This window comes from Antechinus flavipes, chromosome 4 (assembly GCF_016432865.1).
Source record: "Antechinus flavipes isolate AdamAnt ecotype Samford, QLD, Australia chromosome 4, AdamAnt_v2, whole genome shotgun sequence".
Taxonomy (NCBI): domain Eukaryota; kingdom Metazoa; phylum Chordata; class Mammalia; order Dasyuromorphia; family Dasyuridae; genus Antechinus; species Antechinus flavipes.
The window spans coordinates 221,652,580-221,796,758 of NC_067401.1; the positions used below are offsets into that span (position 1 = coordinate 221,652,580).

The 144,179-nt window shown below is 32.8% G+C and overlaps 1 protein-coding gene across 1 annotated transcript; it reads left to right on the forward strand.

Moving 5' to 3' along the window:
- The first annotated feature begins 4,717 nt into the window (after nt 1-4,717).
- FAM83B (family with sequence similarity 83 member B) lies at nt 4,718-117,233 on the forward strand. The gene is given in 4 exon segments (XM_051997180.1): nt 4,718-5,006; nt 37,874-38,378; nt 110,270-110,434; nt 111,847-117,233. Coding segments are annotated over 3 exon segments (3,036 nt in total). The 5' UTR covers nt 4,718-5,006; nt 37,874-37,934; the 3' UTR covers nt 114,274-117,233.
- The last annotated feature ends 26,946 nt before the right edge of the window (nt 117,234-144,179 follow it).

Consider the following 144,179-nt stretch of genomic DNA (forward strand, 5'->3'; position numbering starts at 1 on the left):
ACAAGATAAACAATGTAAATGAGAGGTAATCTTCAAAGAAAGGTATAGCAGTGGAGCTTAATAGGGTAAGGAGGAAGATTAAAGAAAAAATTTGAGATATCAAGAAGGAAATCAGGAAATTCAGAAGGAAGAGATTAGGAAAAAGAACATTCCAGGAATGGAAGAAAGTAAAGGAAGAGTCATAAAGCAAGGAAATAAAATATTGTTTTCCAGAAAAAGCAATAAGGCCAGTGATACTGGATAATAAATTACATGGAGGGGAGTACAGTAGGATAGTAAGGTAGGAAAAGATTAGATTGAGAAAGGCTTTAAAAATCAAACACAAGACTTTATGGTTGTTTCTAAAAAGAATAGGGAGTCACTGGAATTAATTAAACAGGAAAATTAAACAGGATGGCATAGTATAATCTGAACTTTAAGAGAAATGTTTTGGAAACTAAATGAAATATAGGTTATAGAGTAGGCAAGAGATATGAAGCAGGGAGACCAACCAGCAGGCTATTGAAATAGTTTAGGTAAGAGATACTGAAGGCTTAAACCAGAGTAGTTGCTACATGAATAGAGAAAAGGAGGTTGTGAAGGTAGAAACTATTTAACTTTGCAAAAGATTGGCTATGGGGATGAGTGTGATATCAAAAAGGTAACTGGCAGGACAGTGGTATGCTCCACAGAAATACAGAAGTTGGGCAGAAGGCTAGGTTTTAGGGGAAAGATAATGAAGTGTTCTGGACATGTTGATTTTGAGATATATACAGAATATCCAGGTCCAAATATCCAATAGGAAGTTGGTGCTATGAGACAGGAAATCAGGAGGTTAGGGCTGAATAAATAGATCCGAGAATCATCTGTATAGTGATGAAATCTGAATACATAAAAGTTGATGTGTTCAAAAACAGAAACACAATAAACCCAAGACAGATGCACAAGAGCAATCATGGTTAAAGTCATGGTCCCCCAAAAGAATTAGCTTTAGCAAAGGGAACTGAGGAACAGTCAGATAGTTGAAAATATCCAGGAAAGAAAACTGTGAGAAAAACGTGGGGAGAAAAGTATCCAGGAAGAGAGAGTGATGAGCGGGGTCAAATGACAGAGAGAGGTCAAGTGGGATAGGGTTTGAGAAAAATCTCTGGTATTTCACAATTAGACAGCATTGGTAACTTTGGAGAGAAAAGTTTCAGTTGCATGATAAGATCTGAAGGTAGATTGCAGAGGATTTAGAAAAGGGTGAAAGAACAATAAATAGAAGTACACATTGCTTTCTTAAAGTGCTTATCTATGAAAGGGAAGAGACATATAGGAGGATGGATAATAGAAATGGTTAAATCAGGAGTTATTTTGTGTTTGTTTTTAAACACAGGAAATTAGATACAAATTACAGGTTAGTAAGAACATGCGAATGATAATGGAAAAATATGCTGGAAAAGACAGGATGCAGTGAGAGTAAAGATACATGTCATTTTGTCATGGCAAGAATTTTTGACAGGAAGGAGACATATTTGTATTTGAAGGAGAAAATAGTAAGGGAAGGCAACTGAGTTGTGTGAAATGAGAAGGGAGGCTAGCTGAATAGCCTCAGTTTTGTTAGTAAAATATGAGGTAAGATCCTCAGCTGATATGGTAAGAGGGAAAGATAATATGGAAGGACATTAAAATAATCCTATGGTTAGCCAATTAAATAGGAAGATATAATTTTTTTTTTTTTTTGCTTATAGTAGGGTGTCTTACTTATATAACCAAATTATACATATCAATTTATATAGCAAAATATTGCTACATAATATTATTTAGTATTATAATTAATAATGTTATATAGCAAAAATCACAGTTCTGTGATTAGTTTCATTCAATAGCATATAAATAGGAGCAAAGATAATGAGAATATTTTAGGATTGGGTTTTGGTAAAATGATCAATTGTAGAATCAAGGAGTAAAGGACTAGAGAATGGAGAATAGTGTAGAATGTTACTGGTACATTTCAAAGTAATTAGTTAACAGAATGTTTCAGGAAAAAGGTTTCTGATCAGTGGGAGAGAGAATTAACTTCAAAGGACCAGAGCATGTGATAGTTATTGCTTTTAAATGCTGGCTAGAATTCTTATAAGTGGTTTTTTTGTTTTCTGCTGCTACCTCTTCTTGATAAGGAAAACCAGAAGGGAATTTTCAGAGGCTTTGTGTCCTAGTGTATTGGCCAATTTTGTTTGCCTGAGAAAAAGAATCAATCTGAGCAGTGTTTTTTTTTTTTTTTTTTTTTTTCCCGTGGCGGGGAGGAATTCTGATTGGACAAGGGAGAATGCAACCTGATGAATAACTGGCTGGTGGGGTCTGTATAATTTAGAGAAATCCAGTTTAATGAGTTATTCACATTAAAAAAACAACACTTCCTAAACATTCTTTTAAGATTTATTGCAAACTGAGAATTTGTAAATGTTATGCTTGAGTAGAAAAAAGTACTAAGGAAGTTGAGAAAGGTGAGGACCAAGAGTCAAGGGGTGTGATCAGAGGAACAGGCTATTTCTTGTTGTGGTTATTGTTGTTTTGTGTAGAAAATCCTAAATGGATTCATCACATCAAAACCTATAGTCCAGAATCTTGAATTACTCCAGACACAAGGATTTTCCTCTTTAATGTTTTTTTTTTTTTTGGGGGGGGGAAGATATAATATCATCACAGATATTAAATGCACTCATGGGGGAGTGTGATCTAGGTTTTCATGTGTATTTAAGTGCATTTTTTATAAATTTACTTTGTTATATTTATATCTATGACATTATTCTTTTATCTTTTTAATTAAATAAATGGTTATATCTAAGACCTAAAATGTGAGTACAATGAATGATTAGTTGTATAAATATTACACAGTATGGGTGATGTTACCTTGGAAGTAATTGATTGTTTAAAACATGTCAAATAAGGATTCAAAATCCAGAGAGCTGAGCAGGAGTAACTTATTCCCTTCAAAAGAGTTTATGTTTTTCGGATAATTGTGGGGTTGTGGTCTATCTTTGGTAATCTAGACTTCTCAGAAGGCATGTTGGAATGAATGAATTCCAAGAAGTTAGTGTCACTAGATCCTTGCAGGGGTCTTCAAACTACGGCCCGCTGGCCAGATGCGGCAGCTGAGGACAATTATCCCCCTCACCCAGGGCTATGAAGTTTCTTTATTTAAAGGTACACAAAACAAAGTTTTTGTTTTTACTATAGTCCAGCCCTCCTACAGTCTAAGGGACAGTGAACTGGCCCCCTATTTAAAAAGTTTGAGGACCCCTGCCAGCAATGGCTATTGGAGAAAGTGGTAAATCTAGAAGACTCACCTTCCTGAATTCAAATCTGGCATCAGAGACTTTACTATATTTGTGACCATTAAATCACTTAACTTTTTTTTGCTTCAATTTTTCATCTATAAAATGAGCTGGAGAAGGCATTGGCAAACCACTCCAGTACCTTTGTCAAGAAAAGTCAAATGGGATCACTATTAATACAATAATACAAATATTGTATTATTTCTGTGAGTGGCCATTCAATGCCACATTACCAATCGGGAATCACCATACAGTGTGGGGAACTATCATACAGATTACAAATTTGGGTGACCAAGACAACACATTATATTTTGTGGGTTGCATATTTATTTTGTCTATAGTTATCTCCCACTGATGAGGTCATTTGTAATGTTATATTGCATGAGTACATTCACTGGGAATTTATTTCCCCAGAAATTACCTGAGAAACACATATTATGTAATGCAATTAATAAACAAGCAATGGAAACTATCAGAAGTTTTGTTATAACAACTAATTTTGTGACTCTTTTTGGAAGAAATGATGTAACAAATCACCTATCAAGACTACTTCAGTATTTCAGGATTTTCTCAAAAAAAAAAAAATTTCAAGTTGAAACAATCCTCTCAAAACAGTCCCTGATTATATTGAAGTCAAAATAAATAGAAATAAAAAGTGTCTATCTTACACTTTTCTCTATGCAAAAAACTTTATATTTATATCTATTAACTTGACATTTCAATCTTCAATACTCCATTCAAAAATGTATTTTAATAGATAAAATGTTTAAGATTATTAAAAACGGAAAAATTCTAAACTGCTATTGGTAATACAATCTTAGAAAGATAGAGGGAAAAATCAAGACTGAAGAATTCCTAGTGGCTGTATGTTTTATTTTGTGTTTTGTTTCACATTTTATGGGCATCTTATTTTCTACTTTCAATAAGTTGCTTTTTTGGGCGGTCGCAAGTATTTTAATAGGGCTCAAATGTAATTAACACTTACATAGTGTAAAGAGGTTCTCATAATTTAAACCCAACCTTTAGGGCATATTTGAAATCTTAGAATTGAAGAAGCACAGAAACCTTATCTGTCCAGTGCTCCACTTCCTGGTGTCTGGAAATGAAAATAGCCCCAAAGTTAGGCCGGTTTGTGTTTGTACTTTCCTGGAATGGCATCTCTCTTATCTATACTGCGTGCTAAGAATGACCCCACAAAGCTGAAGGTAGACACTGAACTCATACCTTCCCTATCTTCTAAATTGTTCCCACAAGCCTTCCATTGTGCAATGCTAGAAGGCAGGGCTGAGAGGGAGAGAGAACTACGGCCCTGCCCAGTTTAGTCCCAACCTCTTCCCAGGTGAGAAACAAACTTTCTTCCTGGCTCTCCCAGTCTCTCCTGACTGAGTGCAGGTGAGTGTTGTGTATTTTGCCGGGAGCCAGGGGCGTGAGGGCGGCGGCGGCTGTGGGGAGTGGGGGGCGGTGAGGAAAGAAAGAAAAGCTTTTTTGTTTCCTCAGAAAGGGCTGGTTTTTTTTTTTTTTTTTTTGAGTTCAGACAGGTTCTCAGGAGTAACTTGGCTGCATGAGCTACGTTTGGTGTGACACGATTACCTGACATGTTACAACTGGCTTCCCGACCCGCCTGCCCACAGCTCAGTACTGGATTCTTCCGGGGAAACTCAACTCTGGCTGCTGAGATGAGCTTGCTTTGGACTTGATTTTTCCCAGGTACCCTCCCCCCACGTCTCCCTCCCCTGTACAGTCTTCTGGGGAAGGAAAATTCAAAACTTTCCCTGGCCCTTTCTGTGGGACGCCTCCCCTTCCCAGGTCGCGTTGGGGATCCGAGTTCAGCGTAAGTGGGGATGGAAACTCTCCCTACCTTGAGGCTTAATGAATTGGGTCTGGGATGGGGAGCTAGCGTGCTGGTTGACCCATGAGAGTAATGCGACGTGTTGTACAGAACCTAGCTTGAGAAGTGCGTGGAAAGTGGTGAGAGATTCTCAGATTCGTATTGCTCTTGGGTGGGTGGGTTGGTGAGCTGGGAGGAAGAGTAGGAAGTCGAAAGAGACTCGCCCTCTTGCGCTTCACTTACCTTTTTAATACTTTTATTTTTCACGTGGTTTTGTTTCGGTTTAGTTTTGGCGCCACCCGAGAAGTAGGGGGTTTGGAGACTTTCGGTTTAAGATGGGGTCCAGAGGGAGGAAAAGGCACAAATTGGATTGAGTTTTGTGACTTTTGTAAAGCCGATAGATATTGCGGGACACAATCAGAGGATAAGGGGGCTAGAAGTAGCAGCTAGGGGGAAAAGATCAGACTGGACAGTCGTTAGGAGGCACGGGGAAAAAGGGTTGTGGAAGTCTGAGGAACCTCAGTTTGAGGCGTGCTTTGGGATGTTGTAAGTCTGGAGAGGTGGGGGATGGAAGGGGATTAAAAAGGCGATCTTGGGCCTGTCTCCTCCAGGATGGGGAGAAAGGCTTTGAAAAAGGAGCTGATAAAACTGGAATGCACAGCTTCCTTTGGCTATTAGCTGTCGAAGCCTGCCCGGGCTTTTTAATTTTTTATTTTTATTTTTATTTTTTAAACATGCCCTACTGAGAAAAGAATTTCATCTTTGTTTGAATTTCGTTAAGGGTTTTGCTGATCTTGAATGGGGAAATGGGAAGATGAGGGAGTTGTGGGTCCACATGCCAGTCCTGGGAATAATCAAATTATTTGTTTGCTATTGGGAAGAAAGAGAAGAAGGGAGGGAGAGAAAGGGAAAGAGGAAGAGAGGGGAAAGGGAAGAAAGAAAAGGGGGGAAGGGAGAGCAAAAGGAAGCTTGCTTTTCTTTGCAGCAAACTGGGAGACCTGATTCTTATTATTTTAGACAGAAAATTGAAATTTTCGTTTCCAAGTGAGAAAGCTGTTTTACTGAACTTAAGTGACTTATTCTTAGCCTTTAGGTAGTAAAGGCAAAGGTTTATTTTCTTTAAATACACTGGATTTTCTAAGAACTAAAGTGGCCAGAATGATATAGTGCACTCAAGAAGTTATTATTTGTGGGGAGGGGTATTGAGATCTTAGAATTAGTTATTTACTTTAAGAATCAAAAAATGCAGTCTTAAGCAAAAAGATTTTTCAGATCATTGCATTCCACTTCTCTACTTTCCATTAAGGAACCAAGTGGGAAGGGTACTCATAAGATTACAGATAAATGGGTAAACATCCTTGAATATTCCAGCCAGGTTTTTCATAAAATAAGTAACTGAAAAGGAAAGGGAATTAAAATAAAATAGTGTGAAAGGGGTAAGGAATTCAGATTCTTGAATGATTTTGATTTTTCACATCAATCTTTGTGAAAGAAAATTATCTTGCATCTTCCTTTCTCCAATGTCTAGGCTTGTGCTCACTGGTGGTATTGATTGGTTGTGTGTGTGTGTGTGTGTGTGTGTGTGTGTGTGTGTGTGTTGGTTTGTTTGTTTTTGTTTTTGTTTTTGTTTTTTTTGGTTCTGGTCTTTTATTATCTGATAGCCTAAACTGGTCACATCTACTCTGCAAAGAAATATATAAACAAAAACTCATTTTTATCCCATGCAAAGGGACACTTCATACAGGTGGTGTGCACACACCCAGAAAGGGTACACCCAAAAGAGCCTTAAGGGATTGGGTGTTGGTTGCCTTTAAAGCTGATAGGTCTTGGACCACATTGGTTGTGAATTTAATTATGGGAGGTGCCTCAGTTTGGACAGTAGCTCAAAAAAATTGCACACCTGCTGGGAAACCAGAGCCATCTTTGCTGACTCAGTTAACCATGTGGGATGGGATTATATTTTTGCATTCATTATTTTAAACATAAGTCACTAAAACATTGTAAGCTGGCTAGCTCATTTTATGATTCACTATTTCCTGTGCCTTGGCTTTAATATTAATTCATCCAAGCAATATTCATCCTTTATACTATCCCACCAGCATTTTAGTATTGTAGAATTATAGAATTATAAAATCCAGAGATGGAATGGGCCTCATAGATTATTTAGTCCGACCTCTTCATTTTATATATGAAGAAAGTTAGATCTAAGGAGATTAAAGGACTTGCCCACTTATACACAGACACATAGTTAAACATGTTCAATACCATACAATAACTAGTTCTAAAAGATTACTAAAAAAAATCTCCCCTCCTTTTTGTTGTTGTTTAAATTTTCAGTACTGCAAGCCTTGCTGATTAATATCATGTATAGCTCTTTTCTTGTTCAAAACATTTGTATGCAAACAGAAAACAGAAGCTTTTATAATATAAATAATTATTTTTAAAGTGACAAACTGATTCTCTGGCTATTCAAGTTTGACATTGCTTTTCATTGCAAATGTACAAAATATAAAAATATATTTCAGAATTTCTAAATTGTGTTAAAAGATTATTGTAAATGTATTTTGAAATATTTGAAGCTTTTATAGTTTGGGGTTTTCTGCATAAATTTTCATACATGCTAACACGAAGAAGTTCATGATTTGCCAAGGGTCACCCTAGTATTAGGGCCAGAAAAGACATGAGATGCCATTTTTGCTACTATACTAATTTTTATAGCTGTTACTGAATTCGTAGGAGAGAGAGAGAGAGAGAGAGAGAGAGAGAGAAGAGAGAGAAGAGAGGAAAGAGAGGAAAAAGAGAAGAGAGAGAAAGGAGAGAGAGAGGAGAGAGGAGAGAGGAGAGAGAGAGAGAGAGAGAGAGAGAGAGAGAGAGAGAGAGAGAGAGAGAGAGAGAGAGAGAGAGAGAGAGAGAGAGAGAGAGAGAGGAGAGAGAAAAGAGAAGAGAGAGAGGAGAGAGAGAGAGAGAGAGAGAGAGAGAGAGAGAGAGAGAGAGAGAGAGAGAGAGAGAGAGAGAGAGAGAGAGAGAGAGAAGAGAGGAAAAAGAGAAGAGAGAGAGAGAGACAGAGACAGAGACAGACATAGGCAAGAGAGAGAGAGAGACAGACAGAGACTGACTTGGTAAGATGATAGATAAAAGATACATGATTTGAACCCATTTCCCAGTCTCAAATTGAGTGCTCTTTTCTACTACATCATTCCTGCTGCCTCTCCCTCACTTTATACTTAACAGGCATTACTCAAATGGATCTGCGATCTTATTACTGTGTATGATGCCTCCAGTGAGGAAGATTGAAAGCTATCCACACTTGCTAATTCTATGTGACATCAGTCATGTCCTCTCTTAGGTTCATTGCAGAAAGTATAATCCATGCTCTTCAGACCTTGAGGCTACCAAGAAGAACATACAGTCTGTTCAATACAGTCCTAATTTTGGCCATGTAATAAGCCATATTGAAATTTTTCTAATCATATTTTCCTAGTTTTTGAGACTTCTTTATTGTGATTTATCTTGCTTAGATTCATTTCTTTTTTTGCCCTATAAAATATGCTCGTTTTAAAATCTTCAGATATTTTAGTGTTTGATGACTTGTCACTATCTAATAGTCATTAAAAATAAATCTATGTAAAACTTAGAGACCTAGGCTGCTTGTTCCCATTGTTATATTAATATGCTACATATGGTCTTTCATCATTTTCCTATTGAATATTTTGGGGAAAGAAACAGTATAAAAAGAAAAAGGATTAAGCATTTTTAAAAGCTCCTATAATGTGTTAGAGTCTGTGCTTAGCCATATCCAAATATTATTTCATTTGATTCTCAAAACAACCCTGAAAGTTAGGTTCTTTATTATCTTTATTGTATAGTTGAGGAAACTGGGGCAAACAGAAGTTAAGTAACTTATTCAGGTTCATGCAACTAATTAATATCTGAGACTAGATTTGAATTCAGGTTTTCCTGACTCCAGTTCTGGCACTTCCAGGCCCAGTTATCTATCTACTGTGCAATCAGTGGTTTCTTATATATGTAATAACTTTAGAATAAATAGTAAAAGTTAGGAGTGCCTTATTTTTAGGCTCTACTTTTTTTTTTTTGGTTTGTTTTTTGTTGAGGCAATTTGAGTTAAGGGACTTGCCCAGGGTCACAAAACCAGGAAGTGTTAAGTGTCTGAGACCAGATTTGAACCCAGATCAACCTGACTTGAGGACTGGTGCTCTATCCACTGTGATACCTAGCTGCCTCTAGGCTCTACATCTTAACCAGTTATGCCACTTTGGAAAATGTTTTGTGACCATTTATTCACTATAAAATTAAGAAGTTGTTTCCAGGGTCTTTTCTAGATCTGATATTCTATGATCAGTTCTTGTTTTGAGTATTTTAAATACTATTGATGGAAATATCCCAAAAAGTATACCAGTAAGTGACTTATTTTTCTCATTAATCAACCTTTCCAGAGTTTGAGTTTTTCACAGCAGGATGGGCCACTTGTGAAGTATAACTATTAGTCATTTAGCAAGGTAAGGCAGCTAAAGAAAGAGGCATCTTGCAACTTGATGATTTTATAGAATCATTCAGTATGGGGATATTTGTTGGGTTGTCATTCATATACCAGACATTGGTAACTTTAATTCTTAACAATCTGTTCCTCCATATACTTTGTTTCTTAGTATTGGTTAAACTGCTTTTTCCTGATGTTTTAATGGGATTAATTTTCTCAAGTAAATGAAAATCCTGGCAGGTCTCTTAGAGAAGAAAAAAAAATTGTTAGAAACCAACCACAGCTTGGTAGTATTTTCCATCCTCTTCTATCTATCTTTATTTCTTTCCTCTTTATTTTCCCTCATTTTTCCTCCATTTTTCTTAATGTTTTAAAATTTGCTAATAATTAAATTCATGTCTTCAGATTTATATTTATTTAATCATTTTATGTATATCAAAATGAACAGATGTGTATTGTGTGTCTGTGTATGTATATACATTTTGTATTGTTTGTGGGCAATATACTCTTGCTTATCCTAGTATACTTGAGAGAGTGACTTTTGATGGGTTAGTATAAACTGACAAATTGTGAATTGGCATAATGGCAGTGGCATAAATGTCCTAATTTGAAAAATGAGGAAAACTAACAATCCTCCTGTCGCTGATCTCTTGTAGCAGCAGGATGGAGGGACATAGTAGTCAGCAGCTGAGCTAAGGATCTGTACTTCCAATGAAAATGTAATTCAACAAGCATGTATTAAGTGCTAAGTGTAGTACAAAGGGAAGTGTGTCAAATAAGAAGTCAGAGAACTGAATTGGGGTGTCTTCTTTGTCCTTTACTACATGTGTAATTGACTGAGTCAGTGCCAGTTTCCTTACCTTTAAAATGGAAGAATTCAACTGGATCTTTGAGGTTTTGTTCACTTCTAAATCTATAATTCTATGATTTTTTTGTACAAGGCACTGTGCTAGGTGCTAAAGGTACAATGAATAAATGAAAAATTCCTATTTAGAATTTTTTATTCTAATGTAGAAGAACTTAGTGGTCCCTATCAGAATAAAAGATTATGGACAAGAAATACATTAAAAGATGATTTACAAATTGCTAATATATTTTAAAGGAATACAAGAAATTATGCTAGTCTAATAGATAGATGATCTTCATTTTTGGTATTTACTAGATCTTTAGTGATGAGTGTTTCTTTCTCTTTCCCTCCATTTTTCTCCCCCCCCCCCATATCTCTTGTATGATGTGGGTATGTACACACATATATCATACAAATAATATATTTGTAATTTGAGAGAGGTAAAGAAGTGATGAAATCATATCTGTTTTAGTCTACTTAAGAAATCATTATATAAGCCGTATGAGTATCTTATTTTATGTAAGTAGACACTCCTAAGCAAGAACCCCAGTATCAGTATGCTGGCAATATTTAAATTCCAAGTCTTGTTAATTAGTGGATTGACTCCCTTTTAAGGGTTATCATTTGTAGCTAATATGACAGAAAAGGAAAATGGCAAATATTGGAAAGAATGGGGGAAAACTGAGACATAGATGAATTATTGGGATTGTATGCTGATTGAATAATTTAGAACTATTCCCGAATGACTATAAAATCGTGCATACTCTTTGACACAACAAAAGCTTATTAAGTATGTATCCAAAAGAATAAAATAAGAAAAACAAAAGGGCCTAAATGTATAGAAACATCTATGGCTGCAATTTTAATGATGATAAAGAATTGAAAATTGAGAGATTACTTACCAATTGGGGAATAGTTGAACATGTTATAGTATATGATTTAGATGGAATACAATTGTGTTTTAAGAAATGATCAATATGTTCTCAGAAAAACCTGGAAAGACTCAAAGAAATTGATTCAAAGTGAAATGAACACAACCAGAACAACATTTTACACAGTAAATAGTTATATTGTATGATGATCAATTGTGAATAACTTAGCTATTCTTAGCAATACAGTGTTTCAAGTTAGTTCTAAAGAATTTATGATGAAAAATGCTATCTCACAGCCAATGATTGCTGATTAAAATACAATGTTTAAAAACCAAAACAAAAACTCTTAATTTTTCTTGAGTTTGAGGGTCTTTTTTTGGTCCATGGTTTGTTTATTTTTTCCCCTTCATAACATGATTCATATGGAAATATATTCTGCATGACTATACATGTATAATCTATATCAAATTACTTACCTTCTCAGTGAAAGAAGACTGGGAGAGAATTTGGAATTCAAAATTAAAAAAAAATAATGAATATTAAAGGCTGGCTGTTTTTACATATAGCTGGGGAAAACAAAATATTAGTGTTTTAAAGAGTTAAAATCTGTAAAGAAGATTATCCATTGAAATATCAGAATATATACAAAACAGTCAGCAGGATGATTTCAGAAAGGTCTAGAGAAATTTACATGAACTGATGCTAAATGAAGTGAGTAGAACCAAGAGAACATTTTATACAGCAACGACTAGATTATGGGATGATCAACTGTGATGGACTTGACTCTTCAACAATGAGATGATTCAGGTCAATTCCAATAGACTTGTGATAGAGCCATTTACATCAAGAAAGAGGATTGTGGGAAATGAACATGAATCATAGCATAGTATTTTCACCTTTGTTGTTGTTTGCTTGGTTTTTTTCCCCTTATTTTTTTTCTTTCTTGATCTGATTTTTCTTGTGCAGCATGATAAATGTAGGGATATAGAAGAATTACATATTCAGCATACATTGGATTACTTGCCATCTAGAGGAGGTAGGTGGGGAGAAAGAGAAAGAGAAAAATTTGGAACACAAGGTTTTGCAAGGGTAAATGCAGAAAACTATTTTTGCATGTATTTTGGAAATAAGGAGCTATTATTTTAAAAAATCAGAATATATTTTGAATTTAAAAAAATGAAACTAGTTGTTTGACCTAGATATTTCATTGAGCATTACATTGTTCTGAAAGATGGTTTTGTAAGATTACTTTCTTTAAAGTTTGATACCTGGGAAAATAGAGACACATTATCCACATGCAGGGTATTTGTATGGCAATATGGTTGTCCCATACACATGTAGACACAGTGTATTAAGTCTAAATGCACAGTAGATTAGATTCTCTTGGGTGATATCCTAGTGAATTGTCAAGAATTTGTCTTTGGAGTCAGTATCTGAGTTTGAAATCTAGCTCTGCAATATTCAACTTGTGTGACATTAGGCAAGTCCTTTTGCTTGTCTAAGCCTTAGTCATTCATAACATGAAGGATTAAATGACTTTAAAGTTCATTTTCAGCTCCAAATCTATGATCTTATCATCTTAGTTTCTTGATAATATAATTAATGAACAAATAATTTTAAGTACTTATTTTGAGATAATAATTGTAAAGTGCTAACAATGTCTGACACATTAAGCACTATACAAATATTAGTTATTTATTATGATTTTGATGATGCTTATGATTGTTATGTGCTAAGTACTTCATGGTGAGCAAAACAGTTTAACAGGAAAATGGTTAATTTGTAGGCAAGTATATAAAGAATAAGTTTAAAGAGAATAAATACAATGTAGTTAAATACCAAGGGAAGGAGTGTGCTATCAGTTAAGAGAGTCAACAATAATGATGTCACTATCAACTTAAAAAATGCTATTCCCACAAAATAACTTTATATCCATTTTCTTTATTCACATTGTATAAACACATGGACATGAACAATTTTGTTTATATTAGAGAGGGCAGCATTTCAAGCACAAAAAAATTATTAGCATGAATTTAGACAGATGACTTAGATATACAATTTCTTGCAAGTCATCATTTTTCATAAGTTGTAGTCATCCATTGACTTTGGGTGATTTATTATGTTGATTGTTTCAGTGAAGAGAAGGGACATATATGAGACACTATGGAGGTAAAAATGAAAATATCTGATCACAGATTGGCTATGTGGGATTGCATGCAAGTTAACAGTTGAGATTGATGCAAATAATTTGAGCCTGCATGATTATGAAGATTATGTCCTCAATAGTGATAGGATTCTTAGAAAAAGAGGTAAATTTCTGGGAAAGATAATGAGTTCTTTTTTGACCATGTTGAGCTTGAAAACCATTAAAAAAAAATCTGTACCTAAATCCTTATACAAAATCACATGGGTACTAAATCATAGATTGGGAATTTGAATTCGGGTCCTTCAAAATCCAATACATTCTCCCCACAATTACCATACTATTAGATTGTATTTATTTTGGTGGAGGTCATGGCTACCTCTCCTTTAAAGCAAGAGCATAAAGGCAGAATCTGGGTTTAGAGACAAGTTTATTTGATAAATGAAAATCTGGTAGATATTCTTTTGGAAACACTATTCATAAATATAGAATGAATCATATCACTTACAATGAGAACCAGATTAACCTTTTGGGAATTCAAAGCTTTATTTATTCTAATTAGACTTTGTAGTATAGAAAGATTAATTCACAAGCTGGAAGAAACCTCGGAGACTATCTAGTTTGATCCCTTTATTTTTAGAGGTATAGTAATTTACTTGCTCTTTTTTCTTATTCAGAGATAAAATAAGATGGGTAGCATCCTGATGCCTAATATTGTTAAAGTGGAATTACTGTTTATTAGGTTAATTTGTGAAATCAACTTGTAATTTGCATACAAAACATACTTGTTTTAATCTTGTTATAATCCTATTCCAATGATTTATCAAAGTGCAGTATCTTGACCCTCAATGTAGAAACTTCTATGTATTATAAGATAGATTTTCCTAGCTCCAAGGTCTGTTATTCCATCTGTAGGTAATGTCATGCTGACTTAATCACAGTAACAGTAAATCTAATTTTTCATGGCAGGGATATGTTTGGTTTTTCTTGTTATTGCTGTTTATCTTGAGTATTCTCTTTTTTGTGACTTTATATCTGCTCATTCTGCCAATAATTTGATAGATTTGATATCAAAACTTCTGTGCTTGCCTTTTGCACAAGCAAACTATCAATCATTTGAGTAAAAAAGAATATGTTCTATCAGATGATTAAATTGGCATCGAGAGGAAAAGATATACTATGAAGAGGATGCTTGTCAGCTCCCAACTCTCTTTTCTCATTGGGCTTTTTTTTTTTTTTGGCCTATTTTCATTTGGAATATTGTGACCTTTGAGAGCAGATTTCATATCTCCTTATTTTTAACATAATCCAAGGGATCCAAGATGATGAAGAAAAGCCAAGAAGCTACTCAAGCTCTCCCAGTTTCCCTTGAAAACCACATGAAACCAAGCTTCTGAACAGAATCTGATACAATTAACTACACTCCAGGTCAAGATAGATGGGGAAAACTTCAAGAAAGGTCAGTCTCACTGGGGTGAAAAGGGTGTTCAGCCCAGCTCAGATATACTCTAGAAAAGGGGATAGGAGGGTCTTAATCACAGCAAATCATCAGTTAAGACGCTTAGTCTGGCTCAGTAGAGGAGCAAATCAATGGGACAGTTTCCAGTCCCAGCTTATAAGGCAAAGTAGAATTAACCAAATGGAAATAGAGATACAAAAAAAAAAAAGCTAACTGAAGAAAATCATACACTAAAAGTTAGAGCAGAGAAAATGGAAGCTAATGACTCCATGAGACAGCAAGAATCAGTCAAACTAAAAAGAATGAAAAAAATGGAAGAAAATGTGAGATGCCTCATTGGAAAAACAGCTGACCTGGAAAATAGATCCAAAAGAGACAATTTAGAAATTTTTCATCTACTTGAAGGTCATGACCAAAAAAAAAAAAAAAAAAAGTCTGGATAGCATTCTTCATTATGGCATTCCTTTTAGCATTATAAGGAAAACTATCCCAAAATTCTAGAAACAGTGGAGGAAATACTCACTGAAATAATCCAGTCATTATCTCCGTAAAGTAGATACCACAAGGAAAACCCCAAAGAACATTGTTGTGAAATTCCAGAACTACAATATCAAGATAAAAAATAATTCAAGCTGCCAGAAAAAAAAAAATCAAATATCAAGGAACAACAGTCAGGATTACCCAAGATCTGGCAGTTTCTACAATAAAGGATAAAAGGGTCTGGAATACCATATTTCATTCAGAAGGCAAAGGATCTAATGTTACAATCAAAATTAACTGCCTAGCAAGACTTGGTATCATCTTTCAGGGGAGGTGATGGAGCTTCAATGAAATAAGAGACTTTTAATCATTTGCATTGAAAAAAACAGAACTAATCAGAAAATTTAATCTACTCTCACAGAACTCAAGAAAAAAATAGAAATGTAAACAAGAGATAAATATATATTATTTAAAGGTTAAACTAGTTACATTCCTAGATGGGAAAACAATATCTATCACTCTTGAGAACTGTATCAGTCACTGAAGAAGAGGGAGGGGGGCATCACATGATTGAGGGCATGGTTGCAAAAACATTAAGAGGTAGGAAAAAGTCTTCTGAAAAAAGAAGAAAGGGGAGGTATAATGGAATAATTAGTTCATATGTAGAGGTGCAAAAGACCTGTTACAATCAAGGGAAAGAAGGGAGGTGTATGAGCATTGTCTGAAGCTTGATCTCATCTGCTTTGGCTGTAAAAGATAATAACTTAGTCATTCAGTTAAATATAGAAATTTATCTAATACTATAAAGAAGTAGGAGGAGAAAGAGGAAAAGGGAGGGCAGAAACACTAGGGGTACAAGTAAGAGAAGGGGGGAAGGGTTAGTAGAAGAAAAGGTAGTGAATGGAGTAGAGTAAAAGACTGCTAAGACAAGGGGAAAGGGTGATAGTCAGTAAGGTAGTGAGGTAAGATGGGTTAAAGAAAACATTTAGGAAAGAGTGGAAAGGGAAAACAAAAGCATGTAAAGGGGAGAAAATTGGATGGAGGGAAATACACACCTGGTAATCATAACTGTGAGTGTGAATGGAATAAACTTCCATAAAATGGAAACAAATAGCAGAATGGATTTAAAAAACAGATATTCTTTACAATACAATATATTCTTTATAAGAAACATATATATGACACAGAAGGAATACAGAGTAAAGGTAAAAGGCTGGAACAGAATTTATTTTCCTTCTACTGAAGTTAAAAAAAAAAAAAGTAGAGTTAGCAATTCTGATCTCAGATAAAGTAAGAGTAAAAATAGATCTTATTAAAAGAGATAAAGAAGGGAAGTACATCTTGATAAAGGGTACCATAAACAATGATGTAAGGATACTAAATATTTATGCACAAAGTGGTAGAGCAGCCATATTTTTAGAGAAGATTTCAAGACAGGTAAAACTATTCTAATGGGGGACCTCAACCTTCCCTTCTCAGAATCAGAGAAATCTAATCACAAAATCAAGAAAGAAACTAGTTAGATTTATAACCTAACTATATATAATCCTAGAACATATCCTAGAAATATAATCCTAGAAAACCTACATATGATAGACCTCTGGAAAAAACTGGAATAGGGACAGAAATGAATACACTTTTTTCTCAGCAGTACATGGCACCTACAAAAAAAATGACCATGTATTATGGCATAAAAGTCTCATAATCAAATGCAGAAAATGGAAAATAATAAATGCTTCCTTTTCTAAGACCACAATGCTATAAAAATTTTATTGACTAAAAGGCAGGGAAAGACAGACTAAAAACAATTGGAAATTAAATAATGTGATTCTATAAAATGAGTGGGTCAAACAACAAATCGTAGAAACAATCCATACTTTTATCCAAGAAAATGACAACAAAGAGACAACATACCAAAACCTATGAGAGGCAGCAAAAGCAGTTGTTAGGGGAAATTTTATCTCTCTCAATAGCTATATGAATAAAATAAAGAGGAGATCAATGAATTGAGTATGCAACTTAAAAAACAAGAAAAAGAACAAATTAAACACCCCAATTAAATATCAGATTAGAAATTCTGAAACTCAAAGGAAAGATTAATAAAACTGAAATCAAGAAAACATTTAAGTAATTTTTAAAAAATTAAGAGTTGGTTTTATGGGAAAAAAATAAAATAGATGAATTTTTAGTTAATTTGATTAGAAAAAGGAAAGAAAAAAATCACCAACATCAAAAATGAAAAGGATGAACTTACCCCCAAGGAAAAAAGATAATAACACAATTATTAGGAGCTATTTTGCCAAATTATATGGCAGCAAGTCTGACAATCTAATCACAATAGGTGAATACTTACAAAAATGTAAATTGCTCAGATTGATAGAAGAGGAAATAAATTACTTAAATAGACCCATTTTAGAAAAAAAATATTAACAAGCCATTAATGAACTCCCTAAGAAAAAATCTCCAGGACCAGATGGATTCACAAGTGAATATTGTTACAAAAATTTTAAATAAAATATTTAGGATAGAGATTACAGCAACTTATCAGCTAGATAATATACTAAGACTAAGTGGGATTTATACCAGGAGTTCAAGGCTGGTTCAATATCAGGAAAACTATTATCATAATTGACCATATCAGTAATAAAGGCAACAGAAATCATATGATAATCTTAATAGATGCAGAAAAAGCTTTTGATGAAATACAGCACCCATTCCTACTAAAAGCACTAAAGAACACAAGGATAAAAAGAGCTTTCCTTAAAATAATAAGTAGTATCTATATAAAACCAACAGCAAGCATTATTTGTAATGAAAGTTGTATGATATATAATAAACCCAAACAAGTCATCAGCATATCTATATATTACTAACAAAGCCCATCAGGAGGGGATAGAAAGAGAGATTCCATTTAAAATTAATTTAGACTATATATGTGTGTGTGTGTGTGTGTGTGTGTGTGTGTGTGTGTGTGTGTATTCTTTCTTGATTTTGTGGTTAGATTTGTCTGATTCTGAGAAGGGAAGGTTGAGGTCCCCAATTAGAATAGTTTTACCTGAAATCTTCTCTAAAAATATGGCTTCTCTCTCTCTCTCTTTATACACACACACACACACACACACACACACACACACACACGAATTTACCTGTCAAGACAAACTCAAGAACTATATGAATACAATTACAAAACACTTCTCACACGACCTAAACAATTGGAATAATATCAATTGCTAATGGGTCAGCTAATATATAATAAAAAGTATAATCTGCCTAAATTGGCTTACTTGTTCAGTTCCATAGAAATAAAACTGCCAAAACATTATTTTATACAACTAGAAAAAATAACAAAATTCATCTGGAAGAACAAAATGTCAAAAATTTCAAGGGAATTAATGAAAAAATAATACGAAGTGTAGTGGCTTAATAGTACCAAACCTAAAACTATATTATATTATAAAGTAGCAGTCATCAAAGCCATTTGGTACTGGCTAAGAAATAGACTAGTGAGTCAGTAAAGTGGATTAGATAGATATACATGACAAAATAAAAAAGGGCTATAAGAATCTGGCATTTAACAAACCCCTAAACTCCAGCTTCTGGGATAAGAACTTACTTTTTTCTGAAAATTGCTGGGAAAACGGGAAAATAATGTCAGAAAATCTGCATAGACTTACATTTCACATTCCATACCAAAATAAAGATCAAAATAGGTACATGATTTGGGCATAAAGGATGATACCATAGAGAAATTAGCAGAAGAAGGGATAATTTGCCTTTCAGATCTTTGGAGAAGGGAAGAATTTATGACCAAAGAAGAACTAGATAACATTATGAAAGGCAAAATGGAAAAGTTGGATTACATTAAATTAAAAAGGTCTTGCACAAACAAAACCAACAGAAATAAGATAACAGGGGGAATACAAAGTTGGAGAAAAATCTTTACAGCTAATGTTTCTGATAAGGCTATCATTTCTAAAATATATAAAGAACTGTCAAATTTATAAGAATAGAAGTCATTCCCCTATTGATTAATGGTCAAAGCAAGTGAACAACTTTCAAATGATGAAATTAAAATTATCTATAGTCATATGAAAAATACTCTAAATTACTATTGATTAAAGAAATACAAATTAAATCAACTCTTGAGGAACTCTGAGGTACCACATTACATGTCTTTAGATTAGCTAACATGACAGGAAAAGATAATGATAAATACTGGAGAGGGTGTGGGAAAAGTGGGTCAACTTGTGAAATGATCCAACTGTTCTGGAGAGCAATTTGGAACTATGTCCAAAGAGCTATCAAACTTTGCTATCACCGATCAGTGCCTTTGGGTCTGCATCCCAAGGAAATCATAAAGGAGGTTTCCCCGACATGTGCAAAAATGTTTGTAGCATCTTTTTTTGTGGTAGCAAAGAATTGGAAAATGAGTAGATGCCTATCAATTCGGAAATGGCGGCATAAGTTGTGGTATACAAAAGTGATGGAATATTATTGTTCTATAAACATGATGAACAAGATGATTTTAGAGAGACCTGGAAAGCATCATGAACTGATGTTTCTTATAACAAGCAGAACTAGTAATACATTGTACACAATAATAGCAAGAATGTGTAAGGATCAGCTGTGAAAGACTTGGTTCTTCTTAGTGATTTCGTGATCCAAAGCAATCCCAGTAGACTTTGGACAGAAAATGCTATCTGTATCCAGAAAAAGAACTAAGAATATTCTTGAATGTAAATCAATGCATGCTGTTCATTTCTTTTTTTTTTTTTAAACCTCTCCAATGGTTTTTCCCCTTTGTTTTGATTTTTCTCTCTTCACATGATTCATAAAGCAATGTATATTTAAAATTATTAAATTTGGTAGAAAAAAATCTATCCAGTTAAAAGAAGTGCATCTTCTGATTTCTGGATGAGGTTAGGTAAGGTTTAAATACCAGAAAAAGACAAATTTTTAGCCATGGATAACAAAATTTTATCTTTTATATTAATTGAGAATAATGCCAATATATAAGTACAAATTATATTGCTTTGTAGAGCATGTATGTGTGCATGTAAGTATATTCATTTTTAAAGATGTATGATGCCATTTTAATTGCTTTCTTCCCCCAATTAAAAAAAAAATTATGTGCTTAACTTACAGTTCATCATCAATTTTTTTTTCCCCCAACTTAACTTCTGGTTTCCAGTCTTCTAGTGTTATAAGTTTTGTCCTTAATTAAGTCAGTTCATGGACAACAAATATATATCTTATTGCTGAGTCTATTATTGCTTTTCAGCCTCTCTAGTGTCATGAGATTTGCTAGAGTTTGGGCTTCATTTGGGTATTTTTCAAAAATCAAATGCCTCTTCTCTTTTTATTATAGCTTTTTATTTACAAGATATATGCATGGGTAATTTTTCAGCATTGACCCTTGCAAAACCTTCTGTTCCAACTTTTCCACTCTTTCCTCCACCTCCTTCCCCAGATGACAGGTAGATCAATACATGTTAAATATGTGAAAGTATATGTTAAATACAATATATGTACACATATCCATACAGTAATTTTGCTTTTGCTATACAAGAAAAATTGGACTTAGAAATAAGGTAAAATTAACCTGACAAGGAAATCAAAAATGCAAGCAGACAAAAACAGAAGGAATGGAAATGCTATGTTGTGGTTCACACTCATTTCCCAGAGTTCTTTCGCTGGATGTAGGTGGTTCTCTTCATTATTGAACAAATGGAACTGATTTGGTTCATCTCATTGTTGAAGAGAGCCATGTCCATCTGAATTGATCATCATATAGTGTTGTTGTTGAAGTATATAATGATCTCCTGGTCCTGCTCATTTCACTCAGCATCAATTCATGTAAGTCCTCCAGACCTTTATGAAATCATCCTGCTGGTCATTTCTTACAGAAAAATACTATTCCATAATATTCATATACCACAATTTATTCAGCCATTCTCCAATTGATGGGCATCCATTCAATTTCCACTTTCTAGCCACTACAAAAAAGGCTGCCACAAACATTTTCGCACATACAGGTCCCTTTCCCTTCTTGAAGATCTCTTTGGGATATAAGCCTAGTAATAACACTGCTGGATCAAAGGGTATGAACATTTTGATAACTTTTTGAGCATAGTTCTAAATCGCTCTCCAGAATGGCTGGATGTTTTACAATTTCACCAACAATGTATCAGTATCCCAGTTTTCCCACATCCCCTCCAACATTCAGAATTATCTTTTCCTGTCATCCTAGCCAATCTGAGAGGTATGTAATGGTATCTCAGATTTGTCTTAATTTGCATTTCTCTGATTAATAATGACTTGGAGCAACTTTTCATATGGCTAGAAATAGTTTCAATTTCTTTATCTGAAAATTGTCTGTTCATATCCTTTATCAATTGGAGAATGGCTTGATTTGTTATAAATTTGAGTCAATTTTCTATATATTTTGGAAATGAGGCCTTTATCAGAACTGTAAACATGTTTTCCCAGCTTATTGTATCCCTTTTAATCTTATCTACATTAGTTTTGTTTATACAAAAGTTTTTTTTTAATTTGATATAATCAAAAATTTCTATTTTGTGATCAATAATGATCTCTAGTTCTTCTTTGGTCACAAATTCCTTCCTTCTCCCACAGGTCTAAGAGGTAAATTATCCTGTGTTCTTCTAATTTATTTATACTCTCATTCTTTATGCCTAGATCATGAACCCATTTTGAAACATTTTGTACTTGGTGTACAGTGTTAAGTGTGGGTCAGTGCCTAATTTCTGCTATACTAATTTCCAATTTTCCCAGCAGTTTTTATTAAATAATGAATTCATGTCCCAAAAGCTGGGGTCTTTGGGTTTGTCAAGCACTAGATTATTAAAGTTATTGACTATTTTGTCCTTTGAAGCTAACCTATTCCACTGATCAACTAGTCTATTTCTTAGCCATTACCAAATGGTTTTGGTGACCACTGCTTTATAATATAGTTTTAGATCTGGTACAGCTAGGCTACCTTCATTTGATTTTTTTTCCATTAGTTTCCTTGAAAATCTTGCCTTTTCTTCTTCCAGATGAATTTTGTTGTTATTTTTTCTAGGTCATTAAAATAGTTTTTTTGGACTCTGATTGGTATAGCATTAAATAAATTGATTCGTTTAGGGAATATTATCATCTTTATTATATTCACTCAGCCTATCCAAGAGCATTTAATATTTTTCCAATTAGTTATATCCGACTTTATTTGTAAGGAAAGTGTTTTATAGTTTTGCTCATGTAGTTCCTGACTTTCCCTTGGCAGATAGATTCCCAAATATTTTATGCTATCGACATTTATTTTAAATGGAATTTCTCTTTGTATCTCTTGCTGTTGGATTTTGTTGGTGATATATAAAATTGCTGGTGATGTGTGTGGGTTTATTTTGTATCCTGCAACTTTGCTAAAGTTGTAGATTATTTCTAATAGCTTTTTAGTAGAATCTCTGGCGTTCTCTAAGTATACCATCATATCATCTGCAAAGAATGATAATTTGGTTTTCTCATTATCTACGCTAATTCCTTTTAATCTCTTTCTCAATTCTTATTGCCAAAGCTACCGTTTCTAGTACAATATTGAATCATAATGGTGATAGTGGGCAACCTTTTTTCACTCCTGATCTTTCTGGGAAAGGTTCCAGTTTTTTCCCATTGCATATGATGCTTACTGATGATTTTAAATATATGCTCCTGACTATTTTAAGGAAAAGTCCATTTATTCCTATACTCTCAAGTGTTTTTATTAGGAATGGATGTTGGATTTTATCAAATACTTTTTCTGAATTTATTGAGATGATCATATGGTTTTTGTTAATTTGGTTATTGATATAGTCAATTATGCTTATAGTTTTCCTAATATTGAACCAGCCTTGCATTCCTGATATAAATCCTTCTTGGTCATGGTGTATTATCCTGGGGATGATTTTCTGTAATCTTTTTGCTAATATTGTATTTAAGATTTTAGCACCAATAATCATTAGGGAGATTGGTCTAAATTTTTCTTTCTCATATTGTTTTCAACCTACCTGGTTTAGGTATCAGTACCATGTCTGTGTCATAAAAGGAATTTGGTACGAGTCCTTTATTCCCTATTTTTCCAAATAGTTTATATAGCATTGGAGTTAATTGTTCTTTAAATGTTTGGTAGAATTCGCATGTAAATCCATCTGGTCTATGGGTTTTTTTTTTTCTTAGGGAGTTGATTAATAATAACTTGTTCTATTTCTTTTTCTAAAATGCAACTATTTAAGCAATTTACTTCCTCCTCTGTTAATCTGAGAAGCCTATATTTTTTAAGGTAGTCATCCATTTCACTTTGGTTATCAAATTTATTGGCATAAAGTTGGACAAAGTAACTCCTAATTATTGTTCTAATTTCCTCTTCATTGGTGTAAAGTTCTCCCTTTTCATTTTTAAGACTAACAATTTGATTTTCCTTTCTTTTTTCTAATCAAATTTACCAAAGGTTTATCTATTTTATTGGGTTTTTTTTCATAAAACCAACTCTTAGTTTTGTTTATTCAATAGTTTTTTTTACTTTCAATTTTATCAATTTCTCTTTTTAATTTTAGAATTTCAATTTATTATTTATTTGGGGTTTTTAATTTGTTCTTTTTCTAGCTTTTTAAGTTGCAAGCCCAGTTCATTGATCTTCTCTTTCTCTATTTTGGTCAAACAAGTTTCTAAAGATATAAAATTTCCCCTTATGACTGCTTTGGCTACATCCAACATATTTTGGTAGGTTATCTCATTATTATTCTCTTGGGTGAAATTATTAATAGTGTCGATGATTTGCTGTTTCACCCAATCATTCTTTAGGATGAGATTATTTAGTTTCCAATTACTTTTTGGTCTATTTACCCCTAACTTTTTGTTGAATGTAGTTTTTATTGCATCATGATCTGAAAAGAATGTATTTACTATATTTACTATTTCTGCCTTTCTGCATCAAATGCCTCCTCTGTGCCATGATGAAGGATTGCTGTGTGTTCCCACATAAATTTCTTAAACTTTCCAGTGACAATCTTTAAGTTATATAATTCTCTCTAATTTCAACTATAATCGTACATCAGTTTTTCATAATCATAATTCATTATAAGCCTAATGAATCTCCCCTGCTGCAATATTCTAATATTACTGTTACTAAGAATATACTGAAAAAAGCAAGTCATGAATTATTGTTAATTTTTAGCACTGCATTTCTTTTTTTTTCTTTATTTTTTGCAAGGGAGTAAAATTTACATCTTCATTTCATTAGAAATAATTGAAATGCCTTCATGAAATTGCTTCTGACAATTTCATTTTAGCAGCAATTAAATAGTTCAAAACAGTTTTAATAATATTTGTTGTAAAAAAAAAAAAGTGCTAGGAAAATCCTGCATATCTAATGACAGGGTAAATGTAAGGTGATTTTACTCCACTGAATTTTCATATGAAAACTTCAGTTATCTTATTGATGTTATAATTTCTGTATTTCTGTCCTTTCCATAAAAAAACAAAAAAACAAAACAACAACAACAACAAAAAAAAACTATGAGTTTTATGTACTTTTACCAAGTTTTAGAGGGAAAAGTGTTTACAATGTTTTAGGTAGTATGCAGGTATCCTCAGGAGAAGATAATTCCTTCCAAGAGGCATCATGATCCTTTCTCATCTCCTGGTGTTTACAGGAGTTGAACTGCTGTGTACAGAGATGTCTTCCTTGTCCCACCAGATCTCTGTTACTATGATATTTCTCTCCCTAGTCTTTCTTTCCTAACAATCCAGCATGGGAAAGGGTTTGTTCACTTTACTATTTTATACCTATTGTAATCACCTTATGTGCTATCATCTTTTCTCAAAACTGTTTTGCCCCAGATGAAAATATCTCTTGTTAATAGGATTTTCTAAGTATACTATCAAATCATCTGCAAAGAGGGATAGGTTTATCTCCTCATTGCCTATCCTAATTTCTTAGTTACTTTTTGTCTTCTTTTTGTTTAAGCCAATATTTCTAGTATAATTGTCAATAGTAGTGGTGATAATGGACATCCTTGTTTCACCCCTGATCTTATTGGGAATACATTCAGCTTCTCTCCTTTACAAATAATGCTTGCTGTTAGTTTTGGGTAGGTACTGCTTATTATTTTAGGAAAACTTCCTTTATTCCTTTAATAGTTTTAATAGGAATGGGTACTGTATTTTGTAAAAAGTTTTTTCTGCATATTTTGAGATTATCATATGATTTCTGTGGGGTTTATTATTGATGTGTTTAATTATGGCAATAGTTTTCCTGATATTGACCTAATCCTGCATTCCTAGCATAAACTCCACTTAGTCATAGTGTATTATCCTGCTAATAAATTGCTGTAATCTCTTTATTAATATTTTATTTAAGATTTTTACATCAATATTCATTAGGGAGATTGGTCTGATTTTCTTTCTCTGTTTTAACTCTTCCTGATTTAGGAATTGTTATCAGGGCCCAAAGCCTGAATGGACTTTTTTGTTTGTTTGTTGTTTTCTATGAATCATAAGGAAACTCAAAATGGGTACTCATTTCAGTACTGCTCTACAACTCTGAAAAGTTAAAAAGTTAAATCTAGGGGTAAATAGACCAAAAAGTAATTGGAAACTAAATAATCTCATCCTAAAGAATGATTGGGTGAAACAGCAAATCATCGACACTATTAATAATTTCACCCAAGAGAATAATAATGAGATAATGAGATATCATATTTGTGTCATAGGAGGAATTTGGCAGGACTCCTTATTTACCTATTTTTCTAAATGGTTTACATAGTATTGGAATTAATTGTTCTTTAAATGTTTGATAGAAATCACTTGTAAATCCATCTGGCCTAGAAATTTTTTCTTAGGAATTTCACTGATGGCTTGTTCAATTTCTTGAATTCTTAGACTACTTAAGCTTTTTATTTCCTCTTCTGTTAATCTAGACAATTTACTTCTTTTTAAATAATAACTTTTTATTGACAGAACCCATGCCAGGGTAATTTTTTACAACATTATCCCTTGCACTCACTTCTGTTCTGCTTTTCCCCTCCCTTTCCCCATCCCCTCCCCTACCTGGCAAGCATGCCTATATATGTTAAATATGTTACAGTATATCCTAGATACAATGTATATGTGCGGAACCGAACAGTTTTCTTGTTGCACAGGGAGAATTGGATTCAGAAGATAAAAGTAACCTGGGAAGAAAAACAAAAATACACATAGTTTACATTCATTTCCCAGTGTTCTTTCTTTGGGTGTAACTGCATCTGTCCATCATAGAGCAATTGAAACTGAGTTAGGTCTCTTTGTCAAAGAAATCCACTTCCATCAGAATACATCCTCAAACAGTATTGTTGTTGAAGTATATAATGATCTCCTGGTTCTGCTCATTTCACTTAGCATCAGTTCATGTAAGTCTCGCCAATCCTCTCTGTATTCATCCTGCTTGTCATTTCTTACAGAACAATAATATTCCATAACATTCATATACCACAATTTACCCAACCATTTTCCAGCTGATGGGCATCCATTCAATTTCCAGTTTCTAGCCACTACAAACAGGGCTGCCACAAACATTTTGGCACATAAAGGCCCTTTCCCTTCTTTAGTATTTCTTTGGGGTATAAGCCCAGAAGTAACACTGCTGGATCAAAGGGTATGCACAGTTTGATAACTTTTTGGGCATAATTCCAGATTGCTCTCCAGAATGGTTGGATTCATTCACAATTACACCAACAATGCTTCAGTGTCCCAGTTTTCCCATATCCTCTCCAACATTCATCATTATTTTTTCCTGTCATCTTAGCCAATCTGACAGATATGTAGTGCTATCTCAGAGTTGTCTTAATTTGCATTTCTCTGATCAATTAGCGATTTGGAACTCTTTCATATGAGTGGTAATAGTTTCAATTTCATCATCTGAAAATTATTCATATCCTTTGACCATTTATCAATTGGAGAATGGCTTGATTTCTTATAAATTTGAGTCAATTCTCTATATATTTTGGAAATGAGGCCTTTATCAGAACCTTTAACTGTGAAGATGTTTTCCCAGTTTGTTGCTTCCCTTCTAATCTTGTTTGCATTAGTTTTGTTTGTACAAAGGCTTTTTAATTTGATATAATCAAAATTTTCTATTTTGTGATCAGTAATGGTCTCTAGTTCATCTTTGGTCACAAATTTCTTTCTCCTCCACAAGTCTGAGAGTTAAACTATCCTATGTTCCGCTAATTTATTTATAATCTTGTTCTTTATACCTAGATCATGGACCCTTTGATGTTATCTTGGTATACGTGTTAAGTGTGGGTCCATGCCTAATTTCTGCCATACTAATTTCCAGTTATCCCAGCAGTTTTTATCAAATAATGCATTCTTATCCCAAAAGTTAAGATCTTTGGGTTTGTCAAACACTAGATTGCTATAGTTGATTATTCTGTCTTATGAACTTAACCTATTCCACTGATCAACTAATCTATTTCTTAGCCAATACCAAATGGTTTTGGTGACTGCTGCTTTATAATATAGTTTTAGATCAGGTACAACTAAGCCACCTTCATTTGATTTTTTTCATTAATTCCCTTGAGATTCTCGACCTTTTATTGTTCCATATGAATTTTTGTTGTTATTTTTTCTAGATCATTAAAATATTTTCTTGGAAGTCTGATTGGTATAGCACTAAATGACAATTTACATTTTTGCAAATATTCATACAATATGATTAAATTGTCAGATTTGCTGGCATACATTTGGGCAAAATAGGTCCTGATTATTGCTTTAATTTTTTTTCTTTGGTGTTAAGTTCACCCTTTTCATGTTTGATGCTGGTAATTTGTTTTTTTTTTCCTAATCAAATTAACCAAAGATTTATCTATTTTGTTGGTTTTTTCCCCCATAAAACCAACTCTTAGTTTTATTAGTTCAATAGTTTTCTTAGTTTCAGTTTTATTAATCTCTTCTATGAGTTTCAGAATTTCCAATTTGATATTTAATTGAGGGTTTTAAATTTGTTATTTTTCTAGCTTTTTTAGTTGCATGCCCAATTCCTTGATCTCCTCGTTCTCTTTTTTATTCATGTAGCTATTTAGAGATATAAAATTTCACTTCAGAACTACTTTGTTTGCATCCCATAGGTTTTGGTTTATTATCTCATCGTCATCCTCTGGGATGAAATTATGGATTGTTTTTATGATTTGTTGTTTCCATGTGGTGCACCTTCTAACTGCCCCAATAATATATTGTTCTCAAGAGTTGTAGATATTATTTTCCCATCTAAGCATGTTAACAGTTTATCCTTTAAATAAATAAATATTATAGATATAATATATGTGTGTATGTATGTATGTATTTCCCCTCGTTTGCATTTCTATATTTTTCTTGAGTCCTTGTGATCAGATGTCAAATTTTTGTTTAATTTAGTTTTTTTTCCAAGAAAAATTATTGAAATTCTTTTACTTCATTGAAAATCTCTCTCCTCCTCTGAAAGATGATGTTGGCTCTTTCCAGATAGTTAAGTTTGGTTGTAATGCCAGGTTCTTTGCCTTCCAGAATATGGTATTCCAGACCCTCTGATCTTTTATTGTAGACACTGCCAGATCCTGGGTAATCCTGATTATTTCTCCTTGATATTTGAATTGATTTTTTCTTTTTTTTTTTTTTTTTAATAAATTTTATTTTATTTAATAATAACTTCGCATTGACAGAATCCATGCCAGGATAATTTCTACATGACATTATCCCTTGCAATCACTTATGTTTCGTTTTTTCCCCTCCCTCCCTCCTCCCCCCCCCCCCCCCCCAGGATGGCAAGCAGTCCTATATATGCTAAACATGTTGCAGTATATCCTAGATACAATACATATTTGCAGAACCGAACAGCTCTCTTGTTGCACAGGGAGAATTGGATTCAGAAGGTAAAAATAACTCGGGAAAAAAATCAAAAATGCAATTAGTTCACATTCATTTCCCAGTATTCCTTCTTTGGGTGTAGCTGTTTCTGTCCATCATTTCTCCAATGAAACTCAGTTAAGTCTCTTTGTCAGAGAAATCCACTTCCATCAGAATACATCCTCATACAATATCGTTGTCGAAGTGTATAATGATCTCCTGGTTCTGCTCATCTCACTTAGCATCAGTCCATGTAGGTCTCTCCAAGCCTCTCTGTATTCATCCCGCTGGTCATTCCTTACAGAGCAATAATATTCCATAACATTCATATACCACAATTTACCCAGCCATTCTCCAATTGATGGGCATCCATTCATTTTCCAGTTTCTAGCCACTACAAACAGGGCTGCTACAAACATTTTGGCACATACAGGTCCCCTTCCCTTTTTTAGTATCTCTTTGGGGTATAAGCCCAATAGAAACACTGCTGGATCAAAGGGTATGCACAGTTTGATAACTTTTTGGGCATAATTCCAGATCGCTCTCCAGAATGGCTGGATTCGTTCACAACTCCACCAACAATGCATCAATGTCCCCGTTTTCCCGCATCCCCTCCAACATTCATCATTGTTTTTTCCTGTCATCTTAGCCAATCTGACAGGTGTGTAGTGATATCTCAGAGTTGTCTTAATTTGCATTTCTCTGATCAATAGTGATTTGGAACACTCTTTCATGTGAGTGGTAATAGTTTCAATTTCTTCATCTGAAAATTGTCTGTTCATATCCTTTGACCATTTATCAATTGGAGAATGGCTTGATTTTTTATAAATTTGAGTCAGTTCTCTATATATTTTGGAAATGAGGCCTTTATCAGAACCTTTAATTGTAAAGATGTTTTCCCAGTTTGTTACTTCCCTACTAATCTTGTTTGCATTCGTTCTGTTTGTACAAAGGCTTTTTAATTTGATATAATCAAAATTTTCTATTTTGTGATTGGTAATGGTCTCTAGTTCATCTTTGGTCACAAATTTCTTTCTCCTCCACAAGTCTGAGAGATAAACTATCCTATGTTCCTCTAATTTATTTATAATCTCGTTCTTTATGGGTCATGGACCCATTTTGATCTTATCTTGGTATGTGGTGTTAAGTGTGGGTCCTTGCCTAATTTCTGCCATACTAATTTCCAGTTATCCCAGCAGTTTTTATCAAATAATGAAATCTTATCCCAAAATTTAGAATCTTTGGGTTTGTCAAACACTAGATTGCTATAGTTGACTATTCTGTCTTGTGAACCTAACCTTTTCCACTGATCAACTAATCTATTTCTAAGCCAATACCAGATGGTTTTGGTGACTGCTGCTTTATAATATAATTTTAGATCAGGTACAGCTAGACCACCTTCATTTGATTTTTTTTTTTCATTAATTCCCTTGATATTCTCGACTTTTTATTGTTCCATATGAATTTTGTTGTTATTTTTTCTAAATCATTAAAATATTTTCTTGGAAGTCTGATTGGTATAGCACTAAATAAATAGATTAGTTTAGGGAGTATTGTCATCTTTATTATATTTGCTCGGCCTATCCAAGAGCACTTAATATTTTTCCAATTATTTAAGTCTGACTTTATTTGTGTGAAAACTTTTTTGTAATTTTGCTCATATAATTCCTGACTTTCCTTTGGTAGGTAGATTCCCAAATATTTTATGCTATCAACAGTTATTTTGAATGGAATTTCTCTTTGTATCTCTTGCTCTTGGATTTTGTTGGTGGTGTATAAGAATGCTGAGGATTTATGGGGATTTATTTTGTATCCTGCTACTTTGCTAAAATTATGAATTATTTCTAATAGCTTTTTAGTAGAATCTCTGGGGTTTTCTAGGTATACCATCATATCATCTGCAAAGAGTGATAGTTTGGTTTCCTCATTGCCTACTCTATGAATTGATTTTTTCTGACTGTTTGCAATATTTTTTCCTTGAAATTATAGTTCTGGAGTTTTGCCACAATGGTCTTTGGGGTTTTACTTATGGAATCTTTTTCTGAAAGTGATTGATGAACTCCAGTTCACGTGTGTCAGGGCCATTTTCCATGATGATTTCTTGAGGAATGCTATCCAGGCTCTTTTTTTTTTTTTTTTTTTTTTTGTTTATGGCCTTCAAGGAGACCAATAATTTTAAATTTTCTCTCCTGAATCTCTTTTCTAATTGATTTGTTTTTTCAAATCTTTTTCCAAAACAGTTTACATTTTCTTCCATTTTTCATTCTTTTTAGTTTGTTTGATTGATGTTCATTGTCTTATAGAGTTTTTAGCTTCCATTTGTCCTGTTCTAGTTCTTAATATTGATTTTCTTCAATTAACTTTTAGTTAATTCTATTGTTGAAGATGTTGTTTTCGTCAATGGATTTTTTTTTTTTTGCATTTGGCAAATTGTATTTTTTAAGGAATTGCCTTTCTTTTCCATGCTGTTGATGTACCTCTTGTATACCTCTCATTTTTTTTCTTCTATCTTATTTACCTTTTAAAGTCTTTTGTGAGCATTTCCAAGAAGCCTCTTTAGCCTTGAGACCAATTGATATCAATCTTTGTGATTTCTTCTTTGAATGTTTTGTCTTCATCTGAGTTGGTGTTTTAGTCTTCTCTGTCACCCTAGTAGCTTTTTATGGTCAGGTGTTTTTTTGTTTGTTTGTTTGTTTTTTCTTGTACATTTCCTTTCCTCTTCTTTTTGTATTTCATTTTTTGGTACTTTTGTGGTCAAGCTTTGTTCCTGAGGCAAAGGGAGCACTGTCCCATGCTTTTATGTAGTTCTGAACCCTGGTTTTGAGTACAGGAGCCCCTCATGTTTATTGTTTTGCTCACAGAGGGTTAGCTTTTCCTGTTTACCCCCGCTCCCAGGAAATAGTCTGCTTTCCCAGAATTTGTCTTCTAAGCTGGGGACTCCCCATTGGTTTGTTGTGCTGCTGAGCCAGAACTGAAGGTCTCAAGTGCTGATCTGCTATGTTTAAGACCCTCTCAGGCTTTCCTATACCTTGTCTGAGCTGGGCTAAACACCCTTTTCACTCCAGTGAAAATGAGCTTTCTTGAAGTCCTTCCAATCTATCTTGAGCTGGAGAGTAGTTTCATTCTGTAAAACTAAGTTCCGAGGCTTGCTTTCATGTACTTTTTGAGGGAAACTGGGAGAGCTGGAGCAGCTTCCCAACTTTACGCTGCCATTCTCGGCTCCATTCCTGGACATTCAATGATAGGTTTTCATTATTTTTTATCCTTCACTAAAAATGAATTATATTTTCATTTAAAAAGGCTGCCTAATATAGTACAGCAGTACATTCTACTTCTGATCAGTATAATTATTTTTGTTATCTCCTGTTTCCTATTCCTGCTGACTCCTCTATTTTATTTCTATTGCTACCATTCTGGTTAATCTATACATTCTTCTATGATCTCTTTGATTTCTCCCTCCCTATAACCTTATCTTCATGTATTTTTCTAAATTTGGAAGATTTTTATACCCTTTTAAATATGTATGTGTGTGTGTCTGTGTATGTGTACATACATATACACATGCAACCCATTCTCCATGACATTAGGGTTCCAGTTTGGCTCTTTTCAACAATGAAGTGATTCAAGATAATTTTAGTCGACCTGTGATGGAAAGTGCCATCTGCAACCAGAGAAAGGACTATGGAGACTGACTGTGGATGCATGGTATCTTCACCTTTGTTGTTGTTGTTGTTGTTGTTGTTGTTTTTAATTTTTCCTTTCTCATATTTTTCCCTTTTAGATTTTTTTTTTTGCATTGTATAATGAATCTGAAAATATGTTTAGCAAAATATGCCCCTGATAGATGTCTTGTGGGAGAGGACAGGGGAAAGGAGAGGGAGAAAAATTTCCAACACAAAGTTCTGCAAAGGTGAATGTTGAAAGCTATCTTTTCATGCGTTTGGAAAAATAATATTATTATTAAAAAAGAGAAAGAGAGATTAAGGTTCCAGAACTACCAACCTTTCTCCCCTTTTTTAATTGTTCTGTTTCCTACTCAGTTTTGCTTTTTTAGAATCATGTCATACTCAGCTCTACCTCAATCTCTCTTTTGAACTTCCTGGTTACTAATAAAAATCTTAAACATATAGTTTGAATTTGCATGTGTAAATCATAAAATATCTGCCCTTATTGAGTCCATTGTTCTTGGCCTTTGATGTTTACCTTATATTTCTTTTTGCTCTGATATGTCAAATTTTCTATTACATTCTCATCTTTTTTTTACAAGAAAATTCCGAAACTCTGGCAATTCATTGAATGTCTATTTTTAAAAAAACTTTTATTCAGTATTATGCTTAACTTTACTGGGTATATTTTCAGCTGCAGTCTCAATTCTTTTGCTCTTCAATATTTAGTTCTCCAAGAACGCTATTTTTTTTTTAATGTAGCTACTGCTAGGTCTTGTGTGATTTTAATTGTAGCTCTGCAATATTTGAATGTTTTGGATTTTTTTTTCTTGTTGCTAATAGTGTTTTCTTCACTAGGGGGTTTTGGAATTTGGCTATGATATTTCTGTAGATTTTCCTCATAGGATCTCTTCAGGTAATTACTAATGGGTTTTTTTATTTCTACTTCCCCTCGTCTTCTAACACTTCAGGACAATTTTTTTTTATTATTATTTCATGTATTATTGTATCAAGATTTTTTTTTTTGATCATAGCTCTTAATTAGCACTATTATCCTATTTTTTCCCCTTGAATTGTTCTTCAGATCTATTGTTTTGCTATGAGATGTCTCATTTTCTCCAATGTTTTTCATTTTTATAATTTGTTTTATTATTTCTTGGTCTCTTATTACTTTGCTGGTTTCCCCTTGTCCAATTCTAGTTTTTAGCAGTCATACTCTGGAACTCCTTTTTTAATTGGTTGACTTTCCTTTGACAATGTCTTTTGTTCTTCTTGGATGTGCTTTTTTTAAAAAAAAAAATATTTTCCTCAATCTCTCATTTGATTTTTAAAGTCTTTTTTGAGTTTTTGTTTGAATTCTTTTTGGACAATTGGCCATTTGAAGTTACTATTTGTGGTAGTAGGGGCCTTTTTATTTCAGTATTTTCCTCTGAAGATGAACCCCAGTTCTTTCTATTCCTAAAGTAAGTTTCTTTGGTTGATTTCTTTTTCTTTTGCCTAATTTTTTTTACATATTTATTTATAGGACCTTGTTAATAAAATCACCACTAGTCCTAGGGTTGGGGGGGATACTGCCTCTGTCTTCAGGTCCTCTTTTAGTTCTCTTCCTAACCCAGAAGTGAAGCCTGAAACTCTGCCCGGCTGTAAGTGCCACATTCTGCAGCATTTCTGCTCCATTGCATCTGCACTTACTCGGGTATATGCTGGTTTGTTCTTGCTGCTTTTTGGCAACACAGGTGTGTGTGAAGTCTCTCAGCAGAGTTTCCCAATCTTCCCTAATTCATACCTGGACTCTTCATACTGTCTGCCAAATATCCTATGCTATGGAAAGGTAAAAATTCTTGTGGCTGGGGCTAACCTGGATGTATTTATACTTACACAGGTCAAATGTCTATCCTTATATGTTTCTTTGGATCTTTTCTGATTGTCCCAGAAAGACCAGTGTTCTGCACCATTTTTTTTGGTTGTTTTTGGTTGGTTGGTGGTTGTTTTTTTTTCTTTTTTTTTCCCCTACATTTGCCCTAAGGTGGTATTTTGTCTTATTTGAATCTAAGTATCTGGAGAGCTTATACCTTCTTCTCCAAATCCTCCTTTTCTCTTTTTAACAAGTTGTTTGTTTTCTTAAGTATTTCACAGTTAGATGGTGTAAAATATTCACCAAAACACTAAACTTTAACATATTTTAAAAAGTGAGTTGCAAATTATTTCCTTTCACCTATCACTTCCCCATTCCTTAAGAAGGCAAGCAACATTATTAATTATAAATGTGAAATCATGAAAATTTTATTTCTATATTAATCACATTGCAAAGAAATACATGCACATGAACAAAAAATTTTTAAAAACTTAAAAATATATCCTTCAATCTGCAATTCATCTGAATTGGAGAATGGCTGTTATTTTTATAAATTTGACTCAGTTCTCTATATGTTTGAGAAATGAGATCTTTACCAGAGAAATGTGCTTCAGTTTTTTTCATAGTTAGTTTTCTTATTTCCTTCTCTCATTTGTTCCACATTTATTCTATTCTTTTTTTCTTTCTACATCCAATTAACTGTATTTGTATTTGTTATTCCATCTTTGAGCCAATTCTTAAGAGTGAAGGTTCACTCACTCCCCTCTACTTGCCTCCTTCTCCTCTCCATTGTGAAAGTTTTTTTCTTGCCTTTTACGTGACATAACTTACCCATTTTTACTTTTCCCATTGTTCTTTCTTCCAATACATTCCTTTTTCACCCTTTAATGAATATCATATTTTTCCTAGAGGCTTTAGATGTAGCAGCTTTGACTTTGTTTGTTCATCAAAGTGTGTATTTTGCTCATCCTTGTCAATAGAGTAACTTTATATGGTTAGAATTTTTTTCCTGTTTGCTTATTTCCCCAGCCTGTTACTTAACATTGGACTTTTTCTTAAAATAGGATGCTGCTTTCAGGGTAAGGGATGCATTATCCCAAGTTTCATGAGTTTTAAGCAACTGTTTTTGTAGACACCTATAGGGACCGGTAAGTTTTCAGTTCTTCCAAGATGATATCTAAGGAGAGGTGCTTACTGCTCTCTTTGCCTGTGCTCTAATTTGTGACTACCAAGCACTCTTTTCTTTCCTGAAACTGTGAAGAGGTTTTCTACTCCACTGTGGCTACAAGCACTAGTAACTTCATGTTTTGCTTTATCTTGAGTTTGCTACCCAGGACTGGGACCTGGATATGAGTATGATCAGTCCTACCTCAGTGCTTACAAAGAGACTCCTCTAGTCTCCTTTGGAGTAGTCATTTTATCCCCTTATCATCTGTGGGCTGAGACTCTGGAAGAAATTACTGCTGTTGTTGATTCAGTGGCTCCAAAGCCTGCTCCTGGTTTTCTGGGGCTGGGACTGTGCTCGACTCTCACCCAGATAGTAGATCTTTCTTGTCAACCTTTTAAGGTGTCTTGGACTGGAAAATTGTTTTGTTGTTCTTTTGTGAGTGTAGGTTTTGCTGCTCTAGTATTTGTTTAAATTCATTATTAAAAGGTAATTGGAGGAGTGTTGAAGAAAGTTTAAGCAAATTCTTGAGTTTTAATCAACCACCTCTGCTCTACCTCTCTAAGGATTTTTTAATCTTTTTTTTTTCTTTAAGTTAGTATAAACTTGTAGATAATTTTTTTCTTATCATCCCAGTTACTGTTTCATTGTCCCTCATAAATTTGCTTCATGTTACTTAGCATTAATTAGCTTGGTTTAGTGACTAAAAAGTTGATCTCAGAACCAGGAAGACCCTGATTTAAATCTTACCTGTGACACATAATGGCTATGTGGCTCTCAATGAGTCATTTAATTTTTTTGTGCCATCAGGCAACTCTAAGAGTCTAAGTTGCAGAGAAGTTACCAGCTGTAAGAAGAACTGTCACTCTCCAAGGGCTTCCTATAGTAATAAACCATAATGCAGAAGCTATTCTTTATTTGAATATTTGTTGTATGGTCTTGGTTGAAGTTGGACTCAACCAGGGGCAGGGACTGTTTCGATTTTGTCTATCTTCAGTGTTTTGCACTGAGGGGTTTAATAAATGTTTGCAGAGTTGCTGTGACTAATCCATCTCCAATTTTTCCTTTTTATGAAGTTTTGTACCAGTTTTGTCACCAATTTTGGCATCTTTATACTTCCTCATTGCTATGGCATTATTTTGTTATTCTTTTCTTTGTATCCCTGAATGCCTGGAAGACAGTAGGCCCCTTACCTAGGTAGTAAACTACAGAAAACCATAATTTATGTTTCTATTTCATTTTCTATTGGTATCTAATATGCATTAGGCACTCAGAAAATACATGTTATATATGTATAAACAAAATCTTAATCATATATTCATTTTTTTGTTTGTTTGTTTTGCTGAGGCAATTGGGGTTAAGTGACTTGCCCAGAGTCACACTCAAGTCATCCTGACTTCAGTGCTAGTGTTCTATTCACTGTGTCACTTAGGTGCTCCCTTAACCATATATTCTTTTAAAATTACAAATTAATTCTCAAAGAATAAAAAACCTCAATGAAAAATAGAGTTTATCAGCTTACCCTAAAACAGAAATGTAGACATAGCATTCTGTTACTTTTAATTATTAGAGAAGTTAGTTTTCTTGTCATTGGTGAAGAAAGGAGGAAGTTCTTAGTAAAGCTTGAATTCTTTAAGAGGTAGATCATAAAAGAGAATCTATAAATCACATTGCTGAATAAGACTTAGAGCATGTGGCAGTGCTGTTGCAAAGCTATGACCTAAAACATATCTCTGTTTGAAGTTTCTTTGAAAGAAGTGCAGAAAATCAAATGTTAAATGCATGTAATATATATATTAACATATATATATATATTTTTGAAGTGCAAAAAGACAAATTTTTATTTTTCTTTCTCCTTCCCCACAGGGCCATCTTACTATTGCACTAATGGACTTTTGAAAGTGCTTTTTACCAAACATCTGCAAAAATGGAAACATCATCTCTACTTTCCTCACTGAATGATGAATGCAAATCAGACAACTATATTGAACCTCATTACAAGGAATGGTATCGGGTAGCTGTTGATACATTAATACAGAATGGGTTAGAAGCATACCAAGAATTTCTTGCTAAAGAGCGATGTTCAGAATTTCTGGCTGAAGAAGAAATTAATTATATTTTGAAAAATGTTCAGAAGTTTGCACAAAGTACAGCTCATACCTCTGACAATTCTTGTGATGACACCTCTTCTTCGGGAACATACTGGCCCGTTGAATCTGATGTAGAAGCCCCAAACTTGGATTTGGGATGGCCATATGTGATGCCTGGACTTCTGGGAGGTACCCATATAGATCTGCTTTTCCATCCTCCACGAGCACATTTTCTTACCATAAAGGAAACTATTCGCAAGATGATCAAAGAAGCAAGAAAGGTAAAAATGAAGTGGAGCTCTGTGTATGTGTGTGTGTGAGATGAATGATTGACATTGTTAAGGAACATCATTAAGCTTGGTTAGTTATTTATGATTCATTTCAGAAGACTTTTCAGAAGACTTCCTGATTCAGTGGAATTGAATTGTGTCTAAGGCAGGGGGTGTATTAATGTACAACAATGATATTTCTACACATGTTAAAGAATTTATTCATTTTTGGAATATAACAATGATTTTAGAGTTGGGTTAGGACTTGATGTCAAGGAAAAAAGAAAAACAATTTTGTAAACATCTGGTAGTAAAATTGTTTTCCTTAAGAAGGAAATAGTTCCTCCGCCTCAAGAGTTTTCAAGCATAGACTGGATAATAATTCAGATATTTTATAGCGCAGTTTCCTTTCAGATATTTTTTGGTCCAGATTGTAGACAACATTCTTAAAAAAACTCAAATTATGTTGTTTTGTGGAATAATTTATTTTAGCATCTTTAACTTGTTCTCATTGAAGGAAGTTTTAGTTTATCCTAATTTTTGCTTATTAAATGTAGCCAGCCTTATTCTTCAAAATGAATCAACATTTTTTTCCTAACATGGTCTGACATGGACTGAGTCACTGGAAGAGATAGATTAATAAATACGACTTTTGTCAACACTTGAATCACCACTAACTCTGTTTGGGGACAGAGTATTTTTAAACCGTAATGTTTACTGACAGATGAGAAGTGCTGTACTGATGGTTAAAGGTCATTGGCAAGGCAAACATAGTAATTATGGCTTTATTGGTCAACAAAAGGATGACTCTTTTGAAACATTGTATTCATTTATGGAGAAAAATCTTGAGTCTTGTAAGTCTTTGGCTTAAGCGTGTTTGAAACCTACATATGTGAATGTTTATTATGGCCTTAAGAAGTCTCTTTGGGATAGCAAATCTTGAAGTATTTGAAAATATTTTTCTTAGGGGCAGCTAGATGGCACAGTAGATAGAGAACCTGCCCTAAAGTCAGGAGGACCTGAGTTCAAATCTAGCCTCAGCCTTTAACCACTTCCTAGCTGTGTGACCCTGGGCAAGTCACTTAACTCCAATTGCCTCAGGGGGGAAAAATGTTTTTTTAGCTGTTTCTTGTGTCTTAGATATACTCATTTATGCTATCCCAGGAAGAATTTGGGGTCAGTGAGATTTTGTTTATGGTAGCCAAATAGAGAAGGTACATTAGGAAAACTGATGTTGTAGTGGAACTGTCCTTTTCCAAACATTAATTAAATGTTTAACATGTATAAGACTTTATGATAGATGACAAATCTAAAAATCCCCTTACCTTTTCTTTCCCACCCCCACTCCCAAGCTAGCCTTTAAGTATATTATACTAGAGCAAAAGTGTCAAATTCTTACAGGCCATGGCAAAATTCTGGTGTGAGGCTCAAACCAGATTAAAATGCAATTGGGAAATGTTTAACAAAATACCAAAACATTAAAATTCAACAGATTGTGTTGTTTTTCCCCAAGTCAATATATAGCAAAGGCATCCATGTCTGTTTGAGTTTGATACTTCTGTACTAGAGGAAACAATTATACATAATTTGATGATGGAGAAATATCAACATATAAGATGATTGAGCACATCTTATTAAAACTTGAGGTAATTGGTCAACAACTTTAAGATTTAAGAAGATACATTATCTCCTACTGAAAGGGCATGACACATTCTTTGTGCCTTTTTTATTTAAACATTTGTGTCTTATGGAAAAGGTAGTATAATTTACCTTAAATTCTTTAGATATTAAGGATTGAGTATATGAGCAGTTGTCTGAGGATCCAAGGGCCATTCTATATTGAAATGGAAAGTTATATCATTTGCAAAAATAAAGAAGTACCAGATGAGGGTTTTTAAAATTATTATATATTTTATATTTTTTGGTTATTTTTAAATTAATGCATGTCTTAAAAAATACTATATTTGATTTTCAATATCGCCTTAATCTTTTAGAAGTATCTTATATAACCTTATTGAATCAATAGTTTTGGAGCTGAAGACAACTCAGAGACTATATATTTTAACCTCTTTATTTCATAAATGAGGAAACTGAGATTAGAGAATTTTGTCTAATTCAAAGAGGTATGAAGAATCAAATATAAAATTTGAATCTAGATATTCTTAGTTCAGAGTCATAATTCTTAACTAAAACTGACAAAATGGTTACATATACAGTATGAGACAAGCATCTGTTAACCATATTTACATTGTTGGTATCTTATTTCCTTTCAAAAAATGCTTCCTCATTTGTCCTGTAGAAACTAGATAGGTCATTACAAATTATTAATTGCATTTAACATATTATGTTTTCATTTACATTATTGTTGTCATTAAACATGATAGTTTCCAGGCTTTTTCATAAATATTTTATCCCTATTGCCAAGGAAAAAAAGTGCATATAGAACACTCATGATATTTGTCTTGTTTGGTTGGTTGGTTTAGGAGTGGAGAAGGAGACAAATGGTATGACTTACTGGGTCAGTAAAAAAGAATGATGGCCTTTTTAAAAGTGGTGTTTAAGGAATTTTGAAGGGTTATGTAACTTTTAAACAAAGCATAAACCAAATCATGGATTAGTGAAAAGATAGAGTCAGAGGACTTGCATTTGAGTATTTGGCTTATTGTATACTACTTATGTAGCTCCTATCTTTGAATTTGTTTTCTTATCTGCAAAATGAAAGGATTGGAACAGATGACCCCAGATTCCTCTTGACTGTAATTTATGTGATCTTCTTCTGTTATCTGAAAATCCAATTTTCACAGTAAGATATGAAGATATCTTGATGTAGTGAAAAATTTGCCATCTGGACTTTTAATCAGAGTAACTGGAGATTTGTTTTCTTTTCTACAGTAGTTATTTGGGACAGATCATCTTATCAACCTCATCTCTCTTATCTGCAAAATTTGGATCTTACTTTCCTTACTTAGCATACAAGGTTATTGTGAACTTGAAATAAGTACCCCAAAAAAAGACCAAATCATGTTAATGACAATTTGTTAATAGAAAGCATTAAGCATTTTTAAAGAATTGGGTGTGTCAAGGAATTTCATTCTTGAGCTGGTGTAATTTATGTAACTAACATTTAGATGTCAGAATCTTAACATACTTGAAATTTGTAGTCATTAGTCATAACAATACATTTTTTTCTTTAATTTGTATTCAAAAAATCAGTTCTTAAGAATTAACCACTCAACAAACATTTAATGAACACTGTACTAGCCACAAAGGACATAATGATAAAAAGGAAACAAATCCACAAATTCATGGTGTTTAAATTCTATTTTGGGGGGATAGGGATTTGACCTTTGGTTCTGCTGGTATAGAAAACCGCCAATAAGGAAACTCTGTCAGTCAATATAAATCAATATATTTATCTCTTCCACATTACAAATTTCCCTGTTGTAGTTTCATTGTATCGCAGGTCATCTTTAGAAATTAAATGAAAATTTTGTGGAGTTTTTCTGAAAGCTACAGATGACACAGAAAAAGTTTAGAAATTCAGAAATACATAACATATATATCTAGCATTGTATAATAGCAACATGTTTTATCTTTTAATACCATAATAATTCAGACACTTCTTCTATGGTATGAATGGAGGGCCAAAAGATTTTCCAGATTGAGGTCCTAATTCTTGCCATGTGGAAGGTTAAATAGTTTTAATAAGTTGTTCAGAGCAGTTAGATGTTGTGACTTTTCCAGACTCACATAACTGTGTATGTGTGTTTGTATTATATATCTGAGACAGAACTTGAACCTACATTTGTCTTTTAGGTTAGCTCTCCTCTACTCTATTTCCTCTTTAACTAAATGCTTAACTTTTCGGAGGAAGAGGAGGCATTACCACTGTATGTGGTGTGGCCTCAAGAGAGACATTTTGTAGGAAGTATCATTTGAGCTCACCTTTTAAAGAATCTGGGTGTTCAATGACCCTATGATTAGAAAAGAGTACATTCTAAGTAAGGGAATAGTTCAAATGAGGGCATTGGGATGGGTGATAGAACTTCATCTATGAGAAATAGCAGGACCAGTTTAGTTGGATCAAAGATTGTGTGAAGGAATGTCACATATAATAAATCTATAATTTTCATGGAATCATAAATGTGAATATATGATGTGATTTTTAAAAAATATATAATCGGATTTTCTACCTTCAATTTTTTTTTTATTTGGAGAATTATACTGTAAAACTTTTTGAAGACCCAAAATTAAATTCTAAATAGTACTAGGAAACAGAACAACATCTGGAAAAAAAGATTTATGAACATCATTTAAATTCTTTTTTTATTTTTTGCAACTGTGATTTGGTATACTTTTGAAAAGTAAATAGCATATTATAGAAGATTTGTAAGTTAAATATTTGTAAGAACTCATTGAATTCTGAAAACTTGAAAGTTCAGCAGTTCCACCTAGTTAAACTCCCTTGAAAGGAGAGTTAATAAGCAAAGGAAACATATCTATTCCAGCTCTACAACAGGTGTATTATTTAAAACATGTATATTTTGAGTCCTTTCTAATATACCTGATGTTTTTATGTCACCATAAATAATAAAATTTTAGAACCATTCAGGATCATAATTGTTTCTGGTGCTTTAAATTTTGTTAGTATTTTTATGACAGCAAAGTAGAAATTGTCAAGAATTTCTTTAATGAATAATCTTCCAGAAAAAAAAAAAGAACTTCAAGTAGACATATTTCATTTTTGATTAAAAAATAAATTGCCTTTAATTTTTATCTGTATTCATTTGTGGATTAAACAGTTTCTTGTGAGATTCTGTGTGTTCAAGGCAATGTAGAGAATTCAAAGATGAATTAGAAACAATGCCATCCCTTAAAGATCTTGTCTTCAGATTTTTAATTTCATGGGAAAGTTGAGTCATTGTCCTTGAGTCAACTGTGAGATGACTGATAGTGTTTATGAAAACTTTTCCCAGGTAATTATTTGTCTGTCAAGAAGGGTTCCCAAGATATGTCTCTTTTGTCCATTGCCATGACCTGTTGTTAGCATTCTCTGATTTCTTAACTAAAGTCATCTCTCATTAAAGAAATATGTTTTCTTAGTCCCTTTCTCACTAATAACATGCCAGAGTTAAGATATCTTGAAGAGCTTTCATATGGAGATTTTAATTTTGATGAAACATGCTTCTTTATTTCCTAATGTTAGGATACACTTTTATATATTTAAACAATGTTCCTATGAGCCACAGCATGGAGAATTTATAAGCAAATGTTTTTCTGGGAATTAGCACAAAAAATCTCCTAAAGTGTTTTGTAATACATCACAAAATTTAGATATTGGTACCACTCCTTGTTGCTATAACTAGGTGTGATATTAAAACCCAAGACCCTTACAAATAGTATATGTGGGGATTAGTCATTACAAAAGCCAAGGTAAACTCACATCTAGTGTTCTAAAAAATACTCTTTATAAATGTTCTGCCTACTGAATTATTTCAAATATTTCCTTCTAACCTGTGTCAACTAAATAGATCATAAATTGAACTATTCATGAAATATTTTTAATCAACTCTGACTTCCATGTTTAACATGTATTATATATTTTAAAACTGAATTTTGTTGATATCTTACCCATTTTGCTTCATATTCATTTCCAGATTTCTCTCATATTCATACCCTTCCTTTGCCCTACTTAGCAATCCATCTGTTGTAACAAAAGATAAAAGGAAAAAATCATTTAATAAACTAGACAACATAAAGTGTGAAAGTTTTCATGTATTCTTTTTAAAATACTTTTAATTGACATATCTATATTTATAACCCAAGCATTTTTTAATATTTCCCTCCTCATACAACAGTCCCTTATAACAAATGAAAAATACAGCAAACCTAACCAATGCTTCAGTCAAGCTTGATTATATAGGTGGTAATATGGATAGAGCACTGAATCTGTGGTCAGGAATATCTGACTTCAAATCTTGCCTTAGATGACACCAAACAAGTCCTGTAATTTGTTTGCTTCAGTTTCCTTATCTGTACAATCAGTGTAATAACACCTACTTCTAAGAGTGGATACAAGGATAAAATAAGATGATATTTGCAAAATAGCTTTGCAGACCTTAAGTACTCTATAAATGATATTGTCATCATCATTATTTTTATATTTCTTTATGTTATTTGAACATTGTTTATGGTAGTTTTGTCCGTTGCATATCCACTATATTATATTGGGATGTCTCTGAGGAATAATCATTTTTTTTTCCTGTGTGTCTTTCTGAGATCGTGTGACTATAGAACAAATTAACTCATATTTGTGTGGAAAGCAAGATAACTATTAGTAGAAATAAGGGAGATAGTATAGAGTTGGGGGACCTGGTTGCAATATTCATCTTTACTACTTTGTTAAAGTCACTTCCCTTTTTTATTCCTTATTGTTATTATCCATAAGATGAAGGATTAGATTAGACAATTTCTGGTTGAAGAAATTTATGTGACAATGGTTTTTTGGGTCACACAGCTAGGAAGTATTGTGTCTGAAGCCAGATTTAAACTCAGGTCCTTCTGACTTCAGAGCTGGTGCTCTATCCACTATGCCACCTAGCTGTCCTGCCCCTTTGTGACAAAATTTTAAGAATGAATGTTATATCATTTTGGTCTCTTGGTGTTATTACTTGCCTGGTCAAATATCCTGTCCTCTTCTTTTTACATGTGAGTTTCAGATTCCTTGTTGTCCTACTTATCTACCATGGGGCTCCTATTTATATCTTTTAGACTCTGTTGATTAGACTATTCCTCTCCCTACCTCCTTTCTCTACTCATCCCAAGCTTCATCCACATAGATTCTAAAGTGATTTTCCTAACATTTAGGTCTGACCATTTCTCTCACACTTTCATATCCCTCCAGTAAACTCTATTATGACTATCTGTTCTATCTCAAATAAAAATATAATAATAATGTTTTAATATTTAATTTTTTTTATAATCTGGCTTCTTCCTACTTTTACAGTCTTTTTTTATGTGGTGCTCCCTCTCCAAATGTTTACAACCCATTCGGATAACCTATTGTTATTTTTCATATAAGATATCCCATCTTGTATAAGCTATCTTTCTCCACCTCATCCCTACCCCCCCCCCCATTCTCATATCATACATTGAATGCATTCCTTTTTCACCTCTGCCTCTTGCAATCATTCATTTCCTTTAAAATTAAGGTCAGACTATACTACTTTCTTCAGGAAAAATTTCCTGTCCCATCCAGCTGCTAGTGCTTCCCCTCTACCACAACCTTGTATATTCTTCTATGTGAATATTTATTTTCTCCCACTAACCAGGACTTCTTAACCTAGGGTTCATGAACATAAAAATATTTGGTAGTGACAATATTAGTTTGTTTTGTAATCTGTGTATTTTATTTTATGTATTTGAAGTCTCCAGATTGTCAGAGAGGTCCACCCCCCCCCCCCCCACACACACACACACACACACACACACACACGCGCGCGCGCGCGCATCCTTTGTTAAAGTTAAGAAATACTGCAGTGGAATGTGTGTTTCTTAAGGTCAAGGACCATTCTTTGCACTAATGATTAATCTTGCCATATAATAGGACACTTAATAAATGTTTGTTGATTCTATTTTCTTTGTTTTGTCCTTTCATTATAGGCTCAATAGATGCCTCTTTAATTTTCTTTTCAGTTCTTTTCTTCTTTGAGGTGAGATCACTGACTGTTTAGGGGTCTAACAGACTTTGTTGTTGTACAGAATCACAATTGTCCTTAGGTAATTGCAGAAGAAGAAAGAATACACTAATAGCAAGATTCAGATGGATTTCTGAAGCATCACTAAAATTTTATATGATTATGATCAGTCTGCTTCTCTAGTACTAGAAAGGACCCTCATGTTGATTATTTAGTGGGGAAGGCATTTGGATTCAAGAGTAAATAAATAATGATAAAAAATATCCTCCAATTTGAAAATAATTTTTAAAAAGTTGCCATGGAAATAGATTGGCTGTTTCAACCTTTATCTGCTCAAAAAATATACAAACAGGCATGTAAGTAAATTACTTACTAGTAATTAAATTACTTCAATAAAGAAAAGTCAGTATTTGAAAATTTCTAAAAGATACAGAGATCTGTTAAGATTTAACTACCTGTACTAGCTTGCAGTATATAAAATGCTTCATAAAATCCCAGCAGTTGTTTTTCTTTAAAAATACATGATGAATATTTGATAACACTAACCTCTCTGCTGAATTCTGTGTAGCTTACAGGTGTTTAAAGGAGACAATACAACATATGTGCCTTCTACCCCCAAGTAGGTATAATAGAAGTCATTAAATTCATGAATTTTAAATATTTAAATTCATTCTTAATCCATCAACTAAGCTGAAAGCACTGGTTTAACTAACTCTTATTTGTATGGCAATATAGCTTAGTAAGTGTTTAGAATATGATTCAGATAGTGATAACTAACACTTCCTGCCCAAGGTATTCAGATCCTTTCAGTTAAGAACAGAGACCTTCTCTCTCTCTTTACCTCTCTGTCTCTCCCTTTTCTCCATCCCTCTTACTAGAATATTAAAACTAGAAAATTGCACAACATGTAAAGGTAGCAGATTAAGTGACTATACACAGCTTAAAATTCTCCAATTGTGTTGTACTTATCAAGTACCTGCTCATTTGTCATTAGAAAGTATTCTAGCAGCCTATTACGAATACATTGACAGCAAGTTAATGAATTCAGTAGTTTGCATTTATTTAAAGTTGTAGTCATTATCTGTGACACTTTTCCTCTTGTAGTTTTATTTATTTGTTTAATGAAATGGACACTTTGAAAATAAAGAGTTTATTCTGAAGGGAAGGGAAAGAAAAGAAAGATTAGCTTTTTTTCCCCCAGGAATAATAGTACTAATAATTGAATTAATAATTCAAATTATTATATCAAATTATATATCAAAAATAATAAAATTGAATTAATACTCCAAGTTTCACAAATCTTTTCATAATATTGCCTCCTTTCATTCCTAAAATACTCCTAGGGGATAAATGTTATATTAATCAATTTTACAGCTGAGAAAATTGACTGACCCTGAAAGTGACTTGTTCAAGGTCATAGAACATGCTCTTATGGTATGTTCTGATTGTACATTAACTTTTTTTTTTTAATTTTAAGAGGATTATGGTATTAAATTATTCTTTGGTTGATAATTGATTTTATCAAAGTAGTTTAGAACGTTTGTTGTTGTGTTGCCATTTCCTCCTCTAGTTTATTTAACAGATGAGGAAACAGATAAAAAGAATTAAGTGACTTGCTCAGGGTCACACAGCCAGTGTTTGTGGCCAAATTGAACTCAAGAATATGAGTCTTCTTGACTTCATGCTGGATACCTTATCCATTGTGCCACTTAGTTTCTCAGAATTTTGTAAGATATACTTTTCTTTTTGTCTTACCACTGAATATAATAAGTTGTAAAGTGTTATTAAAATTTTTAAATACACTTTTTTCTATTGTTCTATAACAGTTCTGATGTCTTATGAGTTCTCTTGTAGTCATATTTTGACAAATAATTATCAAGGTAACTGTAGAGCAAAAAAGCAGCCCATAGATACTTTAACAAATGAAGAAACCTTGAGTTTCTCCTGGCCATATTTGTGGATAATAACTCCGAAAAAAGTAATGTTTTAAATATAAGACTTCATCCTTCATTATTTAGAATGATAAACATTTGCTGGGATTGCATGTAATGGAAAGAATTACAGGGGAAGGATATGTCTTAGGAAAGAGAATTATAATTTATGATAATTTTCTTCCCTTAGAATTTTGGACACATCTCAGATAAGAAGAAAATAAAAATAGCTTTATCCTAACTCACTGAATAAGTGGCATATTTATCTTGGTACCAGAAAAAAATTAAATATAAATTATTTGCCTACTTTAAAATAATATTGGACTGACATTTAATTTTCCTTTACTTATCTAAGACAGCACTGTACCTTATTTACATTATCTACAATGAATTTCCCTTACTAATTTAACTGAATAGAGTAAGACAAAATTATTTTGGAAGCACCCTAATGATTATTTCAATAATTTTCTGATCAAAAGTTCAATTAGTAATTATATGTATATATGAATGTGTGTAGATATATACATACATATGAATATGTGTATACACATAAATACATATGTAGTACTGTTAAGAACAACTACAATACCGAATATGAATTTTATCACCTATAGAGAAATGCACATATTTGTATTGCATATATACATATACATACATTCATATACATCTTGATATAATTTGGTGGCTAGTAAGCTAGGGTGTAGTAAATACATCCCTTTGGAGGTACAAAAATTTCCTCATTCCAATTTCTGATTCCTTTGCTTTCCTTTAATTGAAGTCTGATTGGTCTAGTCTGGATTTCCTGCCAAGGAATGCATGTTCTGAATCTTCTTATCTTTCCTCTTAACTCATGATTAAAACTTTGCTTGTATGCATATGCATACTGTGGTGTTTATTGCAAATGTATGTGTATGGGGAGGAGGGAACTGGGGGTAGAGAAATTTGAAAAAAGTTTGTAGGCGAAACCTATTCTTTTTCACCGATGATGATGTTTTCCTTTTGTTTTTTCACCCCCGAGAGTGTATATGGGTAATGTTAGAGTGATATTTCTGAATTGTTGGTATTTTTTATTTTTTAGGCTTTCATATCTTTAGATATATCAACACAGTCACATGGTAAGCAAACTAAAGTTAATGTATAATACATTTGTATTTTCCAAAGGACCCTTTAGCATTGTAAAAGCCACCAAAAATAACTATCAACTGTTTCTTTTCCTTTCACATTTTCATTTTTCCCTCTAAGAAAAGCAACAATATATGACTATGTATATATGTATAATATGTACATATACATGTGCTTACATATAAATATATATACGCATATACAACAGATACTTTATTATAAATAAAAAACTTTTATGCGTATGTATCTTATACACATGCATAGATATGTGGCTGTTATATAATTTGCATATATTCACCTGCTTTGACAGATGGATTATACATAAATTATATGCATATTTTTACATATGTGCATTTACATCTAAATATACGTAAAATCTATACACTATATATGTATGATACAAAAAGTAGAATCATGTAAAGGAAGAGAAATAGATTTATATTGAAATCTTTCTGTTGAGTTGAAACTAAGGATAATTTTCTTTTTCCTTTTTATTCTTACCTTATGCATAATGAATACTTACACATGAGGAAACACGGCTCATACTGAAAATCATTAATGACCGATTTTTTTTTTGAAGTTTCTTTGTAAGAAAAGTTTCTAAAAAAATACTTTGAACTGCTTAACTAGTTGGAATTTATTAGTTATTATTGTTTATTTCTGCCTTAGGTATAGAGGTTTTTTTTTTTTAATGATGTATATTCTATCTTATTGTTTCGCTAAAATGTTAATGTTTCCTAAAATATTTTAAGCAAAGGTATTTCACTATTATTAAGTACATATTTTATTATATTTTAATCTTTTCATAATCTTTTCAATTTCCCTGTATGTGTTTTATAATATGTGTACTGTGCAAAAACTAGAAAGTTACATGTTTGAATATGGATGTTGATTAGGATATAATTATCACTTATTCAATTCCTTGATATATTTTGCCCAAGACTCAATCAAGGTATGATACAGTCTAAGGCATTAGCATTTTCTAGGACAAACACACACATGTTTGAATTCATTATATTCAAATGTAACATTAAAAATATTAATAGGGTAGTTTTGTCTATTTACTGATGGGGATATAGTTTAAAATAATGGCTTCTGTACTAAATTAATTTTTTTCATGGTTAAAATCACATACCCTTGATTTTAGGATCATTGATTTAGAGCTACAAGGAACATTAGATATTAGTCCATTTCCTTCATTTTACATATAAAAGTACAGAAAGGGTAAATGATTTTGTTGGGTCACATATTAGTAGTGAGATTTGTACCTAGGTTCTCCAATTCCATATTAGTATTATACTATTTACTCTATCCTATTTCTCACATGATTGTTGATGACAGTTTAATGTATTCTTCAATCACAGATTTACATTTAAGTAAAAAGACTGATTAATGTTAGGAAATTAAACATTAAGCTTGTAGAAGATTTGTGGGAAACCATTTAGGGGTGAAGGGTTTTTACCTTCAAATAGCACATTCTCATTACTTGTCAACAGTTAAAGCAACTTGCTTCTTTTCTTAAAAATGAGCCAACATAGATTCATCAGTTTGGAACAATTGGAACCAAAGACCAGTTCTTCAAAAAAGATTGCTGAATTATTATATTTCCAATATACTCACCTGTGCATGCGTGCACATACACACATTTTATTGAAGTTTTTTTATAGTCACTTTGCACACCACTTTATTCCTTCTTTGTGACAAAGAAAAACAATAAAAACGAGTAAAAGCATCTTTATAATGACCATATTTGCTAAAGTATCTAATATTATGCTCTAGTAGTCTACCAACCTTTCTGTCATGAAGAAGGAAATAAATTTTCAGTTGTAGCTCATGTAGCCTTACAGTTCAACAAAGGTTTCCTTTCCACCAACCTGGGGAAATAAGGAAGAACTGAAAAGATGTTGACTAGGATATAATTATCACTTATTCAATTCCTTGATATATTTTGTCCAAGAATTCAATCAAGTTATGATATAGTCTAAGGCACTAGCATTTTCTAGGACAAACACACACACACACACACACACACACACACACACACACAGAAAAACAAATGAAGTACTTAAAATGCCTGCTGAGTAAACAATCTTTAGAGCCACATAGCATTGCTAAATTGATTTGCTTGTTCCTTCTTTTAACAAGATCAGATTTATGGATTTGGTAGAAGAAACATTTGGAAATGCTGGCTTGAGGGTCAAACTTTTAACCATTGTTTTTAAGCAGCTTCTGGGGGCAATGCTGAAACTTTTAAAAAGACTATTGTCATATACTGCTGACTTCTTGTTCCCTTTAGGTTTGACTAAGTACATTAATGTCTAAACTAATGTTTAAGATTATTAAAAATGAATTAATCAAATACAGACTCTCACTGAGAGTTCTGACATAGTTCATTTAGAAATGAAATATTATTATTTATAATATGTACCAACAATTTAAATTTCAGTTGTGAATCTGTATATTTATAAAACATTCAAATGTTTATATGTACATACACATATATGTACATTTATATATGTGTGTATATATGTGTTTATCTCCCCTGAAATGTAAATTTCAAAACAATAAAAATATATTGGAGTTAAAACTATGCATGCTGTGATAAGACTGTTTTATTGCCTACTTTGTGGTAACTGAAAAATTGTGTATTTTGAACTTATATATTCTATGCTATTTATTTTAAGAGTGGTATATTTCCAAATATCAGCTCTGCTACTTTTTTAGCAATAGTTACATATTCTTATCTTGCTAAAATATATGATTGCTACCACTCATACTGATTTATTTGTATAATTATAGTTTCTTTGGTCAGGGGTAACAAGTTGATATTGAACCAAATGGTAAAACCTTTTGACATTTACATTTTCTCCATTATTTCCTACCCTTGGATTTCTAGGAAGGGAAGGAAGGAAGAGGAGAAGGCAAAATAGAGATGATTAACAAGAGATTAATGTAGCTCCTTGAATAATTGTTTGTTTGTAAAATAATATACCTAAATGAGAGTTGAAGTCATATAGTTTGCTCAAATCTTTATATTCATTTTTAAATCCCAAACTTGGAGAAAGAACCATTTTCCTTCAGAGATTAGACTTGATGACTTCTATAATCTCACAAAAATTTTGTGTCTGTGATTCCAACATTCTTTGAAGAGACTCAGCATTTTTTATAATACAAAGAGTACTGGGATTAGAATAAGGAGATCTGTTTTTCAGGCCTGGATATTTAAGACTTTAGTAAAGTTATTTAAGGTATTTGAGTGTCAGTTTCTACTTCTGTAGAATTAGCCTACTTATACTTGGATCTATGAACTTCATAAAGAATAAAGATTGGGAAGATAAAAATGAATTTGTATATCTAGTATGGATGTGTATGTGTGTGTATATAATATAAAGCATAAAGCAGTAAATATTTAAGCTATCATTATTTATTGATTACAGATAAATGAATTAATTTAATCAAGAATGAAATGTAATAATTATTCACATTTATATATTCTTTTAAGCATTGCCAATACTTTCCTTGCAACTATCTTTTGAAGTATGGGGTATAATTATTTTTATTTACATTTCACAGATAAAGAAGCTGAGTTTCTTAGAGGATAAATGACTAACCCATGATCACATAACTCAGAAATATTAGGTTGTAAATTGCATTATAATAGAAATTGATTTCTTCTCTGTATTTGCATGTGATTTGGACAAAGTAGGTACCTATTAAATTATTTTTGGACTGATTGATTGAAGTATTTAGGGCAGGATTTCATCCAGATCTCTAGACTCCAAAACCAATGTACCATCCATTATACCACATTAACTTTTGGCCATATAATTTGTGAAAAAAGATTGTGGTCTTTATTGAGGTGAAGAAAATAACCACAAAGCAAAGTTAGCATTCTACATTCAAAGGTAATATGAAATAAAACAACCTCAGTGTTTTTGCTAAACAGAAACTATTTCAATATCTCTTCCTATTGTTAAAGGAGAAAGGCAGACTCTTGAACTTACCCCATGTTGACTGGAGCCACATGAATATCTAACCTTCAACTACTATTTCTCTCCAATATTCCACCCTTTGAAACCACTTATAGCTAGAGAATTGTCCAAAACCCTCCAGCCAGCCATTTTCATTTTTATCTCCATGCTCAATAATCTGTATTTCTTTAACGTACTTCCATTATTAACATTTCTTTATCTATAATTTATTTTTTATAGATTTTTTAAAAATGGTTTGACATTCTACATTCTGATTGTCTCTAGTACAGTCAGTATAGAAAGATCACTTCTTCCTTTCATCATATTATAATCTATGTAAATGTTCCATGTTATTATTTAATCTCAGATGAATGCCATCACAGGAATTATATTCCTTTACATTAATGGATATAAGTAGACTTTTTTTTTTTTTGGTGTCTATAGAATTCATTGAAGGAGAAAACAGAATGAAGGTATAGGTCTCATTTTTTACTAATGTGTCTTCCGTATTTTAATTAGGATAGTACTGAAGCATAGCCAATGGCTCTCAGTGCCTGGGAAAAACAGTGCTTCCAGAAGCTCCTCCTTTCTGCATGCTATGAGTATCCTGGAAGCCAGGAAGTTGTTATTATTTTTTTCAAGACCAAGAACTTGAAATTAATACAATGATAGACCAATGAAACTGAGGGAAGAAAAAGATGTGATCAGTTTGATTTTTATATGTTTTTTGCTGCTTTTAAACATGATGTTCTCCTCAGCATATTAGGAAAACGTGTATTGAACTACTTCAATCTAGCAAACAGCTGCATACTATATGATGAAATGTGCTTGAAAAGTTTTTTTATCTTATACCTTTTGTGTTATCTTTAGAGAGCATAAGAAATTCTTCTATAGTGATTCATTCTGAACCAGCTGGTGTTGAACTGAACATTTTTATCTATGTACTGACAATTGGCTCTGCTTACTTCATGCTTCATTTATCTGCTTATCTGTCTATCTATGTATCTATCTGGCTGTCAGTCTGACTGTCTGTGTTTACATATTTCTACATGTTTCTTTGTATTCATTGCATCTTCATCTGCCCTACCCTGCTGGTTAAGAACCCCTGCATTAAAACAGGAATTCTTAAACTTTTTCTACTCATATCCCTTTTTACTCAAACAATTTTGACATGAACCCAGGTATGTAGGAATATAAAATAAGTATACAAGTCTACATTTACTGATAATAAATCATAATCTTTGACCCCCACATTCATTTATGAGATACCTCAAGGCATCACAAATTACAGTTTAAGGAGCTAGGTTTTAGAGGATAAGCTATCCAACCTCTTCATTTCATAGATGGGAAAATTGAAGTTCAGAGAGAAAGCTGAATTTGGAATTAGAGAACATGGGTTCAGATCTCATCTGTCTCCATCTGAGAGATTTTGGAAAAGATAACTGTCTAAGTCCCTTCTTTGTCAGACTAAGTCCTTAATGATTTAGTGGCTGCCTGCGATGGAAAATACATTAACTAAAACCATTTGGTATTGGCTAAGAAATAGATTAGTTGATCAGTGGAAAAGATTAGGTTCACAAGACAGAATAGTCAACTATAGCAATCTAGTGTTTGACAAACCCAAAGATCCTAACTTTTGGGATAAGAATTCATTATTTGATAAAAACTGCTGGGATAACTGGAAATTAGTATGGCAGAAACTAGGCATGGACCCACACTTAACACCATATACCAAGATAAGATCAAAATGGGTCCATGACCTAGGCATAAAGAATGAGATTATAAATAAATTAGAGGAACATAGGATAGTTTATCTCTCAGACTTGTGGAGGAGAAAGAAATTTGTGACCAAAGATGAATTAGAGACCATTACTGATCACAAAATAGAAAATTTTGATTACATCAAATTAAAAAGCCTTTGTACAAACTAAACTAATGCAAACAAGATTAGAAGGGAAGCAACAAACTGGGAAAACATCTTTACAGTTAAAGGTTCTAATAAAGGCCTCATTTCTAAAATATATAGAGAACTGACTCAAATTTATAAAAAAATCAAGCCATTCTCCAATTGATAAATGGTCAAAGGATAGGAACAGACAATTTTCAGATGATGAAATTGAAACTATTACCACTCATATGAAAGAGTGTTCCAAATCATTATTGATCAGAGAAATGCAAATTAAGACAACTCTGAGATACCACTACACACCTGTCAGATTGGCTAAGATGATAGGAAAAAATAATGATGAATGTTGGAGGGGATGCGGGAAAACTGGGACACTGATGCATTGTTGGTGGAGTTGTGAACGAATCCAACCATTCTGGAGAGCAATCTGGAATTATGCCCAAAAAGTTATCAAACTGTACATACCCTTTGATCCAGCAGTGTTTCTATTGGGCTTATATCCCAAAGAAATACTAAAGAAGGGAAAGGGACCTGTATGTGCCAAAATGTTTGTGGCAGCCCTGTTTGTAGTGGCTAGAAACTGGAAATTGAATGGATGCCCATCAATTGGAGAATGGCTGGGTAAATTGTGGTATATGAATGTTATTGAATATTATTGTTCTGTAAGAAATGACCAGCAGGATGAATACAGAGAGGACTGGTGAGACTTACATGAACTGATGCTAAGTGAAATGAGCAGAACCAGGAGATCATTATACACTTTGACAACGATATTGTATGAGGATGTAGTCTGATGGAAGTGGATTTCTTTGACAAAGAGACCTAACTGAGTTTCAATTGATAAATGATGGGCAGAAGCAGCTACACTCAAAGAAAGAACACTGGGAAACGAATGTGAACTATCTGCATTTTTGTTTTTCTTCCCGGGTTATTTTTACCTTCTGAATCCAATTCTCCCTGTGCAACAAGAGAACTGTTCAGTTCTGCAAACATATATTGTATCTAGGATATACTGCAACATATCTAACATATATAGGACTGCTTGCCATCTAGGGGAGGAGGTGGAGGGAGGGAGGAGAAAAATCAGAACAGAGACGAGTGCAAGGGATAATGTTGTAAAAAAAATTGCCCTGGCATGGATTCTGTCAATATAAAGTTATTATTAAATAAAATAAAAGAAAATATTAAAAAAAAAAGAAAATACATTAACTAAGTCATGCTCCATGAAATCCTGACATCTGTAAAATAACAAGTTCATAATTCTCAAAACTGGCACTCCAAGATTTCATTTGAGACATTATTTTAGTGTTTGGTGGGGAAAATTGGCAGAATTCAGCTTTGTTGATGCCTGTACCCTTCCATCTTCCAATCCTTTTTTAATCACACAATTTTTGCTATTCACATTTGAGATTATAAAAGTTATATTTATGTTTTCTTCCATTTATCTCTAAAATTTTTTGCTATATTTTTAATTTTTCTGCAAAAACATAATATTAAATTCCTTCTCTTTGTTACCTCTTCCCTTTTAAGGTATTGTTTTATTTGTTATACTTTTCTGCTTTTATCTAGTTAAATTTTTCTTCCTACTCTTTTTCTTCTTAGTTAATCAAGTTTCTCCCCTCTGCCCCCTCATTTTCAGGTAGTCCTGTTCATTAGCTTTTAAATTTCATTTGTTGTTCGATTTTCTAAAAAGGATTTCTCTCACACTCTTCATTGTTCATTTTTATTTTTATTTTTTTACTTTTAATGCTCATTCTCTGATTTATGCCCCCTGAAATTATATCCTGAAATTTTACAATTTATATTTTTGATACAAATTTGAAGGTATCTATTGTAGTCTCTGCCCTTAAAATGTTTTTGCCACTGCCTTATAAGATTTACCCTATGAACTCTCCTTTTTTTGTTATGTCTCATTCTCAGAAGAATACCAATCATTGCAGGTGTCAGAGAAGATAGTGCTCCATGGGAGCCACCTTCCTCATCCATATAGACCTACACTCTTTCTTGTTGACCTTTATTTCCCATATTTGACAATTTCCTCTTTTTGTCCATACTTTTTTGCTCTTCAATGTTCCAGTTAATTACCCAGGGGTTCCAATTCCTTCCTTCCTATAACAAATAGGTTCCTGGCATCAAATCCACCAGGTTTATCCAGTGTAAGGTTCTCATAGTAACTCATAGTACTCATAGTAACTTTTATCAGTGAAATTTATTTCCACTTCCAGATTAAAAGCTCTTTCCTTTCCCTTGCTTTCCATTCCTTACCCTCTACTCATCAGTTTCTCTGTAGGCACTTTTCTTTCCGAGACCAGAGGAGTTTCCTTGCCCTCTTTGTTTGCCCTTTATTTGAAACTAGAACATCTTTCTTTTTTCTCTGGCTTGCTCCCTTTGTCCTTTTGTGTATGCTCCCATCTAATAATGTCCCACAAAAGAAGCATTCACATTAGGCAGGGTAGCACCAAGTTCTGGCCATAATGCCTCCATCTGACTCTTCATCATTACTTTTACCCCATTTCTACCTTCGCGCCATCTTGTTGTGTGTCATTTAGAAAGAAGTCTTTTATTGGCCTTTCTGTTGTAACTCTTTTGCTGTTGCTATTTGCATTTATTTACTCCTACAATTTTGTTGTTTGAGAAGCAAATTATCTCTTCATTTTTGAGTTTCTTTCTTTTGAAAAATGCTTCAAATTCTTCTCTGTTATTAAACATTCATATTTTGTCTCATATGGTAAAGCTTAGGTTCCTGTGGCTTGCATCTGAAACTTCAATGTACTTTTTTGGTGGGTTTTTTTTTTTTTTTGTTTTTTGTTTGTTTGTTTGTTTTTTTGCTGAGGCAATTGGGGTTACGTGACTTGCCCAGGGTCACACAGCTAGAAAGTGTTAAGTATCTGAGGCCAAATTTGAACTCAGGTCCTCTTGACTTCAGGGCTGAGGCTCCATCCAACCATCTAGCTGCCCCTCAATGTACTTTTAAACACATATTCTGTGATGACTGCGTATTTTAAAATCAGCTGGAATCAGGAATTCTTCAATCTTTATTCTTTGTGGAGGTGAAGGGAGATCTCGATAGCAATGTGGGCAGCTGCAACAGGAATCAGTCAGTAGAGGTGAAGGGAGATTGCAATAGCAATGTGGGCAGCTGTGACAGGAACCAGCCAGCAGTCTCTCTTTCTACTCTCTCTCCACCCCCTTGCCTCCACCCACCAAAATCTTCATTTCCTATACAACACATCAGGACTTGCACAAAGAGGGAGCGAGGACCATTCTTTCTCCAAGCATATATATTAATAGAATATGGTCCAATTACTATTTAGCCTCATGTGCTTGGGACCTCAGTGCATCAACTCGAGCTTCAGCCCATTACAATATTCTATTCCCTCCATTTTTTTTACTAGTAGATTCAGAAATAATTTTATTTGAATATGTATTTTTTATATTTGACAGCCTTTCTCCTAATAGTTCTCAGAACATGTTTTTTTTTTTTTTTTTTTTAATTGAATTGTTAAAGTTAACCACTGTGTACCTTGGAGTTGGCAGACTTGTTTTTGATTATTTTGTTTGTTTTCTTGGGAGATTTCTGTGAATTCATTCATTTGAGTTTTATTTTCTGTGTTCAGATGTTTGGTACAGTATTCTACTATTATTTTCTTTGTTATTGTGTGATAGCTTTATATCCTGTCATTTTTTTTTGGGGGGGGGAGATCTATGATCCTTATTTTTTATATGCTTTGCTTGCATTTTTCATATGTATATACATACAGAGCATATTTTCTTTTCTTCTCTCCTTTCTCTTTGTCCTTTCTTCCTTCCTTCCTTCCTTTCAAGTTTTTCATTGCAGATTCAAGTCTTTTGTTTTTTCTATTTGATTGTTGTTTTTTTATACAGGACATAGATTCTATTCTTAAAAAGTCTCATAACTTTTTTTTAACCCACTCAGGAAAAATACACTGTGTTTCTATATTTTTCCCAATTCCTTCAAGTATTGGATTTTTTTTTTCATTTTGCAGTACTTATTCAGAGATGCCTGAACTTTTTATCTTACTAGATCTGGAGGCCATAAATTTAAAAAAAATTTTTTTCCTGTTCTCTAATACAAGATACTTGATTCTAAGAACACAGAATAGATACAACAAATTGCACCATAGATTTGGAGTCAAAGATTTTAAAATATGGACGTACATACATATACTCTGCCACTTGAGTACTACTGTGAATAATTTCCATAAGTAGAATAAATGGGTTGGACCACATGGTTTCTGAAGTTCCTTGCAATGCTGTATCCTTATATCTATGACACTATGAATAGAAGAAGAAAGATCTGCAATAGGCATTTCCATGAATATGGATAGCATTTTTCATCTTGAGTCTTTGGAGATTGGCTTTTAGATTATTGTATTGCTGAGAAGAGCAAAGTCTATCAAAGTTGATCATCCACAAAATGTTGCTATCACTTGTATAGTGTTTTCCTGGTTCTGCTCACTTCACTCCATATCAGTTTATATAAGTCTTTCTAAATTTTCCTGAAATCCACCTGCTCATCATTTCTTATAGAATTAGTATTCCATTACATTTATGTGCTACAATTTGTTCAGCCATTTTCCAAGTGATATACAAACCCTTGCTTTCCAATTTTTTGCTACCACAAAGAGAGTGGCTATAAATGTTTTTGATCATGTGTGTCCTTTTGCATTTTATTTGTTCTTTTTGGTATAAAGACCTAGTAATGGTATTGCTGGATGAAAAGATATGCATAGTTTTATTGTCCTTTGGGCATGGTTCCAAATTCCTCTCCACAATGGGTGGATCAGTTCACAACTCCACCAACAATGAATTAGTGTTCCGATTTTCCCACATCCTCTAAAACATTTATCATTTTCCTTTTTTGTCATATTAGCCAATCTGATAGGTGTGAGGTAGTCAGAATTGTTTTAATTTGCATTTGTCTAATCAGTAGTGATTTAGAGCACTTTTTTCATATAATTATTGGTAGCTTTAATTTCTTCATCTGAACATTATTCATATTTCTTGACCATTTATTAGTTGGTGAATTATTTTTGTGTGTGTGAATTTGATTCAGTTCTCTATATATTTTAGAAATAAGATGTGTGTTAAAAATGTTTTGTGATTGTGTTTGTATAGTTCCTGCATTTGTCTTGGCAGGTAGAGCCCCAGATATTTTGTGTTGTCTGCGGTTGTTTTAAATGGGATTTTTCTTTCTCTTGGGCTTTGTTGGTAGTATATAGATATGCTGATGATCATGTGGTTTCATTTTATAGCTTGCAGATTTGCTAAGGTTGTTAATCATTTCAGATAGTTTTTTAGTTGATTAAGATTCTTGAAGTATGCTAATCATAACTTCTGCCAAGAGCGATAGTTTTATTTCTTCATTGCCTATTCTAATTCCTTCAGTATCTTTTTCTTCTCTTATTGCTAAATCTGAAATAATTATTAGTACCTTGAATAATAGTAATGATAAAGGGTAATCTTGCATTATCCCCAATCTTACTGGTAATGCTTCTAGTTTGTCCCCATTATATATTAAATATGTACTATATGGCTTTTAAATAGATACTACGTATCATTTTAAGGAAAACTTAATTTATTTTCATGCTCTCTCTTGTGTGTGTATGTCTGTGTGTCTGTCTGTGTGGATTTGGGTGTGTATGTTTTAATGGAAATGGGTGCTCTATGTCAAAGGCATCTTTTCAAATAATCATGATTTCTCTTGATTTTGTTATTGATATTTTCCTAATATTGAAGTAGTCCTGCATTACTGGTATAAATCTCTCTTGGTAATAGCATATTCTGATGATAAATTGTTATAATCTCTTTGCTAATACTATATTTTAATTTTTACATCAATATTCATAAGGGAAATCTGTAATTATCTTTCTCTATTTTTGTCTCTTTCTGGTTTAGGTATCAGCATCATATTTGTGTCTTAAAAAGAATTTGGTAGAACTCTTTTTGCTATATTTTCAAATAGTTTATATAGAATCAAAATTAATTTTTCTTTAAATGTTTGGTAGAATTCACTTGTGAATCTATCTGATCCTGGAGATTTTTTCTAAGGGAATTCATTGGTAGCTTGTTCAGTTTCTTTTTCTGAATTTGTTATTTAAGTATGTTTTATTTCCTCCTCCTGGGCAATCTATATATTTTTTAAATATTCATTCGTTTCTCTTAGATTGTCAGATTTATTGGCATACAGTTGGAGAAAATAGCTCCTAATTATTGTTTAATTTCCTCTTCATTGGTGGTAAATTTACTTTTTCATTTTTGATATTGGTAATTTGGTTTTCTTCTTTTTTTAATCAAGACAACCTATTTTATCTATTTTATTGGTTTCTTCATAAAACCAAATCTTGGTTTTATTTATTAATTTGGGATCTAAATGGGGATTTTTTTTTCTTTTTTCTAGTTGTGTGCTCATTTCATTGGTGTTTTTTTTTTCTCTCTCTTTTATTCATATGAGCATTTAGAGATATGTTTTCCTTAAGGACTGCTTTGGCTGTATTCTATATATTTTGGTTTGTTGTCTCATTATCATCATTCTCTTGAATGAAATTATTGTTTCTGTGATTTGTTGTTTGAAAATCTACTCATTCTTTAAGAGTAATTTGCTTAATTTCCAATTAGTTGTTAGTCTATTTTTCCATGGACATTTACTACATGTAATCTTTATTGCACTGGGATCTGAGAAAGATGCATTTAACATTTCTCCCTTCTTGCATTTCATTAAGAGATTTTTTTCATGTTCTAATATGTGGTCAATTTTTGTCTAGTTGTCATATACAACTGAGAAAAGGGTATTTTCCTTTATTTTCCTATTCTGTTTTCTCCAGAGGTCTATCATAGCCAACTTTTCTAAAATCCCATTCACTTCTTTAACTTCTTTCTTATTATTTTGTAGATTTATCTGATTCTGAAAGGGTAAGCTTAAGGTCCCTCAAGAGTTTATTTTGCTCTCTATTTCTCTCTGTAAATTACTTAATTTCTCCTGTAAGTATATGTTCTACCACTTGTACCACATTGGTATATATATTTAGCACTAATATTACTTCATTGTCTATGGTACCTTTTAGCAAGATATAATTTCTTTCCTTATCTCTTTTAATGAGATCTACTATTGTTTTTGCTTTGTCTGCGATCAGGATTGCTATGCCTGCTTTATTTTTTTTTTTTAACTTTAGCTGTGGCATAATATAGTCCCCTCCAGCCTTTTACCTTTATTTTGTGTGTATCTGTGTGCTTCAAAAGTGTTTCTTGTAAACAACAGAGTGTAGGATTCTGATTTTTAATCCACTGCTATCCACCTTAATTTTCTGGGAGAGTTCATCTCATTTACTTTTATTGTTATGATATATATTTCTCTCCATCTTATTTTCTCCCCTGTTTGTAATTCTTTCTTTCTTTTCACCTTCTCTCTCCTCACCAGAGTTTTGGTTTTGATCACAGTCTCTCTCCATCTGCCCGCCTTTCTATCATTCTTTGTCCCTTCTCTTTTCCCTTTCTCTTCTTATTTCTGTATAGTTTAAAACAAATTTCTATGCCCAACTGAGTGTGTGTTACTTCTTTTTTGAGCCCAATATGATGAGATTGAGATTCAAACAATGCACACATTCTTTTCCCTTCTTTCCCTCTATGGTAAGTCGTTTGTGCCATTTCATATGATCTGATTTAACCCATTTAACCCCTCCTTCTTCTTCTCTCATTACAATCCTTTTTCTACCCCTTAATATATTTTTATATCACCACATCAAAATTGATTTGTACTTACAGCTTCTGTCTATGTATAATCCTTCTTAATATTCTAATAAAGATAAAGTTATCAAGAGTTATTAGCATCATTTTCCTATTCAGGGATATAAATTGTTTAACTTTTTAAAAAGATTTTTTCTTTCTTGTTTATTTTTTTTTTTTGTGCTTCTCTTGAGGTTTGTATTCGAAGGTCTCATTTTCCGTTTATTTCTGGTCTTTTCATCAGAAATGATTGAAATAATTTCATTGAATGTCTATCTTTTCTCCTGAAACATTATGCTCAGTTTTTCCGGGTGTTTCTTGATTGTAATTCAAGCTGCTCTGTCTTGAGAAATAGCATATTCCAGGATCTCTGAATCTTTAAAATAGAATCTGCTAAATTTTGGGTAATTCTGACTGTGGCTTCTTGATTTTGAAATTTTTTTCTGGGCAACCTGCAGTATTTTTCTTTATGATCAGATATTCTGGAATTTTACTACAATATTCCTTGGAATTTTTTATTTTGGGATCTCTTTCAGAAGGCAATAGGTGAATTCTTTCAGTGCCTATTTTGTCCTCTGGTTCTGGCATGTCAAAACAGTTTTCCTTGATGATTTCTTGAAAGCTGCTGTTCAGGTTTTTTTTCTGATTGTGACTTTCAAGTGATTCAGTAATTCTTATATCATCGCCTATGTTTCAGTGTAGTAATTTTTCCATTGAGATATTTTACATTTTTTTCTCTTTTTTCATTCTTTTCATTTGTTTGTTTCTTTACATCTCACAGAGTCATTAATTTCCATTTGTCCAATTCTAATTTTTAAAGGTATTATTTTCTTCAATTAACTTTTGTTTCTCTTTTTCCATTTGTCATCTTTTACTTTTTAAGGTCTTTTTTTTTTTCATTTCCCCCCCTCCTTTTTCAAGCTGCTAATTTTCTTTTCCATATCTCTCATTTGTTTTCCCAATTTTTCTTCTGTCTCTCTTATTTGACTTTTAAAATCATTATGGAAATTTTTCAAGAAAGCTTTAGGAATGAGACCAATTTATATCTCCCTTTGAGTTTTCGCACATTGGCATTTTGTTCTCTTCTGAATTGGTGTTTTGACCTTCCTGTCACATAGTACTTTTCTGTGATTAAGGTAATTTTTTGTTTCTTCCTCATCTTCCCCCCATTTTCTGGCTTTTAGAGTTGACCATTACTCCTGGGATATGAACTGGGTCACTGGCTTTGAATACTGAAATCTCAGGAGTTTGGTGACTTGCTCACTGTACTGGGGAAGCTTGATCAGTTTGTGCCAGTTGTTGCCTGTTTTGTGGGGCTGGCAATTTGTCTTCTCTACTAGGGCTGAAGACTCCACTGCTGGTCTAACGTGGTACTGTCTGGTGGTGAACTGTGTTTTGGATAAGACTCTCTCACTGGCTTTTCTGGACACCATCTGTGCTAAGGTGTGTTCTCCTTTCGTTCACATGGGACTGAACTTTCCTGAAATCCTTCCAAACTATCTTAAGCTGGAAAATTCTTTCACTCTGTCTTTTTGTAGGTTCTGTTACTCCAGAATCTGTTCAGATGCCTAATTTTAAATTGTTTCTGAAGGAAACTAAGCAGAACTCAGGCAACTTTCTGGCTTCTCTCTGCCATCTTGGCTCCTCTGATTATCTGTTTGTTATCCTTGATATTCCCTTGGCTTGAATTTCTTTTTTTTTTTTTTAATTGTTGTATTTCTTAGGTCTTTTATTTCTCCTGTCATGCCATTGATCACTTCCTATACATTATCTGGGGGGTCCATTAGTCTGTTGTAGTCTAGTGGTAGATTTAGCTTTCTTTCGGTCTAATGGAAGCATGCTAGTGCTTGCTTGGTGTCTTGGATTCCATTTGAATGATGGGGAAACTTCAAGTGGCAGCCTCTGTTCCAATTAGTGGATCTATTTACAGTTATGGAATGAATTGACTTCATTGTTATTTACTTTCAAGAATCTGTGATTTCATCAGAGATTCACTTCATCAACACCCTAGCAAAGAGCCTTCCTGAGTTAGTGTTGCAAAAAATTAGTAATCACTTACTTGATGGCTAACCCACAGGGTGACCAGCCTCTCCCAAATTATCTAGACTGGTCTTGAATGTAGTTTTCCCTAGGCCTGTACATGAAGCCTTTTTAAGTCTGACAGGTTTTTCTAAACTTGTGATCATACTAGCACAGATTGTAAGAATCTGGTCCCCATAAATTCAGGATGAAAAATCACAATAGGACTTTTTATGTGTGACAGTTGATTGTGATTATGTCATAATAGTGTAAACTCTACTTTGCCCATAGAAAACTCCTTGAGTTCCATATGCTATTCCACATAATTATCCATTCTGTCATTAATATATTAATAATATTTACTTATTTGTTTTTCAATATTTTGTTCCCTTTGAGTTAACTATAGGGAAAGAGGAATATAAAACCATTTATAGAAGTTTTGACAGAAAATCTTCTAATATGATGATCTACTACCTAGTAAACTAACACCCACCATCACCTCAAGAATCAGCATGTGAGACAAATCAACAAAAAGAACTTGCTGTTAAAATTTGTTGTTGTCAGTAATTTCTGATTCTTTGTAACTTAATTTTAGGATTTTCTTGGGAGAAATACAGGAGTGGTTTGCTATTTCATCTCTAGTTCATCTTACAGATAAGAACCTGATAACATGTGTAGCCTATATTAAACTGCTTGCTGTCTTGGAAGGAGGGAGGGAGGAAAGAAAGGACAGAGAAAAAATTGGAATAAAAAATTTTGCAAAGGTGAGTGTTGAAAACTATCTTTACATATATTTTTGGAAAAATAAAATACTATTAAAATTTTAAAAAGATAAGCTGAGATAAATATGGTTAAGTGATTTGTCTAGGGTCACTCGGAAAATGAAATACCTGGGGCTAAATTTGAACTCTGAAATATGAGGCTTCCTGATTTCAATCCCACTGCTCTATTTATTCTGTCACCTGGCTGACTTATTTTTATGAGGGTATTAGAAAGCTTAGAAATAGGAAAAAAAAAAAAAAGGAAAAGCAGAGTAACAAAAGAGCAAGATAATATTTCAATATTTCAAGCAGAAAATCACCTAAACAGATTGCATGGTTAGTTATACATTTAACATATTGTGACCAAACATTGTTACAGATTAGACAAGTGTGAAATTAAACATGTCTCAAGTTTTCTTTTTTCCAATCAGTAATTCTGTAGAACATAGAGAGATTTAGAAATTTAACCATAATGTTGTAAAATAAAATGTTGCTAATTTGACTAATTTAGAAGGGGAGGAGGACAGAGGAGAGTGAAAAAGAGTAAACAGTCTGGGTGAATTAATAAAAATGTATGAATCAGAAGTTTATAAGATATATAAACTTTTGAAATTTAATATTTTTTCCTTCCTTTAATCAATTTCTGTATTTCTTGTGTCCTTCTCTTTCTGATTTGTTTAGCTATGCCTTTAAAAATTGGCATAATTCTCTCACACTTCTTCTTGACATTTGACTAAAATTTCTAGATGAAATTTACAGTCTCCAAGCAGGAATCTAGTGTAATTTCCTCTACAATTCCTTTGAAGTTGATGATTGAGTTACACAAAAACTGTTGAATTTCTTGGTAAGGGAAAAAAAAGGAGAGAGAGGGGGATTAAGAAAAATAAGAGAGGGAGAGAGGATGGGAGAAAGAGAAGAGAAATTGAGATTAATATTTTGATATGTCCTAAGCAACACTTTCAGTCCTGAGATACAAATTAAAAAACAAGACAGCCCTCATCTTTAAGGAACTTATATTTCGTGGGTAGATGAAACAATGCCTAGCATTTGTATAGTATTTTAAAATTTACGAAGTAATTTACAATAATCTCATTTTACCCTTAATGATCCTAGAATGATGGTGGGAGAGGGGAAAGGAGTGAATGTAGATGATATTATCACCATTGCACAGATGAGTAAACTGAGCTTTCTCAGTGTGTTTTGAACCTATCTTCCTTAAACTAGGTCTAATACTCTATCCACTGAAGTATAGAATTGCCTCTTTTTAAGAAAATTATTTTGTTTCATAAATTTTATATGGTTATGGACAATAGGTACTTGTTGGTTCCTGATATTTTTCCTTCTGCGGTCCAGACTGAGGCAAGTCCAAACTTGTCTGTTTATCTCACCAGTCAGAAGTTTCAATGGGCCCATTATATAGATTAGTAAGAGGCAAGTAAGTATCCAGTTTCTTTCAGTAATAATTCTACTTAAGAAGTAGCATCTAAAAGTATTAGGATTATAGATGTAAGATTAGAAGTTACTTTAGATGTCAGCTAGTACAATCTATTTTATATCATGGATATTAGAGGTCATGTGACTTGATCAGTATCATCTAGTAGTAAATGAAAGGCCCAGAAATTGAACCCAATCTACATCAGATATATTTTTCAGCATTCAGCATTCAGGGTGCCAAAGCATCAGTTTTTAAAACAATCCTTGAATTCTGGTTCTATAAGCAGGTATAGAGATGGGTTAAATGAGATAGCTGGTGATCTCCTATTCTTTCCCTTTCCTTATTCCTCTCTCCTTTCCATTTTCTTATACTCATGCTTCATGTCCCCACTTTTTCAATTCAGTAAGCATTTCTTAGTACTATGCTTGAAGGTGGGGGAGTAGAGAATAAAAATTATATGATTATTAATAGAATGAGAAAATTGGAAAGGCATGGTCTAGCAAAAGTACACACAAGATAAGAAAAAGGTTTTCTTTTTTTAACTTTGGGGTTAGTAGAAATAAAAGATTAGAGAAGCTCCAAGAAAGATTTGACACCTGTCCAAGAACTTGAAGAAAGGAATAGATTTAAACAAGTGAAGAATTGATTCAATAAATTTGTATCAGGCAACTATATATTTCAGGTGCTGAGCTATGTCTTGAAGTCCTTTTCTTCCAACCTCTGCAATAGCATACTTTTTATTTCCATTTTCTCTAACACTTCAGGCCTGATTTTGATATCACTGCTGTTATCTGAAAAAAAGAGAGCTTCTGTCAGGAAATGGGGGAAAGTATTAGTAACCTTGATATACATGTCAACAAGCTGTCTTCTTCAGCTAAGAATCCTTCAGCAGACAAATGTGTGAAATATGAAAAGCAAAAAGGAAAAAAAATGCCTTAGAGTTTTGCTTCCCACTCATTTTAGTGACATGCAAACACCTTCAGTGTTTCACACTGTTAATGCTCTTCTGAAACCATTAGTTTAATTTTGAATATTTGGAGAGGGAAAAAAAAAACAACAAAGAGGAGAAGCTCAGTGCTCAATTGTAAATGCATGAGAGACTGGAGATTAGAAGGGGAAAAGGAAAATTTAATTCACTGGGAAATGTAAATTAATGAAATCTGAATTATGGGGTAGAAAATCTGATTAAATATCCTAGAATTAATAATTGGGTGTTTTTACATGGAGTTCTAGAGTAGATTTCTTTCAAATATTTGTCTATATATCAATCATACGATCCATTATATTATAGAAAATCTCATGCATGAAATGAATGGATTAGCATGAGGTTACAATAAATTATTGCCACATTAAAAACCAGTAAAACATGTTAAAATGTAGAACTTTTATTCTAAATAAAATTATTTACTCAAGGGTAATTGTTACTATTGTGTGTTTCATTTTAATAATATAATTTTACAAACTTCTTTAAAGCCTTTATAGAAATGGAGTCACATAAGTCAGCACCATATATTTTAAAAGAAAGAGGAGCTACACATATCAGGAGGCAGAATAAGAAAAAAGAAATACTCTTGGACCCTGCTTTGATGAAGGCTCATTGACATCTTGATTTTGCCTCTTTCAAGCTATGTGGTCTTGGGAAAGTTTCTTAATCTTGTTGAGTTCATTTCCTTGTCTATGAATCTATTTCACAAGTTTATGAGGAAGAAATGAAATCAGGGAGATGAAAAGTGTTTTTTTTTAACTGATAGAATACTAATCTTGGAGTCAGTAAGACACTTCTTAGTTGTGTAAGCTTGGACAAGTCACTTAACCCTGTCTGCCTGTTTACTTATCTGTGGAATGAACTGGAGAAGGACATGGCAAACCACTTCAGTATCTTTGTCAAAAAAAAAAAAAAAAAAAAAAAAAAAAAAGAAAACCCCAACAACCCTTAAGTATGTTTATGAAAAGTTGGATATAACTGAAAGTGAGTGAACAAAAATGTCATTGTACATGTAAGCTATTTTTACACATTGTGAATGCTATTGAATGATAAGGTTGTTATAAAAAGTCAAGTTATAGAAGCAAGGTTTTTTTCAAATGCTGTTGTATCTAGTCCAAATTATTTGAGTTTTGTTTGTTTTACATAGTAAGATTTAAGTTTTAGGTGTTGATTAACTTGTTGAGTTTCTGACACAGACAAAGGCACCTATAAACATGAGTGCATGTATGTGCACTCACATACATGATACTGTTACACTTTTGGAAGGACATAGAAAATTTCCATGTATTTTTTTACTGAAATTGATGCTTTTGTTTTTGTATCAAAGTAACAGAAAAGGGGAAGCTAGGAAGACTCATCTTCTTGAGTTCAAATTTGGCCTCAGTCACTCATTGTTTGGCAGCGTGCAAGTCACTTAAAATTTTCCTCAATGTCCCAATTGATAAAATGAGCTGTAGAAGGAAACGGCAAACTTACTCCAATATCTTTGCCAAGAAAATCTTAAATGGGATCATAAAGAGCCATATTAAACTGAACAGGAACAACTGGTCAACAGGAAAAAGTTCATGTTGTGCTCCCTATTGAATCCTTCTAAATAAAGAAAAGACTAATATTCTTTTTGTAGGTTATATTGAATTTATCATTGGATCTTTTAGTTCTCCACTGTTAGTAGAATAAAGCAAGCCAAGTCTCCTTTAGTAGCAGACTCTGAACCAGGATACCAGAGAATACAAATCAATCCTTAATTCAGTAGCATGTTCCAGAGGCAGCAATTTTCCTCACAAAAGGGAATTTTCATTTGCTACTAGCAATTATGGGACTTCCCAGGAAGCAAACAATAATTCTGTAAAAAAGCATAATGATTTTGCTAAGTCCAATACTATAGAAATTATTGTGGAGGGGCAGCTAGGTCATGCAGTTGATAGAGCAGCAGCCCTGAAATCAGGAGGACCTGAATTCAAATATGGTCTCAGAAACTGAATACTTCCTAGTTGTGTAACCCTAATCAAGTCAATTAATCCCAATTGCCTCAAAAAGGAAAAACAAAAGAAATTATTGTGGAAAGAGGAAAGCAATGAATACTTTGAAATACCATAGGTGAACTAATTGATTACAATTTGAAGACATTGGAAGACATGGGTCATGTTATCCAGGTACAACAACATTGAAAGTTGGACTATAAATTTTGATCCTCTTCACCTTAAAGTTTATTATTAAAGGAATTATTTACTAGGTCAGTCCTTTAATTTACAGAATTGATAGCAATTTACATTTTTGCATCTCATTCTCACAAACATGCTTTGCTGAAAAAATAAACAAAAAACAGTACAATAACCTATAAAGAGTCAGAGATTTGCAGTCAAAGGATCTGGTTTCAAATTGTAGTCCTGATTCTTACCATCCGTCTAACCATGGCCAGATTGCTTCAGATTACTGGCCCTTCAGTTTCTTCATCTGTAAAATGAGCTAATAATCTCCACTATCCTTCCTACTATAAAATTATGATCCTGTGATTTAAAATGCAAAATAAAAAAAAGATAAAACAGAATACTTGACCTTTGTTTATTTGTTAACTAGATTTTGTTATCCAAATATACACACACACTGTTTAGTTTTTTGATAGAAGAGACAAAATGTAAACAGCTGTTGTCATATAAAGGTATATATAAAGTAAATGGGTAATATTCTCAGAAAGAAGAGACAACAGTGGAAGTGGAGGGTGAGGGACTGGGGAAAGGCTCTCAAATAAGATTTTTTTTTAATTTAAATTTTATTTTAGTTAATAATAACTTTGTATTGACAGCCATGCCAGGGTAATTTTTTACAGCATTATCCCTTGCACTCACTTATGTTTCATTTTTTCCCCTCCTTCCCTCCACCCCCCCCAAGATGGCAAGCAGTCCTATATATGTTAAATATATTGCAGTATATCCTAGATACAATACATATTTGCAGAACCGAACAGTTCTCCTGTTGCACAGGGAGAATTGGATTCAGAAGGTAAAAATAACTCAGGAAGAAAATCTAAAATGCAAATAGTTCACATTCGTTTCCCAGTGTTCCTTCTTTGGGTGTAGCTGTTTCTGTCCATCATTTATCCATTGAAACTCAGTTAGGTCTCTTTGTCATAGAAATCCACTTCCATCAGAATACATCCTCATACAATATCATTGTCGAAGTGTATAATGATCTCTCTCAAATTAAGATTTACTGAGTCCAAAAGATATAGCAAAGATTAAAAATTCAGTTCTACTCCTCTTTGCCAAATTCTCCAAGTGTTAAATGGGTTTTGTTCAAACAAAGCAAAAACTATTATCTAATTCTTTAAAGAATAACATTTCTGAGTATGATTTTAAGAACAACAGTGTCCCTATTGAATAATTTAATAAAGATAATTTGTGTAGACATAGATGTTTAATAAAAATATATAGCTTTTTATTCATTCCTTTGAGCAGAAAACACATATAAATAATAATTTCAGTCTAAAATAATGCTTATGTTGCACAAGACACCATCTTAGATATGCATGACCTTGAACATACTTGAGAATTTGTATTCAGATCATTTCTATTAATGGAGGTTGTATTGAAGCAATTTAAAGTAATTAACTACTTTCGCAGTGACAGGTTGATGTTGTTTAATGACAGGTATGTCATTTGTATGATAAGTCAACTAATTTGACAGAATTTTTTTTTGTATAGAATCTTCTACCTCATTTTTAATCCTCTAGAGAACAAAAATTTTCACGTCTTTGAATATTTCAAGTTATATCAATCATTTTGTTTGAGAGACTAATTTATTTTCATTCAGAATGCATGTACTTTTCTGCCATTAGCCTGGATCATTTTGGCTGATAAAGTTTATTTCACTGGAAATAAAAAGAAGAATTGCCATACTATACTGCCTCTATAACTCTATACCTGAGGGTCCTTTTTGAGAGAGAAAGAAGGCTCCACTTTTTTTGATAATAGTAACTTTTCTATACATTTTCTAGTACTTTAATAATTTTGTGAAGGTGAAATAATCAGAATTTGACATAGCATTGTAGATTCACTGTACTTTTATATAAAAGTAAGGTGAATTTCCTATTTAAATTTCAGTATCTTTTAGTGATACATTTTATGCAACATTTTGCAGCTATTGTAGCACACTGGGATGTCTTCAACAAACAGTCTGTAAATGGAATCCTTTGGTGCATTACAGCTAATAGCTTAAAGCAGGGGTCCTCAAACTTTTTAGATAGAGGGGCAGTTCACTGTCCTTCAGACTGTTGGAGGGCTGGACTATAGTAAAAACAAAAACTTTGTTTTGTGGGCCTTTAAATAAAGAAACTTCATAGCCCTGGGTGAGGGGGATAATTGTCCTCAGCTGCCGCATCTGGCCCACAGGCCATAGTTTGAGGACCCCTGGAAAGCCTTATGCAGAATGGATATATTCTTCTTAACTCAATTCCCCTGTTATAAGTTGAAGGCATCAATTGACATTGGTGTGACAGCAGAAATGTACAGTTGATAGTCTCCTTTTAAATGCTTTCTTCCAAAAAAGTACATTGAATATATTTTGTAAAGACTACATGATTAAATGTAAGATCCTTATAGGGTCAGGAATTCTATTACCCCCCCCCCCAGCCTATAGTCAGTACATGACACATATTTGTTAATTGACTGAAGAACGTTAGTTGCAGCTAGAATGAAATAAATATACTTATTATACAAATTTTCCAATTTCCCTCCTCATTTTGTTTCCTTGAACTATGGTAAGCCTTTGTCTGTTAGGCAAGAATCAAATAGCTGATTAGACAAGTATATTACATACTATACTACATTTTATATATCATTCTATATTACCTCACTATTTTTAAACCACATTTCATTTGTGAGACGTGAGAATATGTGAGAGCATTATCTTTAAACAAAAACTTATATCATCTTTAAACAAAAACTTATATTCTTTTAGATAGCTTCATTTGATGAGGATTTGCAAAAAAAAAAAAGGTTATGATTAATAATATACAATACTGAAAAAGTTGGATATTACCAAAATTCCATTTTCAGACCAAAGGCCTGTGAAAGACAGGAGGAGATGTATAATATTGCAGACTGCTGACTGGATGATAATAGAATCTGGAGGATTGGCACTGACAACAATTAGCTGCTTCACCTTGAGCTGCTTTCACAGTTAAAAAAATTTAAAATTGGAACCATAAAGTTGTCTAATCACTTAATTTTATAGATTTCTATAGATAGAAGTCCAATCTCTTTGTACTTCATAAAATTATATCAATTGAACTACTTGAACTCTAAAGTCTGCTCCATCTCTAATCATTCAACAAGTTAATCATTTTCAAGATTGGCTTGGTAGAAAGTAAAATGAAATATAATGGGGAGGGGGGGAGAGAAGGGAGGGATCAAGATGGTGGATTATAGGTAATCCAGCTAAATTCTCTCAAATTTTCCCTCCAGACAACTTTAGAATAGTGTGTCAAATTAAATTTTGGAGTCACACAGCTTTTACAATGTGAAGGAAAGTGGTGTGTGCGTGTGTGTGTATGTGTATATATATACATGATTCTTAAACCTCATTCTTATCAGAACTGGTTCAAAGGGCGAAGAGTAAATCAAGCAAAAATGCATACACGATGTTGTGTACAGAAATATAACTCAACCAATAGAGAAATAATATGGAAAGAGGATAAGAGGAAGGCAGAAGGATGATAAAAGAAGGACAAGTGAAGCACTACTTAGAGATAAAGTAGACTTGAGTTACAAGATAAACTGAGAGGAAAAAGAAAAAAAAAGTGGGATGAAAGAAAAAAATATAGTTAATAATAATTGAATGTGAATGGGATGAACTTACCCATAAAAAAGAAGTGGATAGCAGAATGGATTAGAAAGCAGAATCCAACAGTATGAGGTTTACAACTGACATACTTGAAATAGAAATACATGTACAGAATTAAAAAGCTGAAGCACAATCTAGTATGTTTCAGCTGAAGTGGAGAAAAAAAAGACAGAGGCAGCAATCATGATCTCAGACAACTCAAATGACCTAATTAAAAGATAAACCTTGAAACTGCTTTATGCAAAAAAGTTACCATAAACAATGAAATAATATTCTTTTTTTTTTTCCTGATGCAATTGGGATTAAATGACTTGCCCAGGGACATTTAACTAGGAAGTGTTGTATCTGAGATCATATTTGAACTCTGGTCTTCTTGACTTCAGGACTGGTGCTCTATTTACTGCACTAACTAGTTGCCCCTAATATTCAAATTTTTTTACAAATTTCTCTAATGAAAGACCTCATTATTCAAATATTAGCAAATATAAAACTGAGTTAAATTGAAAAAAATAACCCCTCTCCCACTGATAAATTGTCAAAGGGTATGAACCTGGAATTCTCAGAAAAAAGAAATCAAGGTTATTTATAGTCATGAAAAATAAAATGTTGTAAATCATTATTGATTTGAAAAATGCAAAGTAAAGATCTCTAAAGTACCCCCTCACATAGATTAGAAATGACAAATGCTGCAAAGGAGTGAGGGTAAAATAGTTACACTAATGAACTATTGGTGTAGTTGTGAACTGATCCAATCAGTAGAATAGTTTGGAACTAGGCCTAAAGGACTAGAAAATTGTTGCAAATTCTTTGACTTAGTAATACTACCACTAAATCTATATCCAAAAGGAATCAGAAAAAAAGGAACTATATGTACACAAATATTCAGAACAGCTCTTTTTGTGGAGGTAAAGAACTAGACTTGAGGGGTTGCTCAACAATTGGGGAATGGCTGAACTAGTTGTGGTATATGATTATGATTGTGATAGAATATTATTATACGAAATGATGAAGAGAACAGAAAAAAAAAACTGAAGAAACTTACATGAACCTATGCAAAGGGAATTGAGAAGAATCAGTAGGTCATTGTACACAATAATAGCAATATTATAATGATGATCAACCAAGAAAGATTTAGCTGATCAATACAATGATCTAAGACAATTCAAAAAGATTCATAAAAACTGTTGTCCTTCAGACAGAGTACTCATGAACTTTGAATGCAAATTGAAGTGGAATGTTTTACTTTTTAGATTTTTTTTTTAATATCGCTAATATGAACAGTTTTTTGAGTCCCTCTCACTGGATGGGTGGGGGTGAAGGAAAAATCTGGAACAATTTTAAAAAGAAAAGAATGCAAAGCATCAATAATTAAATTTAAAAAGGAATTGAAAAGAGCTGAATGTTGAACAATATTCTTCCTTTATTTTTGTTCATTTTTCTCCACTCATTCTTTTTTGAATTCTTTTCACTCAATAGCTCTCACCTTTCCCTCCTTTAAAAATAAATAACATATCACATTAATCAGTACTCTCCTTTCATCTTAAGTGAATGTTGCAATAAATGCCTCTTAACTCATCTCCTGATCTTCAATCTCTGTCCTCTCCCAATTTGTTCCACATATGGTGTGGAGCTTAAGTTCCAAAGCACTTCTCTTTATACAATCCACTGTTCATTAACTTCAGATCCTATATCCCCTTGGCTCTAGTGCACAGCATAGTGCTTTGCTAAGTCAATATTTAATAAATATTTGTGGAATAAATTAGTGAATTTACCATTAGAATTCATTAAAGGGTTACTAGTAGTTTGAAAAGTTAATTTTACTCACTTTATTCTTAATTTACTGCCAGAGAATAATTTAGATACTGTTAAAGATATGCTTTTGATGATGAAAATCAGATATTGAGGAAAATTATTTAAGAGGAATCATCTTAATCAGAAACAGGCCCCACTTCTCTTGGGAAGAGGGAACACTGAGCACAGAAGTGGGAGAATCTTTATGCTTGCTATTGTGGTGCAACCCCTCCCTTCAGAGAATAGATTGGTCTCTTTCTGATACGCCCATTACATTTTCCCCTTAATATGTACAAAACATGTCTCCTCTTCCCTATCATACATCTCATATTCAAAAATAGCAGAAAACTCCTCTGGGGTGTGGTATTTAATATTCAGTTAGCCTAAGCAGGCTCAATAGTGATTTGTTCAAATCCTATTATTGACCCCAGTTAGTTTGGGGTGGATGGGCTATTATCTTAAGTTTGTGATTTTCTCAAAAATCACAAGATCCATTCTGATTGGTTGAGTGCATCTATACCCTCCTAGCCTCCCAATTCCTTGTTTGCTCAAAGCTTCTATTGATCACTTAATTTATTCTGTGAATCTTAACCTTCCTTAAACTCTCACATTCTGAAAACCTCCTAGTCAGTCCCACTATTCCACACTACTTCAGAGCTTGCAATGCTATGGAAACCCAACTTTTCAGCATTTCTTTTCAGCAATACCTATACTCAGTTTTGTATTTTTAAATATTGTTGAAATTTTGAGTTTTGTGTATTTGGGAATTTCAAAAGCTCTCTTTTTGAAAGTTACTTAAATAGCATCATTTTCATGTGTTGACAATTCAAATTGCTTTTCCAAAATCTGATGGGGGTTACAAAGCTGGAATCTATATAGAAGAGCAGATTGATGAATAAAACATCACATTTTTATTTATGCTCCAACTAAGAGAAAATACTCAATGAACAGGGCTGCTGATTGAAACCATTAATCCTTATTGAAAGCTAAAAGCTCTTGAAAAATAGAACACACTGTGCAGAGTAACACAAAATCTCAATGTTTATTTAAGTTGCATTTAGAGAGATACTGCAAAAGCAAATAGAAAATATTTGACTTTTGATGTGATTGCTGACTTACAGATCTTCACTTCTACTTCAAATCCTGGCTATAAAACCATACTTAGAGAGGAAAAAAAAAAAAAAGCAACAAACAAACAAATCATGGACTGATAAAGAAAGGATAAGAGGTATAAATTATATTTGAATGGTGGTTTTGTACTCTGTATACATGCTATATCCTTAACATGAAGTATTCTGAAAAATATATCAACAAGGTAAAAAGAATTAGTTCCAGGCATTTATCTCTGATGTTCATATATAGATAGGAAACTTCTTCAGAGATAGGGGTATTGACCAGTGTTATCTTCTAAACATTCTCTTGTATTTTCTTCTGTGTGATCTTTACAGTATTACCTTAATTTACTACCTTAATTTATCTAAAGGACTACTTTTAGCATTTTCTGTCATGTGTTTTGCTTACTCCAGTATGATATGAACTGCTTGAAAGCAAAGGAACTGGCATTTTTTAAATTTGTCATTTAACTCTGTCATGTTTATAGAGGAGAAAGTGCCTAGATTCACATTCTGTCTCTACTACTTAATAATTATGTCACCATGGGTAGGTTGCTTAACTTTTTTAAACCTAAGTTTCAGTAGTCATTACTGACTACTCCACACTCTAAGATTTAGATGAAATGTTAGCTTGATAAGAACCTTATTTTATGTTTTTTTTTTTCATTTGGTTTGTATTTTGTTGTTGTATTGTTGTAAACCACAATATTGTTTATGAACCTATACAAATGATAGTTGTTATTGTCATTTGTTATTTGTCATACATGTCAGGATCACGTATTCTCAACTCAGCAAGATTGCTGGGTCTTGCACATAATAGGAACATAATAAATATTTGTTTAACTTAATTATCTTTGCCAATTACTGAGCATAATAACTTTTTTCATATTAATCTAGTTGTAAGTTTAGGATTAAATACCTGAACTGCCTTCTAACAAAACTATTATAGAGTCCCAATATTAAATCATTAAAGTTACTTCCATATAAATTCAGCATTCCTTCTGGGCTCACCCTCCCAATATCCATGAGCAGGTTGGGTCCTTAGAAGATAGTTGACTATCTCCTTAGCATTCCAGAAAGATTGGTGCTCCTAATCTCATTGCCCAAGAGTCTCCACCTGATGTATCATACCCTTCTCTATCATATTGATCAACTAATTAGTATCAGTTGACTTTCACAAAGGGAAAGAAGAGCTATCACAAAAACTCTATTTACAAAATAATACTCCAAGCAGGGGCACAAACACTTATTTTCTTTGCAAATGCTTAATAGAGGTGGAGATAGTCCTCAAACATAAAATGAAAAATGCCAATGCACATATGTAGAGAATAAATGGGGCAGACTTACCAGATAGGGCTGATTCTGGGTCCTAGGATACTTTTACTCCTGTTAAAATTCTGGGTTGGCATTTATATTGGATGAGTAGCTCTTCCTCCTCATTGGCCTCAGCTACTGTTGCTACCAGATTCATTCTCATACTAATTCTTGTTCCCAAAGTGACCTCCTGTGGTACTTCTTGCATTTCAGAAAGCACAAAGTTTTAACCTAGTCAATTCTATTTTGGTATGCTCAGTTATTGAAGATTACAGGAAAAAAAAAAAATAGATGCAAAAGATTTAGGTAATATGTACCCAGGGGCTAGTTGGGGAGATAGCAGCAAGTACTCTTTGAGCCATCTGAGTCTCAGGGCAGTCTCTTATTATGGAAAGCCTTCACTGGAAAAAATGACCAGTCAACCTCTTTTTTCTTTTTTTTTTAATTTAGAATTGGAGAGGATCCTACATCAATCCCCTCCTTTTAATTTAATTTAATTTTTATTTTTAAAAATTTATTTGAAAAAAACAAAGCAAGAAAAAAAAAAGAAAAGAAATAGAAAATAAAATGAAACAAAACAAAAGAGCATTGTCATGTGCTCAGCAGAAATTCAGGGAAGATTCAAAATATATAACAACCAATTATCAGATCAAGAAAGTATATATAGTAGTGGAAGAAATTAGTTCATAAGTGTTCATTTTTTCTTTAATTCCTTGTAAATTGTTCTTTGGTTCTCTGCTGTGCATCTTATTTACTTTATTCTCTTTTCCCCTTTTATCTCCCCTCCCCAAGCAAGCTATATTTAAGAAAAAATGTATTTATGTAGATACATGTAGATTATATAGATATCTATAGATAAATATAGATACATACATTCACTTACACCTACACACATCTTTCCTATCCTTACTGCCTCTTTAATTAAATTCTCCTCCATAACTTGCCTCACTATTGTTCTCTTCCTCCCAATCAAGGATTCCTCTTTTGTCTTCTGCCCTACCCCTTTGCTTCTACATCTGTTCATTCCTCCCTTCTATTTTTTTTTCCTTGCTGAGGCATTTGGAGTTAAGTGACTTGCCCAGGATCACATCGCCAGAAGTGTTAAGTGTCTGAGGCCAGATTTGAACTCAGGTCCTCCTGACTTCAGGGCTGGTACTCTACCCATTATACCAACTAACTGCCCCTCCACCCCCACCCCATTATTTCTTTTTTTTTTCCCCCATTATTTCTTTATAGATTTTGGAGGGATATTATATCCTTCCCGATGTATATGTAATGTTACATATTGAAGCTATTCCCAATGTGAGTAGGTTTTCAGATCTCTGAGCCCACTATTTCTCTTTAATGCCTCTGTGTATTCTTCCTTTGCACCTCATTTGTATAACATGTTTACTATTTTTATCTTAATTCTACCAATCTTTCTTTTGAATCACCCTATTGTTGATGTGAACTTAAACATATAATATACATAAGTACATATATAAAAAAAAACATAATTTGTCCATGTTTAACGAGTTTGTCCATATTAAATTCCTTTAAAATTAATCTTTCATATAGACTCTTACATGTTAAATTTTTTCTTAAGTTCAGTTTTTGTTAATAGAAAGTCCTGAAAATCTGCAAGTTCATTGAATAATCAAAATTATAGATAATTTTGCTGGATATGATATTTTTGACCATAGGCCTAGCTCTTTTAATTGTCAGTAGATATGATTCCAGGATCCGTGGTCTTTTATTGTATCTGCTAATAAGTCTTGTACAATTCTAATTGTAGCTCCAGCACATTTGAATTTTTTTTTTTGTTTCTTGCAAAATTTTCTCCTTGATGTGGAGGTTTAGAAATTTGGCAATGATATTCTTGTGTGTTTTCCACAAAGGTCTTATTGAGATGGTGATTGGTGAAATTTTTCTATTTCGACTTTCCCCTCATGTTCTATCACTCCAGGAGAGTTTTCTTGGATTATTTCCTTTATTATTGTATCAAGATTCTCTTTTTGGTCAGAACTTTTTGGCAGTCCAATCATTCTTATATTTTTTCTTCTTGATCTGTTCTCCAGATCTGTCATTTTTTCTTTTTTTAAAATGTTTTAAATTCTGTGCTATCTTCTTATTCTTTATAATATCTTTTGTTATTTCTGGATCTCTCATGGCTTCACTGGCTTCCCCCTGCCCAAATCTAATTTTGAAAGAGTTATTCTCATCTTGGAGACTCTGAACCTCCTTTTCTAGTTGGTTCACTTTTTCTCAGTATCTTCTTGTTTTCTTTGGATGGTTTTTATTTTTCTTTTTAGTTTTTCCTCAGTGCCTCTCATTTGATTTTTAATTTTTTTTGAATTATTTTGTATTTCATATTATATACATATATATTTCTCTCCCCCTCGTCCCCCACCTTTGGGCAGGGAGCCATTACGTTATTCTTTGGGGTAGAAACTTTTTTTTCTTTTTTTTTTTTTTAACTAAAGTGTCCTCCTCTGAAGATGAAATCCAATCTTCTCTGTTGCCAAAATGTTTTAATGGTAGGATTCTTTCTTCCTTTCCAGTTCATTTTTTTTAAAATAAGAGGTATTAGTGAAGCACCTCTAATTGTGGGATGGGGGGATGGTGCCTCAAACTTTCTTTCAGCTCTCCACTCTGACTAGGAACCCCAAACTAAAAGCTCCAGCCTCTTGTAAATACCTACAGCCAGTTGCCCCTGCCCTACTACTTTTGCACTCATAGCATACTAGTTTCTTCTTGCCTAGACTGTTTTTCCAGCAGCACAGCTGGGCCTGGCATTCCTAATCAGTCAAGGTTCCCTCAGTCTTCCTGGACTCTGACCCCCATTCTACAAACAGTCCAGGAGCTGAAAGTCTCTGTGGTTTCTGCTGAGACTCCAGCCTCACCCAGCTTGTCCCAGGGCTTCCCACTTGATATTTCTGCAGAGCTGGCCCAGAAGTATTTGTACTTCACACAAATTAATCCCAGCTCAGAGTTTTTCTACCGACCTTCTCTTGTATTAAGAGGCCCCCTGTTCTATTCGAAGTCTATCTTTGCAAATTTGTTCTATTTATGGGGGGAAATCAGGGACATGAAATTTACTACCTCTTCGATCATCTTCCCAGAATTACCCACTGGTCAATTTCTTAACCTTTTCTATGCACATCTGTTCTAAATCAGCTCCTATTAAATCTTCAGTCTTATTAGCTCCTTAACCAACTTTTTATCTGAGTTATCATAGCCAAAATATATTACTTATATTCCATGTATTGGATTTGTGTAGTCAGAATATTAAGCTTGTTCTGTATAACTCAAAAGAAAGGATAAAGGTGAGCCTTTTCTAAGAATTGGGCCCTCATTGACCATTCTCCCTATTGTATATCACTATGATTATCTGAATTCACAATTTAAAACTCATCTTTTATGACCTGAATTTGGAAAATAATTTGCTTTTAATTTGCTAAGTACACTTAAAATATATTGGTTTCCCCACTTTGTTTTCTCTTGTATTCCTTTCAGTAAGTTCAGATATTTGAACAAGGACCAGAAACATTTTTTAACTCAAGTATTCAGTAATTAGCAATATATCCTTGGGATTCTATTCCTAAAGCATGTTTAGGAAATCTGGAAACTTTTTCCTCCCCTACTTCTGCACATCAACTTCTTAACTGATGATCAAGACTATTTCCATTAAAACTGTGGTAGGGAGGAGGGAAATTTCTATTCCTCTTCCCCATTACTCCTAGATCCCTTACTTTGCTATTCTGTTATTTCTAGCACAGGAAAGTATCTCTTGACTCTTAAGAAACAAAGAACTTTTCTCTGTATGAGATTTTTTTCTTTTTTTATTAAAGCTTTTTATTTTCAAAACATATGCATGGATAATTTTTCAACACCAATGCTTGCAAAATTTTGTGTTCCTATTTTCCCACACCTTCCTCCATCCCCTCCCTAGATGGCAAGTAATCCAATATATGTTAAACATAGTAAAAATATATGTTAAATCCAACATATGCATACATATTTATACAATTATCTTGCTGCACAAGAAAAATAAAATCAAAAAAGGAAAAAGTGAGAAAGAAAATAAAATGCAAGCAAACAACAACAAAAAGAGTGCAAATGCTGTGTTGTAATCAACACTCAGTTTCCACAGTCCTCTCTCTCACAAAACCATTAGAACTGGTCTGAACCATCTCTTTGTTGAAAAGAGCCATATCTATCAGAATTGATCATCTTGTAGTCTTGTTATTGCTCAGTACAATTATCTCCTGGTTCTGCTCATTTCACTTAGCATCAGTTCATGTAAGTCACTCCAAGCCTCTCTGAAATCACCCTGCTGATCGTTTCTTAGAGAACAATAATATTCTATAACATTCATATACCATAACTCATTTAGCCATTCTCCAATTGATGGGCATCCATTCAGTTTCCAGTTTCTTGCCACTATGAAAAGGGCTGCCACAAACATTTTTGCACATGAGGATCTCTTTCCTTTCTTTGAGATCTCTTTGGGATATAAGCCTAGTAGAAACACTGCTTGATCAAAGGGTATGCACAGTTGGTTAACTTTTTGAGTATAGTTCCAAACTGCTCTCCAGAATGGTTCCATTCACAGTTCCACCAATAGTGTTATCAATATCACAGTTTTTCCACATCTCCTCCAATAGTCATCATTATCTTTTTCTATCATTTTAGTCAATCTGAGAGAGATGTAGTGGTATCTCAGAGTTGTCTTAATTTGCATATATCTGATCAATAGTGATTTAGAGTACTTCATATGACTAGAAATGGCTTGAATTCTTATAAATTTAAGCCAATTCTCTATATTTTTTAGAAATGAGGCCTTTATCAGAACCTTTGAATGTAAAAATGTTTCCCCAGTTTATTGCTTCCCTTCTAATCTTGTCTGCATTAGTCTTGTTTCTACAGAAACTCTTTGACTTAATATAATCAAATTTTCTATTTTGTGTTCAGTGATGAATGCCAGCTCTTCTTTGGCCACAAATTCCTTCCTTCATCACAGATCTGAGAGGTAAACTATCCTTTGTTCTTCTAATTTGCTTTTGATAAACTCTTTATGTCAAAAATCATGATCCCATTTTGAATTTATCTTGGTCTGTATGGGATTCACAACTATCATGTGAGTCATGGAAATAGACTATCTGGATAAGTACTTTCCTTTTTTTCACCATACTTCACTGGTTGATTCAGTTATTTTAAAGCAAATTCTGCTAGATAAACTATTTTTATTTTCTGTTTTCTAGCTCTTCACATTTCTCCTTTGGTAATCTCATTCATTCCAAAGGTTTCAACTATTATGGCTATTACTCCTAATCTGTCTGGATATCCATCTTTTTATCTATCTAGAACTATATCTTCAATTTTCAATTTCTGCCCCACCTCCATCCCTCAACTACATTCCTACATTTCCAACTGAATTTTGAATAATACCTGTACTTGTATTCCATGTTTCCATTTTAAGTCAATATATTCAAAACAAAACACATCATTATTCACTTAAACTGATGGTTCCATCATCCTTTCAGTCTTTGAGGTCCAGATTTTCAGATTTATTTTTTACTCTTCGATTTTTTTTCATTCCCAAATCCAATAAAATGACCTTTAATCCTTTTGTTTCCACAATATCTTTCACATCCATTTCTCCCCTTCCCTTATTTTTTTATTCAGAGTGTTCAAACCCTCAATGTTTCCCACAGGAGCAATGTAACAACCTTCTAAATGGATTCCATTCTAAACTCATCCTCCAAAATAACCTTTATATAACTGTAATGTACAGATGTGAATTTAACACTATTAAAAATTACAATAACAACAGTGTTATTGGTGGGTCTTCATATCATGTGAGATAAAATGAAAACTTCTTAGTTTGGAGCTTAATGTCTTTGACAAACTTGTTCTAATATACATTTATTATTTATCATTACTCATCACATATTCTATATGCCAGCCATTTTGCACTATTAGCTGTTTTTCAGTTCTTTCCTGATTTGTTCCACTTCCATATTTGTACAACATCTCATCCTCCTCTTGCCTGAAACTTCACTCACATCTTCCTTTGTTTAAATGACCTTTTTTTGAGTTTCATTTCAGAAGCTGTCTCACTCATTGATCCTTTTGCAACAAAGCCTTTGCATAAAGTGAAACATTTTGCAAACCTTAAAATACCATTAAAATGTCAACTATTACTATAAAATTATCCCCTATTTTTTTTGCAGTTGAAAGTACTTTCTCATTTGCACCATATAATCCTCAGCTATATTCCTTTGTTTATGGCTTCACTTTCCTATATCACATTTTACCATATATCATTCTTACACATTTCTTATTTAAGTATCAAAAAGTCAGAGAGATCTAATCATAATCTATTTATGACCATGGGGTTCATGATATCTTTTTTTTGTTTGTTTTTTGAGGGTTTCAGGGGTGTGGGTTTTTTTTTTTTTTTAGCAAGTTTATTTTTAAATACACATTGCTTTATGAATCATGTTGGGAGAGAAAACTCAGAGCAAAAGGGAAAAACCCTGGGAAGGGAGGAGGGAGGGGAGGAGTGAACATAGCATGTATTGATTTACCTTCAGTCTCTTTGGTTCTTTTTCTGGATGCAGATGGCATTTTCTGTCCAAAGTCTATTGGGATTGCTTTGGATCAGGAACCACTGAGAAGAACCAAGTCTTTCATAGTTGATCATTGTACATTTTTGCTATTATTGTTTACAATGTTGTAGTGTTCTTGTTGGTTTTCTGGAGGTCTCTGGAGCAGCCTTCCTTTCAGTAGAGTAATCACCATAAGAATAGGTAGGTGTTAAAGACCAAATCCTTTATTGTCTCCTTCAAAATCTTGTCTCCTTACCTGGGGCTTCTGCTAGCTTTCTTGGAGGTCCTTCAGAGTGGCCTTGGTCTCAGTGGGGGAAGCAGGAGGACAGGCCTACCTCCAAAGCGGTGTGAGATGAAGTGAATGAATCTGGCTGAGTTTGTCCTAGCTTATATTCTCTATTATAGTTAAATCCATTCATCATACTGAGTATAAGCCAGTCATTATATCACAAGGAACCATTATTTGTTGTAAGATTAAATCAATCATAGTGAACTAGAGAATTATTAATCACCATGCTAAACTAGATAACCATTGTCTCTACTGAGTTAGCACCTTGTAAGAATCCTTGTTTCAAGTACACAGTTCTGACCCATAACACAATGTATTCCTGGTTCTGCTTATTTCATTCAGCATCAGTTCATATAAATATTTCCAGGCCTTTCTAAAATCAGATTGTTCATCATTTTTTATAAAATAATTATATTAGGGGCAGCTAGATTGCACAGTGGATAGAGTACCAGCCCTGAAATCAGGAGGATATGAGTTCAAATCAAATCAAATCCCAGTTGCCTCATCAATATATATATACACATACATACATAAAATAAAACAATAATATTCTATTACCTTCATATACTACAACTTGTTCAGCCATTACCCACTTGATTGACATCTACTCATTTTCCAATTCTTTGCCACCACAAAAAGAGCTGCTACAAACATTTTTGCATATGGGTCTTTTTCCCTTTAGATTTCCTTGGGATACAAACCCAGTAATGGCACTGATGGGACAAAGAGTATGCAGACTTTGATGGTCCTCTGGGCATAGTTCCAAATTCCTCTTCATAATAGTTGGATTATTTAATAACTCCACCAACAATGCAGTACTATCCCAATTTTCTCACATCCTCTCCAACATTTATCATTATCTTTTCCTGTCATTTTAGCCAATCTGAGAGGTGTGAGATGGTAAACCAGAGTTGTTTTAATTTGCATTTCTCTAATCAATGGCTGATTTAGACCATTTTTTCATATAATCATGTTCACATTATCCTCAAAGTTAGTCAAAAACATGAATCTAAGGTGTTAGGCTCTTAGTCCATTTTTATATCATGAAGATACCAATGACAAATTTTCTGTTGTTCAAGGTGCTAAACTAATAAGGGAACTCTATATAATAATTTAGAAATCTTTTAACATGCCTTTTCTTGCAAAGACAAATTAGACTTTTCTTATTTCCTTAGTCCTATATACTCAAAATGCTTCTTTATAACTATTAAAAGATTTTGTATGTTAATATTAACTGACCTTTAATAATGTATGTGCTGTTAGGGTGTGTTCTGTGAATTTTCTAAATCACTGAGTTAATAAAACCTTATCTAAAGTAAAATAATTAGTTCAAAGTTCCACTCAAAAGAAAGCACAATTATAAAAATAATCTTCTTGAATTTAGTAGTATTTATATAATGTTTTAAATCTACCAAAACGATAGGAATTATTTGATAGGCACAATTTTGTTACATTGATTGTTATACATTATTCAAGGAAATGTTCAGAATGTTAAAAAAAAAAATGTTTGTAATACAGCACACATCATTTTAAATTGCAGGCATTCATCCATATGTTTTTAATGAGTTTATCTCAGATGTGCCTTCTTAGTACAAGCCCATGGCACCACAAATTTGACAGAAGGATTTTGGAAAGCAGCATGAGCTTTCAAATATTCAGCAAAACATTCAAAGAAAAGATCAACTATGTACATAGGATGGAAATGATTACATACTACCTGCTGAATCTACAAATGTCTATCCTGCTCATCAGTGTACTTGGACAATATTTAATTTGAATTCTCGAATTCTTTTTTTCTATAAAACTGTGCAATGTTCTGAGGATACAAAGAAAAAAATAATGCAGTCACTGTCACAAAAGAGTTCACAATTTAGTAAGTGGAATAAATCTATCACTTAATTGTGCATAACTTAGCAACATATTATAGTTGAAAGAATATCAGAACTAAAGCCATAGGCCCTGAGTTCAAATCCTGTTTCCTATGAGTATTAGCTGTGATACTTTAGGCAAGCCACTTACTCCCCTTAATCTGTTGCCTCCTTGTTAAATGAGGAGTTTGGTCTCTGAAGTCCCTGCCAGTTCTAAATCTATAATCCTAGATGTATCCTCTGGTGGAAAGAAGGTGAGGGAAAAACACATGATGACTATGAGCAAATTGCAACCAATGAGAAAATTCAAAAAAATGTCATCAAGGAACTATATGATAGGAAAAGAAATCAAATTGTTCATGTGGTGAGGATGGGGCATGATATATGAAGAGCCAGAATGCTTTGGAAAAATGCATTAAAGGAATATAAGTTTTACATTATTATTCAGGATTTTTTTTAGCCAAAATTAAGGGAGAAGAAGGAAAGAAAATGTAATTGACACTTGTCATTATTATGTATGGAATAATATTATTGTCTTGTCTGTGTCTTAATAGAGATTTTTAATATCTCCTAGATTTCATAAGACAAAAAACACTGACAGGTAGTAGTGACTATATTACTTAACGCAAATTCATTGGTGAGGGTAAAGGATTCTACTAAAAAGCTAATATCGTTCATTTCTGTAAAAGCAGTGGGGAAATTTAATCTTGTTAGTATTTGTGTTATAGATTATTTTTGTAATCTAATAAAGTTTGTGAATACACTAAGATTGATTTTTTTAAAGCATACTGAATAAAATACATAGGATTTAAAAGGAAACAAATTATCTTAAAATATAGTTATCAAAATATATTTTTTTAAATTTTCGTGGAACTCACATTAAGAATTGGCACCACAGTATTATAAGTTTATAAAGCACTTTTCTCAAATATAGAGGAAAAGACAAAGACTCAAGTTCATGACCCCATTTTGTCCTTTGTTACTTAACTTGTGTTTCAAAATCCCCCTAACCTTTCTTTGCTTCGGTTTTATTACTGATAAAATAAATTGGAAAGTTGGATTGCAAAACTGAGTATCTCTGGAGTCCATAATGAAACAATAAGATTGTGCCATCTCTATGTAACTTAGTTGAAAATACAACCAGCCAGTTTAATACCAGAAAAATCACTTGTGAAAATACATTGATCACAGACAGCTTGCTCAATTTTGGACTACACTTAATGGATTTCTTAAAAGCTCCTATTGATTATCTGGAGTATTAATAATCTGTCAGTTATATTTATTGAATATTCACTGCTTGGATGGTATTAACTGTTGAACTATAAATGGTATAGTTGGCATGAGGATCTAAATTCTTGGCTATTTCTTTTCCATCTGGTAAGATAAATAATATTGCTCCTGCTAATATTTCCTGTTCCAGAGGGGGGAAAAATCTTTTTTGGTGGGCTGCTGTGATTATTTTATTCTGGGTTTTACTTCTGATGATTTAAGAACAAAGCTGGGGTGAGCTGGGCACAGCTGGCTAACAACTAATAAGCATTTCAAAAGGAGTGATAAATGTTTGTGGAATTGAAAGAAGTCCACAGCCCAACTCAACTTGTAGGAGGTTTAATTCATCTCCAGTAATATTTCAGCTTTTAATCATCTGTTCCCTCTTCCTCTTACAAGTTTTTCACAGCACCTCGTTTTGCATGAGAGCTTTTTCTCCAGTACTTGCCCATCTTTGTATCATTTTAAATTCCTTTCTCCCATCCAGATTTCCTTCTCCTCCATTACATATCCTTTACTCTCCCTTGTCTATTTTTAGACAAGTAACTTCATCACTTGGGGCTACACATTCCTAATTTGTAAAATTAGGAGGTTGCACTAAATAACCACCCTTGGGTTGGATTCTTGAAGAGCACTGATTGCTCTTTGGCCTATCAATATCGAACTGCCTGAAAAACCTGACCGGGATCAAATTCCTGGATTACAGTGGATTGTTTTTCTTGACCTCTAGATTAAATTTCTTCATCAAAACCAGAAAAGAACAAATGGAAAACTAAGGCTTTTTCACAAGGCCATTTGATCCTCAGAGGATCAAAGATCTCTTAAGTACGTAGGCAGGACTTGAACCAGGGTTCACACTCTATGAACTTTGCTATTTGAACTCGAGAAAAGAGAATAAGGTAAAATGCTTTGTTAAGTGGGATGTTTTATTCCTGAGAAAGTTAGACAATGAAAAAATATGTTATATTTTGTTGAGTCGTTTTTTCAGTCATGTCCAACTCTACATGACCCCTTTGGATTGTATTTGCAAGGATGCTGGAGTGGTTGGTGATTTCTTTCTTCAATTCATTTTTATAGATGAGGACTTGAGGCAAATAGAATTAAGTGACTAGCTCAGTATTACATAATTACCAAGTATCCAAGGCCAGATTTGAATTCAGGAACATGAATCTTCCTGACTAGGGGCCTGATAGACTGTGCACTGTGCCACCACTTAGCTACCTTTACTATATATATGTATTCATATTTATGTTCATATATATGTATTTATATATGAATACAACTAATGTACAAAAATTCCAAATTATTTTCTAATTTATAGCACAGTAAAATTGAATTATAAAAGTCTTGGATTTTTATTTGTTTGCTTTTTTTTTTTTTTTTTTTTTTTAAGTCTTAAGGCTGAGAGCTACCCTTCTAACCAGGACAAAAATGGATTCAAGTTCTATCTATCTCTGACTCATACTGGCTACGTAAACTGTGTGGGACGTTTAATCTCCCAGTGCTCCAAGCATCTCTGAGAATCTAAATTGCAGGAAAAGTGCTTAGCTAGAGAAGGTGTTTCCTCATCAGGAATTATATTATCTCAGTTTTCATCACAAAACAACTCTCTATTCTTAGTTCCATTTTATTCCCAGTCTCTCCCATAGATCTTCCCAAAGATTGTCCCACAAGTCTGCTTTCATGCTACTAATTATAGGCTGAACTTTAGAAGTAAATGAGTGATACTCTCTGGCTGTTTAGTGTAATTCAGGATAAAATCTATTTAAAATGCTGGCAGATGACCATTTGGCATTATCAAAAAAAAAAAAAGTTTCAACTTTTCCTAAAGAGTATAATGAAATGGCACTGCACTTAGCTACCTGTACTATATATGTATTCATATTTATGTTCATATTTATATATGAATACAACTAATGTACAAAAATTCCAAGTTATTTTCTAATTTATAGGACATGAAATATTTTTTTAAATAAAAAAGGAGCAATAAACAGAATAATATCCCTGCCAAACACATACACACCTTACCTGAAAATAAATTCTCAAAAGCAACGCTTGTTTTAATCAATCATGTAGATTTGCAAAACCCCCATTTATTATAAAAGTAAATGAGAATTTACTTTTTTCTCTCATGTTTTTCCCTTTTGTTCTGATTTTTCTCTCCCAACATGATTCATTAAAAAAAAAAGTATATTTAAAAAGTTAATTAATATTTGCAACTAGAAAAGAATAATAAAATTTTAAAAATAACAATGCTAAAAAATAAAGGAAATACTTCACTTGACAAAAAGAAAAGTAAATGAGAAAAGGGAAGTGGGAATACTCACTGTTAGTCAATAAAATTTTATTGAGCTTGAGCACCTTTATGAGCAAGTCATTGTTCTGAGTAATATGGGTCATACAGAGGTGAGTCAGATACATTCCCAGGAAACCTGGAGCTAGTTTTTTTTAGCAGAGGAGATAAGATATTTATACATGTTAATCAAAATGGCATTTTTGTACCATTGCTTAAATAATAGCTTTACGACCATCTATGGAAATTCTTCTATTTCCCCATACATCCAACAAATAGGATTTATGATTTAGAAATTTAAGGGACCTTGCAAGTCAGTCATTTAGTCCAACTCCTGGATTTTATATATGAGGAAAATGGGGATTAGCGACCTTAAGTAACTTGCTTTGAATCACACAGGTAGAGAGTACCACCATTGTCATGAATATTTACCTTCTTCTACTGAATATATTCTCTTCCCTCCCCTCTAACTTATTTTCCTCATTTGTAAAATTGAGCTAAAATTAACTTTATTAACTTATCAGAGTTGTTATGGTTTGAAAAAAAATACATCTAAAACACTGTTGTTCAGTCTTTTCAGTCATTTCTGACTCTTTGTGACCCCATTTGGAGTTTTCTTGGCAAAGATAAGGGAGTGATTTGCCTTTGAATATGCTTCTCCAACTCATTTGAGTTGAGGAATATGAGGCAAAGAGAGCTATGTGACTTGCCCAGGGTCACGCAGCTAGGAAACTTTGAAGGTCACATTTGAATTAATATCTTTCTGACTCCAGGTCCAGTGCTCTATCAACTATATCTTGTACTATTCTTACATTACACAAACTTTAATATAATGTATATGTATACATATATAGAAATATACATGTATATATATTATATATGTAAACCTTTATAAAAATATAATATTCAGATCCATAATTCATTAAATATTTGACATAATAAAAGCTATTTTTTAAATATTAGTAGAAGAATCTGAAATCTCTGAATTTTATTGTATGCAATATAACACTTGACGTTATATCTGGATAGATGAATAGATATGCAGATATACATAGTATAGTATATATATAGTTACATAGATAAAACTCTTATTCTATTTTATTCTTACCCCATTGTTTCATATATTTTGGTCCATAAGGACCTCATCTTAAGTGTGTGTGTGTGTGTGTGTGTGTGTGTGCACATGCACACACATTTTTAAATATATTTATTTTTAGATTTGCAGTGATTATGTAATACTTTCCCCTCCATGTAGTGGTGTTTCATAGTATTCTGAATTTTCCATGACATTGGTGTGATATTCAGACTATCTACCTGTTATCCCTAACTCTTGACTTATCTTTTCTCAGTCATATCATTTTTATATCTTCAATAAAACATCTTACAGAAATTGATAGTTGATATTATGTTATCATATGGTTACTCCTACCAGAAATCTATCTATTACTCTTTGAGTCAAACAATTTCACTTCTTCAGAAATTGTGTTGTTACATGAATAGCAATCATATAGCATCCTTGGGAACTGTTGTTAGAAAGCTGAATTTTTATGTTAGAAAGCAGTTTGGAATTATTTTTAAAAAGTATTCAACATCCCAAATTCAAAATAACCCACTTTGTTCAATGTTTCAACATTGACCTTGTGTTTTTGTCCATTTGAAGTGAGGTAGAGGAAGTTTTAAGAAAAATCTTAACAATTGACTTCAGTTAAACAAGTATTTCAAGAGTAGTTGGTCATGTAATGAGAATCTCACTAACATTTTTAGCAACTATAAGAAAGGTTATTTTGTCCAGCACCACAGAAGGCAGAATTGAAAATACTCTTACATTTTACTTAGATTTAGGTTAAATGTAATGGAAAATTGTTTGACATTAATACTAAAAATCATGCAAATCAGCGAAATGGTCTACTGAGGGAGGTTTGGACATCTATTGTCCTTGGAGATGGTTTAGAATAATACCAAGTCTTGGGCCTCCATCATTCAAACAAAAGAAGAGAGGGTGAAGTAGTAAAAACTTCAGATTCTGAACTTTAGTAGCAGATGAATTGCAATTTAGTTCAACCTTGCACTTAGGTTATTAGAAATGTTACATCCTTTGAGGTATTTAAATTCCAGGAAGTTATTTTACATTAAACCTTTTTCTTATGCGTCCCAGATGACAAATTATTTGAACTTCTTGCCATTTGTGATACTCACTGCTGCATCTGATCAGCTCTTTTAAAAGCTTAAGGTGAGACTTCTTTTTGAACTCTTGCACATTTTATTAATTTGGCTTATTTTTCCTTCTCCTAAGATTCTCCTGTTTCTTTTAAGTCAAAATTTGTGTTCATTTGTTTTAGGCATTTGGTATTTCCCATGCTCTTTCTACAAACTTTTAATTCTCAGCAAATCTGAAAATATAACTGAATACTTAAGTTCCATTTTCAAAAATGTCACTTACAAAATGAAAATGGAAGCTAAATTAAGATTGTTTGGCATAGGAATTTTATTTGTTTCCTGGATGCTTTTACTGTCTTAAAAAAAAAAATTCTCGCCAAATAAGAAAATGCCATCTTTTTTCCCCTATTGAGGCAATTCCTAAATGAGAATAACTTTAAATTATTTTTTTAAATTTTCTTTCAGCAATTCATTAGCTTCCATTTTCCCTCCATTTACATCTCAGTAGGAATGCTTGGGTAATATTTAAAGCCCTGTAGTATGCTTATATTTATAATTTTAAAATTACATCTACTTTTAGGTAGTAAAAAAGGGACTGCATGAGAACATAGAGTCTCTTAGGCCTTCTAGAGAATAATCATTCTCTAGAATATAAATGCATATAAATGAACTGTTAGTCAATCCAGTCAGGATAATGAGTAAATGAAGAATATATCACCATTGGATAAACGTCAGAAGTTGTCTTAATTTTTCAAAGTAGAATGAGTAAGACCTATTTTATCACTCAATATCTTGACAAATAACTTTATGGCATGGATCATTTACATTTTATTTAGCCAAGGGACACCAAGCTAAACAGTCTTACAAATTATAATTCATGAAAGAAAAAAAATAAATCAAAATCTTTACTCTGGAAGATAAGATGCTAATGAAATTATTGCATACTTCAAGCTTCAGTGGTCATTGGCAAAATACTTGATATAACTATTACTACCATAGACGCTTAAAAAAAATTTCCAATATGTAATCATCCTTTGACATTTGTATGTTTGACTTTTATGGTTTTGGCTGTTTATTGATTGATAATTGATCATTAAATGGGAATTTTTTAATATTTATAGCATATTGCAGAAAATTATGGATGACCTGTATATTTAAAAAAAACTTTTAAAAGGCATACATTCTAAATACTATTAATTTTAACATTAGCTTTCATAAATATACATTTATTAATTAAATTTTGTTAGTTTTTGTTAAATTTTGATATAACTATGGTCAGAAGTATTAAAAAAGTAAAAGTTTGTAGTGGGGCTTAAAGTTATTTGAGTTTTTTCACATTTGTGGTAATCCTATACCCCTAACCTCTGTTGGGATTGTCAGCAAATAACTGTATTTCTTATAAGTTACTCCTGTTAATGTAATTATCTTGCTATAATTATCCTATGCATATAGCTTTTAGATTTGTTATCCAGAGTACTAGAAAAACAAACATGAAATGTGAAATCTAGATTCCATCTTCTTGAATAAATAACTTTTGTTCAAGGATTCTCATTTAAGTGAAAGACTACAAGAGAGGAAATAATCTCCCAAGCTCCTTTGCTTTCATGACTATGGTCTCTTTATATAACCTGTATTATCTTTCAAATTTCTGGCTATAATATAAATTTATGTTATCTCAAAAAATAAGCTGTCAAAAGTTAAAGAAGTAGCCCCAAGACATTATTATTATTGAAATGAACCAATGAGATTTAGTAGAAATAATGTGGTAAATTACATAGCTAGAGACACCCTTAGTCAAAGTCCTACCTTTTCCATATATACTTAAATCATTGTAAACCTTTTCTAATGACAAATGAAAATGATAGTTTCAAAATTATCTTTCCAGTAGAGCATGCTGTGATTTTTGAAATCTATATTTTACCATAGTAATATAAATTAACATGCTGTACTATGGGTAGATAAAAATAATAGGATTAATAGAAAATAAGCCATTGCTTGGGGCTGGAATTCAAATGGGGGTATTATTGCCCAGGTAGATGATAGGGTACTTGAAAATGAAGATGATATATTTTCTTTTCTTTAGAATATGCCAACCTACATAGAGAGGAAAAAAAAAATCAGGCCAGGACCACATATGGGTAAAAAAGGCAAAATGCTTTTTATCTGAGATAAAAATAGAAAATAATCATTTTGAAATGTTTGCTTACTGTCCATTTGTATAGATTAGACATGGAACTTGCTTTCACAGAAGAAATAATCTGGGAAAAGGATGTACTATGTGAAATATTATACTTCATTGGTGTAGGTATTACCTTTATCTATCATAGCCCATCAATTCATTTTTAACCAGTATGGTTCTTGACCTTATCTTCCAAGATGTCTCCATAGAAGCTTTTGCCTAAACATATAGGAGTCCTTCAAAGCATTACAGCATTATTCTTTAGAAAGAGATCCCATAATTTCAATAATAGAAGTTAGTCATTGAGTAAACATTTTTTAAATTAAATGCATATTTTGTATGGGCCTATAAGGAGATGGAGATAAAAAGAATGGCAAAAATATGGTCCCTGCCCTCAAACAGTTCACATTTTTGTGAGGGAGATAACACACAAAAACAAAACAAAACTGTGTACATGCAAGCAAGCGGGGTGAAGGATCAGGAAATATCTCCAGGAGACTCAGATCCTTGTATTTGATTTGAGTTTTCAAGGAAGCTAGGAAACTGATGAGCAGGAAAAGCATTTCAGATATGTGGCATAATCAGTGAAAAAGCTCAGATTCATGGGTATATTTTGTTTATAAGGAAAAATAATAGAATGACTAGATTGTATAATATATGAAAGGGAGACTATTAGGGCAGGAAAGGCTTAAACATTAAATTAATATTTCATGCTTTCTAAAAGTTGTGTGATTGGGAGATGCGGCCAAGATGATGGAGTTAAGACAGGGATTCCTTTGAGCTCTCCCCCATAAATAATTAGGACTCAAAATAAATTCTAGAGTGGCAAAACTCCCAAAAAGGCAGAATGAAACAAATTTCCAGTCCAAGACAACTTAGAACATGGCAAAAATAAGATCTATTGAATCAGGATAAGAGAGAAGCACAGTTCAGCACAAGCTTTGTCCTACTAAACCAGGAGTAACCTTTGGGGTAACTGAATCATTGGTAGTCAGTAGTGGTTTCCAGACCCCTTAGACCACAGACAGTAAGGGGATCAAATAATAGCTAAGAAGGATATTTATAAGGGCCCCTTTCTGGGAACCAGGGGCAGGATACTAGGTACTTCCTATACTCAGATCTAGATCTAGTCCTGCAAGGTGCAAAAGAAATATTAAAAAGGTAAGGCGGAAAGATAACTCATAAGGGATTTGATAATGTTAAACTGTTTATGTGGAAAATGATATCTATTACTTTTAAAAACTTTCTTATTAGGGTAGTTAGGAGTATACATAGTAAGCAAAGATGTGAATTGAATGTGATGGCATGACTAAACAAAAGAAATGAAATTAAGGGATGAGAAAGAAGACTGTCAGATACATTTTGACATAAAAGGAGATTGAAAGATTTTATTGTGGAGAGGAAAATGGGGGAAGTGGAGAGAAGAGCCCATAACCTTATTCTCCTTAGAATTGATTCAAAAAAGGAGTTATATACACACTTATTTGAATGTAGAACTCTATCTTGCCATAGAGGGAAAATAGAAGAAAAAGAAAGGAGAACCTATAAAAAGGATGGCAGTTTGGGGGAGGTATAAGTCAGAAGCAAAACACTTTTGAGAATAAATGAAATAAAAGAACAGAGAAAGGTGGATAAACAGTGGGAAAAAATTGGATGGAGGGAGATACAGAAATGTTGATCATCAATGTGGAAAAAAAAAACTTTACCGTGAGCTTCTCTGATAAAGACTTTCATATATATACATATATATGAATAGGAAGTTTTCAGAGAAAGTAATCATAGCTATCTTTAGTTATATAAAGATACTCTCAATCACAATTGATGAAAGAAATGCAAAGTAAATAACTGAATTGCTACCTCATATTTGTCATATTGGCTAATGTAACAGAAAAGGAAAAAGATAAATGTTGGAAAAAGTGTGGGAAAATACAATATTAATGTATTATGTGTACTAATTTTTCAATATTCTATATAACAATTTGTAATTATGCCCAAAGTACTATAAAACAGTTTGATGAGAAAGAATTTTAAAATTGCTTTTACATGTAATTGGGAAAAATAAAATGTTGAATATGATTTTAAAAGAAATATAAATAAAAATATGATTAAAAAAGAAAAAAAACTGATTTATTCTTAGCTTGGAAATGGAGATAAAACAAACTTTCTTTTTATACTATCTTCTTGTTTTGTTTTATGTTTTAGGCTTCATTTTCTCTTATATTTAAGATTTATGTTAAATTAAGTGAAATTCAAAATATATTTTTATCTGTGTTATAAGTTTGTGTTTGTTATAAAGTGCTCCTTTGAACTATATTTCACTAAGCTGGTTCTATAAAATCCTAACTCTTTTAGTAGAAATAGACTTCTCTCATGGTAATGGCACATTGGTTTTTAAATATTTGGAGAAAATCATAAAAATTTGCTGATTTGCATTGACTCAAATTTGGGCAGTTTAAATTAACTACTCTCCAGCCATTATTTTGTCAGCCTCTGTTTAGCCCTCTACTTCTCAGTGATTATATTTTCATACTCTTTTAGGCTCTAGTGTAAACTGTTTTCCACATGATCAGGAGAGATTCTTTTGTCTTACTATATCGTTTGTGTCTGTATCAGAAGATTCAGTCTCTGTGGAAAGAACTTCTAAGTTTTTTGGGGTTTTTTTGCACTTTCCACAACTCCTTAAAATTTTCCTCAATTTTTATAAACTTTTCCTTATTTCTCTCCCTTCTTTTCTACTTCAGAAAAAAAAAAAAAGTTCTACCTATGTTATAAAGTTAATCTCTCTACTTGCATTCCTGATCTGATTTCCTTTAGGGCAATGGTTCTCAAACCTTTGTTCTCAGTATCTTCATGTTGTTAAAAAAAAAAAAAAAAAAACTATGGAGTATCTGTTAAAAGAGTTTTTGTTCACATGGGTTAAATTTATAACTATTTACTACATTATAAATAAAAAAATAATTTTGAATTTGTAGAGCCTCTGAAAGTGTTTCAGAGACCCCAACAATTCTTTGGACTACACTTTGAGGACCACTGCTCTAGGGTTTTGATTTATCTATTGTAGGGTCATCCACCTTCAGATTTGTAAATTTCTCCTCCACTTCTTTATTTCTCTTTGCCACAAACTTACCCACTTATTGTAACCTAGGAGTAGCTTTTATGAAAAAGAGAAAAAAATACAAAAATACTGGATCTGGTGCCAAAGGAGTTAGGATTAATTCTCAATTTGATATTTACTCTCTGAGTGAACTCTGAGTGAAAAAATCAGTTAAGATATCAGTACCTCAGTTTTCTGGACACTCTTTTGTCTTTCTCCTTTCCCTGTTAGCACAGTGCCTGGAACATGGTAAATACTTTATAAATGCTTATTGACTGACTGAACTATATCTTATTCACATGTTTTTGGACATCTCACAAAAATGTTTTTCAAGATTTTATCCATAAAAGACAAGAATGATTCCTCATTTATACCACTAAACTGGCATTGATCACAAATGCCTGTTTTATAAATGGTTGTATATACATTTAATATCACCTATTTTAATGTTAAGTTCCTTGAGAACTATGACAATATTTTATACTTCTTTATATCTTTCATTATTTTTCCATAAGTACTCAGTGAATATTTGTTGCCTAAATAAATGAGCTTTTTTGTGTGCAAGAGTGATAAGGTGTGGTATAAAGTAATGAGTTGTCCTAAGTCGGTGTCTTTTTTTGTGCAATAAAATGTAAATAAGCATTTATCTCCAGTGGCTGATGAAAATGTTCAGATATCACATAAGGTCCCTGAGTATAGGGTCTTTTTTAAAATTTTAGTTTGTTTATTTTTTTGTTTCTGGTAATTATATATACAGAATCTAGAAGAGTACTTGACAAAGAGCAGGTGAGTAATAAATGCTTATTGATTGATTAGAATAACATGAACTAAATTTTGATAGATAAATTTATCAGAAAGTAGGGGGGGAATGCTGGTCTTTGATTCAGGAAGATCTGAATTTAAATCTTATTTCAGACACTTACATCCTGTGTAACCCTGGGTAAGTTATTTCACCTTTATTTTTTTCAGTTTTTTTTTAAATAATATATTTAAAAAATTTTTAAAACATATGTAAAGATATTCAACATTCATCTTGAAGACATTTTGTTCCAAATTTTTCTCCGTCTTTTACTTCCAAACCCCTTCCCTTAGATAGCAAGTGATTCAAGAGAACTTAAATTTGTGCAATTCTTTAAACATTATTTTTATTAAAGCTTTTTATTTTTTAAAACATAGGCATTAACCCTTGAAAAACCATGTGTTACTATTTTTCCCTTTCTTCTCTCACCCTCTCCCCTAGATGGCAAGTAGTCCAATAGATATTGAACATGGTAGAAATATAAGTTAAATCCAATATATGTATACATCTTTATACAATTATCTTGCTGCATAAGAAAAAAGTCAAATCAAACTAGAAAAAAATGAGAAAGAAAATAAAATGCAAGCAAACAATAAAAAGACTGAAAATGCTATGTTGTGAACCACACTCAGTTCCTACAATCCACTCGCTGGATGTAGATGGCTCTCTTCAAGATCATTGGAATTGACCTGAATCATTTCATTGTTAAGAAGAGCCACATCCATCAGAATTGATCATAGTATAATTTTCTTGTTGCTCTGTACTATGATCTCTTGGTTCTGCTCATTTCCCTTAGCATCAGTTCATGTAAGTCTCTCCAGATCTCTCTGAAATCATCCTTGTACAGTTCTTCTAAACATATTTTCACATTTAGTGTACTGCACTAATGTTTCTTTCCATGTGTATTTTATAAACATTAGTGAATTTCCAAAACATTTGTCTAATTTTAATTGTCTAATTTCTAATTTAAAAAGATTAGCTGCATCAACATGGTTCTTTTTTTCATTACTTACAGCACTCAACTATTCTCAAAAAGGTATGATTTTCTCCAAAATTCTAAATCCCAGTTGTATTTTCCTTTTCTGTCTTTGTCATTTCCTTCATATAAAACTTTCCCTAATTTTAAATTGATCTATAACTATAAAGGACTTGTATTAGGTACAAATTAGACATGTTCTCATTCCCACAATTAGTCATTGGGGAGAACGTTGTCTGTGAAATAGTACTTTATCCTCCTTTGCAAATCTTTAACTTTAATGAAAAATATGTAGTTCAATCCAATATATATGATTTAAAATAATAATTATATCCTTTACTCAGTAATCAGTTTCTTTTTAAATGACATTGATGAAAATAAGCAATTGTATATGAGATTTTTAATTCAAAATCTAAAATGTCAATAGCAAGGTACTGAGAGATGTATACTAATTTTAATTTAAAAAGCAATGTTTCTATTTCAGCCAAAAAGTTGCATAGATGCTATTCTTCTGAAGAGTAATTGTTTAAGCTGCTCTGAGCATGAAGTAGATGGGGAGGGAAGAATATTGGTGGCAGGTGGATGATCCTACCATCTTTTCTTTTCTTCCTTTAAAACTAGAGTCATTACTGATATCTCCTGACACAACTAAAATTAGTTTCAAGAGTGCAATTTTCATTGACAAAAGTGAATTCCTGGCATTTAAATAATTCATTGCAGTGTGTTCTTTGTGTCCAGAAATTTGGTCTCTATAACCAACAGTGATAAGGATAGAGATGGGTTTAACTGTGGAGAGAAATAACATATGTAGGTCATGCTTTTCTGGAACCTTCAACAAAAGTAAGGTTTAGATAAATCAAAAATCCATGCGAAAGGAAAATGTTTAAGACGTTCTTACAAGATTTTCATAATGGATTAAAATGGATTACAGATGGATGGAGTGTGAAAGCTGAGAGAGCTCTCAGAGTTAGTCAACCAACAACTCTCATTTTTATATATGAGAAAAATAAGACCTTCAAAGGTGAAATAACTTTCTGGGTAGTGATAAGAGGCATAAATGGAAATAAAATCTCTAATTCAGATTTCACTACAACTTAATGCTTTGGCTGTCTTCTTTGGTAGTAAATTAGAAAGATATCATCTACTTTGAATGTGATTTTTTTCCCTATCATTATGTTTTTAGAAGACTTGTTTGACTGTTGGGCTTAGATTCAAGAGAACTTTGATTTTTTTCCCCATTTCTAATACTTATTAGCCATTCAATGATGAGAAAATGACTTAAAAGATAGTTTACTTATTTCTTTTTTTTCCCTGAGGCAATTGGGGTTACGTGACTTGCCCAGGATCACACAGCCAAGAAGTGTTAAGTGTCTGAGGCCAGATTTGAACTCAGGTCCTCCTGATTTTAGGACTAGTGTTAATATCCACTACACCAACTAGCTATGCCTAGTTTATTTATTTCAAGACAACAAAGAGCCTGGAGTGAAGGTCTAGATGTAGCTTAATTCTGTCTTTTTGGGTAGCTTTTGAGTATCTTAGTTTCCTCCCAGATATAGAGTAATTGAAAATGAAAGATGACACTGAAGTTAAAAACCTGAGGAATCTGAAGAATGGTGGTTCAGAAATAAGGAAGAGGAATCTAAAAGAGGAGTAGAGAAAAAAAATTGGAACACAGTTCCTCACATTATAATGTGGTTGCTCAGTCATATCTGGCTCTTTAAGAGCCTGTGGACCATAGTGCACCAATATTGGTCCTTGGGTATTCTTGGCAAAGGTTCTTCTAAATGAATTACCATTTTCTTCTCCAGGAAATTAAGGCAAACAGAGGTTAGATGACTAGCTTTGGGTCTATGTTCCTTTCAGTAGTTGGTTATAAAGCTCTTTCCAGATTTCCTTGATCAGTTTTCTCGACCAGTGGCTCTCTTTCTATCTGCCAAGATGCACCTGAAGAACATCAGTTCTATTGCTTGGACAATTCTGTTTTGTTGATTAATATGACTATGTGTATTTTTTCTTTAATTGCTTATTATTACTTTCTGGTTGATGCGTCTATGGCCTTTCCTGTCTTTTTCATTAACTTTTTGATTATTTTCTCCTTTGAATTTCTCAGTTTAACTCTTATTTAATTTGTGGTCAGAAACCCATCTTAGTTTTTATGATTTACAGTATTTCTGACAAAGCAAGCTATCCTAGGTTGTAATGTTCTCTTGTATAAATTTTCTTGGGGTTCTCTGGGAGCAGCCTTTTTTTCAATTCAGTAGTCACCACACAAGTCGCCAGGGGTTAAAGTCCAAATCCTTTATTGTCTCTTTTGAAGTCTTGTCTCCTTTCCTGGAGCCCGGTTAGCTTTCTTAGAGGCCTATCTCTCTCCTTGGTTCAGAGAGCTTCAGCTTCAGTCTTTTCAGCTTTCCGAATCTCTCTGAATAAATCCTGGCTAAGGCTCCTCCCTTATATGCTCTATACTGAATATAAATCAATCATTATATTACTAGGAAACCATTATTTGTTGTAAGATTAAATCAATCATATTAAACCATGCTAAATTAGATAACAATTGTCTCTTCAATTCCACTTAGTACCTTGTAAAAATCCTTTGTTTTAAGTTCAGAGTTTTGGCCTATAACACTAGATGATTCACTAATTAATATAAATAAACCCTACTCAATAAACTGAAGTGGCTCTCTATTACTTTCATGATCAAATGAAAAATACCCTATTTAGCACTGAAAGCTCTTAATTGAACCTTACTCCAATCCTTCTAGCAATGTTATGTCTTAGTGTCCATCAATTGGTCTTTTAATCCAATGACAATAGCTTCCTTGCTGTTCCACAAGCAAAATATTCTTATCTCTCAGCTCCAGGTATTTTCTCTTACTGTCCCCCTAACCTATGACCTATGACACCTTTGTTTCTCAACTGTGACTATTGACTTCCTGACTTCTTTAAATCCACACTAAAACCCTATCTTCTGCAGGAACATTGCCCAATTCCTTTTAACTCTAACTTCCTTGTCTTTGTTCTTTCCTATTTTTGCTGAATATAGCTTATTTGTACATAATTGTTAGTTCTCTTTCCTATTGGGCTGTAAATTCCTTGAGGACTTGGACAATTTTTGCCTCTTTTTTTCTCATCCCTTACAGCACAGTAATTGGCATTAGGTAAGTGTTAAATAAATATTTATTTACTGATTGAAAAGAATCTGAGTGATACCTTGGAAAGGAATCATGTTAATCTCCTCCATTATATTCTCATAATTTATGCAAGTAGAAGAACTCAGCTAGATAGAGAAATACAAAAGCATTGGTATCCCATTCTCTTTCCCACCTGAAGCATATCATAAACCTATTCTGATTTAGTCTAGCTATATGTATTTTTCCCCTTTCAAAGAAAGTTCATTGTACTACTAAAAAAATGACATTTAAAAATGCTTTATAAAATAGCTTTTTGACCTAGGCATTGCAATTGTTGTTATCCTAATTTTACAGATCAGGAAACTGAGTAGTTATGACTTTCCTGGTTATCATACTATGAGAAATATAGCTTAATGACAGGAGTTCAATCCCAGTCTCCCTGACTAAAATGCTAGAATTCTGTTTATTATACCACATTCCTCTTCTCTGGGGTATCATATCAGTGGAGACAATTATAGTGATTACAGAAGTAATCTGTAATCTATAGATTATTTATAATCTGTAATCATTATAATTACCAGGTGGTGCAGTAGATAAAGCAGGTGGCCCAGAGTCAGGAAAGTTGAAATTCAAATCAATTATTAGACATGCTAACTATGTGAACTTGGGCATGTCACTTAACCTCTGTTTGCCTCAGTTTCCTCCATTCTAAAGTGGGGATGATAATAATAGCTACATTTCAGGGTTGTTCTGAAGATCAAAAGATATAATTGTAAAGAATTTAGCACATTGCCTGACATGTAGTACGCACTATATAAATGGGTAGTTTTTATTAACATTATTATCATTATTATTTATATCAATTTGATGTCTGCTTAGGATATCAGAATTTGCTGTATAAGTACATTATTTTACCAAAACCATATGGATGTTTATATATTAAACCATAAATTAGCACAAGTTGGTCAGGAAACTGCCATTTCTTAATTAATTGAAACTCTGAGAAGATTTGCAAAATGAAATTAGTAGAACCAGGTCATTGTGCACAATAACAATATTGTATGATTATCAATCATGAATGATTTAGCTATAGTTGGAAATATAGTGTTATGTATAATGTCTTTCAAAGTGCTTGCCTTCTCAGGGAGGGAGTGAATAAGAGGAAATTAGAAGTCAAAAATTATAAAAATGAATGTTACAACTCTTTTTTACATGTAATTGAAAAAATATTTTAAAATTCTCTAAAAAGTTCCCTTCAATTATCTCTATAGAACTTTACTTATCTATGTGCATATTTCTTTCAAAGCTATTCATGTCTTTTCAGCTTATCCCTATCTTGCCTTAAAAATACCATGGGAATTTTACTAAACATAGAGTTTCCGCTCTGGCTCTATGTTGATATTATTAGGATATTTGGAATGCCCATCATTTTTACTTCATTATAAACACTTGACAAGTTTGTCTTTCATTTATTTATCTACCTAAAAATATCCTTTATGCTCTTTTACAAGAATTGCTTGGTCACATGACTGCAACTCCATGTGACCATCTCCACATTGCCCTTTGTATAGTGCTATGTATATGCATGCATAAATGCATTAATTATCATATTTTAGAACTTTCAATAAGCCCCATACATAAATGCATTTGGCTTATTGAAAGTTCTAAAATATGATAATCAAAACTATTTTGTTTTATTTCATAGAATTTGAAGTTTCATATGGAAGAAATGTTTTTATTGGGAAATAAAAATGGAAGATTTCAAAGATATTAAATATATTGACGTATGTGTCTGTGTATGTGTGTGGTTGTATATGTGTGTCTTTTTATACACACACACACAATCACACACATATTTAGTTCATAATTTTGATAAGATTTTCAGACTGAGAATTCTACTGTAAATAATTCTCTTTTCCTTTGTTACCTCATTTTAGAAACTTTCCTGACTTAAAAGTTCTGTAGAATTTTGCTGTAGTAATATTATATCTAAATATTGTTTTGTCTAGGTTGCTATTAAATTTTCTTATTCAAAAAAGAAAAAAAAAAGAAGTAAAAAGTTCTCTTTTTCTTTAGGCAGTTTCCAGTAGAGTTAGGAATCCTGCTGAATTGTATTTTGAAGAATAGCTTTCCAACTGTAACTATATAAAGAGAGGGATATGTAGTCTTGAGGATGATAATGACAGCTCTTTGAGTAGAACACATTAACCCAAGGCATACTTACATTTCATTAAATATGTAGGTCATATACAAAATAAATTACTAATATCTTTACATGTTAAAAGAGAAAAAATGTGGTAGTAAGGAAATAATAAAAACATTGAAATGTGTTTCGGTTTAATTTCATCTATTCATGAATTATGAATTCACCATTTAAATCAACATGAATCTTGATTCCCCTCCTATTTTGCTTCCTATGATTCATTTTCAGTTTTATCTTTACTGCTTTCTATTCTCACCTTTTGACAAATGGAAAAAAGTAAACTATCAATGAAAATGTAAATACAGTACTTTTTCAGTCTTTCTCTTCCATTCTATCTTGCATACTATTGCTAGTTCTTTTTCTAAAACACTGTTTTCATTATCATCTCAAAACCCTGCAGAAACACTCCTATTGCTTACCTAATAAAGTCTAAAATTCATCTAGTTTTCAGTACTCTACATAATCTGTTTTTCTCCATATAACTAACTTTATTTAGTTTGGGGGGAAAAAATTGAAAATTTGAATTTTCAGTTTGAAAAAAATGATTCAATAACTGTTGTATGTAAGGTACTCTGCTTTGAAGATATCGATGACAATGACAATAAGACAAAATCATACCCTAAAAAATTAAACAGTCCTTGCCTTTAGCTATCTAACATTTGGATTGATATACACAGATATGAATGTCTAAAAAGCACCAGTGAGAAGGAAGTATAAGTTTATGATGTATAAGAGAGAGAGAGAGATGAATGGAAGTAGGATTTTAGTTGTTAAGCTTATAAACATGCCACAATTAAGGGAGATGTTAAGAAATAAAATCCTTCATGCCCTATCATTTCTTTGAACTTTTTTTTTTGTTTTTTACTTAGAATTAGTACCATTTCACTTAAAATTTGATCAACCCTCGATTTACATTATTCTCTTCCTCCATATGTACATATCTTTTTTTCCTCAACAAGATTATAATTTCTTTGAAAAATGTGCTTATAATTTTCATGATCATTTATATTTGACTGGAATAGAGACATGATGTAGGTCCAAGAATCTGAGAAAACTGATGAACAAGGAGATCAGAGTTTGAGGGGATATCACTGTTTATACTGAACTCAGAAAATAATGAGAACAGGGAACAGGGTAATAAAGAAAATCCTGAGTAAGGAATTACAGTGGGAAAAGTAGGAAGGTATCCTAGAAGCAAATAAATTATAGCAAGGATTTAGATCAAGATGAATCAACTGGAACTCAATGAAGAGACTTCAGAGTTTTATGGCAGAATAAAGGGCAGGTTTCCATATAAGTAATATAGGAGGAAATAGAGATGAACTGCATTTACAAAACTGTATGGCACTTTTTAATGATTGCATGGTGTTCACATTAGTAAAATCTCATTTTAAACATCAATATCCAAAAAAGGTGTTAAATGACTACAAATCATGGAACATTACAATCTTAAGAATCTAAAAATTTCAGCTGATCTGATTACAATAGAAAGATGTATTATGTGCCTAAATAAGCTGTTGTGTGCTGTGAAACATTGTTTTCATGTAAAGAAATCATCAGATATGTATTCCTAGAAAATAAGGTGGGCCCATTTATTCAGTAATGACAAAAGAGATGATAGGCTCTAGTGCTCCCATCCTGTCTATAACATTATCAGTAAAGAAATAGTTTTCTGCTTCTCTGGGTAGATCATTTATGGAGCATTTACAGAAAGAGACCAAGGAAAGATCACATAGGATCCCAAAAGCCTATTTGAAGATACCTGCAAAAATCTTCCCATTCCCCTTCTGAATTCCATAGTTCTTGTGAAGCTTTTCCCTTATTTACTATCTCATTGTAATAAGAACATTTCAGTATTTCAAAGAAATATGAACTACCTACTTCACCAGATTATTGTTGCAATCAAATAAGTCAATATATGTACTTTCCAATCTTAGAGCAAATCTTATTATCCTCATTTTACAGATGAGAAAACAGACTAAGGAAAGTTAAGTGATTAATCAGGTCACATTGCTAACAAATGGTAAAACTAATATTTGAACCCAGATTGTTGCCTTATAAGTCCCAAGTTTTTTGTGCTGTAAGATGGTACTTTAGTAATAAAAAAGCAAGAATTCTGAAGAATTTTATATACTACACTCTGATAGTATAATAGTAAATAAAATGTGATTGCTTAAGGTACTATCTTGCTTGATTTATATACATTTTAGAAAGCTGGTCTTTTATAAGTATATAGGTCTTTTATAAGTATATATATATATTATAATTTTTTAAAAAGAAATCATGAGTTAGAAAGGACGGTTGCCTTCTTACAGACTGAAATAAAAATAAAAAAATACTTTCCCCAAAGTCTCAAAGCTAATAAGCCCCAAATCTTGGGAATAGAATCTGAGTACTCTGACAATTAGTTCAATTTCCATTGTGTTAAGCTACATTTTCTTTTCATTTAACTCAAGATTTTATTTATGGAATTTTCTATAAATCATGAGGCATAAGGTCCTTTATCAGGTTTCTACTATACCTTAAAATAAAATTTGGCTTATATTACATCTTGCTGTGGGTGCAAATCAGCCTGAATATTTGAGCTTCCTATTTATGGTTTAGAGTGCTTCACAGAGATGATACAGTTTTCTACAATATCCTAAGAGTTATTGAGAAAACCTAGTTTTGTAATAGGAGAAATAGACTGCAGTAAATTGCATGAATCCCTTGATATCAGATAAGCATGTCAGCTGTACCTAAGCTAGCTTCCTGGATCCTAATCTAGTGCATTATCTGTTTGGCTGGAAAAACTGTCAATAAGAAGGCTCCTTCAATATGTTGTGATTATCTAGTTGCTCAGTACATCAAATGTTTTTCTTAAACAATAATATTTGTTCTTTTGATTTTTTTTTTAATTTACAAGAATTTAGACATTTTGTTACTTCAAATGACCTGACATTCGGAAGCATATTCTCCAAGTGCTAATTGATTTTTTTAAATCAAGAATGACCTGTAATGAATATTTTGTTTGTTGTTTTTCAGTAGTTTTCAATTGTGTATTATTCTTTGTGACTTTCTTTGAGGTTTTCTTGGCAGATATGCTGGAGTGGTTTATCATTTCCTTTTCCAGCTCATTTTATAGATGAAGAAATTGAGGCTAACAGAGCTAAGTGGCTTGCCCAGAATAATACAGGTAGTTAAGGCCTGATTTAAATCTAGATCTTCCTGACTCCAGGCCCTGCACTCTACCCACTATTCCACTTAGCTATCTAGATGTTGTTTAATAGATTGCAAACATTAAATCACACTTAAAGAATATGATTTTTTTTAATTTACTGCTTTAACTGATGTATTCCAGTCATTTTAGTGCATACGATTATATTAACCAATTATTTTTTATCATATAGAAAATTTCAAAGTGCCTCATTAAAAAACAACCTTGGTGAATTAAGAAACCATCTTAAACTGCTATGAAAGTATATTTTCTTTCCTAGGCTAATTTTAAAAGAAAATATTTAGTATGGGAGTATGATATAGCTCATGATTTTCCAAATCATTATTTAAGGTTTTATTGATAATTTTCCTCTTTACATCATTCAAAGCAAAATATCCTAACACAGTGGCACATCTACAGTATGTATAATATATACTGATAATCAGTACCTCTTTACTTAGCATAGAATTTCTGTATCTGTATTCTGTTCTCAAGATTAGCTATGACAATTGACATTAATGATATTTCTCTTATGTTTTTAACTGTTATTACAAATACATATATTGATCTGATGAATCTTCTTGTTTCATTCTTTATCAATCCATATAGATGTTCCATGTTTATTTGATTTTTTCCTACTTGTTAAATTTAAATTGTTTTTCAATCTTCTCAACATGTTTAGAATAACAGCAATGACGAGAAAGAGCGAACCTTTTTTTTTTTTTTTTAATTTCAGGAATTTCCTTATTTTGTAATACATGCTACACTGCAAAATTTCTAGGCAGATTCTAATTCCAAAGTGTTTTGTTTGCTCAACAAACTCTTAATAATAAACCTATATATTATTTGAGTATAATAGAGCTTTCACGTAACAGAGTTTACAAGCATATACTGAAAAGTAAGGGAATGGGATTATTTTAGATTGTATCTTATTAGTAGCAATATATGCTACTGACTTTTTTTTAAAAGAAAGTGAGATTTTCCTTATGGATTATAAACATCAAGAATTTTTTTTAAGTTGGCATATTTGACCATAGTATATTATTTTATTTTTAATAGTTTGGCTTGAAATAGCTGAGAAATTGCTATGAAATATATTGACCTGAACATAGGAAACACATTTTCCTTTCAATTTATAAAACTTGATTGCAGTGTCTTTTTATTTCAGAGAAATGTCATTCTAGAATTTTAGTCTAAATTCAGAGGTAACCCCTGTTCATACCAAAAATAGTAGATTTGATCTGACCTTGGTCCCAGTTCTGCCAGTAATTCTCTGTGTGAACTTAATAATCACTTAACCTTTTAGGTTGTTTTCCTTTCTGTAAAATGAGAAAGTTCCCATAAAACTCCCTTCAAAATGTAAAATTCTTTGCTCCTATCTTTTGTCATCATTAATACTTCTGCCTTTCAAGAAACCCTACTTCTGAAATCACTTCATTCACTCTAATTCTCTTAATTGCCAAAGTAGTTTTCTGTTCTTATTGATTTTGGATGTTCTCTCGTCCTTTGAGCCTTGGCATAGCATCATAATGTCATACAAAATATCTTCCCATGTATTTTTGGTACCTTTAACTAGATCACGTTCCTTCTTGTTCTGCTCTTCCATTTCAAGAATTCCAAAAATTCCATATCCTCTAAGTAACATTTTGTTGCTAGTATTGATTCCCTCTAAACACAATTGCAACTGAGCTCTTTACTTTTCATTGTGACATAATTGCACTTAGTCTTTTATTTGTGTTTGCATTTGTATTAATATAGAATTTGTTTAGTTAATATATTTGATTGATATATGTGTCTAATATATTTGTTCTTGCCATTATCTTTTCTATTGCTCTATGATGTAAAACACATCCACACAAAAGATCTATTTATTTTGTATAATGCAAATACTTAATACAATCATAAATCATGTGGTAGTATCAAACTTTAGAGTGATAAGGGTCTTTATCAAACCTCCTGGTTTGATATAATTGAACCTCCTGGATTTATTGAAGCTAAGAATAGGAAAGTAACTTGTTACAGATCATTCAAATACAAAATGGCATAACCAGAATTCAAAGAAGGTCTTCTGACTCTAAAGCTGGTGACTTTACCCCCATGCCGCAATGTCTTTCAATATATACCAAATAACTACTTGCTTCCTAAAGTCTTTAGTGACAGTGATTGAAGAAAGTAATTTCTAGCCATCTCTATTAGGTATTTCAAATGGTCTTCTTATTCTTCAACAGGTCATTGCCCTAGTAATGGATATTTTTACAGATGTGGATATCTTCAAAGAAATAGTGGAAGCATCAACCAGAGGGATTTCTGTATATATTCTCCTTGATGATTCCAACTTCAGTCACTTTTTTAAAATGACAGAAAAGCAAGGATGTCAAGTACAGAGACTCCGGGTAAGGAAATCAGTTTTTTTTTTTTTTTTAATGGTGTATAGATTGTATCAATTAAATAAATTATATCAAATAAATAACTCTATGTAGTGATAATACTAAACTGAAATGCAAAATTATACAGAAGAGTGACAGGATATTTCATCCCATAGTCTCTATTTGTTTCCAGAAAGTGACTAAAATTTATATAAATTGTAGATTTTGCATCTACAATCCTTCAAGGTTGAAAAATTCAACATATAACAAATTCGCATGTCAGAACCTAAAACAGGGCCTGGCATGTAATAGGCACATGACAAATTTTTAATGATCAATTGATAATTGTTTATGCAACAGCAATCCCATCAGTGGTTGTTATATTTACCCACCAGGCTGGAAGGATTCTTCATTTGACTTGTTTTTAATTACATAATTGCAACTTTTTTCTTTCTGTATTTTTTATGTCATTAACATAGCCTCAAAATAGTATCTCTGAAGAACGTTATGGTTGATGTGAAAAGCCACTATATAAAAAGCTTCTAGCATTGTGTTATCAGAAAGTAAATGAGTTGCTAATGTAGCAAAAATGAGGCATGATCAGTGGGCAAAACTGTTACATTGATATCCATGTAATCAGTGTTTGGAGACCTAAGGAAGACCTCTGTCTTATGTGGAGCTCCTATCAAAGATTTATGGGCGAGTATTGAAAAGTAAATCTACTTGTTAGGGGCATCTGAATAGCTCAATGAATGGATTGATGGACATGGAATAAGGAAAACCTAGTCTCAGATATTAGCTATGTGACTTAAGCAAATCACTTAATCCCTGTATACCAAGGAGAGAGCTATATGTTTCAATAAATAAAGTAGTGGACCTAGAGTGAGGAAAGCCTGAGTTCAAATTGTCCTTAGGCACTTAATAGCTTTGGCAAATTACTTGATCTCTGGTTGCCATAATCCATTAGAGAGAGAACTGGTAACCACTCCAATATCTTTGCCAAGAAAGCTCCAAGGACAGTATAGTTAATCCATGGAGTCACAAAAAATCAGACATGACTAAACAGTTGAAAAACAACAACCAAAAAAGAGAAATGTCAGGATAAGATGTGGTTGAATTGCCATCTGAATCTCTGGAGGAATATCCATATCATTCATTGGAAAGACAGATTCATCTATATGCTGAAATAGGAAGGAGAAATCAGACACTTGTATATATATGTATATATGTATGTATGTACACATATATATGTGTGTATATGTAGATGTTTATATACCCACCCAATATAAGATTCTGGTATCTGTTTTATAAAATAAAAAGTTTGGTTTTCTAGGATGTCCTTTTTTTTCCCTAAATATAACATCCTATGAATTTTATATTTTAAAAACATAATCCTTTTAAACCAAAATTGTAACTTCATGTTTATGTATTTTTTTTAGAACATCAGAGTGAGGACAGTAAAAGGACAAGATTACCTTTCAAAAACAGGGGCAAAATTTCATGGGAAAATGGAACAGAAATTTCTTTTAGTTGACTGCCAGAAAGTTATGTATGGCTCCTACAGGTAAGAGCAATGTATTTGAAGACATAATTATAATTTAATTAAAGTTATTTATTCTTGTGTTATAATCTTTCGGTATTTCATAAACAATATCCAGTGGGAATCATTTGATGAAGAATTTAGGACTCTTTATGCCAGATCCTGTATTCCAAGTCCATTTGCACAGGAAGAAGCAGTGAAGGCAAAAAACGGCAAGCCTTTCTGGGAAAATGGTACATATCAGCGCTCAGTGTCTTCTTTAGCTTCCTTTTCTAGCCAAAGGAATCTTTTTGCTAGGCAAGATAATCCTAGTTATTTTAAAAATAGAGGCATATATGCAGTTAATGAACATGACAGGCATAGCATACGGAATCATGGATACAAACCACACTTTTTACCAAATTTTAATGGTCCAAATAAAATCCGCCAGTATCAACCAAGTCAATTAAATGAGAATTGGAAGAGACATAGTTATGCTGGAGAAAAGCCAGAAACAACTCCTTATCTGCTGCTCAACAGGGCTATGAATCGAGCCCACAATCCATCAAATAATTGGAAAATGCCTTCAGATAGCCTTAGTGTTGCATCATCATCACGAGGTGGTTATATGAACCCTCACCATATGCCTGCACAGAGCTTTGCAGATCGTCTGGCACAGAGGAAAACCACAAATCTTCCAGAAAGAAATTCAAATGTACGACGATCTTTTAATGGGACTGATAATCATATTCGCTTTTTGCAACAAAGGATGCCCACCCTTGAAAACACTACAAAATCCTTTCTACGAAATTGGCGAATTGAGAGCTATTTAAATGACAACTCAGAAGGGATGCCTGATGCAAATGGCTCAGCTCCTGGTGACCGATTTGAAGGTTATGAGGGACATGAACATGTTAAAGCCAATGCCCTTTATGCTCATTCTCGGCTTCGTTCATCAATTGTATTTCAACCAACCTTACCAGAACAGCAAGAAGTGAATAGTTGTACAACAGGATCCTCAAACTCAACAATAATTGGTTCTCAGGGAAGTGAATCATCTAAAGAAATATCAAATGTTCAACAACCTTCAGACCAATCTTTATCAGAATTAACCACAGATCTCCAGACACCTCAATCAAATGAATCAAAAAGGCACAGCTTGCAGGTCCTAGAAAACCATCGTGAACCTATTTTAAATCAAAACACACATGGTGCTCCTGAATCAAATAACTATTTGTATACAACATTAGGTGTGAACAAACAGATGGAAACTCTAAAAACTGAGCAAAATGAGAACCTACTAAAAAGACGAAGTTTTCCATTCTTTGAAAACTCCAAGGCCAATCTGGATCATGCTGGGGGTAAGAATTATGTCTATAGCACACTAACTAGGAATAGAATCAAGCAGCCAGAGAAACCCAAAGAGGATTTATTGAAGAGCTCTAAAAGTATGCACAATGTGACCCAAAACCCAGAGGGTGAAGATGAAGAGCCCAAAAAGGAGTCTTCAAATACTACTACCACCAAATCCATTTCTATTGCTGCTCTTTTGGAAGTAAATAAAGAGGAGCCTCCAAAAGATATATCCTCCAAGAAAGAAGTGAAAGGTTCCCCAAATTTTTTGAAAAAAGGTTCCCAAAAGCTGAGGTCACTACTCAGTCTCACACCAGAAAAGAAAGAAACTCTATCAAAAAATAAAGCTCCTGCATTTTATAAAATGTGTAGTAGTTCTGACACATTGGTTTCAGAGGCAGAAGAAAATCAAAAACCAAAAAAATCAGAGCCAAAATTAGATTCATCTCCAAGAAGAAAACGTTCTCCATCAGCCAATTCACAAGGAAGTGTCCACAAGAGCAAGGAGAATATTGCTGTAAGATCATCTCCAGTGTGCTCAGATGAAAACAAAACTATCCCTTCTACACATCCAGTTGAAAAAGAGTTCTTAGAAAGGGGAGGAGATGCTTCTGCTCCCAGATTCAACACTGAGCAGATTCAGTACCAAGATCTAAAAGAAGTTAAGCCAAGGATAGTTACTGAAAGAGCAACTCCTTCTTCTCCAAGGCCAAAGCCTAGTGAGTTGCTAAGATCTCGTTCAACAGACAGACGTGTATATAGTCGCTTTGAGCCATTTTGTAAGCTAGAAAGCTCTGTTCAACCCACAAGCCATATGCCAAGTCCCAGAATACATCATACTGAGGTAAAGACCCTAGGCACTAGCAATAGCTATGGTAGGAGCAGTCCCATGCTCAACTATAATTCTGCTGTCTATCATCCTTATCAGACAAATGAAAATAAATTTCGAGGATTTATGCAAAAATTTGGAAATTTCATACACAAAAACAAATAGCTTTAATTTCAACAGTCTTTGCAAAATTTTAAAGTTTCCATGAACATGAATACTTGAACAGATAAAACTGGGAAGATTCTGTAAAATGCAAATGGGTTTCTTTGGGGAAAATTTTGTAGTTAATGTGCATGTTTACATGTATATTATTGTATAGTAAAGGCTACTTTTATGCAATAAATTCATCCTTTGACACTGAAGGTGTAATTTGTCCAAAAAAGTTTTGAAAACAATTTTAAAATTAATGTGTTTTAAATTATTATTTTTCTTTAGATTGAAGATATTTTTAAAAATAATATTTTGTAAGACAAATAAATGGGAAGATAGTGAATACTTTTAATCCACTATTATAATTTTCTGAAGTCTTTCTTTTAAAAAAAAAACAAAGCAATGGTATTAGTGGCTCATTGAAATTTATCTTTTTGGCATTTATGTTGCTTCAAAAACAGAAGAAAAAAAGAAAAGAAAACATAATATTATCACAATGTCTTTTTAATAAGCTTTAAGGCCTTCTACAGAATAAGTTAGAGCATTTTATTAGCATGCTTCTCATTTTACTGTGAAGCATATATAGCTAACTGGTTTGGCAATTAAAGGATAGTGTCACTTGTTGTATTCCCTCCTCACTTGATATTTTATTTTGCCAGAGGTATCAGAAAAGTATTAACCTCATGCAGTAAAGTATCACATCTCAACAATACTATGAACATTTTTGAGAACTAATTTCTGTTTCTGGATGAAAGCAAGCAATCTTGATTCATCCCTCCTTCATTCCTCTCCAGGTTATAGTTTACTAAAGTCTTTTTTTACCTTTAATCTCTAAAACCAAAATTAGAACTTGGACAAGTTGCACTTTTCCTATCCTTATCTAATCTGGCAACACCAAAGCTTCTTAAAAGTAAAATATAATATCACATTATTAGGAGAAAAATGATAATTCTAAACAATTTTCTTGCAGTATTTTTGCTGCTTTTCAAGCTGAGTTAAAATACAGTAGAATTACAGTATATGAGAAAGAACAGTAGGTCAGAAATAAGGAGAAGTAGGGCATTCCTTACCTGTCTCTACAATTGGTTATGTGACTTTGGCAAAGTCTATTTATCCTCCCCATGTCCTAATTTTTTTCTCTATAAATTATAGTTAATAATGTCTGTTGTCACCTTCTTTGTAGGACTGTTTTAAAAATATGGGCCATTTAAAAATTGGATTTGCTACATTTAGGTGTAAAGAATTCACTGCCGCAACAAACAAATCTAATTTGAGGAGTGCAAAATATTTTTTCTTCCTTGTATTTTATTAGTATTTTCCAAATGAAGTATTAAGCACAATGTGCTGGCAAGAGGACTGGATTTAGAGCCAAAGATCCCTGTATTTGAATCCTGATTTTGTCACCTGCTGTCTGTGAAACTTGAGCAAATCCTTAATTCCTTTGGGCTTTAGTTTCTTCTTTTATAAAATGAACGGCATGGACTAAATAGTCTCTGCTCCCTTCCTGCTCAAGATCTTTGATTATAAGTTGATATGGGAAATATTTTGCTCAAAGAATAATATTATTATTCCCATCTTAAAGACTTTATTCTATGGTTTTACGCAACTAAAGATAGGCAGATTAAAGGCCTTGGTTGAAGATTAAACAAATGAGTTGTTTTGTTTTGTTTTGTTTTTCTATAACTATTGGTCTGCCTGTCATTATATATCAGTACCATTTTAAAAGTAATTAATATCATAATATTTATAAAAATTAAGGTTGTATCCACCTATTAATGTCCCATGAATGCTACATAGGTTCAATTTTAGTTCGAAACAAGGACAAAATATAGGAACCTTGTTGTTTGTTCTTATCAATCAGTCAATCAAAATGTATTAAGTTTCTCTGTGCCAGACACCCTGTTAAGCAGTGAGGATACAAAAAGAGGTGAAAAATAGTCCCCTTCCTCAAGGAGCTTACATATAATAATATGTAATTCTCTAATAGAGACATGCAAAGCAAGCTATAAAGTAGAAAATAATAGAGGTAAGGCACTAGTAGAATTAAGAGAATTAAGGAAGGTTTTCAGTAAAAGATGGAATTTTAGTTTGAACTTAAAGGAACTCAGGGATGGCAGTGTTAGAACAGAGATAGGAGAATATCCCAGATATGATTTGTTTTGTAAAAGAATCAGAAAAATTGAAAAGAGAAACTTGAAATACAAATACACACATAATGAGAAAAAGGATGAAAAATATACATATACAAACATAAAGCTATTATAATTTTTAAAAAACACCAAAAAATAAATTTAAAAATTAAAAAATCTCTGGTCTAAACTGTTCATTGAAATTGATGTGCTCCCTTTGATGGGACCATTCCATATTTGCAGTTTATATGCAGTTTACTTTGTAAGTTTGTTTTCAGGTTTTCTTGAATACTTGACTTTTTAAAATTTTTGATATCTAATTGAGAACTGAAACTCAAAAAAAAAAAAAAAAAAGAACAAAAAATTGTTCAGTAATTAATAAGTTATATTCCAGAATAACCAGGGAAGGTGATGTAGAATCTGAAACTTAGCAAATGATTTCAAAATGCTTTAAATGCCAAGTATACAAAACTGTTTAGGTCAAAACTAGTTAACTTAGATTTTGCGTTGTATTAATTGAAGGTGGGTCTATGATTTAAGGTTGGATTTCAAGGAACACATTGTCTTGTCAGTGAGGTGGTTTTCTTAGGCGTTTCAATAAAAAATGGATGTTTTGTTATACTGAACTACTACTATATTGAATAAGGGCTACTCAAATGTTCAATTATACCTCAAAATATTTTAGTTATATTTCTATATACTTTCCTCTCCTGAGAACTTAAACATTTAAATAAAATAGAATTATTGTTTATGATGAACAAAGAAAAATATTCTGTGGTGTGCAAAAACAAAGTGATTATCTGTTCTGTTACAATGCTTCCATTTAAATAAAATCTTTGTTTTGTACATGTTGAATACTCAAAATATTTATAAATATTAAAAACAATTGATTGCCTAAGTCTAAAAGATGAGGGTAGTATAAGCAAAGACTCAGTTTTTGTATATAATAGTCATGTAATGTTAACAAAACAAACATTCTTCCAAATTTACTCTTGGATCACTTGAATTGAATATTAATTCAATTGAATATTAAAGATTTTATTTAAAAATATGTATATAGCTATACATTCATTGTAAATTTTTTTAAAGTTCTCTTTATAATCTTTTCTATACTTGATTTTCTATTGCCCAGTCTTTAAATCATTCTTATGAAGTTAGATGTCATATGATTTAGACTCATTTAATCACAAATATATCTACTATGATTGAAATGCTTTCTTTAATAGAATAGGATTTGTATTAAAAAGATAAAGAACTTATTCCCAAGCCTTCCTCTTCAAGTAACATTTATATTCCTTTAATTATTTCAATATATATTATGGTACAGCAATTGAATTAAATTCAATATATTCTAGGAAATGCAAAATAATGAGAATTCTTTCTTTAAAAGTCAATTTTGGACTAATAGCTAATTCAATTTTGGGCCTTGCCTAGTTGTACTGGGAAAGTTTATCTTTGTTTTGATCTAGTTGAAATGCTGTACATAAATAATAAGCTACACAACAATAACATTATAATATAGCATTAACACCAATTACTTGTTTGGAGGATTAGGGCAAGTATTGTAGCTATTAAAACCCTCTAAAGAAATGCTTACTTTTTAGAAAGTTGTAACCAAGTATGCAATCAAGAAGTTCAGACATTTAAAATATTTTTAGCATTTTGACTTAGATACAAAGGATAAATGGGATAAAATCGAGTAAATCTTCAAGATTGTAATTAGTCCCCTTATTTTATAGATGAAAAAAATAACATACTAAAAGTTATGTGACCTAAGTATACATAACTAGTAATAGCAATGGAATCAAGATTTGAATCTAGGTCTCTTGAGACTAAAACTAACATTCCTTTAACTACACTACCATGATTCTCAGTTAATGTAATCATTCTGATGAATAGTATGACAATTAATAGAACTTTATTTCAGTGTTAGTAATGAAACAAAACTATTGTTAAAAGTCATTTATATTTATTTTGAATTCCAGTATTTGAGGATATAAAAAAATTCAACTAAAGTAGCCTGAAAGAAAAAAACAATGCTGTGAATCCTGAAAGGAATTACAAGATATTTTAAAACAGAAATATCAAACTTATGGCCTAAGGAGTGAAGTCCAAATCACACTCCAGTGGAATTGGAAGATGTTTAACCAAAAAAAAAAAGTGCACTAAAACTACGTAATTATAATTTCTGTTTTTCTAAGGCAATATACAGCCATAGAGGTCCCTTTCTGTTTGAATTTGACATCGGTACTTTAAAAGACTTTACAGAGAAAAGAGCCAAGATGGCAAAGTGCAAGTTCCAATTGCCAAATCTCTTACAAAATGATCACAGAAAATATCAAACAGAATTCTGAGGTAGAAAATCGAGAAAAAGTCACAGCAAGTCATTTTACCCCTCTCAGGGCATCTTAGGAAGGCAGAAAGAAAGGTCTGAAACTTGGGTATGGGCTGACCAAGAACATGCCATCTAGTAGTTAGAAATAGAGGACAGGCATCAGCTCCCAGGAATAGTAAGGGTACTTAGCACCTAGTCAGAGATCTTAGGGACCCTGTTTACTAGTGGGTGCAAGATGGGGTGTTATTTGGCAGCTCTATTGCCTCTAAAAGTTCCAATTCACAGTTATATGGCAAAAAGGTACAATTGTTGCAAGGAAATAGGGGCCTTCTATTGGTTAAGGAGTTTAGATAAAGAGGGCAATGATCAGACCTCCTCCTCTTATCACATTAAAAGCATCAAAAACCTACAGGCCCTCAGATCAGCCTCTGAAGGAGAATGTAATAGAAGGTAAAGCCATTCCTCTCCACCAGAGGTCAGCAAAACTAATATAAACTCTAAGGTCAACAAGAAGGCAGGAAAAATGAGCAAACAACAAAAATTCAGGTATCATATTTCAAGAAATTGTAATTTGAAAACTACCCACATCTTAGAACCACTGGTCAAAGTAGAACTGAATTAACACATTCTCCACCTGAAAGAATCCACCAAATGAAAACTTTGTAACATTACAGCCAATATCCAGAGCCCCCCAGATCAAGAAAAAAGTGCAAAGAGCAGCCACAAAGAAGAAATTCAGTAATCATGGAACAACAGGTAGATAACACAGAATTTAGCAGCTACCACTAAAAAGAAGTGGGAGGAATCAACAATATGATTTTCCAAAAAGTAATGAAATTAGAACCAAGGATGACATATCTAGTAAAACAGTATAATCCTGTGGGGGTGGGGGAAGGGGAATATTAAGGATTCAAGAAAAGCAAAATCGATATACTCAACAGAGCTGAATGGGAAATTGACAATCAAACACAACAATGAAAAAAAGATAAAAAATGGATTATGAATCATATAAGAAAATTAAAATCATGAATTAAGTGACTTTCCAGGGAAAGACAGCAAGTAAGTTTGAGGACAGAGTTGAACATGTCTTCCTGATTCCAGGCCCAGAACTCTACTTACTGAGCTACTTAAGTTTCCCTATTAGAATTTAGTTAAAGTTGAGGATTAGGAAAATGGCAAGAATAGCAAACATGATGTCAGACAAAGAAAAAGCAATATCAGGTCTATTTTAAAATAAATATAAATATAAAAACTACATTTTACTGAAAGATACAATAGAGAATGAATTAATATCAGTGCCTAGATAAATAATTGGCATAGCATAACATCTAACTTTCTAAGGAAAAAAATTGCAGGAGGAATTAGTGAGTAAAACTATACTTAGTGGAGGACCCTAATTTATCCATCTCAAAATAAGATGAATATAATCATAAAGTAATCAAGAAAAAGTTAAAGAAATAAATATATTTTTTAAAAATTAAATATTATAGACCTCTGGCAAATGACAAATGGTAATTTAGCTGTACATGGAATCTTCAAAAAATTGATCAGATATATTAAGACATATAAATCACTAAGCATGCAGAAATATTAAATAACATCTCTTTAAGACAAATGCAAAAAAAAATCATTTGTAATGAATGTGCCTTTGGATAATAGATTATAAACTTATTGGAACCTAAATAATCTAATTCTAAAGAATTGAATTGGTCAAAAAATAAATCAGAGAAACAATATTTTCATTAACAATAAGGACAAATATGAAATAATATTCCATAATTTGTGAATTGCAGCTAAATCAATATTGGAGAAACTTTTGTGAGTCTAAATTCTAATATCAATAAAAAATTGAATTATTCATGAAAATAAAAACTAGAAAAAAATTTGTATCCCCAAATAAACACCAAAATAGAAATCCTAAAAATCAAAGGAAAAATTAAAAAAATGAAAGCAAAAACTCCATTCATGTACTCAATGAAATTAGGAGATTGTTTTACAAAAAAAAATTTATAAATTTCACAAAATATGAACTTCTGATTTTTATCCCCTTCCCTGCCTAATTTTCTGGAGGTAAGATAAATTTCTGTGCCCAATTGAAGGTATATGTTATTACTTTTTTGAACCAATTCCAATGAGAATAAAATTCACTTACCTTTCACTGTAAAAGCTCTTTAATACCTCTTCTATATGAGATAATTTATTACATTCTATTACTCCTTTCCCATTCTCTCAATGCATTTCTCTTTGTCATACATTAATTTTATTTTATTTGCCATCTCATTCACCTCTTGCCTGTCCCCTCCATTTATGTGTATTACTTCTAATTGCCCTAGTAATGAGAAAAAAAAAATTGAAAGCACAAGTATCATCTTTTTAAAAGTAAGAATCTAAACAGCATAATCTTGTTAAATCTTTGTGATTTCTCTTTCCTGTTTGCCTTTTTATGCTTCTCTCGAGTTTTGTTTTTGAAAGTCACAATTTCTATATAACTCTTATCTTTTCATCAAGAATGCTTGAAAGACTTTGCTAGAGAGGTGATTCTTGATTGCAGTGTTAGATCCTTTACCTATGAAATATCATGTTACAAGTTCTCTGTTTCTTTTATGTAGAAACTACTAGATCTTGTAATATTATATCTGGTGCTTCATAATATTTGAATTGTTTCTTTCTGGTTGCAATATTTAATCTTTGAACCAAGAGTTCTGGGAGTTTTCATTTTGAAATCTCTTCCAATGGGTGATTGGTAGATTTTTCCCGTTTCTATTATACCCTCTGATTTTAGAATATTAAGACAATTTTCTTTGATAATTTCTTAAAAGATGATACTAAGGCTCTTTTTTTTATCATAGCATTAAGGTAGTCCAACAATTTTTAAAGTTTTCTCTTTTTTTAATTTTATTTTTTTTCTATGAGATAGTTCACATTTTCTTCTATTTTTCCATTCTTTGGATATGGTTTTTGATGTCCAAAGAAGTTCTTAGCTTCCACTTGCTCAGTTCTAATTTTTAAAGGATTAAAATCCTTCTTCAGTGAGTTCTTGACATTTTTTTTCATGATTTTCCTGCATCACTTTCATTTCTCCTCCCAATTTTTCTTCAGTATCTCTTATGTGATTCTCAAAATTCTTTTTGAGCTCTTCCATGACCTGAGACAAATTAATATTTTTTTGAGTCTTTGGCTGTAGTAATTTTGATTTTGTTTTCTTCTGTTTGTTTTGATCCTTCTTGTCACCATAGTGACTTTCTGTAGTCAGGAAAAGGGAGGGGGAAAGCTTTTTGTTCTTAGCATCTTCTCCAGAATAATACAATAACAAGTAACAACAGCAGTAATCAGAGAAGTCACAATAGTAGTGTTAATGGTAGCAGTAGTAGTAATAGAAGTAGTAGAAGTAATAGTGGTTGTGGTGATAATAGTGGTAGTGGTGATGACAATAATTTTTGTTGTTCTTGTAGTAGTGGTGTAATGGTAGTTATAGAAGATATAGCTTTATACTGAATTTATTTCCATATATAGTTTTAATTATTATAATAGATCAGGAGATTTTAGTTGATTAGAAAATTCATCTGAGTCAGCAATGATATATGTTAACCCATAAAAGAAATGTCACAGTGTCAGCATTAAGAGAGACATAGTTTCCAGCAATTATTGTTAGCAGCAATTAACCTGCTAAAGATTATAGCATAATACTTTAAAAACACATGAATCATACTATGAAGAACACTACCCTAGCCAATTTTCTAAGACCATTATTTGTAAACAGGTTACACTTTCTAGTGACAGAGAAAATTTGCCTACCAGGAGTTCATTATATGAATGAAATAATAAGTCCTGCTCATATATATGAGCGTGTGTCTCTTTGTGTGTACATTTGTATATTTATGTCATTAAAAATAAATTTAAAAAATATTCTAACACATCTAGAGAATAGATTATGCCTATTTCCTGCTTTCCATATATGGAATAAAATGATGTTTTATAGAAAAGAAATATAAGATAGTGGAAAGCATGATAACAAAGATTTTAAGAGGTCTTGGGTCTCAATGACATCTCTGTCAATTAGTCATTTTGAGGGCCTTGGTTCCCTCGTCTATAAATTAGGGACATTGATGAAGCAGCCTCCTTTTTATTGCTTTTCCCTCTCTAAATCAATGATGTTAAAACATTGACTTAAATGAACTTTTAAATTCTAGAGTACATTATTTTGCTTCACAAAATTATCTTTTCAATAACTTTACACTACTACATATGTATCTACTTCAAGTACATAGTAGATATTTAATAATTACAGCTTCTTAATAGGCAATTTGTCAGTCCACAGCTAGGTAGACAATTGTTCTAAATTTGTGAAATATAGTTAAGTTGGAAGAGAATAAGCAAAATATCTTATTGTTTTGCTTTAGACTGAATATTATTTGATGCTGATCATCAAGCTGAATAATGAAGTAGAAAGTATATTCATTATTTGTACATAATACCATGATAAGAAGAATAGTTAACACCTTGGAAGATCAGATTGAAAATGACCTGGAAAAGTAGAAAGTGATTTAAGGAATACACATTAATGAAATTCAAAGAAGAAAAAAAAATCAAACAGGAATTTGATGAGGAAAAAAAAAAGAAGTCTCAAGTATGACTGAGATATATAAATATTGAAGTTTTCTTCCTTACACTGAGGAAATCAAACTAAATAGGCTTCAGAAAGTTCTGGCAATGTGCCACAAATTGTATACCTTGACAGTGGGGCTAAATACTTGAGGGCTTCTTGCATCCAGTCATATAGATTGAGATTCAGGATCAGGTTTTGTTATAACTCCTAGGAAAAATGGAGAAATGAAGCAAGATTTTCATCATAAATGGAGTGTTCATAGTTCCAGATATTACGCAAGAAAACTGAAATCAAGCAATTTAAAACTTGCTAAAAGGTAGGCATTTTGCTCATAAGAAACAAAATAAGAAAATAAATTACTGAACAGCCTCTCCCCAATCTCCAGTGTTAGATCAGTACTGAGCAGGTGAAGCTAGAAATCCAAGTCTTACTATATTGCCTCTATGTAGTTCTGATTGCAAAATTGAGGTAAAGGCAGGTGGGTATTAGGAACTCTGGCTGTTTTCTGACTATAAGGAGGTCTTGAGGGTAGTAAATGGAGGACCAGAGAGCCAGTTTCTATAAGAATCAAACTTCATAAGAGATATGTAGAAATCTTGTAAATAAGACAAAGGAAAATAACAAGGATATACCTAAGTCGCAGAAAAACAACATAAGTCTTATATTATTTAGTCTGGAAAGTAGAAAGTTGAGGAAAGGAAGATTTAGTATTGTTATGTGGAAGAGTACTATATTATATTAAAGATATTAAATAGTCCTCTCAGTTAAAAAGACAAGAAGAAGAAATAGATTTAAAGTACAAAATGAGAAGTTTTGAAATCAAAAGTTAAGGGTTTAAGTGGATCAGGAGAAAAAATATGAAAACTATAACCCTCAATAACCCACTATCTCTTACCTATTATATCCAATCTATTGCTAAGGCTTTTGGGTCTCACCTCAACAAAATTTCTCTAATATGCCTATTTCACTCCTCTGACACTGTCACCATACCAATACAGATCCTTTTCACTTCACTCCTAGGTGAACTATTGAAGTAGCTTACTGTAGATCTGTCTGCATCAAGTCTCTCCCTACTCCAAGTCATCATTCATTCAGTCACCAAAATTAATTTTTCTGAAACACAATTCTGAGTATTTCCTCCACTAATCAATAAACTTCCTATACTCTTTTGAATAAAATACTGAAATACTCTTTTTGTCATTCAAGTCCTTTTGTAATATGGTTCTCTCCTACTTTTTTTATTTTTTTCTTACACCTTACAACCCTACTACATAATAGAGTTCTTGGCCATAATTTATATTTCAAAAATATTTCTTGACTAGCTAGAAACATTATCTTTACACACACACACATCTATACCTACATACATACATACCTACTTATACTAGATCATAAACCCATTTTAACCTTATCTTGGTGTATGGTGCTAAGTGTGAATCAATGACTAGTAGAAACATTATCTTGAAGTCTTTAGAAAGGGCTCTCCTCTAGGATGGGATAAATATTACCCTTGTTCCTAAGGGCAGAGGGATGGACAATAGGACTTTTTGTTATTGTCTTTATACATACCTTCTCTGTTTCTTTCAAAGTTTTTTAGATGTCTTTTTTAACATTCCAATCATTTCTTGATATACTTCATATCCCATTCCTGCCCAGGAAGCCTTTTCTTATTATAAAGAAACTGTCAAGAAAACATGTTGCTATTGTTTTCTGTGACTTCAGGAAGGTGATGCCATGACATGCCAGTGAATCAGATTTAAGTGAGGGAGTGCTGTCCAAAGTCACTCACCATACTTTCCCCTCCAGAGCCCTGTGGGTTCAATGGCAAGATTTAGATCAAGATAACTATAGATGACTAAAGCTGAAATGGGAGACCTTGGACTATTTAAGCTAAGGTCTTCAACATGTCTCAGTTGCACCCATTCAGTGATTAAAGCTGAGTAGCAAGTTAGTTTAAAAATCTCCTATTTCACGTAGTCCAAAAAAAAAAAATCTAAATAAACAAATGACTCTGGGAGGGGAAGACCCTCAGGGTTTCTGGCCAAAGAAAAATGATTACTGTTCACAATTTATTTGAGTCAATCAAGATCCAAACAATAACCAAATGAGTCTTGGTCTAGGACCCATTGATGGCAAATTCGAATCAGATTGGTTTTGTTTTAAGGCAGGCTGCTTAAGAAAGAAAGCTAGCCAGAAAACCCTAAAATATCTTGAGAAGGTTCAGTGGTACAAAAGGAAAAAAATGCTTTTAAGAACATCTTTAGGTAAGGATATGATAGCCTATATGGACAGGGGGTTGTCATTTGTCCTTTATTCATATGCATACATACATACAGCTTTTTTTTATTTACAAGATATTTGCATGGGTAATTTTTCAGTGTTGACAATTGCAAAACCTTTTGTTCCAACTTTTCCCCTCTATCCCACCACCCCTTCCCCCAGATGGCAAGTTGATCAATACATGTTAAATATGTTAGAGTATAAGTTAAATACAATATATGTATACGTGTGCATACAATTATTTTGCTGTACAAAAAGAATCAGACTGAAATAGTGTACAATTAGCCTGTAAAGGAAATAAAAAGATGCAGGTGGACAAAAATAGAGGGATTGGGAATTCTATGTAGTGGTTCATAGTCATCTCCCAGAGTTCTTTTGCTGGGTGTAGCTGGTTCAATTCATTACTGCACTATTGGAATTGATTTGGTTTCTCTCATTGTTGAAGAGGGCGACGTCCATCAGAATTGATTATCATATAACTATAGATGTCTGTTGATAACTATAACTATAGGTGAAATGTCTTCCTCATATCCTTTGGCAATTTTTTAATTGGGGAATGACTTGTATTCTTATAAATTTGACAGTTCTTATATATTTTAGAAATTAGATCTTTATCAGAAATACTATGTTTTTTCTCAGCTTTGTACTTCCCTTTTAATCTTGTTTTTCTTGGTTTTGTTTGTGGAAAAAAAATTTAATGTAATCAGGATTGTCAATTTTGCCTTTCATAATGTTCTTTAGTTTTTGGTCATAAATTCCTTCCTTCTCCAAAGATCTGAGAGGTAAATGATTCCTTGTTCTCCTAATTTGTTTGAGGTATCATCCTTTATGCCCAAATCATGTGTTCATTTTGACCTTATTTTTATATAGGGTGTGAGATGTAGGTCTATGCCAAGTTTCTGATATATTATTATCCAGTTTTCCCAGAAATTCTTGTAAAATAGTGAGTTCTTATTCCAGAAGCTGGAGTCTGGGGATTTACCAAAAACCAGGTTACTATAGACCTTAATTTTTGTGTTGTGTCTATATAATCAAATTCACTGATCTACTACTCTATTTCTTGTCCATTACCAAAAGGTTTTGATGATTGCTGCTTTATACTATAGTTTTGGGCTTGGTATTGCTAAGCCAATATCATTTGTATTTTTTTTCATTAATTTCCTTGATATTCTTGACCTTTTGTTCTTCCAGATGAATTTTCTTATTATTTTTTCTAGTTCTATAAAATAATTTTTGGAAGTTTGATTGTTATGGCAATGAACAAACAGACCAATTTAGGCAGAATTGCCATTTTATTATATTAGCTTGCCCTACCCATGAGCAACTGATATTTTTCCAATTGTTTAGATCTGCCTTCATTTGTGTGAGAAATGTTTTGTAACTGTGTTCATATAGTTCTTGGGTTTGTCTTGGCAGGTAGACCTCCCAAAGTATTTTATTTTGTCTACAGTAATTTTAAATGGAATTTCTCTTTCTGTCCCTTGCTGATGGGTTTTATTAGTAATATATAGAAATGGTGATTATTTGTTTGGGTTTATTTCATATCCTGCAACTTTGTGAAAGATGTGAATTGTTTCCAGTAGATTTTTGGATGATATTCTAGGATTCACTAAGTATATCATCTTATCATCTGCAAACAGTGATAGTTTTATTTCCTCATTGCCTGTTATAATTCCTTTTATTTCTTTTTCTTTTTTAATTGCTAATGCCAACATGTCTAGTACAATTGAATAATAATGGTAATAATAACTATTATTGTTTCAGCCTTTTGTCTACTTCTCATCTCAAAGTAAAATCAGTGCTCCTAATAGATTCATAAAATTCTTCTCTTGAATATAGGGAGGCAGATAAGAAAAGGGTTTCATACTTTCTTGATGCTATCCTATTTTTCTCCTATTCCCCATGGATCTCTATCCTATTGTTAACAAAAATTCCATTCTTAATAAACCTTTGTCTCATAATCATTCACTTTTTATGCTTACAGAATTCTTGCTTATTTCTGAACAAACAGCATATCTGCTACCCTATCTAGTTCTGTTGTTTTTTTCCTTGTCGCTCAATACAACAGTATAGGGAAGATTCAAGCTTAATTCCATGCTTCTCACTTTCCCTTGCATATAGTCAATTTGTTTCTCCCTTTCTTTGAAGTCATTCTATATTTTTCTTTTACCCTATCCATATCTTTTTTTATAATCATCAATGAACTTCAAAGTAACTATTCTTTTTCCCTTCTGTAATTTTGAACCTGATTGCTGTTCTTCTCAAATCATATCTTCCTACTCAAGGATTTCAATATGCATAGGGATGACCTCTTGAATATCCTTAACTCTCATCAAACTAAATATCTCCCATGTATTATATCTTTGTTCTCCTAGGCACTCATAAGAATAGTTTTAGATTCAATTTTGCCATCACTTAGAACTGCTACCTCCATGACTTTAAACCTTGAAATTCCTTCCTTGACCATATACTTCTAACCGTCCATCTTTTTCTCTGCTTTATTTTCTTCTTCCACATTCTCCAGTCTTTTTAATCCTCCATATTTCCCTAGTATATGACCTTTCTTGTGGCATTTTTTTCTTTTCAAAGTTTTGAATATATAATAGATATTCCCTTTTAACCCACAATTCCTTACTACCTGTTCTACTAATTCTGCTGCTTTGACAGCCACAAACCTTGTATTATCACCACTATTGGTCTCATCTAGTTCTAATTATGGATAGCTGAATGCTTCCAGACAAAGCTGGTCAGTGGATTAACATTTATTAAGCATCTATAATGTGTAAAGCTCTAAGGCTACAGAGAAAAGTAAAATACAGTTTTTACTTTCATAATTTTGTCTATTGTGGTCATTAAAAAAATTATATACTTTTGACTAGAGATTTGATGCTACATGACAATCAGTCTTTCCCCTGATTAACAATCTCATTTCATCTTTTGCAGGAGGATGTTATTTGTAGAGGGCTGAAACTCTGATAAAGGTGTGCTTGAATCAGACAAGAGAGCACTTAAGGCTAATTACTTATTCAGTGTGAGATTATGGCTCTATATACATATTTAGATGAGACCGTGATGTGATGGCTCTCCTCACCATTGGTGCTTGCTTAATGTTTTGGTAGTGAGATAATCTTAAGCAAGGATTGGAGGGCTGGAGGAGAGAAGTCAAAGTCACTTGCCAGCAAGATGAGGAGAGAGGCTGGAGACTCCAGACTTCAGAATCCAGGATATATCTTTGGCAAGCCATGTGGCAGCTTGCCTGTCTCCTTCACTTCTCCTCCTCAAGACCAAGAACTTTGATTTATTCTGACTCTGACTACTCCTGAGACCCTCCAGGGAACTAGTCTGGACATTATATTTATTTTCTCTCCTATTTCCTCTCATTTATTTGCTCTTCATGCAGGTATTCAACATCACATCATCTTCCACATTCTTTCTCCCAGTTACAATTCTCTTATTTTATTTCTGAAGTTGCTAAATGATGCTAAATGATTTTGCAATATATCTCAAAACTAAATCAGAGAATGAGTGATCTTTCACTTTCCTCTTCTAAAAGTAGCTCATGGTTCTTTCTTACCCTTGTCCTTTCCCGTGAACTGCTTTGGTCTCTACTCCAATTTTTCACCTTTTTGTCATTAACTTAGTTAATTAGATTAGGGTCAAATCAAACATGGGAGTAGTACATGTCAGTTTCTCATATTGTTTAAATAATTCTTCATGTCAAATATTACCAGTTTATTTTGTATTATTTTTATGGGTTAGAGATTGAACTTATCTTGACTATTATGCACATTTCTCAGTAACTGAGACAAAATATTCACTTTTTCTTTGAAGATTGAAATGTATTTAATACTTATTCTTCCATTTAACAAATGAGCATTAAATGGATCATGAGTCCAGAATATATTGTAGCAATAGAGAAAAAGTACAAAGTTTACTGTTGAATACAATGTGTTTGTTTTTGGGAAGCTAACAGTATAGAAGGGGAATACAGCATATAGTAAGATAGCTCCAATCACAAAATATGATGCCATGTTAGGTCTGAGTGGTAATGATGGATAGTTATTTGATGGAGAGGAGTGTTGAGGGAAGAGAGAATGTGGAAGATGCCAATATAAATAAACTTTAAAAAATGGAATTGATAGGATATCACAGACATTTGAGCTAGCTTAGAAGAGGTACAGAAGTAGTAATCTGCAAGTCTAGTATGTCTGGACTACAGTGCATAGAACAAAGTAATATGAGTTAAAACTGGCTAAGTCTTTGAGTAAGACAGGGTAATGCTAGATTGCAAAGTCTTTTATGTCAAGCATATTGGTTACTTGATAGGCAATAAGTAGCCACTGTAGATCTCTTAGCTAGGTTTATGGGGAAAAAAATAGATTTGAATAGGAATTAGATAAAGAATGGAATGAAAAGGGAAGAGAATGGAATTAATTTTTACTTGGCAGGCATTGAGAGAGTTCCATACTAGGATATTAATAGTGGAAAGAGAGAAGGTAAAATGGATAATAGAAATATCGGGAAAGTAAAAATAATATGTTTTAGTAATCAATTCAGTACAACAAATATTTAATTAAGCAGGAGAGAGGAGGAGGGAAAAGTCAAAGTAGCACCAAAGTTTTGAATATGAAAACCTGGGTAAGCTTTGATACCATCAATAAAAATTGTGAGCACATCAGGAGAAACATGCTTTGGGGGATAGGTAATAAGCTCATTCTTTGATTTGTTGAGAGTTGAATAGCTGAGAACATTCAAATGCAGATAATTATAAGTAATTAGAAATTAAACTCTGTAGTTCTTGAACAGAATCGAAGTTGAAGAGAGAGGATCTTAGAAAACATTGGGAAAAAGTTATGATAGTTGGAACTATTGGAGTGAGTGAAATTGCAATTTAGAGAGTGGGAAAAGGTGATGAAATGATCTCAGAGAAATATTATCTTATTAATGTTACCCTAAAAGGTAAAGGAGACACAAAAGAAACAGTGGTCAGATAGAAGAAGAATCAGGTGAGTTGGGTATCTCTGAAATCAAAGTAGAAATGTCTAGATTGAGGTCATTAAAAGTGTCACAACTCTGGACAAAGAAAGAGAGGTTTGAACAAAATATACTGATTTATTTATTAACAAATTATGTATGACCCATGTGAGAGATTTAGAGGAATAGTAGGGATGGGAGTCATACTTAAAGAAATTAAAGAGAGTGTGGGTGGCAAGTAAAAGGAAGTAAGAAATTTAATCAACTTTTTCAACAAATTTCATATTAAAGTTTGAACTATAGATGAAATGTGATAGAATTTCTCTTAATGAACACAATCAGGTCCTTGGGCAAAATGCATAGTCAGAAAATGGTGTTCAAATTTTCTTGATCTAAAAAAATAAAATTCTAATCATTTTGGGAAAAGCTTCAAATCACAAATTTTCTAACCAGTTTTAGCCAAGACAAAATACGTCTTCCTCTATCTCTTCCTCCTCCTCCCCTCTCCAGAACTTTGTAAACAAAAGTAATGATGAAATAATCTGTTGTAGATTTTAAAATTGCCCATTTTCTCACATTTTTCAGCAAGTTAATGTTTAGAAAGTTTGTATGTTTCAATTGGGCAAACACAGATATTATAGTATACAATGCCCTTAGCTCTTTGAATGTAATACACTGGCTTAAAAAATCACAACATTAGTTAGAATAAACATCACATTGAGATTAGCCATGAGAAAAATAGGAAATAGAGTTTTTCAGAATAAGAGAAATTAAAATTTTCAACAAGTGGAAATATATGAAGTTAAAAAATCCTTAATGGCAAAATATATAAATATTTATATACTTTCTCTGGATTTCAAGTAATTAAGACAGGTTATATATAGGAGGTTAGCAGAATAATTTGAAGGGAAGTTTTATGTAAATAAATAGATAGCTTTGCCCCTCATCTTCTTCTTTTTTTTTAATCTGACTTCTTTTTTATTAGGTTTGCATGAAATTAAACCATCTTTTATATTGCACTCCACTTTAGCCAGTATTTTATTCCTAAATAAATAAAAAATTACTAAATAAAAAAAAATTCCTATTCAGAAATCTGAAATCATTTATCAGATCCCATATTCTTAATCTTTTGTTCATACCCTCAAAAGAAATAGGAGAATTTGTGGGAAGTTAGAATTTTAAAAAGGAACTGAGTTTAGTTTGGAGCATATTGAGTTTGAGATGGCAAAACAACATCTAAATGGATAAATTAATATAGAATTTTGTTCTTCAGAAAAAAAAATTGTTGTTATTGCCTCTTGTCTATTCCATAAGGAGGTTAGGTACACTATAGAATAAAGACTGTCTAAGGCAGGAGATAATCTATGTAGTGTTTTCTTACAACACGAGAATTGTTTTCTAACAGGACCTTAGACAAAAAGGATCTTTGCTAGTCTAGCTAGAACTTGCATATGATCAGAAAAACTCTGACTGCCTCCCTCCACATGAAAAAAAGCTGAAGAACTGATTCTTTTTTTTTTTTAGTTTATTAATGACTTTTTAAATTTTTAGTACACATGGCTTTATGTTGGAATAGAAAAATCAGAACAAAAGAAAAAAAAAAACACATGAAAGATAAAAGAAACAGAAAAAAGAAGTGAATATAGCATGTGCTGATTTACATTCAGAGTCCTTAGTTCCTTTTCTGGATGTAGATGGTATTTTCTGTCCAAAGTCTATTGAAATCACTTATTATTTTTAGGAATGCTTCCTTTATCCCTATGCTCGTTAGTGTTTTTAATAGGAATGGGTGCTGTATTTTATCAAAAGCTTTTTCTGCATCTATCTTATATGGTTTATTATGGTAAGAGTTTTCCTGATATTGAACCAGTTCTGCATTCCTGGTATAAATTCTACTTAGTCATAGTGTATTATCCTGCTGATAAGTTACTAAATCTCTTTCCTAATATTTTATTTAAAATTTTTGCATCAATATTCATTGGGGAGATTGGTCTGTAATTTCCTTTTTCTGTTTTGGCTTTTCCTGGTTTAGGTATCAGTACCATGTCTGTGTCATAGAAGAAATTAATCAGAATTCCCTTTTTTACCTATTTTTTCCCCAATTAGTTTACATAGTATTGGAATTAATTGTTTTTTTAATATGTTTGGTATAATTTACTTGTGAATCTATCTAGCCCTGGAGATTTTTTCATAGAGATTTTATTAAGGGCTTGTTAATTTTTTTAAATGGGTCTATTTAAGTAATTTATTTCCTCTTCTATTAATCTTGGCAATTTATATTTTCATGAATATTCATTCCTTCCCACTTTCTCTTATCTTTTCCCAGAGTGTGTCTGTCCTCCCTTTTCTCTGTCTCACAATCATTAGCTTCCATTTACCCTGTCCTAATTTTTAATGTGTGATTTTCTTTAGTTAGCTTTTGTATCTCTTTTTCTATTAGGTGAATTCTACTTTTTAAATAATTATTTTCTTCAGATAATTTTTTTCTTCCTTTTTGCGGCTGTTGACTCTCTGTTCTCCTACCTCTCTCATTTGCCTTTTAAATTCCTCTATGAGAACTTCCAAGAAGCTTCTTTGGGCTTGAGACCAAGTCATATCATTCTTTGTGATTTCTTCTGTGAACATTCTGTCTTTGTTTGAGTTTGTGTTTTGATCTGTCTTGTCACCATATTATCTTTCTAAGGTCAAAGGTTCTTTTTTATTTCTTGTTTCCTCTCCTCTCCTCTCCTCTCTTCTCCTCTCCTCTCCTATCCTCTCCTGTCCTCTTCTCTCCTCTTCTCTCCTCTCCTCTCCTCTCCTCTCCTCTTTCCATTTCCTTTCCTTTCCTCTCCTTTCCTATTTCCATTTCCTTTTCCTTTGTATTTCCTCTTTTTTTTTTTTAACTTTTAAAGTGGAACTCTGCTTCTGGGGTAAAATGGGTCTTGTTCCAAGCTTCCTGTGCAGCTCTGAGCCTTGGCTTTGAGCACAGGGTCCCCTTATGTTTACAGGGGGTAGTCTTGCCTGCTTTTTTTAGGAAATAGCCTCCCTTCTGAGGCTATGTAGACCCATGAAATGGGCCTAGGTCCCTGCATTTGTTTACTTCTTTTTTAGATAGATTGTGACTTTAAAAAAGTAGAGTAAATATTCCGGTTTCTGTTTTCCTGAGTATTATGTTAATTCAGTAATTCAAAGTCTAGAGTATTAATTCCCCTTAACATTGATGCCAAGGAATAAACAGTGACCTTCAGGAGTGACTCTTTGACAACTGGCTCAGCTGTGCATGAAACAAAGACTCATTAAGTAACGATGCTGTACTTGGATGAAAAATTTGTGAGTCCAATATTATGTAGAAACTGGATGAATTTTGAGCTTCTCCACTCTCCTCAAAGAAAAAAAAAGCAGTAAAAAGGACAGTGTATCTTAAGATATTGCTTGATTAAGCATTTGACAGATACTAATATTTATACCCTATAATGATTGTGTTGACTATATTCTCTTGTTTCTTTGGATAATCTGCATTGATCACTGAGTCTGTGATCTTTGGGGAAAGCCAATTTATAGTTTCTGATGGCTATGAATCAAAATTAATTGCCATCAAAGGTAACATTCCTTTTGATCAAATAAATTGGTATGCACAATCACATATACAATGCTTCTTTGTCATCACATTGTTGAATTCATGTGGATGTAGCCTAAACACAAATATTTGCTCTTTTATAGGTTCCAACTGAGGCAAACAGTTTACTGTTACATTAAAAAAAAAAAGTGATAGCATGAACTTTGTCTCAATCTATACTAATTCTTAAGAAATTATGTTACCTTGTTCCATAATAATTTTTATAAGTTTTTATTACATTTATAATGTTCTATAAAATCTTCCTTTTCCTTTTTGATGAAGTATTTTTTCTTAGCTACTATAGTCTAATGGACCATTTTTGTTGCCCTGGTTTTGTTTGTTAAATACTGAGCTCTTGCCACAATAATCTGGACATTAGATTTATCAAACAATGAGGTACTATGCTTATTTACTTCTGCATTTTGTGTACTTAATCTATTCCATTAATCAACTAATCTAATTCTTATCTAATACTAGATTGTTTTTATAAGAAACCAAGTTATATCTAAATGTGATTTAGTTAAATCTAAATATTCATGGGTTCAATTTTACCTCGGTTTAAAGCTTGAAGTACTAATTATATTACTTAAATGTACATTAACTATTTTGTACTTACTATTAAGAGTATAAAGGAACTATTTTACAAGATGAAAAATCAACTTAATGGATAAATGTTTTAATAGAATTATATGTCTCTATAAATCTATGTCATCCTTGTGCATTACATGATTAATAAGATTTAATGGTACAACTCTCTCGCTTAAATTTGTATGTCATCCTTATGTCTATTCAGGAGAGTTGAAAATTGGTTTATGGTTAGGCCAAAAAAAAAAAAAAAATAGTGGACTTCAATGGATGGGTGGAGGATATAGTTGGTTAATGAAAATCATTTACTTAGGCAACAAAGGCAATGATAAACTGAAGGTTAAGTGAATTCTGTAAGTTAATAATTTGATATGGTCACTGAAAGATATTGTAAATATCTAAATTCTTCCCTTGGCAGGAAAAAAAAAAGTTTCCTTATCTTTACCTAAAGGATACCAAGTTTTCCTTCAATTGTTCTAGACTTTACTGCCTGTATGTTCATTTGAGTTCTCTGGGCATTACTTTCCTTATTTGTAAAATGAGGTAAATGGACTGTATGATCTCTGAGGTTGTCACCAGCTACAAATCTATTATTCCATGATACTATGAATTATGATCTTAAAAAAGATGAAAACAAGCCTTTTTTGAAAGGAAGTTTATTAAGTGCTTTACTGGTAATGTGTAGTTTATATTAAAGAATTTCAGTACCAAAGTTGTCTTGGGGCACATGAAATCCTCATTGTTCATCCATCACAACAGTGGATTAATTAACTTTAGTGTTACCTCACTCCCTCTCATTGTAGGAGTGGATTTTATTGTAATGTTTTGGTTGGTTTTCTGGAGGTCTTGGGACCATTCTTCATTTCAGCAGAATAATTACCACAAGAATAGCCAGGGAAAAAGTCCAGATTCTTTATTGTCTCCTTCAATCTTCTCCTTGCCTGGGGTCCAGGTAGCTTTCTGGAGGTCCTCTGGAATGTGTTTTGGTTTCTGTGGGGGAGGCAGGAGGACCACCACGATGGTGTCTGTCTTGAAGTCTCCCTGAGTCCGGGAGCTTGTGCTTCACCCTCCAGTTATCTGTCTTCCCGAGTATGTTCCAGTTCCCATTGTGGTGGGAGATAGAATGACTGTCTGCGTCCTAGGGCTTGTGCTCCAGCTTCCAGCCACCACAAAGGTGGGAGGTGGAATGAATGTCTCTGGCTGAGTTTGTCCCAGCTTATGTACTCTATTATAATTACATCATCGTCAGTGTGAATCTTGTAGAACTATATTAAGTACTAAGTACATGTACTGAACTAGAGAACTATTAAGCACCATGCTAAACTAGATAACCATTGTATTATCAATTCCACTGAGTTAACACCTTGCATGAATCTTTGTTTCAGAGTTCTGACCCATTACATCATGTGTTTACATTTTACTGTGGAGGAATTATTTATTATTATCATTATTATTAAGAAAGTGATCATTATTATCATTAGATGTGATGTTGCATAGAGAACTAGCTTGGAAGCCAAAATAACTTAGCATGAAATTCTGCCTCTAATATATATTGGTCTTGTAACAGTGGACAAGTCTCTTAAACCTCAGTGCTCTAGGTAATCGACTAAGATTAAATATAGCAGAGAAGGCATCAAATGGCATTGGCAGAGTTTTCTCACTTGGAAGTTCTTTACACCACTGAAATCACAGTTTCATTCCTTATGATGATTATCTTCATTATTATTGCTGCCATTATTGTTCTTGGAATTACCTCACTCTTCTCAGCTTGTTTTATGAAGTTTAGCTAAAAATGTTTGGAGGACAATTTTAAATAAACAAAGTGAATCTGAAGAATAAAAACATATTCAATATAAACTTACTTATTTTCTGCAGGTTCATTGAAGTCTCTTTGGTACAACTCCAGAAGGAGATAAGATAACATTGATTATAGGTATATCAGCCTATTTTTGGAAGTTCTGTACTACCAAATAACTGATTATAACAACTATAAAAATGTATTCTTAAGTTGTTTAATGGATCTGTGAGATTGTGAGCAATAAATTGGTCTTTAATTGTTCTTTAAAATACTATCATGATTAGATGGACAGTATTACATCATCCTCATTAAATATGAGAGGTGGCCTATGATTCAGCAAGGTCTACCTTTAAGATTCAACACTAACACATAATGGTTGTTTCCTTGTTAATTATTTATCCTCTAAGCAACTCATTCATCACTCAAAGAACAAAAATTTCTGATCATTTTTTGTTGGGAGAGAAAGTTCTTTACTCAGAGTTCCCTAAATTAAGAATTCAAAAATCCAATACCAAAAATAAAACAAAAAAAAAATCCATTAACTTTTTGTTCTTCTTCCCTTATATTCAAAGAGCTCCCAAGTCCTAGTGATTCTATCTTTAAAATATCTTTTGATTTCTTTCCTCTTTGTGAAAAATGTCCTCCCTACCCTGCCCAGTTTTAATCCTAATTTCCTCTCAACTATTAAATAACTGCTTAATTGTTATCCTTGTAGACATTTTTTTCTTTCTCTCTGTTTATTCAATATGTCAGCAAAAAAATTTTTTTTTCCCCAGAGATTATTGATCATAATTATGACTCGGTAACTTTCCTACCTCAAACTTTTGGTGACTCCCTCTTTCTGTATTATGAATTTCTCTTCATATCTAATCCAGAGCCTAGATTATTTGCTTTTTAAGCATTTTCTACTTATTCTCTTTTGAGTACTCTGCCAATCAGTCAACACACATTTTTAAGTACCTACTGCCATTGTGGTAAATACTAGTCACATAAAAAGAGATAAAAGATAGTCCTTGCCCTCAAGGAGCTCACAAAGAGAAGAAAACAAATAAATATATATGTCTAAACTATATACAAGATAAATAGGAAATAATCAGCAGAGGGATAGCACTAAAACTAAGAGGATTAGGGAAAGAAAGGTTTCTATAAAAGACAGAGAACGCATGAATTCCTACTTGCAGATGGGAAATAGTAGCTCTCCTTTGTCCATGCTCCAGCCTCTCCAGTTAGAAGGAGGGAGTGGCCCCAATTATAAGAGAAATGAGTTTCAGAATTAAAGTGATCTTGCCTTTAGGATGATACTTTCTCCTTAGACTGAACTATCTTTCCTGAACTTAACTTTCCACCTCCTATCTCCATCTATTCATACAGGCTCTTCTTCATGAGCTAAGTCATCTTTTTATTTTCATCTTTGCTTACCAGAATTCTTGTCTTCTTTCAAGGCTCATTTTAGTTATCACCTTGCTTTGCAAAGCTATTATTACAGTTTTTAGTCCCCCTTTTCTTCTCACATTATCTTTAATCATACTTTCCACTGTATATATGGCATCCTGCAATAGCAGATAATGCCCTTGAACACAAAAACTATTTCATTTTTGTCTTCATATGCCCAATCATTTGTACATTGCTTTACTTAATAAATATTCAAATTCATTCAACTTTCTCCTATAATGCTGGAGAAAATGAGGCAGGAGAGAGATTAGAGAATTTTTAATATTTTATTAATTGGAGAGCATAATTGACTGGACAGGACTCTCATCTCAAATTATCCAGTCAGGCAGAGATTAGGATGGAGAGATATACTGGGACCAAGGGATCCATTTTGGTCCCAGGGCTGGAGGAGACTGTCATCTCAAAGAATCCAGTGTCCAGCATCCAGCCATGAATGGGAGAATCTCAAATCCTTAAATACCTTTTAGAAACAAAGAAGAGGGAAAAGGCACAAAAACTTCTGTCATGATTGAAGAGACCATAAATCCTAAAACCCAGAGACAGGATGTCTGAATACACAGAGGTAAAGATGTCAGTGAGGTATCTTGGAATATTTTAGAGGGATATTGTAAATTCTTGAGGACAGAAAAGAGTCAGGAGTTTACCTTGCTTGCATTAACAATTTATAACCTTAGAGCAGATGGTCCTCAGTCTTAATGGGCCAGAGGGGAAGTTTTACAGCTTAAGGAATTGAGACAGAACAGTTAAGAAAACTGAGACAAGGGAAACTAGTGCAGGGAAACTGAGTCAGGACAATTAAAGAGAACTGTGGCATAATATTCCTATGACAAAAGCTGAAAAGAATAGTTTCTATGGCTATAGTCATGACTTTTTTGTTTTGGTATATATATAGTTTGCAGATCTTTGTATATGCCTATATAAAAGGCTTGATCATTTTAGGGGGGGGGGGGGGTTCTAATATGCTTAAATTTTCTTTTAGAAAAGTAGCCAAAGCTTTATCAAGCAATGAAAGCTCATTGTATTTGGAAGGGTTTTTCTTTTCTTTTCTCTTCATTTCTTTTTCTGGTTCTTTTTTAAAAGCCTTGACCATCTTTTTAAAGCTTCATTACCTGTATGCTACATACACACACACACACACACACACACACACACATACACACACACACAAACATTATCTGGACCTTGGTATCTTTAAAGTAAAAGCAATTCAGTTTGGGTCCATAAACATAAATTTCCCAATAGTAGTAAAGAGAACAGAGGATAATATAATAAGTAGGTTACCATCTGGTTCAGCACTGGCACAGAAGCTGGGAAATGTAGGAGATAAGGAACATTTTATTTTTCTTTGTCTCATCCTTTATCCCTTCTTTGAGTCTTTCTTTCTTAATACAATGAATGTTCTTCTCAAGTTCAATTCTTCCATCCCTTTCACTCATTCAAGTCATGGACATCATTTTCATTGACAATAAGAGGAAGTATAGAATAATGGCTAAAGTACCTTATGGGGCCCGCATAATCTGTATTCAAATTTTGCCTCAGAAAACCTCTCAGTATCGATTTCCTTCTCTTCAAATTGTTAATAATAATAATTGCACCAACTTCCCAGGATTGTTTTTAACTTGGATTAATTGAAAGATAGATAAAATGGTTTGAAAACTTCAAACCTGTAAATATAAACAGTTATTATGATCTTTCCTTGGGTTAAGTAAAAAATCCAAATCATCTGGCTAAATCCTGTCATGAAAGTAAACTGTCTTATAGTAAGAAAATATTACTGGAACCTGATTTCAGCAACCCAACACACAAAAACAAATGTTCTCCTACCTCTTATGCTTATTTACAATAACACTCAATTAAAATGTCTGGCTATAGAAAATTGTTTAATTTAGGGAACTTACTATTTTGAATGAGTTAAAAATAGCTAGAAGGCAGAATATTTAGAAAATTGAGTCTGTACAAATAAGTTATACATAAGATCAAAATCTGCTCAACATGATATAATGGGAAGATAGGCTAATCTAATAGATAGACAACCCAGTCTTGGAATTAGAAAGATTTGGTTCAAGTTCTTCTTCCAAGTACTAACCGTATTATCATGGATTAGTAATTTGATTTCTTAGTGCTCTAGACAACTTCTCTAATACTAAAAATTCCCATCAAATTCCTGTTCTGTATCAATGGAGGTAGTTCCATGTTCTACACATATCTTATACACTGCCCTCCATCCCTACCCTATCCCCCCAAAAAAAGTAAAATTATTATACTGTGATTAAGTAGACATTGGTTTTTAGCACTAGAGTAATCTTTAAATAATAATTTTCCCTTTCTGGTTTTCTGTTTCTCCATCTATTAAATGAGGGGATTGATGGACTCCCTTCTGAAATTGCTAGCAATACCAAGTCTTTATTTGTTTTTGCTAAATTTGTACCATGATAGTATCTCCCTTCCTCATTCTGCCAATTAATCATGCCAACTTTGTTTGTTGGATTCTTTTGATCAATACAATTAGTGTTCTTTTCATTTAAGTCATATGTCTTTATTGACAAATCACAAAAGGCAAAAGCTATAGGAATTGTCAGGCAAATAACTAGGGAATGAAAATATCCAGAACAGCCTGGCAGGAAGCAATCAAGAGTTGAGTGCTTCAGGCCATAGACCTTAATGTTGTTTGCCATACAAGAATTACAGGTACAGACAAATTTTTATTTACTAATCTATAAACCCATTCACACTCACAATGCTACTTATTAGTTTCTTGCTAGATCTTCTGCTATATGCTTCCCTGGAAAGATTTAATAAGAGATGTCTCCCAAGTCTTCATTACTTTGTGCTATGCACCAGCATAACATAAAATAGTATTATTGGGCATGAGAAGAATTAATAAATCAGACAGCACTGTGGGAAAGGCATTAATTGTGTATATCCTCCTCTCTTTATTTACCTGTAGAAAAGCTCTGTTAAGATATGAATTAAAACAGTATAAATGCATTTCTTTCACAATCTTGAAATGCAGATAAGGTGCTCAAGTGGGAAACAATATAGTCTTTTGTTCAGAATAAATGATTCTGATGATGTAAAGCTCTCTATTCTATTTAATGAATGGAATGGATTATCACTATCTCTGGCTTCCTCAAACTAAGAAATTATGATTTGGGGGGAGCTGGCAATTAGCAGAATGTGTAATTTCAAATAATCATTTGTAATTATTTCGTGGGCTTGGTTTTCTATATTTCTCATTAAATTCCAAAAGCCTAACATATATACCATGTTTTGGAAACTGGGTAAAATTGGTATTTATAATAGGAAATGGTCAATATTCTACCTGTTCTATTTCTTTTTCTGAGAAGAGACTGTTAAGGATATTTACTTCTTCCTCTGTTAGTTTGGGCAAGCTATATTTTTGGAGGTATTTTTCTATTTCATTTAAGTTGTCAAATTTATTGGCATAAAGTTGGGCAAAGTAACTCCTAATTATTGCTCTAATTTCCTCTTCGTTAGTGGCGAGTTCTCCCTTTTCATTTTTAAGACTAACAATTTGATTTTCCTCTTTCCTTTTTTTAATCAGATTTACTAAGGGTTTGTCTATTTTGTTGGTTTTTTCATATAACCAACTCTTAGTTTTATTATTAATTCAATAGTTTTTTTACTTTCAATTTTATTGATCTCTCCTTTTATTTTTAGAATTTCAAGTTTAGTGTTTGACTGGGGGTTTTTAATTTGTTCCTTTTATAGCATTTTTAGTTGCAAACCCAATTCATTGACCTTCTCTTTCTCTATTTTATACAAATAGGCCTCTAGAGATATGAAATTTCCTCTTATTACCACTTTGGCTGCATCCCATACATTTTGGTATGATGTCTCATTATTATCATTTTTTGGGGTGAAGTTATTAATTATGTCTATGATTTGCTGTTTCACTCAATCATTCTTTAGTATGAGATTATTTAGTTTCCAATTATTTTTTGGTCTACTTCCCCCTGGTTTTTTGGTGAATGTAGTTTTCATTGCATCATGGTCTGAAAAGGATGCATTTACTATTTCTGCCTTACTGCATTTGAGTTTGAGGTTTTTATGTCCTAATATATGGTCAATTTTTGTATAGGTTCCATGAACTGCTGAAAAGAAAATGTATTCCTTTCTGTCTCCATTACATTTTCTCCAGAGATCTATCATATCTAACTTTTCTAGTATTCTATTTACCTCTTTGACTTCTTTCTTATTTATTTTGTGGTTTGATTTATCTAATTCTGAGAGTTCAAGGTTAAGATCTCCCACTATTATAGTTTTACTGTCTATTTCTTCTTGCAGCTCTCTTAATTTCTCTTTTAAGAATTTAGATGCTACACCACTTGGTGCATATATGTTTAATATAGATAAGGATAATGAAGCATTATCCATGCTACCCTTTAGCAAGATATAGTGCCCTTCCTTATCTCTTTTAATTAGATCAATTTTTGCTTTAGCTTGATCTGAGATCAGGATGGCTACCCCTGCTTTTTTGACTTCACCTGAAGCATAGTAGATTTTGCTCCAACCTTTTACCTTTAACCTGCATATATCTCCCTGTTTCAGGTGTGTTTCCTGTAAACAACATATTGTAGGATTCTGGCTTTTAATCCATTCTGCTAACCACTTCCTCTTTATGGGGGAGTTTACCCCGTTCACATTTATGGTTAGAATGACCAATTCTGTATTGCTTGCCATCTTGTTAACCCCGGTTTGTGCTTTTCTCCCTTCTTTCCCCTTTCCCCCCTTTCCAGTATTAAGCTTGTGAGCACCACTTGCTTCTCACAGCCTTCCCTTTTTAGTATTCCCTCCCCCCGCCTTAGAGTTCCTCCCCCTATCTTACCCCTTTCCCTCCCAGTTTCCGTATTCCCTTCCTTTTAGCTTATTCCTTCCCTTTTCACTTTTCCCTTCTACTTTTCAATGAGGTGGGAGAAGTTTCACGATAGATTGAATATGTCTTAAGATTTTTCACTTAAAGCCAATTCTGAAGGCAGTAAGATACCCACTATATTCATCCCCCTTCATTCTTTCTCTCAGATATAATAGGTTTCCTATGCCTCTTCATGAGATGTACTACCCCCACTTTACCCTTTTTCTGGTACAATGTCCTTTCCACATCAATTTCTAGAACAAAGTATACATGTATTCTTTATACATCTATATAGTCGAAATATAGTTCCCAAGATTAATCTTTACCTTTTTAGATTTCTCTTGAGTTCTATATTTGTAGATCAAACTTTTTGTTAAGTTCTGGCTTTTTCATCAGAAATAGATGAAATTCGCTTACTTCATTGAATGTCCATCTTCTTCCCTGGAAAAAGATGCTCATTCTCGCTGGGTAAGTTATTTTTGGTTGCATACCAAGTTCCTTAGCCTTTCGGAATATCGTATTCCAGGCCCTTCGATCCTTTAATATGGATGCTGCCAGATCCTGGGTGATCCTTATTGTGGCTCCTTGATACTTGAATTGGGTTTTTCTAGCCGCTTGCAATATTTTTTCCTTCGTCTGAGGGTTCTGGCATTTGGCCACTATATTCCTTGGTGTTTTGATTTTAGGATCCCTTTCAGTGGGTGATCGATGAATCCTTTCAATGTTTATTTTTTCCTCTGTTCCTATGACTTCTGGGCAGTTCTCTTTGATAATTTCCTGGAAAATAGTGTCCAGGCTCTTTTTTTCATCATTCTTTTCTGGAAGTCCAATGATTCTCAGATTGTCTCTCCTGGATCTGTTTTCCAGGTCTGTTGTCTTCCCCAGAAGGTATTTCACATTCTTTTCCATTGTTTGATTTTTTTGGATTTGCTTGACTGATTCTTCTTGTCTCCTCGAGTCATTCAATTCCACTTGTTCAATTCTGATTTTCAGTGAAGTATTTTCTTCACTCACTTTTTAAAAATCTTTTTCTAATTGTCCCATTGAGTTCTTTTGTTCTGTGGAATTTTTTTCCATTTCGCCAATTTTGTTTTCCAGTTCACCAATCCTATTTTTCAAGGATTTTACTTCTTTATCCACTCTCTCTTTAACTGACTTCTTCAGGCTCTTTTGCCAAGCCTCCCTCTCCTTTTCCCAAGCTTCCCTCTCCTTTTGCCAAGCCTCACTCTGCTTTCCCCATTTTTCTTCTAGCTCTCTTGTGAGAGCCTTTTTAATTACTTCTATGAGGTTC